The 139,506-nt window shown below is 53.5% G+C and overlaps 8 protein-coding genes across 22 annotated transcripts in view; 7 read left to right on the forward strand and 1 right to left on the reverse strand.

The window, feature by feature from the left end:
- Window positions 1-17,369, forward strand: part of ST3GAL3 (ST3 beta-galactoside alpha-2,3-sialyltransferase 3) — a gene marked incomplete at both ends in the record, with an annotated part of 197,677 nt that extends 180,308 nt beyond the window's left edge. For 4 of the 14 annotated variants that reach the window (XM_080693225.1, XM_080693231.1, XM_080693234.1 and 1 more), the window contains 3 exons: window positions 11,298-11,444; window positions 11,619-11,765; window positions 17,280-17,369. In XM_080693225.1, coding sequence (XP_080549351.1) covers window positions 11,298-11,444; window positions 11,619-11,765; window positions 17,280-17,369 — 384 coding nt within the window. The remainder of the gene's footprint in view (window positions 1-11,297; window positions 11,445-11,618; window positions 11,766-17,279) is intronic. The other 10 variants (XM_080693235.1, XM_080693236.1, XM_080693237.1 and 7 more) reach the window with 4 other exon arrangements.
- Window positions 17,370-22,384: 5,015 nt separating this feature from the next.
- ARTN (artemin) lies at window positions 22,385-23,415 on the forward strand (the record flags this gene model as incomplete). Its single annotated transcript, XM_080693364.1, has 3 exons — window positions 22,385-22,444; window positions 22,737-22,875; window positions 22,952-23,415. The coding sequence occupies 3 exons, from the start codon at window positions 22,385-22,387 to the stop codon at window positions 23,413-23,415; spliced, it is 663 nt and encodes a 220-aa protein (XP_080549490.1).
- A 7,992-nt stretch (window positions 23,416-31,407) lies between these two features.
- On the forward strand, window positions 31,408-53,944 carry IPO13 (importin 13; the record flags this gene model as incomplete). The annotated part of the gene is made up of 20 exons (XM_080690640.1): window positions 31,408-31,491; window positions 33,195-33,931; window positions 41,127-41,267; window positions 41,375-41,516; window positions 41,625-41,791; window positions 42,001-42,121; window positions 42,208-42,355; window positions 42,796-42,977; window positions 43,058-43,084; window positions 43,264-43,398; window positions 43,531-43,674; window positions 46,051-46,131; window positions 46,634-46,771; window positions 46,946-47,042; window positions 50,146-50,198; window positions 52,668-52,734; window positions 52,823-52,881; window positions 53,018-53,107; window positions 53,592-53,773; window positions 53,848-53,944. 20 exons carry the CDS (start codon window positions 31,408-31,410, stop codon window positions 53,942-53,944), a joined length of 2,892 nt encoding a protein of 963 aa, XP_080546766.1.
- A 2,300-nt stretch (window positions 53,945-56,244) lies between these two features.
- On the forward strand, window positions 56,245-58,592 carry DPH2 (diphthamide biosynthesis 2; the record flags this gene model as incomplete). Its single annotated transcript, XM_080693313.1, has 6 exons — window positions 56,245-56,391; window positions 56,634-56,746; window positions 56,994-57,217; window positions 57,421-58,110; window positions 58,211-58,387; window positions 58,468-58,592. 6 exons carry the CDS (start codon window positions 56,245-56,247, stop codon window positions 58,590-58,592), a joined length of 1,476 nt encoding a protein of 491 aa, XP_080549439.1.
- Window positions 58,593-62,192: 3,600 nt separating this feature from the next.
- On the forward strand, window positions 62,193-65,048 carry ATP6V0B (ATPase H+ transporting V0 subunit b; the record flags this gene model as incomplete). Its single annotated transcript, XM_080692864.1, has 8 exons — window positions 62,193-62,299; window positions 62,948-62,996; window positions 63,208-63,291; window positions 63,409-63,486; window positions 63,682-63,751; window positions 63,862-63,913; window positions 64,121-64,311; window positions 65,022-65,048. The coding sequence occupies exons 1-8, from the start codon at window positions 62,233-62,235 to the stop codon at window positions 65,046-65,048; spliced, it is 618 nt and encodes a 205-aa protein (XP_080548990.1). The 5' UTR covers window positions 62,193-62,232.
- A 2,125-nt stretch (window positions 65,049-67,173) lies between these two features.
- B4GALT2 (beta-1,4-galactosyltransferase 2) lies at window positions 67,174-75,726 on the forward strand (the record flags this gene model as incomplete). 2 transcript variants are annotated; one of them, XM_080692345.1, is made up of 7 exons in its annotated part: window positions 67,174-67,326; window positions 67,774-68,128; window positions 68,334-68,569; window positions 71,412-71,602; window positions 71,831-71,953; window positions 72,068-72,172; window positions 75,576-75,726. In XM_080692345.1, exons 2-7 carry the CDS (start codon window positions 67,819-67,821, stop codon window positions 75,724-75,726), a joined length of 1,116 nt encoding a protein of 371 aa, XP_080548471.1. In that variant the 5' UTR covers window positions 67,174-67,326; window positions 67,774-67,818. The 2 variants fall into 2 exon arrangements, with proteins under 2 accessions (XP_080548471.1, XP_080548472.1); XM_080692346.1 differs by lacking the exon at window positions 67,174-67,326 and having other exon boundaries at window positions 67,768-68,128.
- A 1,368-nt stretch (window positions 75,727-77,094) lies between these two features.
- Window positions 77,095-80,149, forward strand: CCDC24 (coiled-coil domain containing 24; the record flags this gene model as incomplete). The annotated part of the gene is made up of 8 exons (XM_080692681.1): window positions 77,095-77,220; window positions 77,405-77,580; window positions 77,712-77,828; window positions 78,539-78,613; window positions 79,132-79,186; window positions 79,595-79,664; window positions 79,753-79,831; window positions 79,912-80,149. The coding sequence occupies 8 exons, from the start codon at window positions 77,095-77,097 to the stop codon at window positions 80,147-80,149; spliced, it is 936 nt and encodes a 311-aa protein (XP_080548807.1).
- A 1,348-nt stretch (window positions 80,150-81,497) lies between these two features.
- On the reverse strand, window positions 81,498-111,486 carry SLC6A9 (solute carrier family 6 member 9; the record flags this gene model as incomplete). The annotated part of the gene is given in 16 exon segments (XM_080693393.1): window positions 81,498-81,692; window positions 81,802-81,972; window positions 84,449-84,549; window positions 84,627-84,726; window positions 84,814-84,948; window positions 85,032-85,269; window positions 85,883-85,986; window positions 86,071-86,201; window positions 86,840-86,976; window positions 96,367-96,637; window positions 96,984-97,115; window positions 97,723-97,879; window positions 105,329-105,404; window positions 105,406-105,443; window positions 105,445-105,470; window positions 111,453-111,486. Coding segments are annotated over 16 exon segments (2,046 nt in total).
- Window positions 111,487-139,506: the final 28,020 nt, after the last annotated feature.

The following is a 139,506-nucleotide window of genomic DNA, read 5'->3' on the forward strand; positions in this document are numbered from 1 at the left end:
CCCCCTTGTCCTTGCCACTCTGTCGTGTACCCAAGTGTACTCCACTCTGGCGATCCCACCATGTGTATCCTATCTATTAGAAACAGCTTCTGTTTCTAACACCCCAGGGCCGTGTTACACGCTCCTCTTAACTGCCTCTGGGTGGCAGGAATTGTTTTCTTTATCTCTGTAAGCCCAGACCCCGAACAGTGTTGGAAGCATAGCTGGCATACTTAAATGAATAAACAAATGTGGAAACTGAGGCCAGAGTGAGGCAGTGAGGAGCCAGGTATTCTGTGCTCATCCTCGCAGTGAGGCGCCTTGGGTTTTCCCTGCCCTGGAGACGATTCTTTGGAGTCAGACCTTTACCTCCTCTGGGAACCTCTGTCCTCTTCACCATGTTTAATCTTCTTTCTGCAGTTCCAAGATCATTCTCCTTGATTAAAAAAGATGAAAACTAAACAGTCCCTGGCGCTCTGCCTCTGAGCTTTCCGACAACATCACACGGTCCGCCCCAAGCTGACGCCTCTTTTGTTCTTTGCTTTGTCCAAATATAGCTTTCGAAAAAGATTTTGACCCTCCCTTCATAGCAGGCATCAAAATAGACTTCAAATGGACTAAAAAGTAAAATAGAAAAATACAACCAAAGGAAATATTGAGGAAAATAGAATGGAAATCAAATCCCAGGAGAGGAAGAACTTGTACGGTACAGAAGGGCTTGAAGAAATTTAATCTGACAATGTGCAAACTTGACCAAGCAAGTGGGGCGTGGTGGTGCACGCTTGTAATCCCAGTGCTCAGGAGGCTGAGACGGGAGGATCGCGGTTCGCGGCCAGTCTCAGCTGCTTAGAGGCCCTCTGCAACTTAGTGAGAACCTGTTTCAAACTAAAGACTAAAAACTAGGGCTGGGGGTGCAGCTCAGAAGTAGAATGCCCTTGGGTTCCATCCCTAGTACCACACACACAAAAACTTAAACAAGCAAAAGACCATACCTTACAACTTTGAAAAGTATGTTTAGAAAATATGACAGCCGGGCGTGGTGGCGCACACTTGTAATCCCAGCGCTTGGGAGGCTGAGACAGGAGGATCGCATAGGTTCAAAGCCAACCTCAGCTACTGAGTGAGGCTCTCAGCAACTTAGTGAGATCCTGTTTCCAAATAAAGTATAAAATAGGTCTGGGAGTATAGCCTGGAGGTAGAAAAGCCCCTGGGTTCCACCCTCAGTACCACAAAAAAATAAAATAAAATATGACAAACATTGGGTCATTATTATGAGAATAATCAAGAAGAGATCTCACAGGAAGAAAAAAGGCAAATCAACCTCAGAGACGTGTGTGACCTGCCTGGCAGTCAGAGCCGTGGTGTGCAGGCCACAGGTGCCCTTTGTCACCTATCACATTGAAGAATGTGTTTAAATTATAATACAGGCCATGTGTGGTAGCACACTGCTAGAATCCCAGTGCTTGGGAGGCTGAGACAAGTATTGTAAGTTCGAGGCCAGCCTCAACAACTCAGTGAGACTGTGTTGCAAAGTAAAAATAAAGAGGGATCAGGCCTGGTGGCACACACCTGCAGTCCTAGTGTTTGGGAGGCTGAGCTAGGCGGGCCATAGGTTTGAAGCCAGCTTCAGCAACTTAGCAAGGTGCTCAACAACTTTGTGAGACCCTCTTTCAAAACAAAAATAAAATAGGGCTGGGTGCATTTCAAAGGTAGTATGCCCTGGGTTCTCTCCCCCGAACCACACACACACAAAAAAAAAATTTTTTAAGTAAATTTAAAGAATTTATATAAAAAGGAGTCAGGGTGTAGCTCAGAGGTAAAATGCTTCTGGGTTCAATCTCTGGTGCCACAAAAATAAGTAAACCATAATATAAAACATTGGTGAGAGTGAAGTGACTGGCGCCCTTAAAGGCCACTGGTTGGAGTATTAAAGGGGACATGGTTTTTGGAAGGAAAACTGCATTTGGTACCAGAGCTCCTGTGACCCCGGAAAGGAAGGAAAGCCCAGCTGTGTTCAACTTTTCGCCACTGTAACAAATGCCTAAGAAAAGCAACTTAAAGGAGGGAAGCTGGGTCATGGCTCCTGATTTCAAGGTCTGGGTCTGTGCTCGGCCACTCCGTGGCTTTAGGCCAGAGGTGAGGTGGAGGGCATGGCAGATTGGAGGCCACCGGGGAGGGAAGCCGCCCAGCTGAGGTGGAGGAAGGGCCCAGGGACCAGATACAATCCCCAAGGACACGCCCGCAGGGACCCAGCTGCTTCAGCCAGATCCCGGCCCAGGGGTCCCTTCAGCTACCAGTGGGTGAGTCCGCTCCTGAGGTCAGAGCTCCTGTGATCAGTCACTGCCCAAAGCCACGCCACTGCGTTGGAGACCAGGCCCTCAACACAAGCTCTGGGGAGACAGTCCAGATCCAAACCATAACAGTAGCCAAACCCAAACATGTTTGGAGTTATGGTGTAAATTATGGTTCCTTGGCTGGGTGGACTCGAGGCAGACATGTAGTCACCCTGCAGAGGCTGCAGGCACTGGACCAGCCATCGTGGCCACGCTCCCCCTTGTTCCTCGTGTGGGAGGAAGGATTCAGTGCTAGGATTTGAAACAGGCTCTTCCCCTGCCATAGCCACCTGTGTGAGTACTGTAAGGACGGAGTGGGACAGTACACACGCCAGCGCTTGGATGCACAATGCCAGTCACTCTGAGAAGTGAGATCGAGCAGGGTAAGCATTGCCTGCCCGCCAGGCCGAGTGCCCAGGTACAGAGCCAGGAGTGGCCATGCCAGGGAGGACAGCAGGGCACAGGGAGAAGAAGCCATCCCGTTTCTTGTCCTCCAGGATGCTTATATAGGCAGGCGGCAGGTCTTAACTGGGCTGTTTGCTTCAGCTTCTGATAGAAGCCGGCCAGGTGGGTGTGAGAACTTCGGGCACAGAGAACAGCTCTGGCAAAGCATGTGATGCACGTAGTGAGCTAAAGGTGAGTCAGTCTAACTGAGGTGCCACATGGTATAGTGCCACCCTTAGACCTGGGCAGGGGCTGCCTCCATCCACGCCCTCTGCTATGGAGTGCAGAGGAGTGCCCCAGGCCCATCCACCCTTGCAAGGCACTGCCAGGCCCTGGAGACCTCCAGACTTCTTGCCTACATCCTCCTGAGAGCAGAATGCAACCCTAGCCCCAGGAGGGCCCTTTGCAGAGGCGTGAGCAGAGCTGGGATGTGCAGGGCGCAGTCCACCCACAGAGGTACGGTTCTCACAGTGTGGGAGGGGACCACGGTGAGAGGTGGGCTGCAGCCAGCTCCCTATGCCACCAGGGCTCCAGCACACATCTCCATAGTCAGCACTGAAATTCCAACCTGGCCTTCTAGATCAGATAGACTATTTTATTTATTTATTTACTTAGTGGTGTTCAGGATTGAACCCAGGGACATTCTGCCTCCAAGCTGTACTCCCAGCCCTATTTTATTTTTTATTTGGAAAGAGGGTTTTGCTAAGTTTTTTGCAAACCTCACTGAGTTGCTGAGGCTGGTTTCAAACCTGTGCTCCTCCTGTCTCAGCAACTATATTTTATTTAACAGCTTGATTATGACCCTAAAATACCTGAAGTCTAAGTTTTAGACATGTAATTATGTTGACATCCATTTGTCCCTGACCCTACAGGTTTTAGGAATGGACCTGCATAGACATGCTGCCAGTGACCGGAGATGAGCTGAGGACACTGGACAGAGGATGGAGGGTCTTATAGCAAAGGTCACATCAGGGAGCTCGGACTCTTCTTCTTGAGGACTAAGAAGCAAAAGCTAACAAGAGCTGACTTTGAGCCAGACATCCCTTTTATATATGATTTCATTGTCATGACACAAAAACACTATAAAGTAGGAGCGAGTATTAGCACCTGTTCCATAGATGAGGATAATGAGACTTAGGAAGCATAAAGAACCTGCCTCAGCAGAGTAAGGAGTTGGGGTGTCAGGGTTCAGACCCAGACCTACGCTCTCTCGGCAGCACGGAGCCACTGAAAATTCTAAAACTGAAAGTGCCAAGATCAGACTCATGCAGGGCTGTGACTGAACGGGAGGAAGGAAGATGGTGGCCGTTAGAGTGGCCCCAGGAGAGGCCATGGCCTGCCCTGGCGCAGCAGTGTGGGGAGCACAGGAGTGGCCGCATCCGCCCAACTCTTGGCTACAGAAAAGCAGACAGTGATGATCTGTATTCCCAGACCTCCCGGGAGGAGCACCCCGCAGTGGAACTAGTTGACGGGGAGCCTGAGGGAAGGCGCTTTCTTCCCATATTGGGTCCCTTTTGCTCCTGGCTGTTCCGACTGATGGGAGTCGAGTAGGTTGCATCAGCAGGAGACGCAGCTCCAGTCAGGAGAGCTGGCCCAGACTTGACTAGGCAGGGACATTCCTGGAGGAGGAGGACTCAGCAAGGAATGCAGCCGGTCACTGGCCTAGAGGGGAGATGCAACCCTCCGTGCAACAGCAGCAGCACTGACTGACTGGTAGGCCTCCTGGCTGTTGTGTCCTGCCTCCTGCGGACTGGAGAACTGAGGTGTAAGAGGCCACGGGCCAAATGTGGACCCTGTAGGCACAAACCTGGTGGGTCAGGACTTTGCTGGTGGCAGGCCTCCCGCACCCACTGCCCACCTGCGAGGCCAGAGGGGAACCCTGGCTCCCCACTCGAGTGCCTGGATGTGAGCAGGTGTGGGCCTGCACAGGTGTGGGTGAGTGCTGGCCTTTCTGTGGTGGCTGGCATTGTCGACCACACCCTTGGCTCCGGTCTCTCGGTTTCAGCAACACTCAGTCATCATAGGTAAGATTTACTGCGCTCTCACTTCATGCCAGACACTGAGCCAGATACCATAAACACAGCATCTCATCTAATCCTTTCAACCTTCTGGGAAGTAGATCTTGTCATCCCCATTTTATGCAAGAGGAACTTGAGGCTTAAAGAGATGATGTGATGTGCCCCGGGGTCACAGAGATGGGGATGGGGATGTGAGCCCCGGGTTTCCACATGCAAAGCCTGTGCGGTGGTATGCAAAGGTTATGTGCCTGAGCCTGAGTACGGTTTTCTGAGAAAAGGAACCATAGGGGTTTTATTGTTTGTTTGTTTTTAAAAAAAAAACAGCCTGAGGTTTTGTTGGTATCCAGTATATATATATATTTATGGCTGGAGAAAACCAATGCTCAGATCACATCGTGGTCTCTGTTTCTCCTTGCCCTGAGATTCCTGAGGGAGCTCTGCTCGAGGACAGTGACTGATGAGGAAGAAGAGGAGCACTGACTTGTCACTTGTGCCAGGAGCTTGAGCCCTAAGCCCAGGAGCCCCTTCCCCCAGGGTTCCAACGCTACCCTCAAACAGTCTGAATTCAGAGCACCTGCTCCCAGCTTCCCCACTGGGGCAGAGCAGGAAGCCAGCACATGCGTGCACGTGTGCATGTGTGCAAGAGACTCCGCCCCTCATACTAGGAAACGTGACGCGCTCAGCATCCTCAAATCTAGGCAGTGCGCTGGTCATTCCTCCTCCCAGAAGGACTGAAGGTGGAAGACGCTGTAGCTTGCCCCTCCCCACTGGAGCTTTTTTCAGACTCTCAAGGGGATCTGAGGTCATAAGCTAATTTCCTATAGTTTCGAATAGTGACTCGAGGCAGGACTTTCACCACATGGGAAGATCCAGAGGACTGTGGCAGAGCCAGCGCCTCGTGTGAGGGGAGAGCCAGGTTCTACAGCTGAACACGGCTCAGATTCTCACCAGCTGCGTGTGCCCTGGCCAGGCCCCTCCATAAAATGGGTCACTCAGTGGCCCCTGACTCACCTGAGGGCTGTCGGAAGGTGGTGGGAGTTGTTCATCTTACAGTTCAAGCCGCAGACTCCCGGGGGGGTAGTGATGTTGTAAATGGTGTGGCAGAGAGGACTCTCATCTCAGAGCCACGTCACTCAGGTTTGGATCTAGGCACGGCCACTGGCAGGCTCTGCCACCTTAAACATCCTTCCTTGTTTGTACCTGTGGAAGGGAGGTAAAGAGATATAAATAATGTCTACAAAACCAGCCTCGAGCCTCGCACAGCCCTGGCCATGCCCATTCCTGGCTCTCCTGCTCCTGTGCTGTCTCCTCACCCTTGGAGTGTGGGGGACAGGCACAGGCAGAGCCCTAGGTGGGAACTGTTGGGGCCTCGGGACGGGGCTCTGCTGCGCTTGTCTCAGGCACGCCGGCACCTGCCATTCCTCCCAGCGCCCCGACGGCCCACCCAGGGGGCCTCCCCAAGTTCTGCCCAGCCTCGCCATTTCTCCACCTCCGGTTCCTGACAGCTCTACCTTTACCTCACACACACTGCTCTCCCAGAGCCACAGAAAGGACCGGGCAACTGGAACTGGCTGCTCGCTCAGCCTGGGGGACTGAGAGAAGTTTGCCCCAAGAGCCTAGGCTTTGAGTTGACCAACCCACAAAGGACAGAAAGTGCCTGCCAGAGCAAGAACTGTGGAGAAGTGTGAAGAGGGTGGCTGGCACAGCCCATGAAGGGCAGCCACAGCAGAGGGTTAGCAGGGGGCTGCTTGCTGTGGGTGTCACGGCTCATCACATTGGGCCACTCGCTAGCGCCTCCTTGCTGCCAGTGAGCGCAGCCCTGGGCTGCTCAAGTGGATGGGATGGGAGCCCTGCCCAAGGGTCCCTGCAAACCACTGGCGAGTGGCTGACCTGAATTGTGGCATTTAATTCTTCCAGCTGCCCATGAGGTAAATATAACTGTCCTCCAAACAGAAGCTGAGTCCCAGGACTAAGGGTTTGTATTTTAGCACCTCTCAGGGGCCAGAGGTCAATTTTATCTTGGGGTGCAGGGGTGAGGGCAGGATGGGTCACATGGTAGAGCCAGGGAGGGTATTAGAGACACCGAGTAGCAGCCCAGAGGTGCCCACTGAGACTGAAAGTGGAGGGGCACACAGAAGGGATGTGATCTGATTTGTCAGTGGAGGGCCATTCTGGCAGAGTGGAGGCAGAAGGCACTCATTCTAGGGACTCAGGTATATATTGAAGAAGTGAATGGAATTCACCAGTTATTTATTGTTTATCACTTATGTTCTGGTCACTCCCAGACTAACCGTGATTCTGAGAGTCCAGATGGGAGAATGAGAAGACCTGGACCTGAGAGGGTAGCCGTGGCACTGGACGCAAGGCCTGGACCTGTGGGGTTCTAAGAAGACAGAATCAAAGAACTAGAGCCGTAGGACAGGATGGGCCCCAAAGTGGAGGAGAATCTGAAGTTGATTCCCAGGTTCTGGCATGGGATGTGGATGGATGGTGGAGGAAGGAGAGACACCTGGCAATTTAGATGTCAAATAGCGGAGGACAAATTATGGCACATCCATTTAAAAAAAGCTAAGAAGACAATATTGATGTCTATGACATTCCGTTATATAAATGTATAAATGTATAATTTAACCAAACCTCTGCTTCAAATTTTTTGGGTTTTCCCCCCTGGTTTTCCACTCTTATAAATAACAAAGTAATAAAGAGACTTAAGCTAGGTGTGGTGGCACATGCCAGTCAGCAATCCTAGTACATGGGAGGCTGAGACAGGAGGGTCACAGGTTCAAGGCCAGCCTCAGTAATGTAGTAAGACCCTGTTCAAAATAAAAAATAAAATTGGGCTCGGGGTGAGGCTCAGAGGTAGAATGTTCCTGTGTTCAATACCCATCAACACAAAACAAAAAATAGACTTTTACAAAGGTCATCACTGAAATTCTGATCATAGGCCGGGTGTGGTCACACACTTGTAATCCCAGCATTTGGGAGGCTGAGACAGGAGGATTGCAGTTCATGGACAGCCTCAGTTACTTAGTGAGGCCCTTTGCAACTCAGTGAGACCCTGTTTCAAAATAAAGAATAAAAAATAGGGCTGGGGGTGTAACTTGGAGGTAGAATGCCCCTAGGGCTGGTGGAGGTGTAGCTCAGAGGTAGAATACCCCTGGGTTCCATCCTCAGTACCGCAAAAAAGAAAAAAAAATTTCTGGTCATAAATGGGAAATTTAGCCAGTTGTGGTGATGCATGCCTGTAATTCTAGTACTTGGAAGCTGAGACAGGAGGATTTCAGGTTAGAGGCCAGCTTCAGCATCTTAGCAAGGCTTTCTGCAACTTAGTGAGACCTGTTTCAAAATAAAATATGGCTGGAATGTAGCTGAAAGAACGCCTCTGGGTTCAACCCTTAGTACTACACACACACACTCACACACACACACACACACACACACACACACACACGGAAATTTGGAGGTTGTAAGTGTAAACGTCTTTGAAGCCTTTGGTACATACTTTCAGACTGCTTTTTATAGAAAGGCTGTACCAAATTTTACTACAGGAAGATAGGAGGAGTCTACCTCGGCATACTACCACCGATACTGAGGTGTCTAGATGATACACATGCATGTACATGTTTTAGTAGGTACGGATTGGCATCTGGTCATCTCAATGTGCATTTTCTGTCACGAGTTAATTTTCATACTTATTATCCCTATGTTTTCCTGAGTATTTAAAATATGAACTTAGCCAGGCATGGTGGTACACGCTTGTAATCCCCGCGCTTGGGAGGCTGAGACAGGAGGATCGCACAGGTTCAAAACCAGCCTCAGCTACTTAGTGAGTCTCCCAGCAACTTAGTGAGATCCTGTTTCCAAATAAAATAGAAAATAGGTCTGGAAGTGTGGCCCAGAGGTAGATAGAAAGCCCCTGGGTTCCACCCCCAGTAACACACACACACACACACACACACACACACACACACTGAACTTATTTGTAACAATTTTCTTCACTTTTTTGTTTCCCTTAATTTTGAATTTTGCTGTGTGTGTGTGTGTGTGTGTGTGTGTGTGTGTGTGTGTGTACGCACGCATGTGTGTTATTCTGCAGTTTTGGGGATTGAACACAGGGGCACTCTACCACTGAGTTACATTCCCAGCCCTTATTATTGTGGATCCGAGGATTGAACCCAGGGGTGCTCTAACCACTTAGCTACACTTCCAGCCCTTTCTGTTTTTTATTTTGAAACAAGGTCTTACTCAGTTGCTGAGGCTGACCTCATACTTGGAATCCTTCTGCCTCAGTCTCCTGAAAAACTGAGATTACAGGTGTACACAATTACACCCAGCTCCTTATTATTTTTTGATGTATCAAAACACAATATTTGCCAAGTCAAAATCTTTTATTCTATTGCATTAATATTTGGAAAGTTTAGTGATAAAATATACATATAAATTTTATTTTGCTTTTTTAATCATCTAGTATTGTGTGTGTATGTGTGTGTGTGTGTGTGTGGTGTGAGGATCGAAGGCTGATTGGCAAATCTTTGCATAGCACTTGTTCCCCCTGATGGTGGTGCTTTATCATAACCGTACATTGATTTGTCTTCCTTTTTGTGTGTGTGGTACTGGGGATAGAATCCAGGGGCATTCTACCTCTGAGCTACATCTTCAGCCCTACTTTTTTATTCTTTATTTTGAAACAGGGTCTTGCTGAGTTGCAAAGGGCCTCACTAAGTAGCTGAGGCTGTCCATGAACTGCAATCCTCCTGTCTCAGCCTCCCAAATGCTGGGATTACAAGGGTGTGTCACCATGCCTGGGTGCCTTCCATTTTTAAAGTTATGTGTGTGTGTGTGTGTGTGTGTGTGTGTGTGTGCGCGCGCACGCGCGTGCATGCATGCGCTACTGGGGATGGAACACAGGGGCCTTCTACCTCCATGCTACACTCCTTTATTTGGAAACAGAGTCTCACTAAGTTGCAAAGGGGCTCACTAAGTTGCTGAGGCTGGTTTTGAGACTACTATCCTCCTGTTTCACCTTCCCAAGTACTGGGATTACAAATGTGCACCACCACACTCAGTTTCTTTATCTCTTAATAAAGGACTATAGTTTTATTCCTTTAATTCTCACACATTTCTGAAGTTTATGGTTTAATTTTGATATTTTTGTTATGCTTGCAAGTGGAGTCTCTTTATATGTAGTCCTTGTTCTCTCCTGGTATACTAAATGATCTCATTCACTTTAAATTTAGTTGATTCCTTTAGGCTTTCTAGACAAATAAAAAGTACTGGAAATTACACGTTGGAGTCCACGATGATGCCTCCAGCTGCAGGCTTGGCTGTGGCTCCCTCCGGCAGGACTCAGGAGCCCTGCTGAAAGGGTAGAAGAAGGGGAAGGATGGACTGATGCCAAGGTCGGAGCTTCCCCGACTAGGACAGTGGGAGGACAAGGGGCAGCATGCTGAGGAGTGCACAAGGCAGCCAGTGGGGCCAGATTCCATGGTGCCCACCTGTGATCCCAGGATGGGGAGGCTGAGACAGGAAGATCACAGGTTCCAAGCCAGCTTCAGCAACTTCATGAGACCCTGCTTCAAAATAAAGAGAAAAGGGGATGGGGGTATAGCTTAGATGCCCCTGGGTTCAAACCCCCCCCCCAAAGACAGTGATTGAAGTTATTTCCTTCAGTTATTTCTAGACCAAAAAAGGCTGCAGGGGGTGGGGGGGGACCATAAGTTTTCCTGTGGTCGGGCAAGAGGAATAGGGTTAAAAAGAGAAGGTTAGCCAGACACACGTTGTGTGCATGCCTGTAATCCTACTACTTGGGGGGCCAAGATAAGAGGATGGAGGCCAGCACATGGTAACTTTGTAAGATCATGTTTCAAAATTAATAGGGCTTGGGGCATAGTTGAATGATCAAATGCCCCTGAGTTCAATCCCCACTAGCACAAAAAAAGAAAAAAGGAGCAGAGGTTGTGGCCCAGGAACGGACGCTGGGATGTCAAATGCTGACCACGGTACCGTGATCCCTGAGGAGAGAGTGGCCTCATTTTATAGTTAGCAAAGCTGAAGTCGCCCAACACAGGTCAGTGTCAGAACTGGGGCTCAGTGCCCTGCTGTTCTGTGCCTTAGCACCCTTGACGGAGAGAGCCAGGAGACAGGACAAGAAAGGTGGAGCTCAGCAGAGCAGATAGGAGGGCAGGCTCCTGGTGGGGTGGGGGCAGCCCCTGCAGTGGGCAAGCGGGACGGCCGGACCCTTGAGCCCTCCTGTGGCCCAGGACCCCTCAGGCCCGAGCGGCCTTGTGACGCTGCCCCGCCCCGCGGCTCACTGCGTGCCCGCCACGTGCTCGCCCTCCCATCACCGCCCCCCCCCCGCGCCCACTGCACCGAGGAGAGGCTGGTTACCACAGGCCCCAGGTCCCCTTCCGTACCCTCCCCTGCCTCGTTCCCTTGTTTCCCTGTGCACACTCTGAGCCCCACAGCTCACCCAGGCGGGTCCTCAGCCGTGTGCCCCGCTCACGCCCTCTCACTGTGTCCACAGAGTGCATCGGACGGCTTCTGGAAATCCGTGGCCACTCGAGTGCCCAAGGAGCCCCCCGAGATCCGCATCCTCAACCCATACTTCATCCAGGAGGCCGCCTTCACCCTCATCGGACTGCCCTTCAACAATGGCCTCATGGGCCGGGGGGTGAGGGCTCGCCCCGGGGAAGACCGCGCCTGAGGTGCCTTGGGAGGAAGGAGGGGCAGGTGGCAGTGGTCCCGGAAGATGGTTTTGAGGGGAAGAGGTGTCATCTTTGGAGCTCAGCTCTGGGGAGCTTACGCGGTCACCTGACCGCGGCACGCCTCCTTTCCCATCCTCCAGAACATCCCGACCCTCGGCAGTGTGGCGGTGACCATGGCGCTCCACGGCTGCGATGAGGTGGCGGTCGCCGGCTTTGGCTACGACATGAGCACGCCCAATGCACCCCTGCACTACTACGAGACCGTGCGCATGGCAGCCATCAAAGAGGTTCGGGCTGGGTGTGGGGGGCAGAGGGGGGGTGCTTCCAGCACAGAGGACAGGCTCTGACTACGTGGGTACAAGTACACGGCAAAGGGACGAGCCAGCAGTAGCAACCCTGGAGCCCCCCCAGGCAGGCCTCTCACCACCCAATTCCTGTGTGGCCCTCTCCCCAGCACCCCTTTCCCCCCGAACGCTCTCCCTCCAAGGGGCCTCTTTGCTGCAACCCCGCCATTGCAGGCTGGTCTTGGCACCGGCTTAACTCGTCCTCTCCCACAATCACTGCCTTCCCCTAGCTGGCCCCCTTGCCCCTCACACAACCCACGGTAAGCTTTGCCCCTCGGTCTCAGAAAGGCCCATCACTCCACCCTGCCCCGTGGCCCAGCACGGCGCTCTCCGTCACCCAGCATGGCTCCCAGGAGGTCCTTCTGCACAGGTAGGTTCCGGTGCCCCACACTCAGCCAGCCTCCTCTGCTCTCTGCCTTCACAGTGAGGATCCCCTCTGGAAAACCCAGCCCCTGCTCACTCACACCTGGCTTTGGCAGCTAGCCTTCCCTGACCAGCCCAAGGCCTGGAAATCTTGGGCTGGCGACTGGGCAGCGACTCTGCCCCTCCACCCAGGTGGCTGGGGTGGCTGGAGGAGACCCTCACCTGTGCAGGTTTGCATTTCCATGGTGCTGGCGATGCTGTCTCCACTAGCCCTCGTTCCTGCCTCTCCAGCCTCCCCCTCACCCCACGCCATTTCCTAAGCTTCACACACCACAAGTTCCCAACCACCCTCCCTCCAACAAAAAAGCCGAAGCTGAGCAAGGGCCTCAGTGGCTCCCACTGGAGGACCTCCTCCGCAGTCCTCACCTCCGTTCAGCCTCGCTCCCCCTCCTCAGGGACTCAGGTCGCCCGTGCCCTACCTGAAGACTGCCAGATCAAGTAGACATGGGTCCTCTGTCATCGTCTCTCAGACACTGTTTTTGTTGTTGGTTTCTGCAGTGCTGAGGATTAAACCAGGTCTTTTGCAGAGTAGTCAAGCACTTACCACTGAGCTACATCCCCAGTATCACTAAGTTGCCTAGGCTGGCCTTGAACCTGCAAAATCCCTCCTGTCTCCACCTTCTGAGTAGCTGGGATCATAAGTGTGCACCACTGTGCCCAGCTCGAAACACTTTTTTTGTTTTTGTTTTTGTTTTTTCATACTGAGAATTGAACCCAGGGGTTCTCTACCACTGCGCTACACCCTCAGCCCTTTTTTATTCTGAGACAAGTTCTCACTAAGTTGCCCAGGCTGGCCTCGAACTTGTGATCCTCCTGCCTCCCCCTGCTCAGCAGCTGGGACTCTAGGTGCCGCCTCGCCCAGCACAGAACCACACTTCACAAAGTTGATCGCCTTTTCCTGCTTCGGTTCCGGAGGCAGCATTTCCACTGCTCCTCTTACCTCACCTACCTTCTCTCTTGTTCTCTCTCACGGCATAGATTTTGTCCTGTAAGAGCCACCATCAGCTGAGGTTCCATCCAGACAAGCCTCTCACTCTGCTCTCGAGACTTACATCCGTACCCCTGGCTTGTTACCATCCGGACCGTAGCGGGCTCTTTCGGCTCTGCCTGGTCTTTTCAGGCTGCTATACCAGAATACCACAGACGGTGTGGCCACTAGAGAACAGGAGTTTATTTCTCACCGTCCTGGAGACTGGGCAGTCTCCAGGATAGAGGTGCTGGCAGATTCTGTGTCTGCCGAGGTCCCACTTCCTGGCCGGCAGATGGCCACCTCTCTGTGTTCATACTCTCTTGAGAGTCTCTTACAAGGACACTAAGTCCATGAGAAGTGGCCGCCAGAGGTGCCAGTTGGATACTGCTGGCTGTGGCAACAGTTCCTTCCCCAGGGTGGCGGAGGAGGCAGCGGTACAGTAGTGAGTGGCGAGTTGAGGCGTACAGTGGAGACCGCAGGGCAGGGCGTGCACTGAAAAGGGCAGGTTAGATGCAGAAGAGGGGAAAGGCCAAGCAGCAGCTGAGGGGGAAGCAGTTCCCACAGGAGGAATCTTCCACAGCAGAGAAATCAGCTGCCAACACAGCCTGTGAGTTCTGAGTGCTCCAACAGAGGGAAGGCACAGCTGGGATTTTCCAGTGCAGAGACAGCTGAGCAGGGCAGTGCACACGTGTAATGTGTAATCCTAGTACTTGGAAGGCTGAGACATGAGAATTGCTGGTTCAAGGCCAGCCTCAGCAACTTTGTGAGACCTTGTTTAAAAAAAAAAAAAGAAAGGCTAGTGTTGTAACTTGGAGGTAGACTGCCTCTGGATTCAATTCCCACTATCACACACACACACACACATACACACACACACACACACACACTGCAGAGTCAGGGCAGAATTCAAGGATACCAATGGCTGGATGGGGAAATTGGAGCCAAAGAAAGAGAAAGATGGAAAAGGAGATGTCAAAATGAGACCCTGAGCTGGGCATGGCGATGCACTCTTATCCTAGTACATGAAAGACTAAGAAGGAGGATCACAGCATTGCGGCCAGCCTCAACTATTTAGTGAGGCCCTCTGCAAATTAGTAAGACCCTGTTTCAAAAATAAAAATAAAAAATAGGACTGGAGGTATAGCTCAGAAGTTGAATGCCCCTGGGTTTCACCCCCAATACCACAAAAAAAGTAATAATAATAAGAGAGAAGAGAGAAACCCTGGGGAGAGGATGGACTGTGCAGTGGGGAAAAGGGGAGGAGGCATCTGCATCCAGAACCCTGCCACAGCAGAGCGGAGCTCTGGGAGGCGCCTAAGTTGTCTGCATGGAAGGAGGGCGGTTAGGAGAAGAGTACCAGAGAGGGGGCATTGCCTGGTCTGAGCACTGCACCCAGAGCAGACTTTTCATTATGAAAGAAAATTGCCAAACATGTTATAAGCATACAGAGTAATATACTTAACTCCCAGGTACCAGCTACCAGCCCCTGGCCGGTGTGGTTCCACCTGTCCTTCTCATTCTCCCCACCCACTATGACTTGGAACAGGTCCAGACAGCATATCCTTCTGGCTATAAATACTTCATTCAGTTGCTCTAAAAGATAAGGACTCTATCTTATTGTCACACCTAAGAAAGTTAACAGTAATCCCTTAGTATTCTCAAAGACCCAGTCCTCTGCTGACCTGTTACCCCCCAGTGACTCCTAGTGGGTGCTCTTGAAACTGACCTATGGATTGGTTGCTTCTCCCAGGGAGGGAAGAGGAACAGCCTTAGGAGTCTATATTTGGTTGATTTGGTGAATTCTGACCCTGCTATTCCTCTGATCTTGTTTTCCTGCCTCTAAAATTTAATCTCATTCAACAGATTTTATTGAGCACCTACTCTGTGCCTGGCAAACAGAGACAGCCAGGTGCTTGAATGTTCAAAGAATGGGGGTGATTTGCCAGGGTCCTGCAACAAGGAGAGTTTGTAATGACAGGCGCCTTGAAGGATCTGAAGGGTTCCGGGTTTGTTAGGGAGTGTGGTCAACCAGGTAGAAGTGGGATGGGGGGGGCAGAAAGAAGCCCATCTAAGACACTGCAGTGTTCAGCGCAGGGAAGAAACTCGCCACCTGAGAAGGAGCCAGGGGCGCTGTCCTGCAAGGCATCTGGGCTTGCAGTTCACACATGAAGCTGCAGGAAAGTTCAGAACAGAAAAATATAGGAAACCGCTGCATTTTCATGACTGCCTGAGTTTCAGGTTGAGATTTAGAAGATTAAAGAGGTTGACTAGATCAGAATAAGGGCTGGACAGAGCTTGGCGTGGTGGCACATGCCTGCAGTCCCAGTATTTGAGAGGCTGAGACCCATCACAGGTTCAAGGCCAGCCTCCAGGACATAGTGAGACTCTGTGTAAAAAGGGGGGAGGGATGCTGGGCAGGGCCCTAAATTCTTAGCACCGGTATATAGTGGCCATGAGTATAGGTGTGGTGAGCTTAGTGCTGACAGATGCAACAGAGAGGACAGTTGGGGATAAGAAAGCTATTGATATTCATTCCTTCATTCCTCTATTCAAGCCTTTTGTTGTTGTTGTTGGTGGTGGTGGTGTGTGTATGTGTGTGTGTGTGTGTGTGTGTGTGTGTGTGCTACTGGGGATTGAACCCAGGGGCATTCTACCTCTAAGCTACACCCCTAGCCCAATTTAAATTTTTTTATGTGGAAACAGGGTCTAGGCTGCAGAGGCTGGTCTTGAACCTGTGATCCTCCTATCTCAGCCCCCCAAATATTGGGATTACAAGCATATGCCACCATGCCCAGCTTATTATTATTATTATTTTTTTGTGGTACTGGGGGTGGAACCCAGAGGTTTTGTTACCTCTAGGCTATACTCCCAGCCCTATTTTATATTTTATTTGGAAACAGGGTCTCACTAAGTTGCTGAGAGCCTCACTAAGTAGCTGAGGCTGGCTTCGAACCTGTGCGATCCTCCTTTCTCAGCCTCCCAAGCACAGGGATTACAAGCATATGCCACCACGCCCAGCTCATGCCCAGCTTTTGATTATAGGCTTTTGAATACTGCATGGGGCTTGGCCTTTGCATTCTTTAAGGGATTTGGTCATCCAAGGTCCCTGGTGAGAGTACTATAGGAAAGTACCCTACCCTGGAATCCCTGGAAGGCAGTATCTTCCCTATAATTTACACATTAACAGTAATAGCATCTACTAACCTGCTGCAGTTGAACATACTTGTAATCCCAGCTACTTGTGAGGCTGAGGCAGGAGGATCACAAATTTGAGGTGAGGCTCTCCACAACTTATCAAGACCCTATCTCAAAATAAAAAATAAAAAGGGCTGGGAGTACAGCTCAGTGGTAGAACACCCCTGAATTTAATCTCTAGTACTACAAAAATAAATAGCCTCTTCTAGAAATGTACACCTTTATTAACTATAGTCAAATGTCTTCACCACACACACACACACAATAAGTATGGGAGGTGATGGATATGTAAATTAGCTTGGTTTAATCATTCCACAGTGTATACATATATCAAAATATCACATCATACCCCTTAAATATATACAATTATTATGTGTCAGTGAAAGATTAAAAAAAAGACAAGGCTCTGTTCCTTAGGCTCCTGGCCTGTGTGACCCAGGAAGCTGGATTCCCACGGCAGCCCCAGTCCCAGGGAGTGGATGGCATCAGGCCAGAGGATGACACCGCCCTCCTTGCTATTGGACTTTGGTGACTCACCTGCCTGCCCTCGGGGTGTCTAGAGCAGAGGTGCCTCTGCACTAGCTGAAGGCTGGAGGCTGAGGAAACAGGGGCTCGGAAGCTCACAGCACCAGACTTGGAAGAAGCAAGGGGCACAGTTGTGAGGAACAAGGATGGGATGCAAGGGCTGTGCTCTCTCCGGTCTTGGGGAGGAGGAGATGGGCTGTGTCTTCCTGCAGCAGGGCCATCCTGGTCTTGCAGGCACAGGGATAACAGGGATAACAAGGGTCTGCCTGCAGAGCTTTGGAGGGTGGTGACTGCATGAGGCAGTGGCTGCCTCCCTCATCACCTCTCCATCCCTTTCTTTCTAGTCCTGGACACACAACATCCAGCGAGAGAAAGAGTTTCTGCGGAAGCTGGTGAAAGCCCGGGTTATCACTGACCTCAGCAGTGGCATCTGAATGGGCCCAGCGCTTGGCCACGGAGGCCCAGGAGCCACCAGAGCAAGTAGCAGCCACTTACGCAGGAGTCTTCAGACCCAGAGAAGGACAGTGCCAAGAGGACAGGGGCGGCGAGGCCTTGGCGGGGCAGCCAGAGCTATGCCTGTGTGGAGCCAGCCTCAGAGACCAGCATGCCGCCTCTCTCAGCCTGGGTCCCTAAAGCCAGCGGGCCAGGAGGCCACTGGCTGTGCCCAGCAGGCCCAGCATGCAGGCGGTGGGGCATGAGGCAGCAAGGCTGCTGCCGGAATCATTTCTCCAATCAGTGTTGGGTATATTATCATTTTGTGATTTGGGCGGGGGAGGGCAGGGATAATTTATTTTTTAATAAGGTTGGAGATGTGAAGTTTGGTCCACTTGCTGTGCAGGAAGAGGCCCACTAGAGGGCTCATCAGGCAGTGGTACCACTGAAGTCCCTGGAGGGTGGGAGTGCTGTGACCAGCCTGTGCCACACTCCAGGGCCACAGGGAGGTGGGCAGCATCCCATGCCAGCCCCCTTGCAGCTCATGACACTATTTGGCCTTTCTTTGGGAAAAGATGGGGTATTCCCACTCACCAGCCCCCAGCTATCCTGTAAGGAAACCCTGGAGCCATCCCATTGGAGCCAAGAAGACAGCCCCTGGGCTCGAGCAGAAAGGACTTTAAAGCCCAGGCGGCGAGGCCCAGCCCGGTGGGAAGGCCCTGCTCCCACCCACGCCTGATCCACAGGACACTGTCCCCGCCTGGACTTAACAACTTATCACAGGTCTGGGTTTCTGCAGTGACACTGCTAGGCCCTTGGGTTCTGCCTTTAGCGGACCAGAGGGAATCAAGGCAGAGGACCTTACCAGGGCCATAGCAGCCATCCCAGGCAGCCTTCATGGAAGCAATAAAGCTCTTCCCTGACCCTGGCTTCCTTTTGCTTTCTCTGACTTTCTTGGAAGAAATAAGAACCCAGGGCCTCAGCTCCTGTGCCAAACCCAAGTGCCTTTCTCTCCAGCCCACAGGCTCTTGGGTTCCTTTCATTTCTCATGGCAAGTGTGGGACCTGCGTAGCCACCTCTACAGAGGCCTCTGGAGCCTTGCCTCGTGACAGACACCAGTGGTAGCCTGTAGCCCTGAGGGACCAAGACTTTCTTCACTCCTGACACCTGTGGCTCATAGGCATGTTTCCTCCCTCCACACCCCTCCCACACAGAATAGGAAGGCACACAGCCTAGCTCTAGCATCTCCTGGGGAACCTTAGAGATGATAGCCCCTCCACAACTCACCCCCTTAGAGCCTTAGGGGGTGACCCCGCTCTTCCCCTCAACCAGGCCTGAGAACTGTTACATCTGCTCTTGAGACAGGGAGGGGCTTCCTGCCTGGATGGCACCCACTAGAGTCGTACCTAGGGCCTAGGCTACATGGCTTTAAGAGGTGTCCCTAAAACTAGATATGGTGGCTCATGCCTGTCATCCCAGTACTTGGGAGACTGTTACAAAATAAAATAGCATTGGCGGTGCAGCTGGGAGGTAGAATGTCCCTAGGTTCAGTCTCCAGAACCCAAAAATGAGTGGCTCTGGCTGAAAAAGCCCTGGGGAAGCCGCCCTAGCTGGGCAGCCAGTCATGGCAGCAAGCTGCTCACAGATTGACCTCCTGTCCCACAGGGCCCCCTCAAGCCTCCAAACAGACCCAGCTGCAGCTTTTCTTTGCAGTCTGACCTCAGTCCCCAGCACTGCATGAAAGCCCCTCACAAAGGCCGAGGTGCTGAGTCCTGGCTGCACACCAGAACCACCTGTGTGGATCTGGAAGCCTGCACCTGCGCGCCTCAAGATGCTGACTCAGACCCTGGGGTGGGGCCCGGATGTGGGTAGGTCTTAAAGATCCGCGGTGGTTGTGATGCATAACCAGGGTACAGCTGGTCTACACACGTTTCCTGAGCACTCTCATCCCCACCCACAGCATTAAATTGTGTGTCAGTTGGTCGACAATTCCCAATTGCCAGCCGAGGCTCTGTCCACTTGGCTCCAGGCTACAAGTTCTGCCACTTCCTGAATATTCCCACTAGGAGAATCCACAGGCCTTTCCCAGCACTGAACTCCTGAGCTCCTGCCCTCCTCTGCCCTTCCCACAAACCCCAGAATGCACCCCCTGACCTGGTAACCCAGACCAAAGAAAGCTAAAGCACACCTTTGTCCACCCTGCCTCCGCACCCTACCCCATCAGGCACCAACTGGAATATCACAAGGGCATGTCACCTGCAGACTGGGCCTGTGCAGACCCTGGCTCTCCACAGCCCTGTCTGGGCCTCATCCTCTCTTCCCAGCAGCCTCCTGACTGCATCTCCACCTGTCCTGTCCTGCCTGTCTCCAAACTATCCTCCCTTCTGCAGCTGTTACCCACAAAAGTGTATCTCACTGTAGGACCCTTCCGTGGTCCCCAGCACCTTTAGAATAAAGGCCGAACCTTTCCAGCCATGTTACCCAGTCCTCAGCCCACCTGTCGAGCTGCCCTAATTAGGCCTCCCAAGTGCCACCCTCCAGGTCCTACTTTAAGCCCCAGCTCAACGTTCTTTTTCCGTGACCCCCCCCCTTCAGCAGCTAAGCCCAGGTGACCGAGAAGCATGCTCCCCTCACACAGGCATACACACCCCCTTCCAGCCCCAGGCACCCCCTGAGGAGAACCATGGGAGGCCTTGACTTGAATGCCTGGAGCCCGGTCCTGCCGCTCCGACGCGGATGAACCGTCGGTTAGGAGAGAAAGTTATTGGGGGTCCTAGAACAGTCTCTGCAGAGCGGCCAGCCAGGCCCCCAGGTCTGCACGTCAAGCGGCCCGGGCCATCGCCGGGACCAGATCCCTCCCTCCCCGCCCTCGCTCACTCCCGCCCTGGGCCCGGCCTCCCAGTTCCCTACATCGCGTGTCTACAAACTCAGAACTCCCAGTCTCCGCGCCTCTCCGCCGCCCGCGATCTCTACTCTGCATCCGGGGAGGGGGGGTCCTCTCTCAGCGCGTACCCCCACTTCGGGGGTCCTAGGGAGCCAGTAGGGACCGGATCCGGCGGGTGGAGGGGCCAGGTGAGCCTTGAAAGGTGGGGCGGGGCGGGGGCTCTCTGGGCCCCACCCCGGGATCCGGTGACGCCGGGCCTGGAATTTGACACCGGTCGGCAGCGGGCAGGAGGCTGCTGAGGGATGGAGTTGGGCTCGGCCCCCAGACACGGCCCGCGGGCTCCGCCAGCAGCAAGTCCCTCGGGCCCCAGCCCTCACTGCGATTGGGACTGGGGTTGGGAACCTGGCACCCAAGGTAAGCGTACCCTTTCGTCCATCCCTGGGTCCCAGCCCCCAAAGGAAGCTCCTGGGGCTGAGGGAGGGCAGAGCAGTCTCCCTCCACTTTTCTGAAACCCTCCCTCTCGGGGGCCCTCAGCGCAGCTCTCTGCCCCTCCCGCCCCTCCAGTCAGTCCCTCTTGGTTCCTGCTGGACTGTGCTAGCCTTGCTGGCTGGCTGTAATGTGAGGCTCCTGCTGCCACTACAGGGCACAGACTGGCTGCCAAGGCCCCGCTTGTGGCTAAAAGAGGCGCTGCCAGGTGCACAGCCCTGGGCATGAGCCATTTGAGCTGCGGGGGCAAGCCCAGCACTGGTCCCAGGAAAGGTGCCTAGAAGAACGTGGTGCAGGATCTCCTGGTGAGTAGAGGGCTGGTGCGTGGGGGCGGCAAGGACCGGAGGACCAAAGTGTCCCAGGAGGGTGAGAAAGGGCCTGAGCTGCCCTCCTAGGACCTGCTCCTGGGCTCCCCCTAGCGCAGAGGCCCTTAAGGCTGCCTTTGGCTTGCCCTCTCTCCCAGAGAAGTCACTGGCTGGGCCTTGAGGGCCCTGAATCCAGTTTGCAAACAGGCACTCCCTCACCTGGCTCTGGAGGAGAGCCTGGGGAAGTCTGACCCCCAGATGTGCAGATGTTCTTGGTGCTAGAGGAGTGGGGAAGGGGACAGCTTCAACCCAAGAGGAGACTGGCTAGTGAGGGCTCATGAAAGTTCTGGGGCCCCAGAGAGGTGTTTGGAGAGGGGCAGCCAGTGGGAGCTCACAGAGGCTGGTGGTGTGCAGGAAGGCTGGCTGAGATCAGGAAGGATGGCTTATGGGGGGAAATGCTAGCTGCCAGATCCACAGGAGGCTGGGCGGGAGGAGGGGGCAGACCTGGGCCAGCCCCTTGGAGTAGCTTAGTCTTGAGTGACCAAACTGATATCCAGGCCTGGCTGGCCCTCCTGGGAGTGGCTCAGATCTGAGTATGCAGAGGATGTGGAAAAGCCCACCTCCCCTTTGAGTCTGCAGACTTGGCAGACCCTGCCCCCTGGTGGTCATAGGAAGCCATGGCCCCGGGCCCTGTGTTTTCGGAGGCCCCATCAGCTGCCACCATCTGCTGGCTCCTGAGGGACATCTGTGGCCAGAAGGGAGAACTCAGGGGGATCGGAGTGCAAAACACAAATCACAGAGGAGCAAGAACAAGAGGTAGCGGCACTGGGTGGGCAGCACAAGCTGAGGCCCAGGCCTCACTGTCATCAGATAACTGAGTGGCCAGCAGCTACTAATTCTTCCCCAGTGGCATGGAATTGCCAAGGATAGCCAGCTGCCACCTTGGTCAGCCAATCCTTGCAGCACAGAGAAGGAAGGTTCTGGGGAAACAGGACCCCTCTTCCTGCCGCTATGTGGGTCTAGCTTGTGACCTTAGACAATCCCTGAGCTCCTCTGAGCCTTGTCTGTTCATCTGGAAAAGGGGAATTAAACCATTTATTTACCCCCATGGAGTTGTGGAAGAGGAAATAGCTGCAACGTGCCTAACACAGAGAAAGGCTCTCAATGCAGCTATTTCTCCTCTGGGTCGAGCCCAGCTGCCCAAGCCTCTGGTACCTTGGAGAAACTGAGGTGGAAGGAGAACCTTCCCCAAAGATATCCCATCTCTCAGTTTGCAAGCTTCCTCAAAAAGAGGGTGGGGGAGCAGGTCAACAAAGGCTGATGGGAGCTCCTGTTGATAGAGATGGAACTTGGACTTCGAGGCCCCACCGTGCTGCCCCACTGCTCCTGGCCTTGGTGGCAGGTGAGTGTTTCCCAAAGCGGCCCCCAGAGGGCATTGAGGACCGGATGGCAGAGGCCAGATGCAGGAGGGTGGGTGGTCGGGGAGGGAGGAAGCAGGCACATGGGAGCAGAACAGGACTTCTCTGGATGGATGATCAGTGCCCTCAGGTGATTCCTGTCCTGGGATCTCGGAAGCTCAGTCCTTCCTGACTCCCACCACCCAGCTAGAAGGCAAAGGGAACCCCTCCCCACAGCAGCCCACCAGGGTGCCCTCTCCCAGAAGGGAGGTTCCACATGTCTGTCTCTTCGTGCAGCCTGCCCTATGGCCAACCTTGGCCGCTCTGTCCCTGCTGAGCAGCATCACTGAAGCTTCCGTGGGCCCCATGCCCCCCAGCTCTGCCACCCGCGAAAGCCCCGCGCCAGTCCTGGCGCCCCCCACAGGCCACCTGCCCGGTAGGTGAGAACGTGAGGGGGCGGGGCAGAGCTGGGGCTGTCCTGGGACACCGCGGATGACTCAGTATCATTCCAGGGGTACGTGCAGCCGGTTTGTGCGGCGGAAGAGCCGGGCGGCCACCATCACAGCCTCCTCAACCCGCACCCCCGCCGCCCGCGCCCCGGCCCGCTGCGCCCCGCGGGGTCCGCGCAGCGCGCTTGGGAACCCGGGGCGGTCGCACGCGGGCCGCGGGTACTCGGGGCTGCCGCCTGCGCTCGCTGCTGGTGCCGGTGCGAGCACTCGGCCTGGGCCACAGCTCCGACGAGATGGTGCGTTTCCGCTTCTGCAGCGGCTCCTGCCGCCGAGCTCGCTCCCCGCACGACCTCAGCCTGGCCAAGCTCCTGGACGCAGGGGCCCTGCAGCCGCCCCCGGGCTCCCCGCTGGCCAGCCAGCCCTGCTGCCGGCCCACTCACTATGAGGCAGTCTCCTTCATGGACGTTAACAGCACCTGGAGGACCGTGGACCGCCTCTCAGCCACTGCCTGTGGCTGCCTGGGTTGAGAGATCTCTCCAAGGGTTTGCAGACCCTGACCTGCACATCTTGCTGCCCGGGACCCTCTTGCTGGGTCCCGCAAACCAGGAGCCTCAGCCAGAGATGGAGGCCTCAGAGTTGAGGCCGCAGACCCTTGAGTGTCAGGATATAGTCCTGGAGAGTTGGAGTGACTAATGACCAATGGCCACAAGACGCTGGCCCAGCCAATCCCAGCCCTCAAGACAGCAGAGACCTCAGCAATGGAGATTTAGAACCTGCTTCTCACAAACTGGCCCTGGCCAGGCCTCACAGCTGGGATGTCTCCTATGAAGAATCCAGCGATGGCCCCGGGCCTTGGGGGGTGAATTATGAGGAGACACATTGCAGTCACATGGCTGAAAGTGCCTGTGCTGGAGCTGGCCTGTACCCACTCCTGAGAGCTGGACCCCTATTTATTATTTCTAAGTTATTTATTTACTTCCGTGGTCTGTCAGATCCTTCCCTGGGCAGCAGGGGTGGGGGGATGGGTAGAAGAGGCCAGATGGAGATGTGCCCTGACCTCACTCACACCTCCCTGAGTCAGCAGCCACAGGCCTGGCCTGCATATCCAGCTGCTTGCCCCCACCCCGCAGCTCTGGGATGGGAGGCAGGGACTCTGGGCAGAGTGGGTGACAAAGTACACTGAACGGCCAGCTCACACACACCCTGCACAGTCTCCAGCTCTTGGGGCCTGAGTTGGCTGTGGGGAAAGAAACTATAGAGCCTTCTATGGGGAAAGCCTCACACTGTGACCAATGGCACTCTTGAGTTTCCTACTTGGTGGGTAAAGACACAGAAAACCACACATTACCCCACCCTCACTGCCACCGATGAGTGTCCTGCTGTCCAGGGAACAGTCTTGAAGGCACCCTGACAGGTGCACACGCTGCCTCTTCTTGCAGATGGTCCGGCATGGGGAGCTCACTATCTGCATTCCTTTTGAATGAAGCAGCCTGCATGCCTTTTCTCAGAGTATCTTTTTTCAGATACTTTGAAAAAATGCTGAGGATAGGAAGAAGATATACCAGGATGCTGGTTTGGGGGAACAGAACACAGAGCTTCATGGGGATGAGAAGACAGGAAAGGAATGAGAGCCCCAGAGGGACCTGCACTTTGGATGATAAACAAAGATATTCATTTATTCGACAACAAATATTTACAAAGCACCAATTATATGTCAGCTACTGAGTAGACACTATGGATACAGATGTAAAAGAGACATAATTCCTTCCCTTAGGAAGCCTAAGCCAGGGGGGACAGACAATTAACATACATACTTATTTAAGTTTAGTTTGACAAATGGTTTGGAAAAGAACAGGAAGCCAAGAGGTACACACTTTCATCTGGAAGGAAGGTTAGTGAAGACCCTGGCCTATCACACTGTCCCCAAGTCTTTCCAACAGGTGAGCGTGAGTCCCTGGGCTTTTCTGCATGTTCTTTGAACCTGCATTTCCCAGGTCCCAGGCATTTGCATTGAAGTGACCCATGTGATTTTCCTTCTTTGAAATTGGAAGGGTGTTACATCCAGAGGGGATGTCCTGAGGCAGGGGATGTGCTGCCCTGCAGCAGGAGGGAGGTCTGGCCAGGAAAGATCTGAGAGTCATTAGCACAGGGGCTGCAGCCAGGCGGGGATGAGAGCACCTGGGAGTGAGACAGGGTTGAGGGTGGGACCCCAGGCATTTACACCGTTGACAAATTCCTTCCCATCTATCTGCCCATGTGCCTGTCTGCTTTGGCAAGATGCCTCTTCATTGAAGCTAGCAAGAAGCCACAAGAGCTCTGAGGTCTGGGCCAAGAAGGTAAATCATGCCTGGGCTCCCCTCTTCTGTGTTTACAAGTTCTAGATGACCCCTAAAAGTTTGCTGCTTTTGTGCCCAGAACACCCCTTTATCCCTCTCTCTGCCCACAAACCAATTCATGGTTTTCAGTTTCCACGCACATACCCATAGAAAATGGCATCATATAATTTTCAGAGGGTTGTTTGGAGATGGTGGAAACATTCTGTCAATTCTGGGGTCCTTTGGGTCAGGGAGAAACCTGCTGCTTTGAAGCCTAGCCTGGTCCCAAATGTTCCAGGTAGGTCCTGCTGCACTGTGGCCATCACTACTCTCATAGCCACTTAAAGGACAGCAATAAAAGCCATCTCTGAGAAAACACAGGGAGCAGGCCAGATCAGAGCCCAAGCCAAGTACCAGCTCTCAGCATCCCCCAAAGTGCCAGTCCTTGAGGGAGTAGGGTCCACCTCCAACTGAGGCTGTATTCTGGGCTCTGGAGAGCTGTGCCCAAATCTCTCAAAGTCCTAAGGAAACCTCAACTTCTCCAAGAACATAATCCCTCAAGAGGTGGCCTCTGTTTGCAGGTCAGAACATCCCAAGTGCTTCTTTAATAAGATGGCTGGAGCTGGGTTTGGTGGTGAATGCTTGTAATCCCAGCATTTGGGAGGCTGAGACAGACAGGAGGATCCGGGTTCATGGCCAGCCTCAGCTACTTAGTGAGGCCCTTTGCAATTCAGTGAGACCCTCTTTCAAAAAATATAGAATAAAGCCAGGTGTGGTGATGCATGCTTGTAATCCCAGCATTTGGGAGGCTGAGACCAGAGGATCCCGGTTTGTGGACAGCCTCAGCTACTTAGTGAGGCCCTCTGCAACTCAGTGAGACCCGGTTTCAAAATAAAGAATTAAAAAAATAGGGCAGGGGGTGTAGCTCGGAGGTCAAATGCCCCTGGATTCCATCCTCAGACACACACACACACACACACACACACACACACATATATAAAGGCTAGGGGTGTAGCTTGGAGGTAGAATGTCCTTGGGTTCCATCCCCAGTACTGAAAAAAAAAAAAAAAAAGATAGCTGGCATGGTGGTGCACACCTGTGATCCCAGGACTTAAGAGATTGAGACAGGAGGACTGCAAGGCCAGTGCATAATAACTTAGTGAGAACTTGTTTCAAAATAAAAAATAAATCAAATAGAACTGAAGGTGTAGCTAAGAGGTAGAATTCTCCTGGGTTTGATCTTTAGTGCCACAAAAGAAAGAAGGAAGGGAGGGAAGGGGGGGAAGCTGTTTTCCCCAAAGGAAACAGGCTGCAGAGCTGCATCTCTGTCTATAACCTAGCAGGGGTGACCTGTCACGTGACCACACCAGGCGGTGCCCTGGAGCTCCTGGGGGACACAGGGCACTCTGGCATCTCCATTTCTGATTCCAATCTTTTTTTTCCCCCCACATTTGCAAAACTACTCAACTGGGTGTGGTGGCACACACTTGTAATCCCAGCATTTGAGAGGCTGAGACAGGAGGATGGCGATTCGCAGACAGCCTCAGCTACTTAGATCCTCTGCAACTCAGTGAGACCCTATTTCAAAAATAAAGAATAAAAAAATAGGGCTGGGGGTGTAGCTCAGAGGCAGAATGCCAAAAACAAAAAACAAAACAAAACAAAAAAAACCCCCCAAAGATCAGTCAGAGACCATCAGGGTGGCTCATACCTGTAATCGCAGAATTTGGGAGGCTGAGGCAGGAGGACTGCAGGTTCAAAAACAGCCTCGACAACTCAGGGAGGCTCTCAGAAACTTAGTGAGACCCTGTTTCAAAAATAAAAAAAATAAAGCAGGAATGGGGGTGTAGCTCAGAGTAGAATGCCCCTGGGTTCAATCCCCAGTACAAAAAAAAAAAAAAAAAAGACAAAACAAAACTCAAAGATCAGTGAGAGCCAGGTGTGGTGGGGTATGCCTATAATCCCAGTACTTGGGAGTCTGAGACGGGGATTGCAGGTTCAAGGCCAACCTCAGAAACTTAGTGAGACCTTCAGCAACTTAGTGAGACCCTGTTTCAAAAAATCTTTACTTCTCCTGGGTTCAGTGCCCCTGGGTTCAATTCCCAGTACAAAAAAAAAAAAAAAAAAAAAAAAAAAAAAGAAAAAGAAAAGAAAAGAAAAAGAGATACAAGAGAAAAAATGTACACAGATACCCAAAGCTCTGTAGTTGCATTTCACCTGCACCCAGCAAGCTTGAACATTAGTTTTCAAAGGTTCCCTAAATTTATGAGAACTAAGATAAAGCCCAAGTCCAATTCACCATGAGGAGTCTATTTGAAATTTCTTCTTAAGGCCTGGACCCCAAAGGGGTCCTGGGAGGATCAATTAGAAATGAACCTTCCTCTTTCCTACCTGTTCTCTTCCTCTCAGAACAAGGGACCACAAAGTAAATTGCCTGCATCTAACCTGGTGCTGTGTGTGTGTGTGTGTGTGTGTGTGTGTGTGTAGAAGAAATCTCTCCTGAGAATTCTTAAGCACAAGCAGAACTTCCTCTGGTTTTTCAGGCCAGATTCCCATTATTCTTGTAGACTGAAAAGCTTCAGACTATCATTTTACAAGGACGTGGATGGGTAGTGGTTCCAGGTGACCAACAGATGCTCTGCCTCTCCCTCTCTTCTGGGCTTTGGGATATTCTTTTCAGACCCTTCCTAGAGTTGTCCCATATTCTGCCTTCTCTGTGTCCTATTCTTGTCTCTAAGAAGAGAACCTTTCTTTAATCGACTTCCAAAGATTTATCGCCACTTGGCTCTAAGCTACCCTGTGCTGCTGTCCATATCTCCTAGAGATCCCCTTCTGGTTTGGTTCTCAGAAATGTCCTCAGTTCTCCCCAGCCCTACCTATATTTGTAAAGCATATGCATGAGCCATTGTTATTGAAACCTGGCTTCTTTCTTTGTCAGGGAAACTCCTGGGGGTGAGGAGAAGGAGCCCTGGATTGGAAGCAGAAAGAAAATTTACATCAATCAAGTTGTAACCCCTGGGCCAAGCCCTATTTCTCTTTCTCTCTCTTTCTCAGTTCAAAAGAAGCCAAGGCCTCATGGCTCATAGAGGCATAAACAATTTTTGAGCCCAAACCTAAGTCCAGAATTTATTTTCTTTTCCCCTCCCCCTCCACTAGGCCAGCACCATGCCCAGGGTATTTCACACCCCAGGCACTGAACTGGAATCAGTTACTTTATTTTATCCAAATATCTCCTGCCTCTACCCTTCCCTCCTTCAATGTATCCTCCATATCACAGACAGATATTTTTTCCCTCCTCCCTCTCCTCCTCCTCCTTCTGGAACTGGAGATGGAATGGAACCCAGGGGCATTTTACCTCTGAGCTACACCCCCAGCCCTATTTTTATTTTTTTATTCTTTTATTTTGAAACAGGGTCTCACTAAATTGCGGAGGGTCTCACTAAACTGCTGAGGCTGGTTGCGAACTACACAATCCTCCTGTCTCAGCCTCCCAAGTACTGGGATTACAAGCATGCACCACCACACCCAGCTTTTCTTCTTCTTTTTTGATACTGGGGATTGAGCCCAGGGGCTTTCTACCTCTGAGCCATACCCCAAGTGTTGTGTGTGTGTGTGTGTGTGTGTGTGTGTGTGTGTGTGTGTGTTACTAGGAATGGAACTCAGGGGCCTTCTTCCTCCGGGCTATACTCCCAGACCTATTCTATATTTTATTTGGAAACAGGGTGTCACTGAGTTGCTGAGAGCCTCACTAAGTAGCTGAGGGTGATTGAATCTGCACGATCCTCCTATCTCAACTTCCCAAGTACTGGGATTAAAAGTGTGCACCATCATACCTGACTACCCCAAATCCTATTTTATTTTTTTAATCTTCCTGTCTCAGCCTTTCAAGTACTGGGATTACAAATGTGCACCACCATGCCCGGCTCTACAGACTGATATTTCTAAAGTGGAAATGCAATCATAATTGCCCACTTGAAACCCCATGATGGTTTCACATTGCATTTAGAATAATGTCCAAATTACCGCTCCCAGCTTGTCTCTCCAACCTCATCTCTGTTCCTTATCCCCTTTCTCTTCCTCACCTCACAGAGGTCCCCTTAAACTGATCACAAATTACTACTGTTCTTCAAACACTGGGTGGGGGCCTGGGGATTGAAACCCAGGACATTCTACCTCTGAGCTACTTCTCTAGCCCCCCCCCCTTTTGAAACAGAATATTTCTAGGTTACTGAAAGTCTCACTGTGTTACAAAGTTTGTCCTTGAACCTGCTATCCTCAAACCTGTGTATTCAGCCTCCCAAGTACTGGGATTACAGACCTGCAGCACCGTGCCCAGCTCAGACACTTTCTTCATACAGATGTGCTGAGTGACGACTGTCCCCCTGGACTTTGCTTACAGGCTAAGTGAGCCTCCCCCTCCTCCAGCTTTCGCTCTTCTTCAAGCTCAGATCAAGTTTCCTCTCCTCAGGGAAGCTTTTATCGACCTTCTCATGCCTCAGCAGCTACTCCAAAACCAGCTTCCTTCATTGAAATACAAGAATGGATGTCTTTTGGTTTTAAATTATTATTATTTTTCTTCCCTGTTGGGATAGCTGGGAGAAACTAATAAAAGAACTGGATGGGAGAGAGGCAGGGACTGCTAGGGCTTGCGGCAGACCAGATCTATGGCTAGATTGTCACCCTAGCTGTGTGTCCAGGGGAAAGATAAGCTTAACTTTTCAAAATCTTGGTTTCTCTAGCTCGTCTGAAAATTATTAAAATAATCAACTCTGAGTTGCTAAGAAACCTGAACCTACGGTATGCAAAATACTGCCGTAGCACTCAAATGTGAGCTACCCTTATTCCCGTTTTACATAAAGAAACACTATGAAATTCTTCCGAGCACTGTCCATGGTATGTGGTTTTCTGGTTGCTTTTTAGGTGGTCCTGAGAGCCACCCTTTTTTATTCCCGAGGTGTGCTAAGTCCCCTCTCTTCTCTTTGGGTGGTGCTGATGGCTTCTTCCCAAATAACCCCTCCCCTGGACACGAGGATGTGCCTGCAACAGAGAATCAGAGTGACCTGGCCTCATCCCCTCCTTTTTTCAGCCCGGGCTCCCACCGCCACCCACAGGTCCCCGGAATTACATCTCCCGGGGAGCTGCGCCGCAGCGCCCCCCGCCGGTATGAGTGGGACCGTCAGTAAGCCTGGGCAGGCCGGGGACAGGTCGGGCTCCGCGGGTCCCCAGGCCACGTGCTCGCGCCTGCCCGCCACCCCGCCAGGCTCCGCCCTCCGGCCAGGCGCCCTGCGGACTACATCTCCCAGGGTGCTCAGCGGCGGGGCCTCGGCTCAGCGGGGGCCTGGGGCGGCGCGCCGCTCGGTCGCCTGCTCGGGGGCGCGCGGGCTGGCGCGAGGACAGGGCCGAGGACCCGGAATGAGTTTCCGCGCAGTTCCGCTGGGCCGTGCCGGGCCGTGCCGGGCCAGGACAGGCGGGGGTGGGGAACTGACTTGGCGGTGCCGGGGACAGGCGCTCGGGGCAGCCCGCGCTTCGCCGAGGTCCTCGCCCGGTCGGCCGGGCCGGCTCGTCTGTCAGTCACTGGGGTGGAGGCAGCGGCGGTAGCGGCGCCGGAGTCGGGCGGTGAGCGGAGAGCGGGCCAGGCCGAACGGAGGGGACCTGCCACAGCCCCCAACTCCACGGACTCTTCGCCCCAGACACGCGAAGCTGCACCCCCGCGCATCCCTGGAGCCTGTGTAACCCGGGATGGGCTCTCCCCGGTGACCCCCAGCCCTGTGACCTCCTCGTAGCACCCAGGCGCTCATCTAGACCAGGGTGTTGTCGGTACAGGCCGCCGACCCCGGGACTCCTCACGTGCCAGGGCTTCGGTTTCCCCCATAGGCCCCCTTGTCCTATGACTCCCTCCTCACAGATCCTAAGGACAGAACTGTGACCTGCGACTCGGACCCGCGCCCTAGAGCTCCTCACTGACGCCTCCCTCCTGGGAGGCCCCCTAAAGAGTCTCCTCCTGAGAGTAACCTCTTTGGTCTCTGGCAAGTCCCCTGCCCCCAAACGAGGTGGGGAGGCCTCGGCAGCCATGCCCGCCCTGGGCATCCCCTTGCCCCACCAGTCCCTGGACACCCAAGCCGGGGTCTAGCAAGGGGCCAACAGCCGAGGGGCTGGGGCAGGAGACAGATCAGGGTTCACCTCCCTGCCAGGAAGGGAGCAAAGATGGACCGGCGGGAGGAGCAGCCAGGGGCTGCAGGGGCTGGAGCAGCACCAGCCTTGGACTTCACTGTGGAGAACGTGGAGAAGGTATGAGGGCTCTGGGGTGGGCACTCCGGTGACAGAGCAGAAGTTCTGGGGACTGACACTAATGCCAGAGCTCAGGCCTGGGCTCGGTGCCTGCTGGGATAGTGCCCCCAGCGCACCTGGCATTTGATGTCTCTCTGGGCAGGCAGGGGAGCAGTGTTGCAGTATCTATTGGGCTATTTTTGGCTTTCCTTTAGACACAGGTCTGCTGTGGACAGATACTCTAGGGTCTCAGGCTGTTTCCTTAGGATGCTGATGGCTTAGACTTCCAGCCAGGCTGGTTGGTGACCAGCTCAGTGGGAAATGCATGAGCAGTGCAGTAGGAAACCAGCAGCCCAGGAGACCTGCAGCTCAGCACCCTCCCCTTGGGAACCACACTGCTGCCAAACCACCCTGGACCTGACTGTTCAACCAAGGGCTCAGAAAATATCTGGAGCTAAAACAATTTGGGTTATGTTTTCGTTCTTCTTTGGAGAGGGTCCTTCCTTTAATGGACGGGAGCCAACCCAGTCCTGGGCAGGCAGGAGTGGAGCTGGCTCTCATCATTTTGTGCTGGGTCCAAGGGCCCTGGCTCTGCTGGCAACCTTACAGAGCCCTTCCTCACTCACCTGCCCACATAGCTCCCTGACGTGGCCATCTCAGGCTCCCACCCTGCCCAGTGCTGGACTGCTTTTCTGGTTCTATTCTGTGTTCTACTCCCAGCAGCCTGGAATGCAGAAGTGCATCCTCTCCTGGGATGAATGGGGGCATGGGGCTACCTTGCTGGAAAGCAAGGCATGGTTGCAGATGTTCACTTGTTATTCCTGAACCCTGTTTGCCGCAACAAACGAGGATGCATCCCTTCTGCTTCTGTTTTCTGATTCTGTTATCCCTGAGGTGCCAAAGAGTGGACAGTGACCATAACTGGCAGTTAGGTACACTGATACAGCCAAGCCTGGTTGGATGGAGCTTTTGGGGGGTCAGAATCTTGGCTTTATTCTCTCACCTTTTGGGGCTGGGCAGTGTTGGCATGGTGGTTCCCTGTTCCATGTGCTACCAGGGAGATAAGCCACTGTTTTCTTACTGCATGAAGTCCCATTGGAATTGGGGCCCTGAGAATTCTGCTAGGTGACATCTCCAGGCTGAGCATTTGCCAGGGCTGCAGCTATGGCCAAGGCTTCTCTGGATCAGCTCATTGAATCCTCACATGTGCTCTCCAAGGGGCATTCTCACCCTCCTCTCCAGTATTGTTTGCCCTAGGGCTGCCTGGCATGAGTCTTAGTCCTGCTCAGATTTCACACTGACTTTAGTGCCAGCATCTGGAGTGACCTAGGGATGATCCCGGGGGAATGAATGGACTGTTGGAATAGATGGGAGCAGCTGTGCTGGGAGGGTCAGGGCCCCTCAGGCTGTTCCATGCTCATCTCAGGCGTAGCCTCATCCCTGTGGAGCTGTTGCTACCACCTGGGTCTTGCTTTTTTTCTGCTTTTTTGTGGTCATTCCCTCTCTGAACTGGTAACATTTTGCTATAAGAAAAGGGTACAGTGGAACGTGGGTGGCTCTCAATACATCTATAGGACCCCAGGCCCAGGAAGCATAGCAGCCCCGAACTCACCCTTTCTGCTCAGCCCCCCAGTCAGAGAGAGGGGGAAGTCTTGCAGGACTTGTTCTGGGCTCTGCAAGATCCAGAGTGGCCAGCATCTGCTCAGTCCTGTGCTGTCCTACAGGCGCTGCACCAGCTCTACTACGACCCCAACATTGAGAACAAGAACCTGGCTCAGAAGTGGTTGATGCAGGCTCAGGTCTCCCCACAGGCCTGGCACTTCAGCTGGCAACTACTGCAGCCTGACAAGGTGCCTGAGATCCAGTACTTTGGGGCCAGTGCCCTGCACATCAAGATCTCTCGCTACTGGAGTGATATCCCCACTGACCAGTACGAAAGCCTAAAGGCACAGCTCTTCACCCAGATCACCCGCTTTGCCAGTGGCTCCAAGATCGTGCTGACTCGGCTCTGTGTGGCACTGGCCTCACTGGCTCTCAGCATGATGCCTGATGCTTGGCCATGTGCTGTGGCAGACATGGTACGACTCTTCCAGGCTGAGGACTCACCAGTGGATGGCCAGGGCCGCTGCCTGGCCCTGCTAGAGCTGCTGACAGTGCTGCCCGAGGAGTTCCAGACCAGCCGTCTGCCCCAGTACCGCAAAGGCCTGGTTCGGACAAGCCTGGCAGTGGAGTGTGGGGCTGTCTTCCCATTGCTGGAGCAGCTGCTACAGCAGCCCAGCTCACCCAGCTGTGTGCGTCAGAAGGTGCTCAAGTGCTTCTCCAGCTGGGTGCAGCTGGAGGTGCCTCTGCAGGACTGTGAGGCCCTCATTCAGGCTGCCTTTGCTGCTCTGCAGGACTCGGAGCTTTTTGACAGCAGTGTGGAGGCTATCGTCAATGCCATTTCACAGCCTGATGCCCAGAGGTGAGCTACCTCTGCCCACCTGCCCAGAGGGGGACATCCTGTTTACCAGCCACACATTCATCCATCCATCTGTTCAGAAAACATTAATAGAGTACCTATAGCCTGCTTGGTCCTGTGCTGGAGATACAGCAGAGAACCAAACAAAACATGGTCCCGGTCCTCATGGTTCAGAGAGTAAGGCAGACATTAAACAACGAATCATCCAGCAAATTATTCAATTAAAACATTTGACTCTTTTCTTTCCCTCAACTAGTCATCAAGTCCTGGCTGTTTTGTTCCTGATCATATTGCAAATCTATTCCTCTCATTTTCCACTGTTAGCACCTGAGTCCAAGCTGTCATCGTCTCTCTCCCCAGATTTCAGCAGAGCTTTCTCATTATTCCCCTGGTTTTTACTCTTATACTCTTCATTGTCCCGGCAGCCAGGGTGATCTTTTGAAAATGAGAGTCTAGAGCTGGACATGATGGCACATGCTTGTAATCCAGCATTTGGGAGGCTGAGACAGGAGGATCCCAGTTCGCAGACAGACTCAGCTACTTAGTGAGACCCTGTTTCAAAATAATGAAAAATAGGGCTGGGGATATAGCTCAGAGGTAGAATATCCCTGGGTTCCACCCCCAGTACTGCAAATTAATTAATTAAAGAAGGAAAGAAAAAGAAATTGAGGGTCTAATCTTTTCTTTCTGATCAGAACACTTCAGTGGTTTATCTCTGCCTTTAGGATAAAGTTCAGGATTTTAAATTTTTTTAATTTTTTATTTTATTTATTTATTTTTGTGGTACTGGGGGTGGAACCCAGGGGCTTTTCTACCTCCGGGCTATACTCCCAGACCTATTTTTATACTTTATTTGGAAACAGGGTCTCACTAAGTTGCCGAGAGCCTCACTAAGTAGCTGAGGCTGCCTTCGAACCTGTGTGATCCTCCTATCTCAGCCTCCCAAGGATGCGCCACCACACCCAGCTCAGTTCAGAATTTTTAATGTGAGCCATAAAGGTGCTATACAGTATGGCAGCGGCAGCCTCTTCTCAGGCCACGCTTCTTGTTTTCTGTTCTCTTATGCAGTCTTTTTCCGTTCCTTGAATGTCCCATGCTCATTCTGGCCTCTGATGTATTTGGCATACCACCTCTGCCTCAACTTAAATTTCCCTTCCATAGGAAGTCCTCAGTAATTTTTAAGACTAAGTTTGCCCATTGTTATTTCAGAACTCTTAGTATTTTTCCTTCTTAGTCCATAATATGATTGCACTACAAATCCACGTGCTTCTCTTCATTAGCTGCTTGGCTCTGTGATGACAAGAACTCTGTCATTTAACTTTGTCTCATTGTGCCTGGCACACAGCAGCATTTAGTATTTTTTGGATGAATGAAAAGGAGTTACATGATCTGGTGAGGAGGAGTGTGGGTGAGGAGAAGGATTATTTCCAGCTTCAGAAACCAGAGCATGCGAAGACCTAGAGTGGGCAGCACCAGGGTGCATTCAAGGACCAGGAAGCAGGTGAATGCAGCAAAGTGGTTGGCAAATGTTTGTTGAGGACCTGCTGTGTTGGGCCCTGTGCTGAACAGTGGGAGCACATAGACGAATGCGCTGACTTCTGCATGTCAGAAGCTCACAATCTGCTGTGCACATGGATGGGCAGGTACCATCAAGGTGACGAGAACTCTGATAGAGAAAGCAGGTGATCTAGGAGCCGCATTTAATGTAGTCTGAGGGTTATAAAAGCTTCCAGAGAGCCGGGCATGGTGGTGCACGCTTGTAATCCCCGTGCTTGGGAGGTGGAGACAGGAGGATCGTGCAGGTTTGAAGCCAGCCTGTCTGGCTTAAGAGACCCTGTTTCCAAATAAAAAAATATAAAGTAGGTCTGGGAGTGTAGCCCGGAGGTAGAAGGGCTTCCAGGAACCCCAGTACCACAAAAACCTTCCAGAGAAAGTGACAGTGGGCTTGGGCTTTGCTTGGAAGGCTGGATAAGAGTTAGCCAGATCGAAGTGATGGCTATGGGTAGGACATTCCAGACAAATGAAGAGCCAAGTATGGGAAAGCTGTGGAAAAGCCCATTAATTAGTGATTCATAAATCATTGAATATGACTAAATAGCAAGATTTTTTTTTGTACTGGGGATTAAACCCGGGGGCATACACCCCAACCCTGTTTTATTTTTTTTTTCGAAACAAGAGTCTTGCCAAATTGCTGAGGCTGGTCTTGAACCTGCAATCCTCCTGTCTCAGCTTCCCAAGTACTAGGGTTACAGGCATATACCACTATGCCCAGCACAAACAGCATGGTTTAAGGGCCACAGTCATATTAGATCTAGGCTCACATCATGCAAAACCTTATTAGCCAAGCTTAAGACTATGATCTTCATTCTAAGGACAATGTTAAGTTACTAAAGGATTTTAAAAGTGGGCATGGTAGTACACTCTTGTAATTCTAGTACTTGGGAGACTAAGACAAGAGAATCACAGATTTGAAGCCAGCCTCAGCAACTTAGGCAGTTAGCAACTTAGTGAGACCCTATTTCCAAATAAAAAGTAAAATAGGTAGGTCTGGGGATGTAGCCTGGAGATGGAGGCCCTAGGTTCCATCCCCAGATGGAACACACACGGATTTTAAGTAGAGAAAAACACACACGATTTTAAGTAGAGAAAATGACCTGCTGAAAGTTTTGGTATAAGTTAGATTGGACACATTTCAGAGGTAGGGTTTTGGGAATCCTTGACAGAGTTGGAGGGGAAAACTACTGAATGGGAGTATGTGGAGGAATGGCTCATGGCTCTAGTTTTGGCTTAGTCATGTCTAAGTTTGAGTTCAAGATGGCCCACTTAACTAAGCCCAGTTTCCTCATTAGTAAAATGTGGGTGATTGCATTAAACTCACAGAGTTGTTGCAAAGGTTTAAAGAGGATAATTTGCACAGGGTTGGACCCTGGGTCTTGGTAAAGAATATTTTAACTCGCTGAGTAATGGGAGTGCTTCTGTGGCTCTGTGAAGGTGGGAGAGTCAGCGTCACCTCTTTGTACATGTAGGTTATTCATATGTCACATGTTTTAAATATTGTGTATGTTTGTGTTCTATCCTTTTAGTATATGTGATAAGTTTATGGTAACCATATTTTTTAAAAAAAGAATGGAAACACACATAGTCATCAGGGTGCGTGTGTGTGTGTGTGTGTGTGTGTGTGTGTGTGTGTGTGTGTTCTGGAGATTCAATCCAGGGCTATTCTGCCTCTGAACTACACCCCCAGACATTTAAAAAAAATTTTTTTTTTTTACTTTGAAATAATGTCTCACTAAATTACTGCATGCTGGCCTCAAACCTGTGATCTTCCTATCTCAGCCTCTCAAGTACTGGGATTACAAGTGTGTACCACTGCTCCCAGCATGTAGTTACTGTTAAACTGAATTAAAACTGTTTACTTTTAGAATGATCACAAAAAAGTAGAAACTGAATCATACAATAGACAGTGGTCCTAACAGTAGCTAAAGCACACACATCCACATACTGTAACAAAACATTGAGGTTGATTTTTTTTTTAAAGGCTATTTTGGGCTGAGTGTGATGGTACACAGTTGTAATCCCTACTGATTGGAAGGCTGAGGCAGGAGGATCACAAGTTTGAGGCCAGCCTTGGCAGCTTATCAAGAGCCTGTCCCAGAATAAAAAATAAAAAGAGTTGGAGAGATAGTTAGTGATAGAACACCCTTAGTATCACACACAAAAAAGGACTATTTTGGTATGAGAATGAAATAAGGGCACGTCTGTGGAGTGTTTAGTATGATTCTTGTGTATGCCATAAAGGACAGTCACTGGCATTTGTTATTACATTGGCAGGCAGCATGGTACCTGTGCCCTGGTTTCGCAGGTTTTCCAGCATAATCTCCCAGGTCAAGGCCTCTCTTGGCAGCCTGAAGCTCAAGTGCTACTTGGACTCAGGCAATGTGTGGCTAAGAGAAATTGGTCAGGGCAAGAACTTGGATGTTGCAGGGTATCCTTGGATATTCCCAAGTTTATCTACCTAGTCTGTCTCAGGGGTTATGGCAGGTAATTGATGCCCCTTCTCTTCTGAACGAATGAGCAAGCAAGGAGCCAGTGGGGGAACCCACAGCCTCCCGGGCGCCCATTGGCTGCAGCCCCTTGGTTGCTTAGCAACTCTTCCCATTTTCTCAGCTCTTCTCCCAGAGCTCTAATTGCAGGTCTGGGCTGAGCTCAGTGTGAGAGGCAGCCAAGGAGTCCCTGGTAGCTCTACCCCAGCTGCTTAAGCTGACCAATTGCAGCCAGACCTTTTGAACCCAGTCTTAGCCATGTTCCTAAAGACATCCTCCTAGTCTTCCTCCACCAAACCCAGAAACCTTTGAGGTCATAGGCTTGTTCTCCTGTCCACTCACAGGTTTCAGGCATTTGTGCTCAGGTGACAGGAAATCTATGCAGGAGTTTCCCCCATGGATTGGCTACACTCAGCCCAGAGTCAGAGTTTGGGCCTTGCTCTGTCTGGACTAGTTTCCTATATTTGGCCTAAGAAAGTTACCTTCAGTGGCTTTGATTCCTGATTCATTCAGGTACTGCCTTCCCCCTGGCCGAGTTTGCACTCAGACTGTCCTTTTTCTGCTCCTCCACAGCTGGTGCTGCTTCCTGTCTCTCTCCTTTGAAACGTTTTTTTTTTTTTTTTCCTTGAAATTTGTTTATAATTCTGGAACAGCTTTTCTTTGGGAATGGGGGAAAGAGAAAAGGTGAACTAGATTGTTGGAGATTCTAATCAGTTAGAACTGGAGATATTATAGACAGATCTGTATAGATCCTGTGGAAAAATTCTACTTTGGGCCCTGAAAGGAAAGCAGACCTATAGCAGCTTCAGGGGCTGTCTCAACCTGGAATATGCTTCTAAGTTGCTGTTTGACCTTGAGTAGTACACTGCGCCCTTCTGGGCTATATTGTTCTAGATTTATTCTATTATGAAGCTCAGATGAGACAAATTAAGGATTTTCACCAAATTTGAATATGAACATGAACTTTGGTGGGTGGAGGAAGGCTTGGAATACAGTGGAGATGCTGTGGTAGGCACTACCTTCTGACTCCATCTCAGCTGCTGGGGAGCTTGTGGGCCATGGCCTTGGCCCTGCCCCTGCTCTTTGTGCCAGAGTCTGGCCTGAAGGTGCTCATTGTCTGGTGGTGCAGCCTGTGTCAGGGTCATGAGGCTGAAGCTATCCCAGATATCTCCAGGCGGCACCCTCTGGGGCTGTCTCTGAACTGGGGATATCCTGATATAGATGGCCTTTCCTACCAGAATAGGGATGTAGAGAAGAATGGCCTCTTTTTTATCTTTTCATCTTTCTACTAAGGTTATCAGGCTACTGCCTAGCAACCTTCTTGGGGCAAGTTTGGGTAGAAATTCTCCTAGATCCTCAGTCTCTTTCCTCTATAGATTGCTGTGGTGACACTGTGATTGCAACAGAAGGGTCCCAAGCATCTAATTCCACCTGAGAGTATGACATCCTTTATTTAATCTGGTCCCCATAGAATGGGAAGGCCTCTTAGTCTCCTTTGTATATTAGGTTCCTCTGCGCCTCCTTTAGGGATCATTGTGTTTCAGGCCTCTGACCTGGACCCTCTTCTCTCATTCAACACTCCCCACAGTTCTTATCTACTCCCATAGCTTTGATTAACAGCTATTAGCCAATGACTGAAAATATGTCTTTTGACCTAGCCTCCCTGCTGGGGTTTTATATTCTATTCTTTCTAAATGATTCTACTTGCATATCATGCATGATACCAAATTTAACACCTTTCTACCTCTCATTAAAGGTGTTACCATTCCCCCCTAACTTCTCCCCTGGGCCTCAGTAAGTATCTCCATCCGCTACTTATTTGGAGAGTTGCCCTTGATTCTTCCCCATCTTTCTACCCAGTCCCTCATTAAGTTCTGTCCATTTTGCCTCTTGGCTCTGAGTACATCTTCAATTTTCTCTCCCTTCCTACTGCCACCAGACTATGCAGGAGTTGGTATTTGATAGCAGAGAGTGAGGATTGATGTTCTCATGAGTTGCTACTGTCTTCTGAGGTCTCCTCCTCCTCCTCCTCCTCCTCCTCCTCCTCCTCCTCCTCCTCCTCCTCCTCCTTTTTCTCCTTCTCCTCCTCCTAGTACTGAGGATTGAACCCAGGGGAATTCTACCTCTGAGCTAAACTCCCAGCCATTTTTATCTTTTATTTTGAAACAGGGTCCCACTAGGTTGCTCAGGCTAACCTGAAACCTGTGATCCCTCTATCTCAGCCTCCCAAGTAGTGGGAGCACAGGCGAGTGGCACCACGCCCTGCTTAAGTTCTTCCTTAATAGGGCTCCTGACTCTCCCGCCTTGTTCCATCTACCCTAACACTGACTGTATTAGTTCCTACGGCTGCTGTAACAAAGTACCACAAACTTGGTGGCTTTAAACAACAGGAATTGATTGCTTCACTGTTGTGAAGGCTGGAAGTCTGAAATCAAGGTGTTGGCATGGCTGTGTTCCCTCTGAAAGCTATACGGGACCCCTTCCTTGTCTCTCCCTGGCTTCTGGTGGCTTGCTGGCAATCTTTGGCATTCCTTGCAGCTGCATAGCTTCAGTTTTTACCTGTGTCCTCACTTGGCATTCTCCTTGCATGTCACTGTCTTCTCTGGCTGTCTTCTTATAAGGACACCGCCATACTGGACTGGATTCAATCTGCCCTATTCTAGTGTGACCTCATCTGCAGTGACCCTTTTTCCAAATAAGGTCATATTTTGAGGTACTTATGGTTAGGACTTCAACATATCTTTTGGGGGTCACATGCTTCAGCTTATAACACTCTTCCCTCTGGTCTCCCCAAATTTATATCATTTCCATGTGCAAAATACAGTCATCTCATCCCAACCTCCTTAAAAGTCTTAACCCACCCAGTGTCGACTCTCAGTCCAACTGGAGGACACAACTCAACCCATAATACTGACTGACTTTCCCATTTTTTCTTCCCAGAGTTGTCCTGGGACCTAATGTTTGTCCCAGTATGAGCAGCAACAAAGCTACCATTGAGGTCCTGACCTTTTTTTTTTTTTTTTTTTTTTTTTTTTTTTTTTTGCTTAGGACTTGATAGAAGGGAGCTTTGATGGAAGATAGGGAGATTGTGCCTTTCTCTCAAAGCTTGGTACAGGGTGGCCAACGGCTCTGATAGGCCTCACTCCTGCTTCTAGGTACGTGAACACACTCCTGAAACTCATCCCACTGGTGCTGGGACTGCAGGAGCAGCTGCGGCAGGCAGTGCAGAATGGGGACATGGAGACCTCCCATGGCATCTGTCGCATCGCTGTGGCTCTGGGCGAGAACCACTCCCGGTATGGAGTGGGGCAGTTGGTGATGGGGTAGCAGGGCCCTCTGAGAAGGTGGGGTTATGGGGTCTCCTTTGGAAGGTAGAATGATGTTATTCTCACCTCCTTTCCAGGGCATTGCTAGATCAAGTAGAGCACTGGCAGAGCTTCCTGGCACTTGTCAACATGATCATGTTCTGCACGGGCATCCCTGGCCACTATCCTGTCAATGAGACTACCAGCTCCCTAACTCTCACCTTCTGGTACACGCTGCAGGTGTGTCTATGTGACTGCCCGTAGGACTGGGCCATCATGGAAGAAGCTGGATCGAGGGCTTTGATGGCTTCTGGTGAGGTGGCTAACTCTGTTCCTCGGCTCCCTCAGGATGACATTCTGTCCTTTGAGGCAGAGAAGCAGGCTGTGTACCAGCAGGTGTACCGGCCGGTCTACTTCCAGCTGGTGGATGTGCTTCTGCACAAGGCCCAGTTCCCATCTGATGAGGAGTATGGATTCTGGTCTTCAGATGAGAAGGAGCAGTTCCGAATTTACAGGTGATAGTAGCAGGCCAATCCTTGCTCTAAATGGAGTCCTGAAATAATGAAAGCGATAAAGGAAGAGGCCCAAGGCCAAGCTTCCTGAATTCTGGGGCTCCATTCTCTATTCTTTAGGCATTTTTGCAGGATTGTAAGGGTCCTGGGGTAGGCTTCTGGGTTTGGGGTCAGGATCCAGGCAGTATAAAGGGCCTTCATCTGCTTCCCAGGGTGGACATCTCAGACACGCTCATGTATGTCTATGAGATGCTAGGGGCCGAGCTGCTCAGCAACCTCTATGACAAGCTAGGCCGTTTGCTCACCAGCTCAGAGGAGCCCTACTCCTGGCAGGTACCTCCCAGGCCTGATTCCCTCAGCCCTCCCTGACCTGCCACACCCTCCTCCTCAGCCAAGCTAGTGGCACCCTCTTTCCCCAGCACACAGAGGCCCTGCTCTATGGCTTCCAGTCCATCGCAGAGACCATCGACGTCAACTATTCTGATGTGGTGCCTGGGCTCATTGGCCTCATTCCACGGATCAGCATCAGCAATGTGCAGCTGGCAGACACTGTCATGTTCACCATTGGTGAGACCTGGCCTGCAGCCACGACCACATTCCTAGAGCCATAGCAGCCATCCCTAGCCATGGCCAGCCTGCTCTGTCCTGTCCAAAATGGGAGAGACACATGGCTCCACGCACAGTCAGTGTTGCAGCCAGCTGATCGTCCCGGCATGTCTTGGGGTCCTGCCTACAATGTACCGAGCTACGTTTCAGGGGGTTATTCACTGTCACTGGTACAGCAGTGTTGGGCCTCTGCTGAATAACCCCCTCCTGCTTCTCAGCTGTGAGGCTCATGTTGGAGCATGCACATTACAGATTTGTCCATTCTGTGCTCTGAATTCAGAGTACACTTCTGTGTTGGAGCTGTAACCTGACCCTGCCGGGAGCTCTGCCTGCCTCAGAGATGTGATATGGAGCCAAGCTGGCCTGCCTCAGAGATTCTTCCCTTGCTCTTTTTCCTCCAGGAGCTCTGTCTGAATGGCTAGCTGACCACCCCGTCATGATCAACAGCGTTCTGCCCCTTGTACTGCATGCCCTCGGCAATCCTGAGCTGTCTGTCTCTTCTGTGTCTACCCTCAAGAAGATCTGCCGAGAGTGCAAGTATGACCTGCCACCCTATGCTGCCAACATCGTAGCTGTCTCCCAGGTATGGGGAGCCCTGGGTGGTGCTGGGCCTCAGGGCACGCTGCACTGTGCTGATACCATGTTCCCATTTGTTACCCTCAGGATGTGCTGATGAAACAGATCCATAAGGTATGGCTCATGGAGGGGTCTCTTGGGCGATCTCGTAGGAATCCCTTATCACCCAAATCCTGTGTTCTACCTATCCTGCCTTATCCCTGTCCTTGGAACTTTCCCCAGGAGGCTCATTCTCCTTCCCACCCACAACCAGATGTGGTCAGGATGGACTATCTGTGTTTTCTGCCCTATAGACAAGCCAGTGCATGTGGCTGATGCAGGCGCTGGGCTTCCTGCTGTCGGCCCTGCAGGTGGAGGAAATCCTTAAGAACCTGCACTCGCTCATCTCGCCCTACATCCAGCAGCTGGAGAAGCTGGCAGAGGAGACGGTGAGTGAGCTCTGGGGGCGGCACTGGGACTCTGGGCTTCCCCTTGTGTGAGCTGTGGCTGCTGAGGGGCGGTGGGAACTGGCACTCGGGCGGGGCTGGGAGAGCTGGAGCTTGATTCGCTTCTCCTCGCAGCCCAATCCCTCCAACAAGCTGGCCATTGTCCACATCTTGGGGCTTCTGTCCAACCTCTTCACCACGCTGGACGTCAGTCATCACGAGGATGATCACGAAGGCTCTGAGCTCCGGAAGCTGCCGGTGCCCCAGGGACCCAACCCCGTGGGTGACATTGTCCTTGCCGCCGGCCCCTCCCTGTGGGAATGTCATTGTTGCTTCCCAGCTCTGTGGGTGATGCGTTTGGTCCTCTCGCCCTGTGAATGACCCTATCGTTGTTCCCCACTCGACAGCAATGCCACTGTCATCTTCAACCCCGTAGATGATGTTCTCACTGTCCCTAGCCCAAATAGGATAATGTCATTGAGGTTCATTTGCCTCTTGAGGGGCACTGCCTATCCTCAGCCCTCAATAGCTGTTCTTACAGGCCCTTGTGTAATCCCCAGCTCGGTTGGGCCTTCAACTTAGCATCCACTGTCTCCTGCAGGCACCGGGGATGCTCACATGCTCCACATGTAATAGTTCTGCCTTTGAGTTTCTCTTAGTCTAGAGGAAGTACATATAAACAAATTACTGCCAAGCAGTGAGATAAATACTTGATAAGCCTGAGTACAGGAGGCTGGGATGACCCCTTACAAAGCTGTTTGATCTGGAGCCAGCCTCAGCTTCCCACTCAGAACCACAAACATGAATATCTGGCTTGCTCTAGGATTACTTTGGATAGCAGATGTGGTCTGGAGTGAGAGTGGTTTTCATACTCTAAAGTTCTGTACAAATATGAGGAACTCATCTAGCGGGTGGGGTGGTGCACACCTGTAATCTCAGTACTGAGAGGCTGAGACAAGGAGGATCACGGGTTCAAGATCATCCTCGGCAACTTAGCAAGACCCTGTTTCAAAGTAAAAAATACAAAGGGCTGATGAGGATGAGCTCAGAGGTGGGTTCAATTCCTAGCACCCTCAGAATGTGTGTGGGTGTAAAGATGGCTTTGGTCCTTGTTCCTAGAACCCTTTCCAGCCTCTCTCCTGGAGAAAAGGAAACCACAGGTACCCCAAGCCCTCCCTCAGTCCCCGGCCCATTTCCATTATTCCTTTGGCTGTAAGCCAAACCTGGGCCTCTGATGTCTCACAGAGCCCCTTCTGTGGCCGTCGTCGTCCTGCCGTCCATCACTCACAGGGCCTCAGCCTGCTCTCTGCTCCTCCATAGCTGCTTGTGTCTGTGCATCCCTTAGGGCGCCCTACCCTGTGCTTGTGTGGTGAGACAATACATCCACTCCCTAGGGGCTGGCCCACTGCCTTGTTGTTGTTGTTGTTGTTGTTTTGCACAGTACTGGGAATGCTATACCCCTAGCCTATTTTTTATTCTTTATTTGGAAACAAGGTCTCACTAAGTTGCAGAGGACCTCCCTAAGTAGCTGAGGCTGTCCTCCAACTGCAATCTTCCTTTCTCAGCCTTCCAAATGCTGGGATTGCAAGCGGTGCATCACCATGCCCAGCTACTGCCTTGGTTTTATTGAGCAGTTTGGATAGGCAGTAATTTTTTTTTTAAAGTTGGCAAAGTTGTTATAATCTTATGAAGCACTCATGATGTCTCTGCATTACCGTGTGTGTGTGTGTGTGTGTGTGTGTGTGTGTGTGTGTGTGTGTGGTGTGCTGAGGATTGAACTCAGGGGTGTTCTACCTCCAACTTACATCCTCAGCCCTATTTTTAAATTAATTAATTAATTAATTAATTAACTTATTTATTGTGGTACTGGGGATTTAACCCAGGGGCATTCTACCTCTGAGCTACACTCCCAACCATATTTTATTTTTTTATTTTGAAACAGGGTTTCATCTGGGAGTGGTGGTGCACGCTTGTAACCCCAGCATTTGGGAGGCTGAGACAGGATTGTGTTTTGTGGACATCCTTAGCTACATAGGCCCTGTTTCAAAATAAAGAATAAAAAATAGGGATACGGATGTAGCTCGGAAGTAGAATGCCCCTGGGTTCAATCTACAGTACCACAAAGAAAAAGAAAGAAGAAAGAAAGAAAGAAAGAAAGACAGAAAGAAAAGGAAAGAAAGAAGGAAAGGAAGGAAGGAACAGGGTTTCACTAAGTCTCTGATGCTGGACATGAACCTGCAATGGTCTTCTCTCAGCCTCCCAAGTACTGGGATTACAAGCATGTGCCACCACACCTGGCCTATGTTTTACTTTGAAACAGGGGCTTACTAAATTGCTTAGGGCCTCGCTGAGTTGCTGAGGCTGTCTGAACCTGCGATTCTCCTGTCTCAGCCTCCCAAGTATGGGATTACAGTGTGCATCACCACACCCAGCTCCTAAATTAGTTTGAGACTTCCTCTGAGATGATCCCTAGAACTTGGGACATCATTCCTGGGAGGAGGCGCGGCAAACTCTCCCCTAGGAGTTCCGTGCCCTGAGTCTTCGGTGTCTAGTCAGGAGTAATGGCCTGAATTTCTCATCTCCTGTCCTCTGCGAGCTCCTCTTCAGGTGGGCAGCATTGGCGGTGGAGCCTCTCACTTCTCCCTGTGTCTTCAGGTGGTGGTGGTGCTGCAGCAGGTCTTCCAGCTTATCCAGAAGGTGCTGAGCAAGTGGTTAAATGATGCCCAGGTGGTGGAGGTGAGCCCTGGCCCTCACTCTGTGCCCATGGCGGAGCAGGAGTAAAGTGTTGCCGCCCCACTTCAGCTTCTCATGGTCTGGAGGAAATAAGCGAGGGAAGTCTCATCCCACTGACATGAGGAATCTTTGGGGGAGTAGTTAGAACGCCTCGGCCTCACAAGGAGTGCTTGCTGAAAGGACTGCGATGTTAGGGCTGAGATGGTCAGGATCTTTTGTAGTGTCAGAGGCCTGCCTTTGGTCCCTTGTGAATTCAGGTTTCTGTTGTTGCTGCTCCCTGAGGGGCAGCGGTGGAGATGTAAGTAGCAAGAATTAAGTGACAAAGTTACAGCCTGTGCCTTTGTCTGAGGCTCTTTTGCCCCTGCCTTTCAGGGTGAGGGTCAGATTGATGACCTTCCTTGACTTGCATGGCTCGGCCAGGCTGCTAGTAAGGGCCCTTTTCTTAGGCCCCCTCTGTGTAGTTTCAGTTCTGCTGACCAGGGCCCCTTTGTTTTTTTTTCCCAAGGCGGTGTGCGCTATCTTTGAGAAGTCTGTTAAGACACTGCTGGATGACTTTGCCCCCATGGTGCCGCAGCTGTGTGAGATGCTTGGTCGGATGTACAGCACCATCCCCCAGGCCTCTGCTCTTGACCTCACTCGACAGGTGGGCCTTCTGGTGTGGGAAGCCGGTGTTCTGGATCTCATCCTAGCAGAAATCTGACCCGGGGTGGGGGTGGGTCAGACGGCTGCTGTGGCTGGGGGCCCACCTGTGTTCCAAGATGCTGACCTGACCTGCTGTGGGGGCCCCGGCTGACCAGCATTCTCTGCTTTGCTTTAGCTGGTCCACATCTTTGCTCATGAGCCTGCCCACTTCCCCCCAATCGAGGCCCTCTTCCTGCTCGTCACCTCCGTCACTCTCACTCTCTTCCAGCAAGGTAGGTCTGACCAGGGTCTCTGCTGCTGTCGCCACTGCCACCGCCTCCGCCTCCCCAGCTGGGGAGCCAGAGCTGCCCTGTGTTCCACCCTCCCCTGAGTCGCGCGTGGGGCTGGGGAGATCGCGGGATGAAGCGCAGCGCAGGTGTCAGCTTATAAATAGTTGACATCTTGGGTTGACGTGGATAGAGGGTGAATGATATCTTCTACTGGCCTGTGGGGTGCAGGGCAGCCTGGATATGGGGAGGGAGGGGCGGGGTTTTGAGGGAGTTGGGGCTGCAGGCTGGCTCCTTTCCTTTGGGGTATAATAAGAAGTGGGAAGCACAGGGTCTCTGAAGTCAGGTAGACCTAGAGTCTAAGCTCATCACCATCAACTAGATGTGTGACCTTGGGCAAGTCACTCACTTTTGCTGAGCCTCATTTCCATACCTGTGAAATGGAGATATCACATACTTGACAAATTGTTAACAAGTATTCAGTTCCTCCCTTTGAAGCCCTGGGTTGGGATTTTTGCACATGAAATATTGAGAGTACTGGTTCCTTTCCTTGCACCAAAGTTGAGTCCTTTCAGCTCAGCATGGTAGCTCACACTTGTAATCTCAGTACTTGGGAGGCTGAGATAGGAGGATTGCAGTTTGAGGATAGCCTCAGCAAATAGTGAGAATCTCATCAACCTGTTATAAAGTAAAAATAAAAAATAGGGCTGGGGGTGTAGCTTGGAGATATAATGCTCCTGGGTTCCATCCCCAGTACCACACACACACACACACACACACACACACACACACACACACACCTTTCTAGGCCCAAAGCCTGGTTACCTTTGCCAGTGGTCTCAGTCCCCATTCTCTGTGGCCCTCTGAGAGAGAGGTGGGTGCATGCCTGCAGCCTTCACCTGCTGTCTAACCCAGGTGTCCAACCTGGGAAAGGAGTGGCCCTGCTCCACCGGCTCTGTGAATCTTGCCTGGGGTTGCAGTCCCAGGTTTGAGCCCCACCAGGGGGTTCAGCTGGCCCATAGTGCTCTCCATGCATATCCTCCATATCTGTCCTGGTCCTGGCCTCTGATTCTGTGAGCCCAGGCAGTGAGTCTAAACTGGGAAGAAACCTGAGCCAGAAGCCAGTGTGGTCATCCTCCACTCCGCCTCTCTGGGACAAGTCCTGATGGTCCTAGCTCTGTTAATCTCCCAGTATGGCCACTACTCCTCACCCTCCACCTCATTTTGGGGTCTTACCTGAATTAACCTCAACAACCTTTTACCATGGCAGCTGCCCTTCTCTCCAGTCCCTTCTGCATTTGGAAGTTTGTGATGTTATTTATGAAACACAGATCTGAGCATTTTTCTCCCTGGCTTACAACCCTGTCCTTGCTGCCCATTTCCATCAAGTTATTGCCCCATTCCCACCCACATGACAAAGCTCTGGTATATCTCTAATGTCCTTTCCAGCCAGTGCCCTCAGGGCTGCAGCATCCAACCTCACTGACTCTTCCTTACCAGGTCCTGTTGGACCCCTATGCATACTCCTCTGATTGGAATGCCCTGTGCCCTTTACTGGATGAACTCTCACTTTTTCATGCCTTAGGAAGGAAGATCACCAGTCCTCAGGAAAGTGTCTCTGAGGCAGAGCTGGGTGTTTCTAACTCTCTGCTGAAACAGCAGCATGTACACACTGCTGATAGCACACTGACCACACATAGCAGTCAGCCTCCATGTCTATCTCTAGACTGTGCCCCCCCAAGGGCAGGTTTGAGCCTCTTCTCTCTGCATCCCCAGGGTCCAGGATGAGGCCGGCATGCAGCAGGCCTCAGGTACTACTGAATGAAGGAGAGTGAAGGCTTCCTGCTTGGGAATCTTTCCTCCTGGGTGTCTGGCCCACCTTCAGCAGGGAGGCTGCAGATCATCAAATCTGCCATTTTACAGTGGCACTCAAGCACTAGACACACTGGCCCTTACTGTTGAGGACCATTAACTCAGTATTCAGAAATGAGAGGGACAGGCTTTATTCCTGGATCTGAGTAGCCTGGAATAGGAAGCAGGAAGATATTGCTATCTTTGTTACAAATGGGGAAACTGAACATTTGTGGCTTGCGCAAGATCACACAGCTACTTAATGGTGTCTCAGGCAGATATTTTGCACCACATCCTGATAGTGGAGAGGCCCAGGCAGGCGCATGCCTTGTTCTTGCCACAGGAACGATCAGAACCCAAGGCAGAGGTGTCCAGCATCATATTTGTTGAGGTTGTTGGTTGTCTTGCTGGGCAGGATGGCCCCCATACCTGTTATGTCATCCCAGTCCTAGGGTTCCTCGGGTCTGCCTTCCCCTGGACCATGGGGTGGCACACTGACTGGTTTCCCTCTTTCTTGGCATGTCCAGATGGTGGGAGCTGGTCCTCAGCCCTGAGCTTAGCTCTCTGCTGTGTGTGTATCCTTACAGAGGCACTTTGCCAGAGCAGGCTCTTGTTTTTGGCCTTAAGATGCCTTTTACTCCCCTAAGCCCTGCCAGTGACTTGCTCAGCCAGCCTCACAGCACACAGGAAATCCTCTGGCTTAAGCAGACCAAATAGAATCCTTCCTTGGCCAGAGCAAGAACCCCATGGCCATGGAAGTGAGGGGCACTTACTCAGTCTCTGATGCCCTGAACTCTCTAGGGCCATCAGCCAAGCCTCAAAGGAGTGCCAAGGACTACCCGCTCCCAGCCCTGCTCTCCTCTTCCATGAGTGTGGTGGGAATACATGCCTGAAGCAGCTCAGGCTGCCCAGCCTGTCAGAGGCCACAGCAAGAGTGTGGGGGCTGTTGGCAGCCACATGGGGTATAGACTCGCTGGAGCACCAAGGGATAACTGGGGGCTTGGCCTGAGAAGGAGTGGGGAGTAGGAGGAAGGCCATCGAGGGGGGCTGGGGCAGGCCCGTCCTTCACTTTACCGTCTCTTTCTGTTGGGCTTCTCCCAGTTCATGGTTTTTGTATGTTTTGTTTCTTTATCTTGCTTCCTGCTGCTCATGTGCCCCCACGCTGTCTCCCTGCAGGCTCTCAGTCCCACATAACTATATGAGGTTGAGTTGCTGTTTGTATAATTTTTTCTTAAGTTCCATCTTTATTATATTTTAGGGCCCAGGGATCATCCTGATATTGTTGATTCATTTATGCAACTCCTGGCACAGGTGTGTTTTAGTTTTATTCATTCACGTTCTGTTCTCTCTCTTTCTCTTTCTCTTATGTTGATATTCAATTTAAGCCTATTTTTAGCTTTCTGTTGACAAATTTTTTTTTCCGTTCAGTTGAATAGAGTTTCTTCATCTGTTTCCGTGGAAGTTGACAACCTAACATCCTCCTTTAGTGCCCCTTTGCCTCAACTAGCTCAGTCTCCTACAAAGACAGGGAGAGGCTGATCCTGAAGGGAGGGAGTGGGCGGGAGGGGTGGTGACTCTGCGCAGCAGTTCCTGTGTGGCTGGCTTACCCAACATGTTCAGGGGCAGGGCTGGAGTCGAGGGCCTGGGCTTCATTGTCCCGTGCTCCTGCCGGGAACTGCCTGCCTCAGTGCGCCCAGCCTGCTCCTGACAGGTAGGCTGGGAGCAGCTCCCAAAAGAGGGGCTGCCGATGAATATACACGGTGGAGCCCAGAGTCCAGCTGGTGGGGAGCTGCGCTGCTACTGGGCGGTGGGGTGCAGGCTCCATTGTGAGACTGTGTCAGGATGGGTTGTGTCTGGTATGTGTTTAAGTGTGCTGCACCTTATGTTGGATGTTTGAGTCTGGCTTGGGAAGAGAACAGAAATCACCTGCTGTAAGTAGTATGTGTGTTGTGTTGGGCATTGAGGTGTAAGCGTGAAGTTGAATGTGGGCATGTGCATTGATGTGTGTGATACATTGGTGTGCATTGGTTGTCAATGTGTATGGCACTGATGGCTGTTGAATGTGGTTATGTGTTGGAGGAGTATGTGCATTGGGCTGTGGGAGTGTGTTTTTAATGGAGGGTTGTATTGGTATGTTTAGCGAATGTGGTTTGGTCGATGTGTAAGTTGGGCAGTAGGAGTGTAGTTATGCTGAGGGCTTCTCTGTTCTACAGGGTTCCTATGGGTCAGGGAGTCCTGTGAGTTGGGATAAATGGAGAGTATCTCTGCTTAATTATTCCACAGATATTTACTGAGTGTGTAATACATGCCTGGTACTCGGCCAGTGTGAGGTTATGATGATGAGCAAACAGGCATGGATCTTGCTCTCCTGAAACTTACAGTCTAGTTGGGGTGGGTGGGAGAGTGAGGCCGGAGAGTGTTCTGAGCCTGGGTGGAGATGTGTGGGTATCTATGAGGGACTATCTTTGGGAGGAGGGCAGAGAGAGAGAGAGAGAGAGAGAGAGAGAGAGAGAGAATGAATGAGAATGAGAGAATGTGTGTGTGTGTGTGTGTGTGTGTGTGTGTGTGTGTGTGTGTGTGAGAGAGAGAGAGAGAGAGACAGACAGACAGACAGACAGACAGACAGACAGACAGACAGACTGGAGATTGAACTCAGGGGCATTCTACCTCTGAGCTCTGCCCTATTTTATTTTTCATTTTGAAATAGGGTCTCACTAGGTTGATGAGTCTCACTACTTGCTGAGACTGTCCTCAAACCTATGATCCTCCTGTCTCAGCCTCCCAAGTACTGGGATTACAGATGTGCACCACCGCGCTCAGCTGAGAGGGCATTTGAATGTGTATCTCTGGGCTAGTGTATGTGTGCAGGAGGGCTGAGAGTGTACTGCGGATGTGGGAGTGTGTGTGTGGGCTGTGACAGGTGTGTGAGTAGGTTCTTTCAAGTGAGGATGCATGAGGGGGTATTCACAAGTCAGCGTGGCGGGTAGAGGGTATATGAGGGTGGCGGGTGGGTCTATATGGCGTGGACTGGGGGTGCTGCTGGGGAGCAGCAGTGTTTGAGGACTGCTGGAACTGTGCTGAGTGTCTCCTGTGACCTGAGGATGTGCCAGTCATGACCTGGCACCAGTTGGGGCAGACATCTGCCCTGTTGGGTCCGTTGCCTCCTCAACAGCCGCTGGATCCTAGGGTGGGAAAAGCTGAGAAGGCCCAGGACAAAGGGTATCCTGGGTGAAAGATGGGGCTGGGGCTCCAAAGCGCCTGCCCTTCTTTTCCTTTTCTTAAGCTGGAGCAGAAGGTGCTGAGGAATGCAGGCGAGATGGGGGTGGGGGCTGCGGGGCTGGGGGTGCCGTGTCCAGCTGTTGTCCATTCTTCCTGCTGCCCTGTTCACGAAACCATGGTGTGTCCACTTCCTCTGTGAAGCAAAGCAAGGTGACTGCTGGCTACCTGGAGCCTGCAGGAGGTCTGACCCTGATAGAAGGGCGAGGGGGAAGTGTTTGCTAAGGGAGCGACTTGGTACCCACCCAAGTTTGCTGCATTATGAGCCCTACCCCACCCTCTCTCACATACACCTGTACATTTATGTACACACACATGTGCATAGCATCACTTGGGCTGTTCCTCCCCTGATCAACTGAGCCTCTGGGATGGTCTGGGTCCCCAGAGGTGGCTGGGTGGCAGCCTCTACCTGTGTAGAGGCTGAAATTGGGACTGTGTGGCAAGTGAATGGGGATGGTCTTTGGAGCTCCTTGGGGCTGGGCTTACCAGCTCCACCTCCTGCAGGCTCTGAAGCGGAAGCCAGATTTGTTCCTGTGTGAGCGATTGGACGTCAAAGCTGTGTTCCAGTGTGGTAAGTAGGGCCAGCAGGATGGGTGGGCCTGAGGCTCCCCTGGGAGGGCTCTTGGCCCCTCTCTGATCTGCCTCCGCCTCTCCCACAGCTGTGCTGGCCCTCAAGTTCCCCGAGGCACCTACTGTCAAGGCCTCCTGTGGCTTCTTTGTGAGTGCCATGCTGATCCCTGCCCGGCAGCCCTGCCCTGCCCAGGACTCTAGAGGGAAGGAGCGTGGTGTGCAGGTCTTGTCCTCAGGGAGAGGTGGGAAGGAGTTGGGGCTGACAGGCCTCTTCATCTCTGCAGACAGAGCTGCTGCCGCGGTGTGGGGAAGTAGACTCCGTGGGGAAGGTGGTCCAGGAGGATGGCCGTATGCTGCTCATAGCAGTGCTGGAGGTGAGCTGCAGCAAGTGGGGTGTGTGGGGGGTGGGGGGCCCTCACTGCTGAGGCAGCTGGCTTTGGAGGCTGGAGCCCTTAATTCCCAAAGCTCTCAGATCCTGTTTCTTCCTCCACTAAATGGCTGAAAGTTGTAGTGTTTCTGTGAGGATCAGCTGGCTCCAGAAGCAGCCCTCAGCCAGGCATGGTGGTGCATGCTTGTAATCCCCGTACTTGGGAGGCTAAGACAGGAGGACCACAGGTTCGCGGCCAGCCTCAGCTACTTAATGAGATCTGTATCAAAATAAAAGAATAAAATAGGGCTGGGGGAGTTGCTTGGAGGTAGAATGCCCCTGGGTTCCATCCCCAGTACCACACACACAAGAAAAGCAGTGCTCACTTGTGCAGTGTGGCTGCGGGACTGTGTGGGGAACCTGGGCAAGGCTAGGCCTCCTGGCTGCAGGAGAGGTAAGGCCCCGGTGCACTGAGAAGCCCTCTCCTCCAGGCCATCGGGGGCCAGGCCTCCCGCAGCCTCATGGACTGCTTTGCTGACATCCTCTTCGCCCTGAACAAACACTGCTTCAGCCTCCTGAGCATGTGGATCAAGGAGGCTCTGCAGCCGCCCGGCTTCCCCTCGGCCCGCCTCAGCCCTGAACAGAAGGACACCTTTAGCCAGCAGATCCTCCGGTGAGCCTGGGCGTGGACGGGGAGGAGGCAGGGGAACTGATGCCTGGGGCTGACCTCTCCCTTCCCTCCTGCAGTGAGCGAGTGAACAAGAGGCGGGTGAAGGAGATGGTGAAGGAGTTCACGCTGCTGTGCCGGGGGCTGCATGGCACCGACTACACGGCTGACTACTGAGGGGCTCCCGTCCCACGTCACCCTTCACCCTGTCCTTTGCCCAAAGAGTAAACCTGGACCCTCACTGTTGTCTCTGCTTCCTTTCTGCTGCCACCGCTGTCTAGCTGGAAGCCTCAGGGAAGGGTAGGAGGGCACTTGGACTCAGGCCTCAGCTGAGAGTGGGACACCCTCAGGCTCCTGGGGTGGGAAAGGGCACCGCTGTAGCCAAGCTGCTGAGGATGGAGCCATTCCGATATCGCCATTGCTCTTGGAGTGGGGGTGGAGTGGCTGCAGCACCTAATCCCATGAAACTAGTCCCAGTGTGTGTGCGTGTATTGTATAGCTATTTAATTGATACCAGGCCCTGAGCTCTGCCCTAAACAAAGGCTGCTCTAGTTCAGAGCTACCAGGCTAAGCTGGGAGAATGGGGAGGAAAAGCTGCACGTAGGAGGTTTCATTTCTGATAGAACAGGAGGGATCCTAAGCACAGGGCGTGGGGGCCTGCGGCTGGGTCCGTTTGGGAAGGAAGAAACGCAGTGAGTCTTTGAGTTCCAGAACGGGGCTGGTGTGGGGTCTTAGAGCACCTAGTTTTACACATCAACATTGAAGAGGCTATAGAAAGTGGAACTGAGCCGGATGTGGTGGTGCACACTTGTAATCCCAGCATTTGGGAGGCTGAGACAGGAGCAATGCAGTTCACAGACAGCCTCAGCTACTTAGTGAGGCCCTTTGCAACCCAGTAAGACCCTGTTTCAAAATAAAGAACAAAAAAATAGGGCTGGGGGTGCAGCTCAGAGGTAGAATGTCCCTGGATTCCATCCCCAGTACTGTAAAAAGAGAGAGAGAGAGAGAGAGAGAGAGAGAGAGAGAGAGAGGAGAGAGAGAAAGAAAGTGGGGCTGTGTGTGAGAGATTGATGGGGGGGTCAAGGCATTGCAGCCCCTCAAGAAGGAGGAAGTCAGGACTTAATATTGCCTGTATATCCATAACTTCCAACTTCTAGGGACCTCCAACACAGGCAGCCAGCTCAGTCAGCACCAGGGACAGCTCCTGGGCAGTTCTGGCTTTCCTCCCTTTCTATCTCTACAGCCATAGTTCCACCTGGGCTGACTTGCAAGCACCCCAGCCCTGTGAATAAGGTCTGGAGAGCAGCACTGAATTCTCACTCCCACCCAAGAGCTCTGAGCCCCCTTGACGGGGAGCTGGTTATGCCCACATCAACCCACTCCTACCCCCAACCTAGGGATTTGGAGGGGTCCAAAGCCTAGCTTCCGAAATCAGCAACTTGATGCTGACTGTGCCACTGACCTACTGTTTCTTACTTGGTAGAGTCTTCAAACTTCAGTTTCTTGTCTGTAAAATGGAATAATTCTTAACCCAGAGACTAAACATGTAGTGCCTGGTGAGCAGTAAGTGCTCAGTGTTTGCCAACAAACTGCTGGGAGAGTAATGGCAAATGGGATATTCAAAGGACTACCTTGTACAAAATGTTGCAAATGAGTTAATTCGACCCTCGGGCCATGCTAAGAGGTGTTCTTGTTCATTTCCATTCTGCAGGGAAGGAATTCCTAAAATACTCTAGTAAACCCGATAAATATGAAATTCAAATCCAGGCAATTCTGACCTGAATTAAGAATTACACAATGTTACCAGGCATGGTAGTGCTGGCCTATAATCCCGGTATTTAAAAGGCTGAGACCAAAGGATCTCAGGTTGGAGAACAGCTTCAGCAATTTAGCAAGAACCTGTTTCAAAATTTTAAAATGCTTAAGTGCTGGGGACGTAGAATGCTGCTGGGTTCAATCTTCAGCACCAACACAAGACAAAAAAGCAATGCTGCCTCTCATGTGATACCACGCACATGACCTGCTTAGGGACCAGCGGATAGGAGCTGCTTACGTTGGGTTAATGACTATTTTAGAAAATCTGTGTTCCTAGAGCGGTTTGTCTGTGGGCTGAACCCCAGAGCGCCTCTGCGAGGAATGGCAGCCTGTGGAACTACAACACCCAAGAGGCTCTGGGTCCTCCCTCCGTGACACCGCCGACTAGCCCAGACGCGGCCAGTCATTGGTCCTCTGTGGGGGGGCGTGGCTTGAAGGGGCAGTGCTGGTTTGGGATTGGCGATCGGCCGCGCCTCGACCCGGAAGTAATCTCACCGGAAAGGCCCAGAACAGCTTGGATGCGTGAAGTCTGGGTCCCCAGGCTGCGGGCGAGCTGGTTTTCCGACCCAAAGCGACTCCCACTCCTGGAGGAGCGCTTCTGAGGGCGCGGACCCCGAAGTCGGCCAAGGGAGGTCCTCGCCGCATCTCGCCGTCCAAGCCTCATGGAGTCCACGTTCAGCAGCCCGGCGGAGGCTGTCCTGCAGCGGGAGGCGGGCGCACCGGGACTGCTCACTCCTCTCACCGACCTCGATCGAGTGTACGAGTTGGAGCGAGTCGTTGCATTTGTCCGAGACCTGGAATGTCAACGGGTGAGGACAGGCTTAGAGAAGGGTGGTTCGGCTTTCTGGCTATGGCTGCCCAGGGGATCCGGATCTTGGGGGATAACGTGAAGACAAGGAATGGGGGCATCGCAATCTGCCCGCAGCGCAAAGACCACCCGCCATCCCCTCTGGGGTGCAGTGCTCCTCTGAGGTCAGGAGATTTGAGGTTCCGTGGAAGAGGCCTTAGGTGTGGCACAGGCTGTTCCTGACTCCGTGGTTTATGCTTACAGGTGGTCTTGCAGTTCCCCGACAAGCTATTGGGAGATGCAGGGGCCGTGGCTGCACGACTGGAGGAGGCCACAGGATCAAAGATGTTCATTTTAGGGGACACGGCCTATGGCAGGTGTGAACCGGGGTTTAAGTGGGCTAGGCCTGGGGTTCCCGGCCTCATGGGATTTCCTTTCAATGACAGTGTCTGCCGCCAGTGGCTGTGTTTTCCTGATAATGATGATAACCATGACAACTGCCCTCCCTGTACTAGCCCCTCAAGGCGATAGTGTCTTCCTTTCGTGCCCTGGCCTTATTCTCCATAGATGACAGCAAGTCACCTCCGCTGGGAGTCCCACTCATTGATGGCATCTCTCCTGCAGCTGCTGTGTGGACGTGCTGGGTGCCGAGCAAGCTGGAGCTCAGGCCCTTGTACACTTTGGCCCTGCCTGCTTAAGTCCCCCAGCCCGCCCACTGCCCATCGCTTTTGTCCTTGGTCAACGTTCTGTGGCCTTGGAGCTCTGTGCCAAGGCCTTTGAAACCCAGAATCCAGACCCCATGGCGCCTGTGGTGCTGCTGAGTGAGCCAGCCTGTGCCCACGCTCTAGGTGAGCGGCTATACCTGTACAGGAGGGAGGTGATGTCAGGGTTGAGCCCTAGCAAAGTGGGAGCTCCCTTATCCCCAAGAGACTAAATGTGGCTCAAAAGCAAAGGCTTTGGGGGTCAAGCCCGTATCAGGAGCTCTGTGGGAGATAGGTCCTCAATGCACACAGTTAGGCCCCAGCCCTGACATCACCTCGTTCTCTTCCAGAGGCCTTGGCCACTCTCCTGCACCCAAGGTACAAGGATCTGCTTATCTCCAGCCCAGCTCTTCCTCTGCCAGCAGGGTCGCCCAGTCTAGAACCTGAGCCCCTGGAGCGTTTTGGGCGCCGCTTTCCGCTGGCCCCAGGGAGGAGTCTAGAAGAATATGGTGCCTTCTACGTGGGGGGCTCTGAGGCCAGCCCTGACCCTGACCCTGACCTTGACCCAGACTTGAGCCGGCTGCTTTTGGGATGGGCACCAGGGCGGCCCTTCATCTCCTGCTGCCCAAGCACAGGACAGACACAGGATGAGAGTGCCCGGGCTGAGCGGCTAAGGGCACGGAGACGGTATCTGGTCGAGAGGGCCAGAGATGCCCGTGTGGTGGGATTGCTGGTGGGCACACTGGGTGTGGCCCAACACCTCGAGGCACTGGCACACTTGCGGAATCTGGCTCGAGTTGCTGGCAAACGTAGCTATGTCTTAGCCCTGGGGCGGCCCACCCCTGCCAAGCTTGCCAACTTTCCTGAGATGGATGTCTTTGTGCTGTTGGCCTGTCCTTTGGGTGCCCTAGCCCCCCAGCCTTCTGGCAGCTTTTTTCGGCCCGTATTGGCGCCATGTGAATTGGAAGCTGCCTGCAACCCTGCATGGCCACCTCCAGGCTTGGCCCCCCACCTCACACATTACGCAGACTTGCTGCCTGGTGAGTAGTGGGACACTGCCTGAGAACATACCATGCCGGGAACTTGGGGCATGGTATGTGTGGGGAGCTGGTATGGATTTCCTTTCTCCCTCCCTTCCAGGCTCTCCCTTCCATGTTCCTCTCCCACCACCTGAGTCAGAGCTGTGGGACACCCCAGATGTGTCCCTCATTTCTGGGGAGCTCCGGCCCCCACCTGCCTGGAAGTCAGCAAATGACCCGGGGTGCTCTGCCCTGACCCCGCGGCCCCAGATGGAACTGGCTGAGAGCAGTCCTGGAGGTAAGGGTGCATGTCTCTGCCCCCTGCTGAACTCTTCCTCCAGTCCCAGCCCCCTCACCCTGATCCATCTCTGTCTATAGCCTCATTCCTTAGTTCCCGGAGCTGGCAGGGGCTGGAGCCCCGCCTGGGCCAGACACCAGTGACAGAAGCTGTGCGTGGACGACGAGGGATTGCCATCGCCTATGAGGATGAGGGAAGAAGCTGAAGTCCTGTGGGACCAGAGACGCAGAGGGACTGAGTCACTGCTCAGATCTGTAGTGCTTCCTGCACTGACCTCTCATCCCCCGCCCGGGTCCCTGAAGAAGCTGGATGCAGAGGGCAGGCAGCTCCTCGCTGAGGATAGGCTCCATGCCTGTTCAGTCCTGGCGCTGGTGAGAGGCACAGCACATATGGGCTTAGTAAACGCCTGTTGTTTGACTAATGAGGAAAAGGGCTTAGGGCCGTCCCTGAGCCCTGGGCCCATCTGTCCTGGGAGCAGCCCAGGGCCTGTGGCCAATCCCAGTTTCTGGTCTGCATTTGAGGGTCAGCCCCTGTTAAAGGGCAGGTGCTAGATGGCCTAGACCAGGGTTTCTCAACCTCAGCATTGTGGACATTTGGGGCAACGATAATTCTTTGCTGTGGAAGCTGTCCTGTGTATAGAAGGATGTATAACAGCAGTTCTGGCCTCTGTCCATTAGACATCAGAAGCACCTTCCTCCAATTTTGACAACCAGAAATGTCTCCAAACATTGGCAAATATTCCTGTGGGGGCATAACTGCTCCTAGTTGAGAACCACTAGTCTAGACCTGCACTGTCCAGCACACATTTCAAGTACTCAGCTGTATGAAGGGATCCGCAGCTATAGACATTCGTGTCATTGTAGAAAGGTTTATTGGTGCTGGTCTACATTGACTCAGACGTTTCTCAGGGAGACCACAGAATTTCAAATAAATCAAGTATTTTCTTCTCTTTCTTTGTATCCATCACTCTGGTCCTGCATGGGGCAGAGATATGAACTGTATTTAACCACATTTGTGCCCTCACAGGAATGTAGTTGAGAAACAGTTAAGTACGCAATGACCGTGGAGGGCACAGTAGTGTCTGTGAAGAAGGGACACTTGGATGTACAGCAGGCACCTGACAGGGACTCACAGGAGGCTTCCCAGAGAGGGGACACCTAAGCTGGGTCTTGTGCAGGAAAAGTAATTGTCAGAAAAAAAAGAATGAAAACAAGTGTGTGTGTGTGTGTGTGTGTGTGTGTGTGTGTGTGTGTGTGTGTGTGTGCTGGGGATGGAACCCAGAGGCATTCTACCTCCAAGAACACTCCAGCTTAATTTTTTATTTGGAAGCAGGCTGGCTAGGTAGCTAAGAGCCTTGCTAAGTTGTCAAGGCTGCATGTGTGTGTGTGTGGTACTGGGGATTGAAGCCAGGGGCATTCTACCTCCTGGCATAGAGTGGGTCCTCAGTACATTTTTGCACAATATGTGATTGGTACCCACCCTGTCCCACTTAGGATGGTCACTTTATAGCTTTGCCTCTGCCATGAGATGGGGCAAGAAACCAGATCCCAGCAATGCCAAGCAATTCTCAGCAATGGGGAATGAAAAGTGTTTTCACTTAATCCTCTCAGCCACTTTTTTTAAGGCACCTACCATGTCAGTTCATACCTGTTTAAGCCAAAATATTTACCAGGCATGGTGGCACACACTTGTAATCTCAGTATTTGGAAGGTTGAGACAGGGGGATCCCAGGCTGGAAGCCAGCCTCAGCACCTTCGTGAAACCCTGTTTCAAAATAAAGAATAAGCCGGGTGTGGTGGCACACTCTTGTAATCCCCGCACTTGGGAGGCGGAGATAGGAGGATCGCACACACAAGTTCAGAGCTGGCCTCACTGGCTTAAGAGACCCTGTTTCCAAATTGAAATATAAAAAAATAGGTCTGGGAGTGTAGCCCGGAGGTAGAAAGGTTTCCAGGAACCCCAGTATCATGAAAAAAAAAAAAAGAAAGAAAAAAAAAAAGGAGAAGAATAAAACAGGGCTAGGGGGTATAGCTCAGAGGCTGAGACAGGAGGATTGTAGGTTCAAGGACAGCCTCAGTAAGTAGTGAGGTTCTCAGCAACCTAGCAAGACTGCTTCAAAACAAAAAATAAATTTGGGACCTGGAGTGGGGGTGTAGTTCAGCGATAGAATGTCCCTAGTAACACACACACACACAAAATAAGGCGGGGCCAGGGGGGGTGTCAGCGTGTAGCTCAAAATGACTCTAGCTGGTCGTGGTGGTGCTCACTTGTAATCCCAGCATTTGGGAGGCTGAGACAGGAGGATCGCAGTTCGCAGACAGTGAGGCCCTGTTTCAAAAAAATAAAGAATAAAAAATAGGGCTGGAGGGGTAGCTCATAGGTAGAATGCCCCTGGGTTCAATCCCCAGTACCGCAAAAAAAAAAAAAAAAAAAAAAAGACTAAAAAATTGGGCTGGAGGTGTAGCTTGGAGGTAGAATGCCCCTGGGTTCTGTTAGATGAATTCGGTTCTTATTTCAGATCCCCCCCCCCCATAAGCTAAGTGTCCTGAAAGGCCCTGGTCTGACCAATTAAGCTACCATCCCCCTCTGACCGAACCTGGTCACTTACCTGGGAGACCTGCCCCCTCCTGGTGCCCTTGGCCAATCAGTGAAAGGGACATTCCCCGCTGACCCCAAGCCAATTACCTGGCCGCACGACCCCCTCCCATGGGACTCTAGCCAATTAGTTCAAAGAGCATTTCTCCTATCCTATTGGCCCCCAATCTGTAACCCCAAGCCCCTATATAACCCTGATCCCAGCACATTTTCTCTCTCTTCCCGGATTCTTCTTTCTCTCTCCCCCTCTGTCTGTCTGTCTGTCTGTTTGTCTGTCTCTCTCTCTCTCTCTCTCTCTCTCTCTCTCTCTCTCTCTTTCTCTCTCTCTCTTCCTTTCATACCGGCCCCTCCAATAAATCTCTTGGCTACGAGGTGGTCTCTGGTGTGATCAAACTTTGTCCTTTCAGGTTCCATTCCCACTATGGCAAAAATAAAAAAAAAAGTAGGGCTGGGGGTGTAGCTAAGAGGTGGAACTGCACAGGGTTCAAACCTGCAACCCCTGCACATGCGTCGTGCGTGCGCACAAACACACACACGCAAAAAAGGTGCAGTCAGGGTTTGCCTAGGAGGGGTTCTGAATTCTAACCACAGTTACACACACACACACACACCCCACAAATTGGTAAGGCGCGCTGGGAGCTAAGTCGCTAGACCCTTGTAAGGGTTTTTGGCTTTTGTGAGTGAAATGGGCCTTACGGGGCATTTCAACAGAGGAATGACATGACCTTACTGAAGTTTTATAAGCAACACCAGGGCACTGTGGGAACCCAGGGCAGGCATGCCACCCTGCCTCTGAGTTAGGAAAGCATCCAGGAAGAATGACTTCTGAGACCAGCTGGTGTTAGCCAGGCGGTGGGATGGGCCGAGGAGGCGTGCTTCAGGCACAGGAAACAGCCCGGCACTCAGAAAAGACGGCGGCCGCAGCGGCCGGAGGCTACACCGGGGAGGCCCTGGAGCAGGCTCAGGACCAGCGCGGGTACCGACGCCGGAAGCCCGGGTACCTAGAGCAGAGCGCGCCGCCGCCGCCGGAACGCGCCTGACTACAACTACCACAATGCTCCGCGCCTCCGCCGCCATGCCGGAGTCGGGCAGAAGCCGCGCGGAGCCCTGGGTCACGTGGTGCCGGCGCGTCACGTGGGCGCGTCAGGTGATGCTGCGGGGCGGGCGGACAGACTGCGGGGCGGACGGTGGACGCAGGGACACGGTCTACCTCTGGCCCTACCGATCCGACCCCTGCCGTCGTAGCCGCCATGACGGGGCTGGCGCTCCTCTACTCCGGGGTCTTCGTGACCTTCTGGGCCTGCACCATCGTCGTGGGTGAGGCCGGGCCCGGCGGGGGGGACGGCGTCGGGCCGAGCTGCTCGGGCCGGAGCCTCGCGGGAAGCGGGGTCCCAGAACGCGGGGCCCCCGGGCGGCCCTCTGCGTCCGCGTGCTGGGACCTCTGACTGCCGCGGGCGCCGGGCCCCCGCAGCCTCAGGGGCGCGGCAGCGGTGGTGGGGCCGCGAGCGCGCCCGGCCTGCCTGTCACTGCCGCCGCCCCGCGCGCCGCACGGCTGCCGTCCTTTCCGTGCTCCCGACCGACCGGGTCACCCAGCCGGCCGCCCCGGTTCCTCTTTCCGTCGTCCGCCCTCCCCCACGCAGCTTGTAGGATAAACAGCGCGGACCGCGCCGGCGGGATCTGGCCGGGTCTGGCCGGAGCGCGCGCTCCCTCCCTCTCCTGGTTATTGAGGTTTGGCAGGGCGTGCCTGCGGAGGTTCTTGGGTCTAGGTGTCACAGAGGGAAATGTGTTATTGAGGGAGTGGCAGAAAATGGAGACCTGAGTGGAGGTAGAGTTCACGGCCATCCCAAGGACTCTCCCTTGACTTGGGTATAGGCAACCTAACCTGTCAGCTGGGGAGTACTTTTTCTCTAGGTTGGGAAGCTTCTCCCTGGACAGCAGCCCCTAACCCTTTTCTTACTGCTGCAGGAATCTGTTACACCATTTTTGACTTGGGCTTCCGCTTCGACGTGGCATGGTAAGGGAGAGGATTCCACTGGGAGCTGCTTCTCTCTTCTGTGGTCCCAGCCCCTGCCCCATGCCACCACACCCCTGGGCCCTGGACATGACCCTCTGGGAGATATTTAGTCCATTGTTCTAGTACCTGGGATTGGTGGAGTGGGAGGCCAAGGGTTTTGTGCCCCTTTGCCACCAGAGCTGAATTGCTTTCTTCCCTATTTCCACTCCAGGTTCCTGACTGAGACTTCCCCCTTCATGTGGTCGAACCTGGGCATTGGCCTAGCCATCTCCCTGTCTGTGGTTGGGGCAGCCTGGTGAGTGTTGGGCTGGGGGGGCTGGGGGAGGGGCTGAGTAGAGGGCAGGTGGTTTTTAGTCATCCCAGGCAGTGACAGCTTGGGCTCTGTTCATCTGTTTCTTCACCCTTCCACCAGGGGCATCTATATCACAGGCTCCTCCATCATTGGAGGAGGGGTGAAGGCCCCCCGGATCAAGACCAAGAACCTGGTCAGGTAATTGTAAGAGCTCTTTGTTGTCAGAGCCAGCTGTGGTGGGGGCTGCCTGTGTATTTGACCTGGCCCCAGGCTGCTTCTGACCAGTCTGATAGGACGGGATATGAGTTGAGGAAAAGTTGTGGGGGCTTTCTGAGGGGGAGGGAGGTTGGTTTCTTTCTCATCTCGTCTTCTCCCCCCCATGTCTGCTGTCAGCATCATCTTCTGTGAGGCTGTGGCCATCTATGGGATCATCATGGCAATTGTCATCAGCAACATGGCTGAGGTGAGGCGGCCAGGGTGGGGTGGGCATCCCTTCCAGGGTGTGCCACGCGTTGCTTAGAGAGGAGGACGGTGCATAAGGAGTGGTTTCTGATACCTGTTATGTCCCCACAGCCTTTCACTGCCACCGAACCCAAGGCCATTGGCCATCGAAACTACCATGCGGGTAGGTGGACGGGTGTGTGACAGTGAAGAGCCGGGGCTTCGCACCTGCTCTCCCATGCCGATCTTGGACCTCAATTTTTATGTCCTCACAGCTACTTTGGCCTGCTTTGCAGAGTGGGGGTGGGAAGGGTCCATTCGCCCATGTTGGTCTCTTGTCTTCATTCCCTGTTTCTAGCACGGCCTCAGTGAGACACTTTCTGTCCCTCAGGCTACTCCATGTTTGGAGCCGGCCTCACAGTGGGCCTCTCTAACCTCTTCTGTGGAGTCTGTGTGGGCATCGTGGGCAGCGGGGCCGCCCTGGCCGACGCTCAGAACCCCAGCCTCTTCGTGAAGGTTCTCATCGTGGAGATCTTTGGCAGTGCCATTGGCCTCTTTGGGGTCATCGTCGCAATCCTTCAGGTGCTGAGTCCCCTCTGTGTCCTTGTGTTCAACCCAGCCTTGGCCTCTGGAGGAGCCAACATGCTCCCTTCTTCACCCGCAACTACAGAACCCCCCATACAGCTTCCACCACCTCATCATCTCCTGTTCCCCCTTTTAAGATATTCAACTTGTCTTTTTTTTTTTCCTCTTTGTGTGTATATATATCTCATTTAACCTCTCTGTATTGTCTGTTATTTTATCTGTCCTTCTCTCCCTGTGTGTTGTCTCTGGAAATACAGATGATGCCTTTGTGGTCTAGACTGGGTTGGGATCTTGTCTGTGTCTCCGTCAGTCTGTCTTGATGTGTTTTTGTCTCTTGGGGCCTGTATCTTGTGTGAGACATACTTGCAGTAGGAGAGCATGCCTGAATTGTGTCTTTTCTGTCTGATATGTGGGTTTGTGATCAAAGATCAGCCCAAGGATCTAACTGTAACTGGGGGTGCTTGACTGGGTTGACACTTAGTGACTGACACTGCCCGCGTGCCTCTTCTCTCCATTCTGTCCCTCAGCCTCGCTCTGGTTGTCTGGCTGTGTCTGTTCATCTGTTTGTCAGTGTGTCTGTCTTGGTTTAGTCATCCACCTGTTGCAGTCTGTCAGTCCCATCATGGGTTTGCTGGTCTGATGGTGCCATTGGTGACTGTGTGTCTATCCTTCTGTCCCTCCTGATTTTTCCTATTCTTCTTTTACAGACCTCCAGAGTGAAGATGGGTGACTAGATGATATATGTGGCGGGCCGTGCCCACTCTTATTTATTGCTGGTTCTCCTGGGATGGCTGGAGCTGTGCCCTTAGCCTTGCAGGGGCTTGGTGTTCAGGGCCTTCCCTGCACTCACCTCTCTGCCTGTTGACTTGGAAGCACTGCAGTCCAGCTGAATCCTCAGTGGGCTGCTGATGGCGACTGTGTATTCAGTTGTGCACCTAAATCCTCCACTCCAGCCCATCTTCCTGTGTTTGTGAAATAAACGTATTTGTTTGGGTCTGTGCGGTTTCCTCCTGTTGCCCTCTTGCGCCACCTTTCACAGAGGCAGGCTGTGTGCCTCAGCCTCCCTCCCACCTTCTAGGCACACACCTCTGCTCTTGACCTCCGGCTCTGGTGGGGCTCAGGGCTCTGTACCCCTGAGAATCTTTTTGGAGGGAACGAGGGAGCCTGGGACAAGAGCCCTGGCTATGCTCCCGCCTGGAGTCCTCGGGGCCCTGTTCCCAGGTCCAACTCTGACCCCGCAGTTACCCGACGGCCCTCAGGCGCCACCACCTGCGCGCCTGAAGCTTCCCGGGTAGTCCCGCCCCCCACCCTCCCGGCACCCCGAACCCCACACGGGTCCGCTCCTGCCCAATCCCATCTCCCCCTTCTTACCGACTTCCTGTACCCCAGAGGCCTCGGCCACCTTTAGCCCTCACTTTCCGGGATCGCCGACCCACCCCACAGGTGACTGGCCGTTAAACGTTCGCGGGGACCCGGCGGCCCGGTCCCGCCAGGCCGCGCCCCGCGCCCGCAGCCCCTCAGCGGGCTCGGCGCCTCCCGGGAGGGCGCGTGGCGGCGTGGCGGGGGCGCGCGTGGCGGGGACGGGCGTGGCGGGGGCGCGCGTGGCGGGGACGGGCGTGGCGGGGGCGCGCGTGGCGGCGTGGCGGGCGCGCGCGCGGGCGCGGCCGGGCAGCCCCTCCGAGGCGCCGTAGCGCGGGAGGGAGGCGGCGGCGCTGTGGTCCGTCGGTCCGCCGGCCCGTGGGTCTGCCCGGCCGCCGGCCCCGCCCTGCCTCCCGGGCGGCTCGGCTCCATGGCCCGCGGCGGCGGCGGCGGCGGCGGCGGCGGGAGGCGGCCCGGGCGCCGCTGACCCGGCCAGGAGGCGGCGGGGCCGGCCATGGGGGACCGCGCCGCCCGCAGCTGCCGGAGCCCGGAGCCCTGCCCGAGCTGGAGCGGCGTCCCCTGCTGAGCCCCGGGTGAGCGCCGGGTGAGGGGCGCGCGGCCCCCGCCCCGGGCCCCGGGATCCCGGCCCCGCGAGGGCGCCCGCGCCGCGGCAGACCCCCGCCCGGGCGCCCGGCCTGGCCTCGCCTCCCGCCCGGCCCGGCTCCCCGGGCTCCGCCGCCCCCAGCCAGCCTCCCTCATTGTCCTCGCTCGCCCCGGCCTCGTGGCGCGGGGAGGCGCTCCTGCGCGGCTCTCCCCTGCCTCGGCCCCCCGCATCACTTCCCCCACTCCCCGCGCCCCCGCCCCGCGCAACACCCACCGGGGCTCGGCGGCCTCCCCCGGCCGGGCTGCCACGGGCGCAGCCGCTAGCCTCGCCCGCCCCCCCCCACCCCCCAGCCTGCCGCCCGCTTGACCCAGAACCCCTGCCTGGGAGGGAGGGCTGGGGATGCTTGCACGTGGGTCTGGGTGTGAGCCGCCCGGGAGCCTGATGTATGGCTGTGTGAGTCCGGGAACAGCCGCTTTGTTGGTGAGTGTGGGGCTCGTGTGTTACCGTCAGCCGGGTGTGTCTGTGACTCTGTATGTAGTTCTCTGTGTGGCTGAGTGTGGGACTACTGCTGGGACCAGGATGTCTGTGCGATTCTGTATGTGTGAGCGGGACTCACCCTGCTCCCTGGAGCACTGCCAGAAGTGGTTGCTGTCCTGTTGGAACCACAGCTGGAGCCATGACCCAGGCAAGCCTCCTCCTGCCCTGCTGAGAGCCGCTGCCCTTTCCAGGGCCCAGGTGTGCCCTGTTCTGCCACTCAGAACCAGCCGTGCTGGGTAGGCTCCAGAGCTGGCCTTGAGGTCTCAGATAAGGGTGTCCCCTGGCCCACCCTGTACGTTGATCCCTTGCTTGAGTAGGAAGAGATCCCACAAATGTCCTGTCCATATTTGGCCCCCTGGATGCTGAGGGCCACTTCCCAGCCTGGTCCCAGTTAGTCTGGCCTGTTTAATGCTGGGACCTGAATGACCAAACCATTCCCACCACCGCTCCTGGAAGGACTAAATGAAGTCATGAGTATAAAGTGCTCCTGCTTGGAAGGTACTCAGTAAGCGGTTCCCTTCCCCAAGCCCTGAGCCCTGGGTTGACGGTGTGGCCCTCTGGGGTGTCTGTTCTCTGGGGCACAGGTGCACATACAGGTCTGTAGGTAAATGTGTTGCCATGCTTGGGTATGAACCTGTGTGATCAGAGTTCACGTGTCCATGCTCCTGGGAGCATGTCAGTGTAGAGTTGTGCGAGAATGGTGTGTATGTGTGTCAGGGAGGATGGAAAGGTAAGTGTCTGTGACTTAGTACTGGAGTATGTCTGAAGATAAGGGAGCAGAGTTGCCAGCAACTGTCTGGACGTCTGTATGCAGGTAGAGCGTGAGTTGGTGAGTGTATAGGTTGTGAGCAGGTAAGTGTGAGGATGTGGGTCTGTTAGCGTGAGCAGCTGGGCAGAGGTGGGTAGGCAGCCTTCCCCAGCCCACACTGACCCTTGGGATCTGTTTCCTCCCTGCTCAGGCCGGCAGCCCGGGCCCATTGGGCGGGCCGGAGGCCGCCTACGGGATGAGCAGACTGCTGGGGGGGACGTTGGAGCGCGTCTGCAAGGCTGTGCTCCTGCTCTGCCTGCTGCACTTCCTCGTGGCCGTCATCCTCTACTTTGATGTCTACGCCCAGCACCTGGCCTTCTTCAGCCGCTTCAGTGCCCGCGGCCCCGCCCGTGCCCTCCACCCGGCAGCCGCCAGCAGCAGCAGCACCAACTGCTCCCGGCCCAACGCCACTGCCCCCAGCTCCGGGCTCCCTGAGGTCCCCAGTGCCCGGCCCGGCCCCACGGCTCCGGTCCTGCCACCCTGTCCTGACTCGCCACCTGGTCTTGGTGAGCCTGCAGGGTAGGGCCTGCCTGTAGGGGTGGGAAGAGGGTCTTACCCGTGTGACTGGGGAACGGAATCTTGACCCATGAGGACTCAAGGGTCTGAGTCTGTTGAAAGGGGATGGTCCTGGGATCCGCTGCCCATCCACAGGGGGCTGGTGTCCCTGCTTTCTGGATGAGGCCCTGACTCCTGACACCATCCTGCCTGCAGTGGGTCGACTGCTGATCGAGTTCACCACACCCATGCCCCTGGAGCGGGTGCAGAGGGAGAACCCGGGCGTGCTCCTGGGTGGCCGCTATACACCGCCTGACTGCACCCCAGCCCAGACAGTGGCGGTCATCATCCCCTTTAGACACCGGGAGCATCACCTACGCTACTGGCTCCACTACCTACACCCCATCTTGAGGCGGCAGCGACTGCGCTATGGCATCTATGTCATCAACCAGGTCAGCTGTCTGGGGTCCCTGACTGGGCGCTAGCCAGCAGGGAGCCCACCGGTACCTGTGGGTATGCCCGCTTGGGGCTTGGGGGCCCTGTTGGTGCATACATGGGGTTGGGGGTCGTATTGGGGTCCTTGTCTGCACATGGTTGTGTGGTATGTGAGTGTACGTGGCACGGAGGGTTACGTGTTTGGAATGTGTGCAGGAAGGTGTGTGTGTGTGGGCATGCACACTGCTGGGTGTTGCCTAGCCTCAGAAGGGAGTAGACCCTAATTGTCAACCCTTGGCAGGCACCGCCCCATGCTGGTAGAAGCCTAGGGGACACTGAGTAGGAGGTCAGATTGAAGGTCCTGAGGAAAGGGAAAGAACCTTGAAAAGGGGATGAAGCCTAGAACCCTTAGAGGCAGGTGTTGGCCACAGCTGAGGCCAGGAGGCTCAGTGTGGATCGCGGTGCTGCCGGGGGCCTGGCTAGGCCGGCTTCGGGGTCCCAGAGAGGATCTGACGCAGGCCCTCCCTGCCCACAAAGAACTCCTGCCCGGGGTACGGATTCCTATAGACTTCAGCAGGATGGCAAGTGACTGGTGTTGGGCCGTTGAAGCACAGGGAGGCCTGCTGCTGCTCTGGCCTGGGGAGCAGCCGCTGGGGTGGGTCTAGAGGGCAGGCAGCAGCCCGGAGGCAAGTGTTCTGAGCAGAGACCTGGAGGGCCCTGTGCTCAGTGAGAACCGTCTGTGTGTTCAGGAACTGTTGGCTGAGGTGAGGGGGGCAATATAGAGGAATTGGTAGAGGGCAGATCAAGAAGGGTCTTGGGAAGCTTGCTCAGCAGTCGGGACTCCAGCCTGAAGACGGCGGGTCACTGTTGTTCTAAGGAGAGAGAAACATGTGTGATTCCGCTATAAACAGAGTATTGTGATTGTGCACGGGAGTGGGTGAAAGGGGAGGCTCTAGGCAGGGTGACTGGGTAGGGGAGATTTCAACAGCCAGGAAAAAGATGGTGAGTGTGCATACGGGCAGGGCGGCCGTCGTGGGGGTGCAGGGGCGTTGTCACACAAGTAGAGAGTAAGGAAAGAGATGTCAGGACAGCATGAGGGTTCAGGTCTCCAGCTGTTGGCCCGCCGGGTGGCTGCAGAGGAGGGTGTGATTCTTAATTCTGTCATGCCTGGGATGAGTTTGAGAGTCTGGAGAAAGTACAGGAGGAACATTGTGTAAGTATTTAGATAATGAATCCAGACAGGAGGAGGAAGGTCCGCGGTGGAGAGGGAGATCTGGGAGTATCTACATGGTCCCTATAACCAACACCATCCAGCATGCCTACAGCGCAGGGGATGGGGGAGGAGGAAGCCAGCACTGGATGGATGGAGGCTGCTCCAGCGGCTGAGGAGACTGGCCAGAGGAGGCGGAGACCCGGGAGAGTGGGTATCCCCCGGAAGCCTGGCCGCCAGTGTTGGGAAGGAAACATGGCAGCTGTGTGAGCACTGTGGGGGAGTGAGCAGGGAATGGGGACCAAGAAGCGTCCAGTGGATTTAGCAACAAGGTGGGCCCAGCGAGAACCATTTCGGGGGCATGGTGGGGGCGGAAGCAGATTGCAGTGGGTTGAAGAAGGAATCCGATTTGACAAAATAACTGATTGGAGACAACTCTTTTTTTTTTTTTTTATCTCTGCTGAGAAGAGAAGGCAAGAGGTAGGGTGGCTCAAGGAGGTTTAGTTTTTCTCTAAGGAGAGAATTGAGCATGTTTGTGAGCCGTGAGGGAGAAGCCTAGGGCTCCTGGCTGGTGAGAGAGACCAGAAGGAACGGCAATGAGCCAGGAGGAAATGGAAAGCCCCTCCAGGGGATGGTGGAAGAGAAGATGTGGGGGGCTGGGTACGTAACTCTTCAAGAGGAGAGAGGTTTCTGCCCACCACTCACGCTCAGGTTTGGCTGGTGCAGAGGAGCCCACTCAGGCGCCCTCTCCAGGAACTTGTAGCTTTAATGTGCAGAGTCTGGATTGGGGCAGGGGTCCAGAGGCAGTGTCTCCTACTGAATCTTCCCTGCTCTGTGAAGAATGTGGTGGCTGGGCCTACATTGCAAGGATCCCTGCACCTCTGTTTGTCAGGGCTCATGGGGATATGGCTGTTTGATGGGGAGACAAGTGAATCTTGCTCGGTCCTGTCCCGGTCTCAGAAGCTGCTGAGAGAGTTAGATGTGGATTGAGAAGGGCCAGAGGGGGCAGGTGCCTAAGACTGAGTGGCTCCGTGTCTATGGTTTCTGCATCTTAGACACTGGTCATTTAGGGCATTCACTGTCTCATTTTATGACTCTGCCCAGCAGGGATAGAGACCAGGGCTGCTCATCTCTAGAATCCCCACTGGCAAAAAGGAAATGCTGGGGACAAAGGAGGAGGACACGGGCATGTTCAAATGAGATAGGAGAGTGCCAAATGACAGCTTAAACGGACAGTGGTGCAAACAAAGCTCTTAGGAGGGAAGGAGCAGTTGCACTGGAGCGGGAAGTTTGGTCAGGAGACCCTTTCCAGATGCAGGTATGACAAGCAAGAGAGCATTCTAGGCAGGGGGAACCGTTGACCCCTAGGCCTGCAGATGAGAGTCTGGCATGTCCTAAGAAACGTAGTGGTTGGAGGACAACCAACCACTTAGGGTCTGAGGACAGTGGCCACAGAGGAGACTGGAGCCAAGTCATGAAAGGCTTTTGAAGGCCGGATCTAGAATGAAATGTTGGACTTGATCCTGAGAGCCTGCAGAGCACAGGGGGCGGAGCTGGAGGTGCCCTGGGGGGGTGCGGCTCTGGAAAGTGGCGAGGGGGCGGGTACTTGCTGGTCATGGGCCTGAGCTGACTGGTCCCCGCTCCCCCAGCATGGTGAGGACACCTTCAACCGGGCCAAGCTGCTCAATGTGGGTTTCCTAGAGGCGTTGAAGGAGGATGCTACCTACGACTGCTTCATCTTCAGTGACGTGGACCTGGTCCCCATGGACGACCGCAATCTGTACCGCTGCGGTGACCAGCCCCGCCACTTTGCCATTGCCATGGACAAGTTTGGCTTCCGGTGAGGCTCTCGTCTCAGCCAGACCCAGGCCTCCCTAACCCTGCTTCACCCAGGCCCTCTCTCCCAACCCTAAGTGCCCCTCTGGCCTCTGGCTTGGGGCCAGACCCTTCTGGCTAGAGTAGATCCTCCCTGGGCCCCTGGTTACACATTTCTTCCCACACCCCACCTCTGGTCCTGCATCTTGAATCCCTTTGTGACCCTACTGACACCTGCCCTCCCGTGCCATAGGCTGCCCTATGCTGGCTACTTTGGAGGTGTGTCAGGCCTGAGCAAGGCCCAGTTTCTGAGAATCAATGGCTTTCCCAACGAGTACTGGGGCTGGGGTGGCGAGGATGATGACATCTTCAACCGGTGAGTAGTGTTAGGGTTGGGTGTAGACTGGGTGGCGAGGGGGTAAGGTGTACACTGGGTGGGAATTGTTGCCCTTCCTGGTCCCTGCTCCAGTCCGTTTGTCCCCATCCTCAGGATCTCCCTGACTGGAATGAAGATCTCACGCCCAGACATCCGAATAGGCCGCTATCGCATGATCAAGCATGACCGGGACAAGCATAACGAGCCCAACCCGCAGAGGTAACTAGCCCTCCAGCACTCGGGCCCTGGTGCCCCCAACCCCTTACGCCTGCAGGTGACCTCCCAGTGTCCCCAGATCTTGACCCCCGAGTGCCCTCAATTACTGATCTCCTAGAATTGGCCTCCAAGCATCTTTGACCCTGAGAAGTGATTCCCAGAGGCCACGACCCCTGTCCTCTACCCCGCATACCTCTGACCCCTGGCATGATTAATAGAGGTAAGTAGAATTTATAGGAAGCGCTCACATTGCCATGGAGTAGGTTGTGTTTACATTGTTGCCCTCAAAAGACCTCCTGTGCACACCTTGAGTGACCCCTGGTCCTGCCAAGGCAGATAGGATGGGGGGAGTCTGAGGCTGGCTGGGAAAAGGACCTCCACAGGACTTTCCTGGGCTTCCCGACACTTCCTGAGGCTGCTGCCAGGCCTCCTGCGGTGGGGTCATACCAACCTCTGGCCTGCCATCCCTCATGAAAGCCCGTTCTCAGAAGAAGACAGGTCGTGACAGCACGAGGTGACAGGGAGTGATGGCGGGAGGCTTCTGGAGGGAGGAGAGTGGGTGACTGGAGTTTGAGAATAGTTATTCATTCTTGTCTCATGCCTACCTTGGGCACATTGCTGTGTTAACCAGCCTAATGGAGGAGGCCAGTGTGGAAGAAGGAAAATGTACTTGTAAGAGTCTGGAACATGCTGGGGATGGTGGTACACAACTGTAATTCCAGTACTTGGGAGGATAAGACAGGAGGGTGGCAGGTTCAAGGCCAGCCTCAGCAAATTAGCAAGGCCCTAGGCAACTTAATGAGACCCTGTTTCAAAATAAAAAGGAAAGCCAGGCATGGTGGCGCACATTTGTAATCTCAGCATTTGGGAGGCTGAGACAGGAGGATCACAATTCACAGACAGCCTTAGCTACTTAGTGAGGCCTTTTGCAACTCAGTGAGACTCTGTTTCAAAATAAAGAATAATAAATTGGGCTGGGGATGTTGCTTGGAGGTAGAATGCCCCTGGGTTTCATCCCCAGTACTGCAAAATAAATAAATAAATGGAGTTGGGGGTGTGACTCAGAGGTAGAATATCTCTGGGTTCAATCCCCAGTACAAAAATAAATAAATAAATAAATAAATAAATAAATAAATAAATAAATAAAAGTACAGCATATAAACATGCCTGGCAGATGCTGAGGCTCTTCAACTGTTTGGTTTTAAAATATCCCAAAGCTGCTGGGTGTGGTGGCGCACGCTTATAATCCCAGCATTTGGAAGGCTGAGACAGATCACACTCTATGGACAGCCTCAGCTAATACCTAGTGAGGCCCTTTGCAACTTAGTGAGACTGTTTCAAAATAAAGAATAAAAAATAGGGCTGGCGCCAGGCACTTGTAATCCCTATGCTCTGGGAGGCTGAGACAGGATGATTGTGCAGTTTCAAAGCCAGCCTCAGCTACTTAGTGAGGCTCTCAGCAACTTAGTGAGACCCTGTTTCCAAATAAAATAGAAAATAGGTCTGGGAGTATAGCCTGGAGGTAGAAAAGCCCCTGGATTCCACCCCCAATAACACACACACACACACACACACACACACACACACACACACAATAGGGCTGGGGGTGTAGCTTGGAGGTAGAATGCCCCTGGGTTCCATCCCCAGTACCAAAAAAAAAAAAAAAAAAAAGATACCCAAAGGCTGGAAGTGACAGTAAGGGGCAGTCAGTCCTGAGTGGGGTCTTGATACCGGGTTGGCAGTTTAACTTTTGTCCCAGAGAGACTGGGGAGTCCTGGTGGCACTTCAGGCAGTGTGGGGCAAGGTCAGATTTATGTTCAGAAGGTTCATTCTTTGAGCCTGAGAAAGGCAAAGGACTGGCCTAATGCTGGGTGGACTGGAGAGGACATGGACTCAGCCTGAGGGAATGGACGGAGTCTGAGGGGGCTTGCTGGGGCAAGGACCGGGGGGGTGGGGATAGGCTGCTGTGCTCCCAAATTGGGTAGTAGGGTTTTCTGCTCTGAACCCAGGGTGTAGGAATAGGGTGGATGGATTGAGGTGCTGATGCAGGGTGGGGGTTTGGCAGAAACCATGAGGCCCCAGGAAGACCAGGGAGCTGATAAAAAAGCAAGTAGTTCAGATATAAATCATGGTCACCATGGAAGGGATGACAGACTGGGGAAGAGGAGCACCAGGGCAGCAGAGGGAGAGCACCATACTGAGAGGGTTCAGGAGAGGAGTCAGAGCTGAGCTCAGGATTGGGAAGGCTGGGAGTTGTGGCACACGCCTGTAATCCCAGTGCCTGGGAGGCTAAGACAGAAGGATCACAGGCTCAAGACCAGCTTCAGCAATTTAGTGAGACTCCCAGCAACCTAGTGAGACCTTGTTTCAAAATGAATAGCTAAAAAAAAAAAAAGGTCTGGGGATGTAGCTCAGAGGTAGATCACCCCTAGGCGTAATCCCCAATAACACACACACACACACATTGGGAGGATCAAAACATTTGAGGTGTGGGTGAGAGTGGAGCTCTACAAATACCACAGGAGCCTTGGTCCCGTTGCAGGTACAGTCTTTCTGGGTGTTATTAATGATATCTGCTTCAGTGTGGGAACAGCCAATAACAGAAATGTCTGAGTTAAGGAACTTGTAGCACACACCTGTAATTCTAGTACTTTGGAGGCTGCGATGGGAAGCTGGCACGTTCGAGGCCAGCACACAGTAACTGCCAGATCCTGTTGAAAAAAAGGGTTGAGGGTGTAGCTCAAAGGTAGAAGGCTGCTGGGTTCAATCCCCAGAACCACAAGGGGGTGGTAAGGCTAGGTAAAAAGCGAACTGGCTTACAGAGCCCTGCCCACACAGTCTCTAACATCCAAGCTAATCTTACTGTTTTTCCCTTGGCCCACAAAGGTCTAGCCACCCAGCTGCAAAATTTTGCTCACAGTTTAGGGATGGCTTGTGCTGACCTTTGACCTTGTGCCTGGGATGCTCTTCCCCTTGCCTGTTAACCTGTTCCCCTGGGGACGCCGGCTTGTCCTGAGAGGAAAGACCTCATCTGCCCTGCTCGAGGCTGTATGCCTGAGGCTCAGAGCACAACCTGGACGCAGGGAGTGCTCAATAAGTAGATGGGGAAGGAGTGGCCCAAAGGATGGCACGGGTTTGGGAGTAAAGAGGATGCATCTGACTCGGACACATTGCATTTGAGGTGTCTATGGCTGCCTCTTCTCTGCCTCTAAGGCTTGGAAGGAAGGTCTGAACTGAGATTTGTGAGGGTGTCATACTGTTTTCTGACCAAATGGGTTGAGGTCTCTGCTTTGAGAGCAGATGTAAGTCACCCTAAAGGAACAGGATGGCTGGAGGCTTCCCCGGAGGTACCGTATTGGGCTTGGTGGTGGTTCAACCCTGACCGGAACCCGTTTCCACTCTCCAGGTTTACCAAGATTCAAAACACGAAGCTGACCATGAAGCGTGATGGCATCCGGTCAGTGAGGTACCAGGTCTTGGAGGTGTCTCGGCAACCGCTCTTCACCAACATCACAGTGGACATTGGGCGGCCCCCGTCTTGGCCCCCTCGGGGCTGACACTCATGGACAAAGGCTCTCCCGTGCCAGGAGTTGCCTGCCAGGGACTGACCTACAGCCTGGCGGTGGCTGCTCAGTGGGGGACCTCACAGGACTGAGACTATTGGCGTTTTCTGAAGGTCTTCAGTAGACCTGCCAACTGTACCTAGAAGTTTCAGAACCCACTCCGGGGGGCTTCTGGCTTGGGCAGGCCCCTCAAGTGTGGCCCTCTCTGGGGTCAGCCCTTCTTCCTGCCCTACTCCCCCAGTCCAGCCCAGCCCCCTCACTGTCAGGGTCGGGCCAGCCCCTGCACTGCCTCGCGGAGTGGCCTGGGCTAGGTCACTCCACCTCTCTGTGCCTCAGTTTACCCCCCTTGAGTCCCCTAGGGCCTGGAAGGGTGGGAGATATGACTAGGGGGCAGTGTTTCTTCCAGGGGGAATTCTCAGACCTGGGGATCCCCCATGCTCCCAGGGGAGGGGAAACCTTTTTCATTCAACATTGTAGGGGGCAAGCTTTGGTGCACCCCCTGCTGAGGAGCAGCCCCAAGTGGGGACCAGAGGGGATGCTGTGTTGCTGCCTGGGATCTTGGGGTTGGCCTTTGCATGGGAGGTGGGGGGGCTTGGATCAGTTAGTCTGGTTCCCGCCTCCCTGTCTCAGAGAGGAGGTAGAAGCCCCAGGGTCGGCTCTTGTTTGTACATTGCACAGAAACTTGTGTGGGTGCTTTAGTAAAAAACGTGAATGGAGCAATCCTTTTGTCTGTTTTGGGAGAGGGATCCGGGTCCTTGGACCTAGAGACCTGGCCTGGGCCAACCCAGTTTCACCAAGAGCTGCCTTAGTGGGAAACATTTACCTTGCTGCTGCTCCGGGCCAGTGGAGGCATCGAAGTAATAAACCCAGTGGGACCAGATTTCTCAGTTCCTCCACCTGCCCCAAGGAGGCCGGAAGGTGATCAGTGATTAGCCCAAAGCCCCTGGGCCTCTGAAGGGGCCTCCTCCCCTAGCGCCACACCTGCGGTTAGCGCAGACAGCGGACTGCGAGCAGGTGCAGCCAACCGGGAGGGCGGAGCCTCCTGGGGGTGGGGCCTGGGCCGCGCGCGGTTTCCCCGGTGACGGCCGGGCGGGGCTAGGTCCCCGAGTCTCGCTGCCGGGCCCCCCCGGGCCGTGGTCGGGAACCGCGGCCCCCGAGGGGTCTCCCAGTAGAAACGGCGCCAGAGGCCGGCAGGGCCGGACCGGGTAATTCCACCCGTGGGTACCGGCCGCAGAGCCAGGCGGGGCCTGTGAAGGCTGGGTGGGCGTGGCCCCGCCCCGGGCGACCCGGGCGCAAAAAATCCAGCTCTCGCCTGCTGTCCGGTGGGTCTAGAGGTCTACCGGGACAGCGGCGCGGGCCGCCATGCCCCGGGACTTCCCGTCGCTGTGGGAGCTGGTGGAGGAGCACGTCCCGCTCCCGGAGCGGCATGAAGTGAAGAGGATTCTGGGGGAGGCGGCGGTGGACCTGAGTCTGGAGCTGAGAGCTGAGGTGGGGAGTGGGAAGGTGGGCCACGCCCCAGGCCTGCACCACACCCGCGTGTTTTCTCGCCTCCGGGTCACCAAACTGCCCGGTGACTCGTTGGGTCTCATTATGTGTTGTCCTGTGTTGCACCCCACCCCTCTCTCCCGACTCCTCCCTGCCCAGTTGCAAGGTGTCCCAGCTCTCCTTGCAGGTGACCGTGCTACGGACACTACTCCAAGAGTCGCGGTCCTCCCGAGTCCCTGGCGCCCACCCGATCTCTGACCCCTCCTCCCTTTTGGCACCACCGCCCCTCCTGAGGGACCTCGTGCGCCGAGAACTCCGGCAGCTGCTCCAAGGTCTCCGCAACAAGGCCGTCTGCGAGGGCAGGTGGGGGCCTCGGGCTGGGCCCTCCCCAGACATCAGGTGGCCAGCCCTGCCCTCGACAAGGAGCCAGGGTGCCTTTCCTGTGATTTTCTGGAAGGAGAGCCCCTCAGCTTCCTTCATATGCACTTCTGCAGGGACCAGGCCCAGGCCTGGGCTCAGTATAGCCCCAGGGTCCTTCGATTTGCTTTGGAGGAGCCCAAGTGTGACTTGCCAGAACAGGAGATATTCCAGATGAGAGCTGGTGAACCCAGGTAAGGTGGCCTAGGTAGGGGAAGAGGACTCTGTCCCTGCTTGGCAGAGGGCCCCTGCCAGCTGGTGGGTCCCATCTGGGTTCAGTGGTCTGGCTCCAGGTCTGCGGGTAGAACATTTTACAGCTACTTGTGATAAGGATCTGGAGGAGACACCTGCCTAACCCGGAGGCTGCAGGCCTTTGGAGAGAAAGCTGGTTTGGTCTGGGTTCATTCTGCAGCGTGAGGAATAGTATTCCAGGCAGATGAAGGAAAGGAGCTCTGCGGGAAGAGAGAGGACAGGAGGCCACGTTCAGTGGGCGTTTGTTCCTTGTGCTTGGAGAACTGGAGCAAGAGCTGGGCTGAGACAGGAAGAGCCAAGGAGAGACACCGTGTTTACAGATGAGGGCTGATGGGATCCACGAGCCTGTTCCTAATAAGTAGATGGAAGCAGTTTCTTATTCTAATATACACACAACCCTGTATGGCAGGTGACATCCCCTTTTGCAGATGTGAAAACTTAATTTCAGAAAGGATAAGCAATTTGCACACAGAGAAGGGGTGGCCATGCCCATTGCAGGCCCAGGCTCCAGAACTCCTATGTCATGCACTAACGCACTATATTATGTGGCCTTTGTGAGGAAAGACACCGGGTTATCTAGAAGTGGCATTTGTGTCCTGAAGGCCTGGGTTGAGCAACATGGGAGAGTGACGTTGACTTCATCTGCCACCAGCAGTCACAGGGACCTCAGCGTCATCAAGGACCAGCTGAACATGTCTAACATTGACCAGGTTGTTGGACACTTGAGGTGAGGCCCAGAGGCACCTGCGGGTGTGCGGGTGGAAGGCAGGACAGGAGGATGGATCTTGAGATGCGGGGAGAGAAAAGGCAGTGTGCTGGGTGGGGAGACCCATGTGTGTAAGGCTGAGGTAGATGAACCAGCTGCTGCCAAGCTAGTGAGGCTGGTGCCAGGAAGTAGCCAGGTCCAGATGCCAGAGGGGCCCTAAAATTTTTATCCTGACTTGGGAAGGAGCCACAAGATGGTTATAAATGGGAAGGGTTGTGACATGGGGAAGGATGGAGGCAGGAGGCATCGCAGGCTCATTGTGACAGTGGAGAGGAGAGGATGGTGCCTGCCAGAGTAGAAGCTAGGAGGTGGACCGGGAGAAGGCACGTCCTGCCCAGGAGCTGGCGGGGGCCAGCAGTCCGCACTGGGCAGCACCCAGTGCAGGGGACGCTTGGCGAGGCAGAGGCTGGGGCTGTGGTGGGCTCAGCCGAGGGGTCCTGCGGCCCTGGTTCTGACTGCTGTGCTGCCTTGTGTCCCAGGGGCCTCCTGGAGGAGGAGTGTCACACCTTGAAGAGGGAGATACTCACCTTGCAGGTGACGCAGCACTGGGCCGTCCCCCAGAGCTGCTCTGCTGAGCGGAAGCACGTGTGCTTCTCACCCGGGGGGAGGCCTGAGACGCATGTACGTGGATGACTGTGTACACGTGTGCATGTCAAGGTGTAAGTCCTGTGTCCTTCTCATGTGTGCGTGTGGAGGAAATCCTAGAAGCCCAGAGTTCCGGTTGAGCCAACAGTTTTAGATTCCTGCTAGATTGTCCCAGGTCTTTTGCCTCCTTTCCTCACCTAAGACTGGGTGCAGGCCCAACCACCATCTTGCCAGATGGCTTTCCACAGGGCTGGTGTTCCCTCTGGGGGCCGCATGAGCTCATTCCTGGTCCCTGCTCTGCGGCTCTTGGCCCTGGTCTCTGCCCTCAGGCAGGGCTGCTGACAGCTCTCCTTGCAGCACAGCCTGGAGGTGGAGCATATGCAGGGTCACCAGCCCTCCAAAGCAGCCCTGGAGCCCACGTTGGCAGGTGAGGACTCTGAGCAGACCCCAGAGCACCCAGCCTCCTGCCCTGCCCCGCCCTGTGCACGTGCCATCTCAATGGTGTTCTCCCTCAGAACTAAAGGAGCACAGGAAGGCCATGGAACTGGAGCTCCAGGCCTCGTTAGCACCTGCCTGCATCTCTGCCAAACACAGGTACACCAAAACAGGGTGATGGCGGACAGGGTGGGCCGAAGGGTCAGACTGTGGCCCCTACCCTTCCTCTTCCTGTGCAGGCAGCGGCCCTTGGGGTCCTCCATTCAGGGCCCTAGATCTTTTCCTTGGCTCTCTGGGGCTGCCAGAGTTTGGGCCAGCCCTCTCCAAGGCCACCTGCCCACTCCTCCTTTGGAGCGCTGCCCCCAGCCTCGAAGCCAGGCTTCCACCCGCCGCTGGGGACGGCAGCTTCGAGGTAGCTCCAGGGAAGGGCCAGCGTCCACCTCGGTATCCGCCGCGGTGCCCCGGGCCCCGACCTGAACGGCTGCCCACAGTCGGCTTCTGCTTCTGCTGGCACTTGCCCCATCTGCTGCTGCTGCTGCCACCTCGGCTGCCATGGCCCTGCTGGCTCCAGTCCTAGTCTTGGATGAGCTCTTGCTAGAACCACAAGGCTGTCCATCTGTCTGGCCCTTGTCCCACCCCCTTGCCAGGTGTCTGGTATCTAGAACTGAGTGGCCAGACATCTGTCCTCACCATCAAAGCTGTTGGCCTTTCTCCTCCCAGGCCTCCACAAAGGCTTGGCCCATAGAGGTCCCATCCCAGCCATGACTCTTGTTCCCAAGGGGACCCAGACAAAGCACAGCAGCAGCTCAGAGACAGGAATAGAAATTTCATTAAAATCTATGGACTTTAAAATCCTAGTGGCGCACGGATGGGCAGGGATGGGTGGTGCACCATTATTGCTACAGAGGATTAGACATGGCTTGGCTGGGGCTGTCACTGCACAGAGGACGGACAAATGGACTCTGCAGGGCTGGGGAGGAATTCTGGCTCCAGAGAAGGGCTGGGGCACACGGGCTGGGGCCATTTGGCACATGAGCAAGGGAAGACTGGGCCTTTAGTCTGGTGGAGGGAGGGCAAGGGTGTGCAGGGTCCCCTACCCCAGGGCTCTGGGCTAAACCTCTTGCTGAGCAGCCCCCCTCCCCTCCAGAAACAAGTGCTTTGGGCAGGCTGCTAGAACACGGGCCTCTGCTGGCTGGGCCTGACAGCCAGGGCTGGAATGAGCGGCAGAAACCCTGGAGCAGCCCAGTGAGGTGCAAACAGGCCAGGAAGACAGATTGGACCCGAGGCTGGGGCAAGGGGTGGCAACCACAGATACAATCTTTACAAAAATAATTACACAGATAAACAGGGCTGGGCGGTACAGTCGGACAAGTAATACTATGCAGTCCCCCAGCCTTCGCCCCACCCCAGGCAGGAAGATCCAGACTTTCCTGGGCAGAGGCTGGGATCTGTTCTGCGGGCAGGAACACTGGTCACAAGGCTGGAGGCCCGAGGAGGACAGGTGGGGGGCCGACCCAGAACCTCAGCCCAGGGCAGAGTACGAGGGTCTCAGAGGCCACATAAAGCCTAGCAGGCCCCTGGGGGCCTAGCCTAAGACCCCTTCAAAGTGCTTCAAGCCCCCCAGCAATCCCCCCGTTGCCTCCCCACCCCCAGCTGCCATCTTGGCATCCAAAGGACAATGTGTAAACACTGGGGACACGAGCACAAATGACTGCGCTAGCAGTGGTGGCCAAGGTGACAGGGAGCAGGTGTGAGCACCTGTCCGCCGCCTCCCCAGTCTCTGGCAGGCAGGGTGGGGGGGATGGGCAACCCCCTGCAGCTGCACTCATATCCGGGAGTCCTGGAGGCGGCTGGAGCCATTACTGCCCACAATGGGGATCTGGGCCTTGTCCGGGTGCAGCGGCTGGACCTCGAAGCCGTCTTCAGGAGAGGGGGCTATGGTGGGGGCATAGCGCCCAGTCCGGTGCTCCAAGAGGGCAGGGCCCCAGTCTCTGCTTGGCTTTGTGGCATTTTTCAAACGCTGCAGGCGGGGCGGGCAGGGGACACAGCAAGTGTGAGTCAGAAGAGGGCCCTTAAGCCTCTTCTTCCCACCCCTCCCGTGGCCTGGCTGGCCACCGCCCTGCCCTCACCTGGAGGAGGGTGTCCCCATCGGTGCGGCAGAGCTGGAACAGGGCGTAGAGCGGGATGCAGATGACGGAGGACAGGGCCATGAGGAAGCCGATGGTCACGGCCCAGCCTGGGTACTGGTAGTGGTTGTAGGTGATTGGCCGGTACTGGATCACCGTGAAGATGAGAATGAACTGCAGGGGTGTGGACGGGAGTGGACATGACTCAGGGCCCTCCCTCCTAGCGGCGCCCCTCCTCCCCAGCTGCCCAAGCTAGACAGCAGTGTTTGGAGCAGGGCGTGGGCAATGCCAACATCTGGGCTGTGGGGGAACAGCAGGACCAGGGGGTGGGCGTGGTATGCAGGTGGAGGGGGGGGTGTCATTGCCACAGTCCTGAACTGACCAGAGAACAGTCAAGCTGCCACCATCTTTGGAAAGCCCTGCTCCAAGACTACAAGTGGCCCTCCACCGCCCTTGGAGGCAAGGCCAAATCCTTTACAGCTTCACCCTGCAGCATGACCTCAGCCTGTCCTGCTGGCCACATTACCCCTGCCTTGGTGCCTAGTTTCACCTTCTACCCTCTCCATTGTTCTGGGGACTGTCCTCTGCGCAACCCTGGGCCAGTGCTGCCGTCCCCTTCAGGAAGTGGATCTGGACTGCCCATCTCCTGGAGGGCCCCTCAGTGGCATCCCCGTCTGCTTCCCTCGGAGTGCCTTTGTTTTATGTTTCTGGTAGACCTGGGAGCTCCCAGGACTGTCAGCTGAGTCTCAGGCACCCGGCACAGTGCTTGGCTCAGTCACACTTGTTGATTTGAACCAACTTGTGCTGAGGGGGAGGGTAGGTGGAGCCTGCCTGGCTCTCGCTGCAGACACAATGGCATTCAGCCTGGGAGGGTCCAAAGGCTAGAAATGGTGTCAGGCTGAGGATGCACCCGGGCCTCTGGAGAAGGTAGATGAGACAGGAGGTAGGCCTTAACAACAAAAGACGCTAAAGAAGCAATGACTTGGACCGCCAGCTCCTGGGTCACGCAGAGGGCCTGGGGAGGTGCTGTGCCTTGGGTCACTGGCAGGGCCAGCACCCTCCTCTGGGGGCTCCAGCTGCAGTGAGCTCAACCTCTCTGGCCTTCCTTGGGCAAGACCCACGTCTGGCCTGGGGCCACTGCGCACGTAATGGGCGCACACAGCGAGCTTCCTGAACAAACTAGAGCTTGGTCCCTGTGTAGACAAACCCCCTCGTTGTGCTGACAGAAGGATGGAATTTCTCCAAAAAAGCTTTTCAGAGAACATGACCGCCCACAAGTGGAAGTGTCCACAGAGCCTGGAGCCCTCACCCTAGGGCACAGCGAAGGCACTGCCCACTCTGCTCCATCTGGAGAAGACCCCAGACCTGGCCAAGGCTGCCCAGGGCCCTTCCCCAGGGTGGCAGTCTGTCTGAGTACTGGGAGGCTGGGTCCCCTCAGGCAGGCCCTCCCCGGCCTCCCTCCCCTGACAGCAGGACACTTCCGCTCCTTGGGTTTCAACACTGGGCTAGTGGCCAGAGCTGGTGTCCGTGCCAGGCTCAGGAACATCCTACACCCCATGTGGCAGAGGCCTCAGCCCTCCAGGGGCCTCTTTTTCAGAAACATGAACCAGAGTGGAAGTTCAGTATTGAGTTCCCACTGGCACAGGGGAACTGAGTGTCAGGGCGTGACTCTGCCCTCTGCCCTTGCCCCTGGGTGGCCACTAGGCGGCCCTGCCTCGCCACTAGGCGGCCCTGCCTCTTCTGTGCATGGTGACCATTATACTTTCTCTCACACAAGTGCACACTCACACACACACACACTCTTCCCACTTCAAACACAAAAAGCTGGTTTTTTAGTGGATGGGCCATTCCTCCTTCCTGCAGTGTATCACACTGGCCCAGCAGGCAGGCTCCAAATCAGGCTACCTGCTCCACATGGGCTCTGCCCCTTGCTAGTTGTGCTGCCATGGGTATCACTTAATGTCCCCGTGCTTCAGTGTCCTCATCTGTGTGAAATGGGGGTAAAGCGGTGCCCTGGAGAGTTGTGGTCCAGCAGTTAACATGGGGAGTGTGTAGAAAGTGCCTGGCTCCTTGCCATGGGGGGATTCCAACTAGCGATTCAGCTCTTGGATGGGAGTTTCCCGGCTGTAGAATGTTTGCCAACAGGGGACTCCCCGTCCTGAGTCACCAATTCCCTGCCTAGAAGATTTAGGAAGCTGCCCCCAAGGCCGAGCTGAGGCCCTGAGGCTGCTTCTGGAACATTCCCTCATTAACATTCACAACACACATCCATGCTCCTCAGGCACCTCTCTCCCAAGAGGGGTTAACCGGGTGAGAGCAGAGAGGCAGAGGCCATGACAACGCTGGGAGCCGGCAGGACCGCCAGGGGACAAATCCCTGTCCCTGTCCCGGGTCTGCTGGCCGCTGTCCCTTCTGAGCCTGGGCAGTGCCTTCAGGCAAGTACAAGGCTCACCAGTGCCCCCAGCCGAGGCTGGGGCGGTGGCTGAGTGCGCTCACGCCCATCTCGCCCTGTCCAACCTCCCTCGGACCTCTGGAGGCCACAGTTGGGGGCGTGGAGCTCTGGCCGGGTGGATGGGCTCCTGCTCTCCCTCCGCGGGTTCCCAAGAGGACTCTGAGCGGAGGGGCTGGCAGGGGGGGCCCAGGGACTTACGAAGATGATAGCTGGAGAGACAAAGCGCCAGCAGATCTGGAAGAAGAGGGGTGGTGGGAACCCCAGCATCATCTGGATGTCCTGGAAGTAGTTCCGGTGCCCTGGAGAGAGGGGGGTCAGCAGGCCCAGCAGGACAGCCAGGCTGGGACACACGAGGCCACGGAGGTGCGGCGCTTACCGTAGATATACATGATGGACACACACATGATACAGGAGATGACCACCAAGGAGAAGCTGGCCGCGTAGTTGTCCATCAGCAGCAGCCAATAGATGCCTGCCTGTGGGCCAGCGGGCAGCTGAGCGGGTGTCCAGGCCCAGGCTTCCCTCTCGCTCCCCAGGGCCCCTGCACCCTGCTCGGTCCTTACCTGGCTGGTGAGGGGGATGCCCAGCAGGAAGCCAGCCACAGCCACGCCCAAGGTCACGTAGGTCTTCTTCTGCAGGATCCACTCATTCCCCACCTCATCCACGATGGCTGTGACCAGTGTCTCAAGGAGGCAGAACTGCAGGGCACAGCCGTCAGAGCCGGGGCCTGACCTCTGCCCCGCGGCTCCTGCCCAGCTACCGGCCGTCCCAGCCCTCATACCTGAGTGCCCAGCCCCAGCAAGATGAGCATGAAGAAGAAGAGCAGGGACCACAGTGGGGAGATGGGCAGCAGGGTGAGGGCCTCGGGGTAAGCCACGAAGGCCAGGCCTGGGCCGTGGTCTGCCACGCGGGACACGTCCACGCCCAGGTGATTGGCCATGAAGCCAAGGATGGAGAAGATGACGAAGCCAGCATAGACGCTGGTGGCACAGTTGGTGATGCTGATGATGACGCTGTCTCTAAGGGGAGGGAAAGCAGAGTTCAGGAGCGCCAGCTTACTTCCCTCCCGATTTGGACCAAAAGAAGACCTGGAGGCAGGGAAAGTTCTAGAAACAAGGCCGCCCCCCCACTCCTTTTCCAGTCTACTCTGGATCTTTTAAAGTAAGTCTGGAGCCAGGTGTGGTGGTGCACATGTGTAATTCCAGTACTTTGACCAGAGGATCAAAGGTTCAAGACCAGCCTTAGCAACCTAGACTCTCAGCAACTGAGTGAGAAACTTTAAAATTAAAAAGAAATTTGAAAAAAAAAAAAGAAAGGACTGGGGATGTAGCTCAGAGGTAGAATGCCCCTGGGTTCAATCTCTGGTGTCACAAAAAATAAAAAATATAATAAAGTAAGCCTGGGCTTTGGAGTCTCTCAAAGTGATGGGACACGGTTACCCCCATCCCTCCTCCCTCTCCAGTCAAAGCTCCTCTCTCTGTTCTGGTGACTTGATCCAGCCCCACATTCTCAGGACCTGGAGGACGTGCGTTCATGGAAGGGTGGCCCTGGCGGGTAGGAGGTCACAGAGCTGGGTGGGTCTGGAAGCTGGCAGGCTGGGGGGGGCAGGCAGGGCACAGCAGGAGGCCTCACCGGTAGCAGTTGTTGTGGAACTTGTTGTAGGACGCCATGGTGATGAGCCCGCCCCACGCGCAGCCCAGTGAGTAGAAGATCTGGGAGGCAGCGTCGCCCCACACCTGCAGGGAGGCCAAGCCGGCTATGTGAGAGGCGGCTCCCTCCCCGCCCTCCCGGCCCCTTCACGCTCCCCCTCCACATCCCACCTTGGCCTCCAGGATCTTGTCCCACTGGGGGGTCACGTAGTACATGATACCCTTGAAGGCTCCTTCCAGGGTCACTCCACGGACAAACAGGATGGTCAGCACCACATAGGGGAACGTGGCTGTGAAGTACACTACCTGGGGGCAAGATGGCGCCATGGACTCCTCTGGGCTCCCACCTGGCTCCACCTCCCCGGCCCCCAAGCCACATTTTCTTTTCTGTATTGGGAATTGAACTCAAGGGCATTCTACCTCCAAGCTATACCTCCAGCTTTTGTTTTGTTTTCTTTGCTTTTTTTTTTTTTTTTTGGTACTGAGGATGGAACTCAGGGGCATTCTACCTCTGAGCTACACCCCCAGCTCTATTTTTTATTCTTTACTTAGAAACAGGGTCTCACTGGGTTGCAAAGGGCCTCACTAAGTGGTTGAGGCTGGCTGCGAACCCAGATCCTCCTGTCTCAGCTGGAATTACAAGTGTGTGCCACCATGCCGGCTCTTTTTTTATTTTTTTAAACAAGGTCTTGCTAAGTTGCTGAAGGTCTCATTAAGTTGCTGAGGCTGTCTTTCAACCCACAATTCTCCTGTCTTAGCCTCCTGAATACTGGGATTACAGGCACACGCCACCATGCCTGGTTCCCCAGCCACCTTTGACCCTCTGGTCCCTCTTCCCCTCCATGGCCCTTTGTCACCAGCTACCCCACATCCCCCCACAACCCAGGCGGGGAGGCAGGGTCTTTCGGGGTGGGAACAGACCCTGCCTGGGGATGGGTACTTGCTTTCCCTGAAGACTTGACCCCTCGGATGAGGCAGAGAAAGACGACCACCCAGGAGACGCCGAGGCAACCAAGGAGGGGCAGCCGCACCTCCCCGAAGTTCCCAATGTCATCTGACAGCTTCAGCACGTAGAGCCTGGGGAAGGGAGACAGTCACTGAGGGTCAGTTTCTGCTGCTGTTCGCAACAAAGCTCCAAGGTCCAGGCCCTCCACTATCACAAGGCCCCTGCAGCCGGCTTGGGTGAGCCTTTCAGGGGCCCTAGCCGCAGCCGGCCCAGCCCCCTCTCTCTGCGGCAGCTGGCTCCCGGGGCCTCACACAAGTCCACCGGGCTGCAGCCTTCTTCCAGCCTTTACGGGCTCCTGAAGGCCACACCCTAGGCCTGGGCCAGTTTCTTCTCCTGTAGTGTGTCTCTCATCTCAGTCCCTGCCTGATGGTGTGTCTGTCTTGTCTGTCTCTCCCTCTCCCTCTCTCTTCAGGGACATTCTACCTCCAAGATTCACCCCCAGCACTTTTAACTTTTTTTTTTTAACAGGAAGGATCTCGCTAAGTTGCTGAGCGTCTCATTAAGATGCTAAGGCTGGCCTTGAATCTGTCGTTCTCCTGTTCACCCTCCCAAGTACTGGGTTTACAGGTGGGCGCCACCATGCCCGGCTACCCTAGGACCGCCCTTGTGCATTTCTCCCCTCAGAACACCCTCTTCTACTATAAGAAGTCGTCTCGCGCAGGCAGCCCCCTGTGAGCATGCACCCACTCAGCTCTGCCTCTGGTAGACCGAGGATGGCAGCAGAATGCTGGGAAAGATGGCGCTGGATCGCCTCCCCAGGTAGCTGTCGGTGCCCCCCGCATGCCAGCTATGGGCTTTCAGTCAACTGGGCATTTATGTGCCTTGCCCTGTGCTAGGTACTGGGGATCCAAACCTGCAGTGGGGAGGAGATGGAGGAAACCAAGCAGCTGTGCTGGGCAAGGGCAGGGATGAGCAGGCAGGCGGGAGGCTTCTAGGAAGGGGCAATGCTGGTACCGCAATGCAGGGAGAAGCGGAGCGGGGAGGAGCTTGGTGGAGGGGACGGCAGGGCAGGTAGAAGCCAGGGCAGGGGTCAGGACCTAGGGGGCCCAGCCTGGGCATGCTGGGAAGCTCCGTGAGGCCGGAGCAGAAGAGGAAGAGAAGGGTGATGGGTAGGAAGGGACCCGACCACACAGAGTCAGAGCAGAGGCTGAGCGGTTCAGATGTTATCCTGAGGGCAAAGTAGGCCTCTAAGGGTTGTGAGTGCATCTGAAGGACTCTCCCTGGCTCCAAGTCCTGCAGTGGCTCCCCTCTCTCACTTTGGGAAGCCAGAGCCCTCACAGTGGCTATAGTACAGGGCCTAGGGGGCCTACTGCCCCTGCCCTGCCATCTCTCTGATCGCTGCACTGACCTCCCCGTTCCTTAAACACGCTGGGTGTGCCTCCACCTCAGGACCCTTGCACACATGACTGCCTCTGTCTGGAGTGCTCCTTCCCCAAATACTCAAATACACACGTGAATATGCTATCTGCGCAGCCGCACGACGCCTGCATCTAGAAAGGCCTGTGTGTGGCTGAATGCTCTGCTGCTGCCATCTTGCCACTCAATGCATTGGAACGAGGCGTGGGCACCTTCATGCTGCACTGGGCCCTCCGCAGGACAGAGCTGGGCTTGACTGCATGGCTTTCCCCCTTCCCTTCCTCCGGGTCTTTACTCTGGTGTCCTCTTCTCTGTGTACACTGCTTAATGGGTGGCCCCTGTCCAGGGCGGCCCTGCTCAGCCCTCCTCTGCCGAGTTTCCCTCCATTACACTTATGTTCTATCATGCTGGACATGCCTGGGGCATTCTACCTCTGAGCAGCACCCTCAGCCATTTGTATTTTTTTTTTTTTTGGTGGCACTGGGGATGGAACCCTTCTACCTTTCTACCTCCAGGCTACACTCCCAGAACTATTTTATATTTTATTTGGAAACAGGGTCTCTTAAGCCAGCAAGGCTGGCTTCGAACCTGTGAGATCCTATTGTCTCCGCCTCCCAAGCGCGGGGATTACAAGTGTGCGCCACCACGCCCAACCCAGCCCTTTGTATTTTTAAACAAGGTCCTGCTAAATTATTGTACTGGCCTGGAAGTTGTGACTCTCCTGTCTCAGCCTCCCCAGTACTGGGATTACAGGCATCCCACACCGGCTGAGGGTGAGAGCTTTTGTCCATTTGGTTCACTGCCGTAGCCGCAGTGCATGGCAAAGAGAGGCTCTTGATACATACCCACTCATCAATAAACATCGTGTTAGCCGGGCGTGGTGGCGCACACTTGCAATCCTAGTACTTGGGAGGCTGAGACAGGAGGATCCCAGGTTCGAGGGCAGTCTCACCAAACAGTGAGGCTCTCACCAACCTAGCAAAACCCTGTTTCAGAATAAAAATAAAATAGGGCCTGGGGTGTAGCTCAGAGGCAGAATGCCTCTGGGTTCAATCCCCTGTGCCACAAACAAACAAACAAGCAAACACACAAATGCACATCATGTTAAGTGGACTGGGAGGTGATGCAAAGGGAGAATGTGTTGGTTTTTGTTGCTGTTTTCCAGGCTAGAAGGAGCAAGAGAGAAGCTCTTGAGCCTCAGTTTTCTCCTCTGTAAGCTGGGGCTAATGACATCAGCCAAAGGATAATTTGCTCCAGAATGCAGATCGAACACAGGCTCCTTCTCCCCTCCTACCGCTGGGCTTCTCAGCACAGTGCTCAGTGCTTAGCTGTCTTCACAGCCTACCTCCAGTGGGGGACACTGTGGGTGGAACCCAGGGGCATTCTACCTCTGAGCCACACCCACCTAGCCCCATTTTATTTAAATGCTAAGGGCCTTGCTAAAGTTGCCAAGACTTGGAACCTGAAATCTTGTCTCAGCCTCCCAAGTCCTGGGATTATAGTCTTGTGCCGCCACACCGGGTCCCAATCAATTCTTAAGTCTCATGGAGTGTGTGTGTGTGTGTGTGTGTGTGTGTGCGCGTGTGTGTATGAGATTTACTGGGGATTGAACCCAGGGACATTCTACCTCCAGGCTATACCCCAACCCTATTTTACTTTTTTGTTTTGCAATTGCTGAGAGTGGCTGTGAGCCTGCGATCCACCTGTCTCAGCTCCCAAGCACTGGGATTGCAGGCGTGTGCTGCCATGCCCACCTACCTCATGGCACATTTTTAATATCTTATGATGAGATGCCCTGGAGCCTCACGGGACAATGTTGCCAGTCCTGGGATTTGGTGTCTGCTCTGCTGGCCTGCCTGGCCACAAGCTTGGGCTGCTTCCTCCCAGGCCACTCTTCCCAGTGTAGCCTGAAGGGGGCGCTGTCCAACCCCTCCTCTCCTGCCCAGCTCCCCAGACTGCAGGCATCAGTGCAAGGCCCTGGCTGCGTTCCCTCCAGGCTCTCAGGAGCGGAGAAGTTCAGCAGCACTGGGGCGCTGACACTCCTGGCCCTCCCCTTCCAGTGCTCTCCTGTCTTTTTTACTTCATGGTGACATGGAAAAACTAGTTGTTGGCTCATTGAGATAAAATGACAAAGGCATTCAGGGCTGATGGCAGCTGGGCAGCCCTGCCCGCTTGAGTGCAGGCACTCCAATAAGGAGGCCTGGCCCTTCAGAGCCGCCACCAGACCTCCCACCTCTACTGCTGAGGTCACTTTCCCTCACTCACCAGCAACCAAGTAGAAAAACCATTCCCTTCCCCCCCTTTATTGATACTGGGGATTGAACCCAGGGACATTCTACCTCTGAGCTACATCCCCAACCCTTTTTTCATTTTGAAACAGGGTCTCACTAGTTGGTGAAGGTCTCACCAACTTGCTGAGGCTGGCCGCAAACCTGTGATCCTCCTGTCTCAATTTCCCAACTACTGGGATTGCAGGTGTGAACCAGCATGCCTGGCTCCATTTCTGTTTTAATGTTTGTGTGTGTGTGGTACTGTGGGTGGAACCCAGGGGCTTTTCTACCTCCGGGCTATACTCCCAGACCTATTTTATATTTTATTTGGAAACAGGGTCTCACTAAGTTGCTGAGGGAGGGGAATGGTTTTCTACTTGGTTGCTGGCTTCGAACCTGTTCGCACATCCTCCTGTCTCACAGCCTCCCAAGCACTGGGATTACAAGCATGTGCCACTACGCCCAGCTAATTTTTCTTTCTTTTTTTTTTTTATACTGGAGATTGAACCCAGGGGCATTCTGCCTCTGAGATACACCCCTAGTCCTATTTTTTTTTTTTTTAAAAGGTCTCACTAAGTTGCAGAGGGACTCACTAAGTAGTTGAGGCTGGCCGCAAACCTTCCATCTTCCTTATCTCAGCCTCTGAAGTACTGGGCTTACAAGCATGTGCCACCTCGCCTGACTTCCATTTCTCTTCTAAAGGATTCTTAAAACTGTCTAATTACATGGGCCAGACTGGCAGTATTTTTGTTGTTGGTGGTAATGGTGCTAGAGATCGAACCCAAAGGCATTCTACCTTCGAGCTGCATCCCCATTCTGATTTTATTTATTTGGAAACAGAATCTCACTCGGTTGCTGAGAGCCTCACTAAATTGCTGAGGTTGTCCTTGAACCTGTGACCATCCAGTTTCAGCTTCCCAAGTGCTAGGATTATAAGCATGGACCATCAGGCCCAGTTACTGGTAGTATTTCGTGTGATTTTTTTTACTGTGAGAGTACAGCAGCACAGCACTAGGGCCTGGAGAGTTTAGAAGGCTAGCCTGGGAACCAAAGAATGACTTCTAGCTTTATTTTAGCTGGAACCATATTTAGTTTTCTGTTTTGTTTTAGACCATGTGCTTTTGAGATCAAACAATTAACCTAAGAACTTTTGGAATCCAACATATTTACAAGTTGGCTCTTGATACATGACCTCTCTGGAATTATTCTGCCTTATTTTTTAAAAAAATTTCTCCATATATATATATATATATATATATATATATATATATATATAAAATCTTTTTTCCCCCCTGTGGTACTGGCCTAGGGGCATTCTACCTCCTAGCTACACTCTCAGCCCTATTTTTTTTTTTTTTTTTTTTGGTGGTACTGGGATGGAACCCAGGGGCCTTCTGCCTCCGGGCTACACTCCCAGACCTATTTTATATTTTATTTGGAAACAGGGTCTCTTTAAGCCAGCTGAGGCTGGCTTCGAACCTGCGTGATCCTCCTGTCTCAGCCTCCCAAGAGTGGGGATTACAAGCGTGTGCCACCACGCCCGGCTTTTTTTTTTCTTTATTTTGAAACAGGGTCTCACTAAGTTGCAGAGGGCCTCACTAAGTAGCTGCTGCTGGCCACCAACCTGTGATTCTATCTCAGCTTCCCAAGTACTGGGATTCCAAGTGTGTACCACCATGCCTGACTTCCATATTTATCTTATTTCTTTGATCAGACGGTAAGTGCCTTAAGAATAGAACCCCATCCCATTTTTTTGTGCTTATGCATATATGACACTGAGGATTTAACGTGTATTATTTTAAAGATACACGTCTTTAAAATAATACTTGCAGCAGGGTGTGGTGGCACATGTCTCAGGGGTGCTCTTCCACTGAGCTACATCCGCAGTCCTTTCTTTTCTTATTTTGAGACAGGGTCCTACTAAGTTGTTGAAACTGGCCTTGAACTTGCGATACTCTTGCCTTATCTCCCAAGGCACTGGGATTATGGGTGTGCCACCACACCCAGCTCCCCTACTCTTTTTTCTTTTTTTGTGGTACTGAGGATGGAACCCAGGGGCATTCTACCTCTAAACTACACCACCAGCCCTCTTTTTTATTCTTTGTTTTGAAACAGGGTCTTACTGAGTTGCAAAGGGCCTCACTAAGTAGCCAAGGCTGTCTGTGAACCATGATCCTCCTGTCTCAGCCTCCCAAATGCTGGGATTACAAGCGTGCACCACCACACCCGGCTCCCCTACTCTATTTCTTTGCGTCTCTAGTGTGGCTACAATTGTCCCTTTTGAGCACCTGTCTGTTCTTGGGGACTTTTGACATGTTATCTTATTTCACTTTTATAACAGTGAGGTAGATATCTTAGCTACCCCAACTTAATGGATGGGTAACTGAGTATTAGAGTAGTTTGGAGCCTCGTAAGGCCACATAGCAGGTAAGGCCACAGTCAGGGTTCAAGAGGCATCAGAGCCGCCGTGAGATACTGGGTGGGGTCCTAGGGTCAGAGCCCTTTGGGTGTCAGGTGCTGGGTGCCACAGAGGCTGTGCAGCTGCGACAACTGTTTCGGGGCTGATGGCAGGACACAGGCAAGCCGAGAGGACTGTAAAAAGGCTGTGGTGCTGGGGAGGCCAGGAGGGCTGGAGTGAGGAAGGTGAGCAAGAGGCAGAAGCAGCTCAGATCTGCCCTTTGGGTTTCTCTCACTTTGGCAGCATCTTTTTGTCTTTCTTTTGTCCTGTTTTTGTTGTTCAGAAAATGGTAACTTTAAAATAATACTCGCAGCAGGGTGTGGCGGCACACGCCTGTAATCCCAGTACTATGGAGACTGAGACTGGAGGACCGCAGGTTCACGGCCAACCTTAGCAACTTAGCATGGCCCTCTGCAATTTAGTGAGACCCTGTTTCAAAATAAAATAGGGCTGGGGGAACTGGGCATGGTGGTGCATGCCTGTAATCCCAGTACTTGGGAGGCCGAGACAGGAGAATTGTGGGTTCGCAGCCAGCCTCAGCAATGTAGCAAGGGCCTCCCCAATTTAGTGAGATTGTTTCAAAATAAAAAAGGAAATAAGGCTGGGGGGGATCAATCCCCCAGTACCACAACTAAAACAAAACAATGCTTGCACAAGCTACCTAAGAGGTGGTAGTGGGGTTCAAGTGGCATTGTGCCGCTTTGCAGAGGGCGCTGGAGCGTGTGGACTGAGGACACAGGCACAGCACTGCTGGCCTCACACCTGTGACGGTGGAGCCAGACGGGCCGGTGTAGACAGCGCTGACACCGCCTCTGCCGCCCAGCTCCTTAACCTTGACGTCAGTCTAGAAATCTGAAAGTAGAGATGATAATATCTGCTGAGATAATATGTGGGATCATTGTAGGTGCTCAAGAAAAGGAGCTGTCAGCTTTTCTCTGCAGAGTGAAGCTTGCCCCGGCAGCTCTTAGGGCTCACTTCCCAGGGTCTCCAGGAGGGGGCAGCAGGAAGTCAGTCCTCCAAGCAGCCCCAGCTAGGGGAGTAGAGTTCAGCGGGCCCAGCCCAGCTTCTCTGAGGGCCAGTCCCTTCTGGTTTCACTGGACCAGATCCCTATCGCTTTGCCCTGGAAGGCCCTGCTGGGCGGAGAGTTCCTGGGACAGGACCACTGGGGCACTGGTGGGTAAGGTTTTGTGCTTCTGGTAGCTTCTAGGAAGGCTGCCTGGTCCATACCCTGACTCGACGTAGTACAACACTGATTGCACAATCATCTGCCTGGCTCGTGCGTTGGATGTGAGCTCAGGAAGGCAGTGTCTGTATATGTCATGTTCCCTGCTCGTCTTCCCTCTGAAATGACCCATCCAGTGCGAGTCACTGGGCTCCTGTATGGGAGGCCCAAACGCAGGGACCATGTCTTATCTGGCTTTGAGGATCTGTCCCCAGCACAGAGGCAGCTACAAGGAATCTCCTCCTTCAGGATTTGACTGGACTTAGAGGACCTTCTGGGACTTCCAGTATCCCTGGGGCCTGGTACATCTCACCTAGGGCTTGCCATCATATCTCATCATTTGAGAAAGCCTCAAATCTCTGGCCTGGTGTGGAAGCCTGGTACCATGAGATGCCTGCTGGCCTCACCTGTCTCATTACTGTCCCCACCTGCCCACAGCCCCAGCTCCTGTTTGCCTCCTCCTGGCCTCTGCTGGCTTGCTTCTTTCTCTCCTGACCCCTCTCCCTCCCTGTCCCCCTTTTCTGGGCATCCGTGACCACCTCCCTTGCTCCATCCTTTAGAACTAACCACTGCCATCCCTGTGCATACTTGTACCAAGGCACCTGCCCCTGAGACCATTAGCAATCAGCCCCCTACTGGACCCTGAGCTCTTCGGGGCAGGGGCTCTGGGCTGTTCATACCCACAATAGACACACAGGACCTGGCAGAGCAGATGCTGAGATGTTCGTAGAATGAGCTGATGAGGCCTACTTACTGCTCCCAAAGCCCTCTGCCCAGGGGCGCCCCAACAGAACATAAGGAGTTCTCCCCAGGATGTCCTGCTCCAGAACACTGCTAGCAGCAGCTTGCCTTCTACTGGACCGAGACTCCAGTCTCTGTCACCTTTGAGTGGAGTGTGGAGGCTGTCCTGATCACAGCACCCCTGGCTTAGCAAACTGCCCTGGTCCTGCTCTGCAGCATTAAGTCTAAGCCTAATTCTTGTAAGTTCTCTATGAAGGCAGTGCCCTGCCGAGGCCTCCTCGAGGCCCCTGAGTCCCCCCACACCTCTGTCTCAGTAGAGCGGGCTCCCCTCAGCTTTAGGGTCAGCCTCTGCTTATCTGGGACCCCGGGACCCTGCACATGCGGTTCCTGCCACTCACCAGCATGCCATCCCTGCCCTGGTTCTCCTCTGAAGATCACCACATTTCTAGAGCTCTGCTACTCTATTTTCATTTTTTTTTGTTTGTTTGTTTTGTTTTGTTTTACTTTTTGGTAGTGGGGATTGAGCCCAGGGGCATTTTACCTTGGAACTATACCGCCTGCCTTTCCTTCCTTCCTTCCTTCCTTCCTTCCTTCCTTCCTTCCTTCCTTCCTTCCTTCCTTCCTTCCTTCCTTCCTTCCTTCCATTCTTTCTACTTGTATTTTCTACCTCTGAGCTACATCCCCAGCCCTATTTTATGTTTTTATTTTGAAATAGGGTCTCCCTAAGTTGCAGAGGGTATTGCTAAGTTCCTGAGGCTTCCCTCAAACCTGCAATCCTCCTGTCTCAGCCTCCTAAGCACTGGGATTATAGGCATGTGCCACTCCTGTCTGTCTGTCTATCTATCTATCTATCTATCTATCTATCTATCTATCTATCTATCTGCAGTCCTGGGGATGGAATCCAGGAGCATTCTATTTCCAAGCTACACCCCCAGCCCTATTTTTTTTATTCTTTATTTTGAAATAGGGTCTCACTGAGTTGCAAAGGGCCTCGCTAAGTAGCTGGGGCTTATTCGCAAACTCCAATCCTCCTGTCTCAGCCTCCCAAATGCTGAGATTACAAGCATGCACCGCCATGCCCGGCAGCTCTGTTTTGATTTTTACTTTGAAACGTTGCTACGTTGCCAAGGCTGCCTTGAACCTGTGATCTTCCTGTCTCAACCTCCCAAGCACAGGATTACAGATGTTGCTTGGTTCTCAGGGCTGCTCTGTAAGGATTCCCCAACTCAACCTCTCATCTTCCACAGCTCTGGGGATGTCAGCCTCTTCTCCCTGATTCTTTACCCAATCTCCCTGCTCTGTGATGGGTGGGGGTCTGAACATAGAGCTGGCATCCAATTGTGGTAGTGTGGTGGGAAAAGGGAGGGCCCAGGCTGCAGCCAGGTTCTCCTGTCCGGGGCAACAGGGGCCTCACCTCCAGTACTCCTCACTGGGGCTGGTCCTCTGTAGGGTATGGTTTAGCAGGTGGGACAGGTTGCTGGGCAGCACAGCAGGCTGGGAGCCATTGGTGAAGTTGGAGGCGTCCAGCACCCCGGCGCAGTCAGGCGTGTTCCAGGGGTTATTGCAGTAGGCCCAGGGTAGCACGTTTGTCATGGACGAGAAGAAGTAGTAGAAGGCGATGCAGATGACCACATTGTAGTAGATGCCGATGTACGTGGACACCACCATCATGCCGTAGCCCACGCCTGGGGGGAGGGGCACCGGTCAGTGCCCTTGGGGAGGAGCCCCGCGCATCAGGGGCCAAGGTTAGCGGCCCAGGGACAGCCTTTGATGAAGGGTCACAGGGGGATGGGGTCAAGGCCTTGGTAGGGGGAAGTTGGGGGGTGGAAGGAGCTTTGTGTATACACACAGCAGGAGGGGAGAGTGAAGGCCAAGTAAACATGGATCCCAGCATGGTCAGCGGCCCTGGCCATTGATGTGGGGCTTCAGGTCACCAGCACAGCTCCGCAGGGGCCGGTGGTGTTTGCTCAGATGGGTGAGCCGGCAAGGGGCCTGTACATGTGTGGATGGTGCGCCCCACCCAGGCCTCACCTTTGAACATAGGGCTGATCCTCCAAACCCCCAGGCAGCCCTGGCTTGCAAACTGGCCGAAGGAGAGCTCCATGAAGAAGAGAGGGATCCCGCAGAATATCAGCATGATGAAGTAGGGAAACATGAAGGCGCCTGGCAGGCAGGGAGAGGTCTGGCTCAGGGTGAGCTTGGTGGGGCCCACCTGGGCTTCCTGCTCAGAACCTCTATGGCTGGGTGGGAAAGGACAGGAGCCTGCCAGGCACTGAGCAGGAGCCCAGGTCTGAGGCACGCTACCCTGGCCTGCCTCTGCACTTGACCGAGGCCCCCAAGAAGTCTTCTCTGAGCTAAATCCAGCCCTAGAGCTGCCATATTGGGGGGGAGGATTTGATGGTTTAGCCAATTGATTTCACAAACATAAGTCACTGGAGTCCTCAACTATCTCTGAACTGTTTAGGGGGTGCTGTTGAAACACAGGAGGGAAAGTCAGGGAACCCTGGGAAGTTGGGGCACTCTTCTCCACCTTTTCTGGCCTCAAGGGAGTAGGCTGGCAGGGCCAAGCCCAAGCAGCAGGCTGCCAGGGTCTGAGGGTGGTCTGCGCCTTGGGCAAAGGGGGCCTAAGCCAGGGACGGGGGCGAAGAAGACCAGGGCCAGGGGCCAGCCTCTGTCTGCAGTGGCATCTGTGCCAGGAAGAGGGTGGCCCAGGCCCTGGTGGGTGGGCTCTACCCAAGTGGGTGGTCCCTGCCCTGTGCCCGCCGGGTACCTCCCCCGTTGCGATAGCAGAGGTATGGGAAGCGCCAGACATTGCCCAGGCCCACGGCATAGCCCACGCTCGTCAGTACAAACTCGATCTGGTTGCCCCAGTTGCCCCGTGTGAGGTTCTGGTCCTTCTTGGTGGCCTCGCTGGGCACAGCACCATTCTGTGGGGACAGGAGAGAAGCTACCATCAGCAAGGCATTTTGGCTCTGAGCCTGACCCTCTAAGCCTCCCCAGGTAGGGACACTACAAGACCCCCCAGGTCCCCCTACCAGGGCTTTCTCTGTGCTGGCAGGAGCTGCAGGCAGGCCTGGCATGGAAGGAGAAAGGGCACCAGGCAGAGCCACCCTCAGCAGCCCCTAGCCGTGGGGCCAGGTGCGCCAGCCACCTGAGGAACTGCGGCGAACATCTAGAGGGGGAGCTAGAGCCCAGAGCCCCCTAGTCCCTCGAAAACCTCCCCTCTCTCCTCAGGGTAAGGAACTGGGCGCAGCTGAGCTTCATACCAAGCAGCCAAGTCAGGCTGGGCACAAAGGGGCCTGTGTCCAGACACCCGCCGCCTGCCACATCACCAGGCTGAGCACGCTGCCCATGGCAGGCGGTGGCCGGCCCCTCCCCCAGCTGCAGGCTTCTTCCTGGGGCCCAGGGTGGGCAGGGGAGCAGCTGCATTGGCTAGACCCGGGAGGGCGTGGTGGCACCCAGGAGGAAAGGGTCCAGGGGAGCCACTCGCTGTATTGCCCACTGCTGGGAGAGGGCCCTGGGGAAGCCGCCTGGGCCACCGCTGGGGGAGGAGACCAGAGTCACAGGCATCCTGCCAGACTTTAAGGACAGAATCTGCAAGGGGAAACAGAGGGAGTGGTTCCAGGAAAGGGTGGCGAGAAGAAGGGTCTCACTGGACTGCGAGAGGGGGACGTCTGCACAGGATGGAGCCTAAGGTGGAAGGTCCCAAGGGGCCGCTGAGGGGCAGGACGCTGGGCCTGCCGGAGGAGCTGCCTGGCTGGCTGGATGGCCCGGGGTCCCACAGCCCCAGTTGGGGCCCCAACACCAGAGCTGGAACCAGCCATGTGAACGTGTCCCTTCCCAGGGCCACTCCCCTCCCAGGATGGACAGGAGTCCAGCCAGACCCTGAGGGGCGGAGAGTCTTATTAAGGAGAATAGGGTCCAGAGAGCCGCACGCGGAGTGCTGAGTGCCAGAGACACCTTGCAGAGGTGCGTTATGCCCCTGAGCGGAAAGGACAGGCGACACCTGGGGATACCCGGACCAGGGAGGGAGCAACACGGCCTCTGAGAGAGAGCGGCAGGAACAGGGACCCTGACACACAGACAAACACGAATGGCCTCACTGGGCCCCCAGCACCGTCTGGAAAGGTCCATTTAGGAACACAGACACAGGCCAGCACCAATGCCTGGCATTGTAGGGGACACCTGGGCACCCAGTCTGGCACCGCCTGGCAGACGCGCTGCGCCTCACACCCTCTGTGCAGTTGGGGGCACCGCACCCAGAGCCAGGGAGGTCTCCTTCAAGGAGCACCCAGAGCAAACTGGCAGGTCGAAGGCACCTGCCCACAGTCACTCATGCACCATTCATCCATGCGGTGTCAGGCCAGGCAATGGCAGTTCAGCCAGGAACAAAGCAGAGAGCCCGCGCCACTCGGAGCTGGAGTCCAGTGGACAGTGAGCCCTCGAAGATGCAAACATAATCTTATATGTGGTCGTAATGTGACCATAGGGGAACTTTATATATATACTGGGGATGGACTTCAGGGGCATTTTATCCCTGAGCTGTACCTTGAGCCCTATTTAACTCTTTATTTTGAAACAGGGTCTCACTAAGTTGCTGAGAGTCTTATTAAGTTGCTGAGACTGGCCTCAAACCTGTGATCCTCCTGTGTCAGCCTCCCAGGTACTGGGATTATAAGCCTGTGCCACTGTACCCAGCAGGGGATTTTTTTTTTCTTTTTGGCAGTACTGGGGGAGAGAACCGGGGGCATTCTAACTCTGAGCTACACCCCAGCCCTATTTTTTATTCTTTATTTTGAAACAGGGTCTCACTGAGTTGCAAAGGGCCTCACTAAGTAGCTGAGGCTGTTCACAAACTGCAGTCCTAGCAGGGGACTTTCTTAAAGGGACCAGTATGGAAGGAGGACAAAGAGGGAAGGCAGAGGGAGGTCAAGGCCTCCCTCATGGAGGGACTTGGAGACACACTTCACTCAAGGAACAGGTGGCTTCCAGCCTGAGAGTGGTCTCTGCGACAAGTCCCTACTGAATCCTGCCCAAGCATGGCACCACCTCCTCGGCCTTCTTTGGGACAGGTGTGGCAATACCGCAGGGTCCGGGATGTTTTTCTGGAGGGTCTGAGGCCTGCTTGGGATGGCTCATCTGTTTCCAAACAAGTATCAGCGAAATAGGGCTCTATATGTTTGTCCTACAAAAACACTTTTATTCTGTCCCAGGCTTGTTTACTTAGGGGCACAATGTGGGATTGTGGCAGCTGTAGACTCCGTGGGCGGGGTCACAGGGCAGCAGTTTCAGCTGTAAAAGGGATAACTGAGTGTCCAGGATGGCCTCATGGGCAGGGCTCGGGCAAGGTCCCTGGAAGAGACCTGGCTCCGAAGGCTGCAAGTTCAAGGCCTTTCTCTTGGCCCAGAAGCACTAGGGACAAACCCCTGCCCCCCCCCCCACCAGACGTGGCAGGGCCAGACCTAGGTCTTCGAGGTTTGTTCTTCTCCTGGCATGGCAGGGGACTGGAAGGAGGGCGATGCTCTCAGCCGCGTGCCACAGGCAGCCGCCTGCCCTAGCCTCAAGAGCCAGCCGCTGCTCCGCTAATGAGCCACACACCACTGAGCCATGCGCTAACAGCTCAGCCATGCGTGCCGCGACGCAACGCGGGAGCTGGCGCCACCTGGACAGGGGCTGGGGATAGGGCTGGGCTCTGATAGGACATTTTGGAGACACTAGAGGTCTGCTGGGTGCAGAGGTGCACTGCAGAAGTAGCACCCATCTGCCAGGCCCTGGACCTCCGCTCCCAGGTTCCCTAATTGCAGGAACCTTGCTCACCGAGGGCCCCTGGCTTCAACTCCAAATTGAATGCAGCTTGGCGGGGGGGGGGGTCTTAGCTCTCTGCAGAGGACAGAGCAAGCTCAGCTTTTTCCAAGAGCACGGGAAGGATGAAACTCCAAAGCACACCCTTTCTGGTGGGGCTTCCCCAGCGTGCGATTTCCTTCCTGGTCCCCTCTCCTCTGGGTCCTTCCTCCCAGGCAGCTACGCCTTTTTCAATGCTGCATACCTTTTCCCTCTCTTTTCCTCACCTTTCCACTTCTAGGACGCTAATTTTCCTTGGCCTGCTGTGTGGACAGCCATTTCACTGATATTATCCATCCCTGGAGGGGGCATTAGCTCTGAAATACCCACGAGAGCCCCTTTGTGCTTTCTGGTCTGACCCAGACTGGCTGCCTGGCTGCCTAAGCCAACTCAGCCCGGCTGACGGGCTGGGCTCCAAGGCCTCTCCTGGCCCTGAGTCGCCCTGTCTGCCCTCGCTGCCCTCCCTCCCTCACCTGCTCCAGTTCACACGGCAGTGGGGATTCATTCCCATAGTGGCAGATTCCCCTCCTGGTGGGCCTGCACCACCTGCACCTGCACCTCTGACTCCCATGTCTGTGCGGGGCCACCACTCCTGGCAGCCCTGAGGGGCCACAGGACAAAGCAGCCTCCACTCGCCGCTGCTGGGCTCGGTGGGTGGCCCCAGGACAGGGGCTGCCAGGCCCGTACCCAAGCTCTCCCTGCCAGGGCAGAACCAAGGCCCCAAGGGGAGAGCTGCCACGCGCACACGCACACACACTCTATTATGCAGTCTCACACACTGTCACATACTCACACACTCCTATGTCACTCACACATACACCTACATGTACCGGAACACTTACACTTGCTAACACACATTTCACAATATACTCTAGCACTCTTACATTCTCAGGCACACCCAAACACATATTCTTACACACCCTAACACACAAGCACATTGTCACACGCATACTCTAACACACTTATATTTTCACACACACACTAACACATATTCTCACACACTCAACACATGCTCTAAACATCCTCACACACTCTGACACACTCACACACACTCAGTCACACACACTCCCCTCTGATGTTCCCTCACCCTCAGAACAGGCCATGGAGGTTGTGTCCAGCTTGCACCTTTACCGTGCTCTTTGGGTTAACAAGCCCCCGCTCTCCCTGCCTGGCTGGCTGGGCCACGCTGAGAATGGCTTACATAGTCCTTTACCTAGCCCTCTGCCCGGCTTATTTGCAGGCCTGGATGAGCTCCTGAAATTAAGGCTGTTCAGCTTGGAGGGCAGAATCTGGATCTCCCGCTCTGCATGGGCTTGGCTGAGGCAGGAGAGCGCAGGAGGCTAGAACCCAGGTGTTCTCGGACCTGTTCCCCTGGGAGCCTGCGCAAGTCCCTTCTGCACTACACCTCAGCACCCTACCTAAGACACCGGGGGTAGATTACGTACCTGTCAGAGACTCACGACTCGGCAGCCTCCCACAGGCCGACTGAGACTCGACAGCCCCACCTCACCAGCAATTTAGTTATTTCTGACTTTCCCCTGTATTTTCCATTAATTTCCATTAGCTTTCTAGATTACTTTCTTTTGTGTGCATGTGGCATTGGAGATTAAATCCAGAGGCATTCTGCCTCTAAGCTACAGTCCTATTTTATTTTTTTACTCCGGAACAGCATCTTGTTAGCCTGATGAGAGTCACACCACTTGCCGAGGCTGTCCTCGAACCTGCAATCCTCCCAAGTACTGGGATTACAAGTGTGTGCCACCACACCTGGCTTTCTAGATTACTTTACATTTTTTGTGTGCTTTTTTTCCTTGGTTGTAATAGTATAACAAGCTTATTTTAAAAAAAAAGATTTTTGGAATCTCAGGAAAGCGTGAAGAGAAAACAACAGCCAGGCCACCCCAGCGGTAGCCACGACCACCAGGTGGAGGGCCTGGCTCCTTCCGTCCATGCAGGGCGTGGAGGCCCAGCCTTCTACCCTGGACTCCGGCTCTTCTGGCAGGGGCCTCCCGCCCTCCCGGATCAGTGTCCAACAGATATTTTTGTGAATTGTGCACTCCCTCCTGCTTTTGGTGGATGCTGTGAAACCCTGGAGCTGCCCGCTGGGACCCAGCATGCTCCTTGTTTAGGGTTTGCTCATGGGATGAAGCCCCATCCAACACAAACTTTACAGAGGAGAACGGGCAAGACCTCTCACATCCCAGACTGACTCAGAGCCAAATCAGATCACTGGCGGCTTTCTCGGAGCCCCAGTAGGGAATTGGGCGGAACAGTCATTACAGGAACTTGTGCCGCCTTGGAAGACCCGTGACTGCCGGCCTAGTTCTTGCTCCCCCCAAGTTCACTCCCATCAGGCCCTCGGGCAGCACCTGCTGTCCAATGACAGACGCTTCCCTCCTTCACCTGCACCACTGAGCGGGGCCAGAGGGACTCGCCCTGGCCCCATCTCCGGCCTCAGTCATCTACAATGGGACGGAGTCGGGGGCTAGGGGTGGAGGAGCAGAAGTGTGGGAAGACCTGGCCCAGGGCTGCACAGTCGCCAGGGCTCTGAGTGTCCCCTGCCTCAAGGAAAACTCAGGGAGCTCTGGGCCCCTCCCAGGACTCCAGGTGCCTGCAGAGCCCAGGCCTTCAGGTGGTGATGGTGGGTAAGAGGGCATTACCCCTGTGCCTTGTGCTGCTTCGTCACAGAGCCCTGATTGACAGACAGTGACCTGACAATTCTGCAGAAGATTGGCATGCCAGGCACACCAGGCTCCACTCCAGCCCTGGGGACAGTGATGGAGGATGCTGGGTGGGCCCTGCCCAGGCCCTCGCCCTCCTTGTTGGAGAGGGCCAGTAGCCTGGGAGGCAGTAAATACCCTGCACAGAAGCAGCTGTGGGCAGCCTATGCCATCGTCGCTGATGTGTGTGTGTGTGTGGAGTGGTATTGGGGGTTGAACCTAGCGGCATTCTACCACTGAGCTATAACCCCAGCCCTTTGTGTGTGTGTACTGAGAACTGAACCCAGGAGCACTCTACCTCTAGGTTACATCCCAGCCCTTTTATTATTATTATTATTATTATTATTATTATTATTATTATTATTATTTTGAAACAGGGTCTTGCTAAGTTGCTGAGGTTAGTGTTGCTAAAATGCTGAGGCTGGCCTTGAACCTGTTATCCTCCTGTCTCAGCCTCCCAAGTCCTGGGATTACAGGCATGTGTCACTACTAGGTGCCGCTCCCCTAGACCCTCCCCCCTTTTGGTGTGTGTGTGTTTGTGGTACTGAGGATTGAACCTAAGGGCATTCTACCTCCGAGCTACACCCCCAGCCCTATCTTTTATTCTTTATTTGGAAACAGGGTCTCACTGAGTTGCAGAGGGCCTCACTAAATTATTTTGTTCTTTATTTTGAAACAGGGTCTTGCTTAGTGGAGCACCTAAATTAATTGCTGAGTACAGCTGCAAACCTCCTGTCTCAGCTTCCTAAGTACTAGGATAACAAGTGTGCACCACTACACCTGGCTTAGCCCTTTTTATTTCTTTATTTTTATCTTGAAACAGGATCTTGCTAAGTTACTGAGGTTGACCTCAAACCTGCAATCCTCCTGTCTCAGCCTCCCAAGTGTATGCCACCATGCCCAGCTTAGCCTCTTTTTTAAAAATTAATTAATTTATTTTCATCTTGAAACAGGGTCTAGATAAGGTGCTGAGGCTGGCCTCAAACCTGTGATCCTCCTGTCTCCGCCTCCCAGGGATGTCTCACTGGGATGACAGGCATGTGCCACCGCACCCAGCTTGGCCTCGGTTCTTGACCCTAGCCGTCTCGAGATTTGAGGGCAGCCCTACGTAACGCTTCACCCGATGCCAGCCGCACTGCCTCAGAGGACATTGCTGCTCCTGCCTTTGGAAAGTCAGGTCAGGATGTCCTACAGAGAAGGGTGGCTCTCTCAGTCCCCTTACCCTTGCCGCCATCGGCCGCATCATGCCTGACATCCCTGCCCACCCCCAACTTCCAGGGACAGGACACACCAGCTCCCACCCACTGCGGGCACTTGCCCTGGACACTGGCAAATGCTCATGGTGTCTCTCTCCTCATGGTTGAGCCTCTGGCCCACCCCTTCCCCCAGTCCTCACCACTGAGCCCATGTACCACATCCTCCTGCCCCCTCACCCACTCTCCCCATAGGAGTAACTGCCGCGGCACAATGAGGCTGTATTGATTAGTACAATTCCTGGGCACCTCCGGCCCGTCTCCCCGGGAGCCAGGACAATGCAGCTTTGATACTCAGAGCAGATTCTCAGCAGGTCCTTGGGCTGGGGGAGCCCTCACCCCCCACCCGCCTCCCCCTCGCCCCACCGCACCGCCAACTCTTCCTGCACTCCTCTGCACAGTTGCAACTTTCTGGGTCACTTTTGCTGATGTCTGTCTCGCTTGCTGGCCGTGCCCACCTCTCCCTGGCATAGACCACTCAGCCCCTCTCGCCACCGCCAGCCCAGCCTCCAAGCCTGCCGGGCACCAGGGGAGGGGTCCAACCTTCTGAAAGGTGACTGACCTGTTCTGGGGAAGAGGGGGCCACAGGTCCACGAGGCGCGGCCATCCCGGGGTGAGCGCTCGGAGGAGCGCGCGTGTCTCAGCCGCTCATTCACACCTCTGCCAGCTCCGGCGCGACACTGACGCATCCCCTGCCTCTCCCACTGCCGGGCTGGGCAGCGCCAATTACTTTCACCTCATCTCCTCCCGAAGCTCTGCCTACACCCTCCCCTGGCCCTCCCCCTCCGGCCAGTCCCCATGCAGCCCGGCGCGGGTGCTCCGCAGCTAGAGAATGAGGCATGGGGCTTGTTGTATCTTTCCCTTGTTCCCAGCAAGTTACTAGAACAATACATACATACGCACACACGCACACACACTCAGAGCCACAGAGTGAGGAAAACAGGCGAGGGAGAGGGAGAGAGAGCCTCGGCTCTCTCCAGAGCTGGCCGTGGGGCCACAGCTCACTGAGCCCACAGGCCTGGCCCTGCCAGGGCGCCTGGCAGGGTTGGTGGGTGCCGGTGAGCAGTGGGCTTTTGACCCACTGGGTACTGGAGATGGTGACTGGAGCAGGAGGGTGGGGGCGTGTCCACAGGGCCCTGCCGAGCATCTCATACCCTTTAGAGTGGTGTGGATTGGGAGATAGTGGGTCTTGTAGTTGTACGTGGTCCACTGGAAGTTGGGGACTCCCCCAGCTGGCCAAGATGATGGGCATCCTCGTAGGACAATAGGACTGGCCATGCCAGAGAGCTCGGCCATCACCACTCTGAAGAAGACGGCGTTAACCAAGATGGTGGTCACTGTGGAGTCCACACAAAGGGAGGGGGCATGGGAAAAGGACCTGTAGGGATGTGTACCACATCACCCAGAACTTGACGGGCTCAATTGGGAGCGTGTGTGCACGGGCTGGGTGATGCTGGCAGTGTCCTCATGACCTTGGTGGGATGTCACTCAGACCCATCCCGTCCCTCTTTTCTGAGGCTACCCTCACTGACCAGTCTCTAGCTGAGGCTAGGAAGGTGGGCACCAGTGCTCTGGTACTAGGAAGATGTCAGTCCTTCTGGAAACTGACATGATGGCACAAGGCCTGACAGACAGTAGGATCTTAATGATCTGTCAAAGGGAGATATGCGTGAGTTCTGGTGTAAGGACAGTTTTCCTGGGTGTTGGGCAAGTATGACTCCAGAAGGAGTCATATGACACATATTGTCTAGATAAGATGACATAAAAATGGCACAGGCTGACAGGCTTAGTGGTGCATGCCTGTAATCCTAGTACTTGAGAGGTTGAGACAGGCGGATTGCAGGTTTGAGACTGGCCTCAGCAACTACTAGTGAGACCCTCAGCAACCTATGGAGACCCTGTTTCAAAATAAAAAATAAAATAGAGCTGGGGATGTAACCCAGAGGTAAAATGCCCCTGGGTTAACCCCTCCCCCCATCAAAATAAAAGGGCTGGAGAGCTGCCCCTAGTGGTGACTCACACCTGTAATTCTAGTACTTGGGTGGGAGATTTAATATCCAGTGACAAAAAAAAAAGTCAGACAGGCCTGGGTTCAAAACCCAGCTCTACCAGTCTCTCACTGTATATAACATTAGACAAGTTGCTTAACATGTCTGGTCTCAGTTTCTGCATCTCCAAAATGGGAATAATGTTCACCAGTCACTGAAACTAGTGAGCTCAGTAATAATAGAAATAGAGAATATATATAGTGTTTGCTGTGAGCCGGGCTCTGTCCTAAACACGTTATATATTCTAGCCTCACAACAGCCCCACAATGTAAGGAAGCTTTTCTTCCCATTTGGGGGAGGAAGGTGGGGAAGGCCCTTGGCTCCACAGAATCCAAGCGTGGCCTTGGACCCCATGCCCGAGCTGCTCACTGGGCCGGCCTCATGCAGCCGGTCCCAGACACGCACCCCTGACTTCCCGTGGGCACAGGCGGAGGCCAAGGCCCTGGTGGGGCCGCTGGCTCCAGGAAGGCCAGTCACCCATGATACCCAAATGCTCACTCCCGCCAGGGTGGGCTCGGGCTCCGGCTGCCCTGGCCTGGGCTGGGTGCCCAGAACAGGCAGCCCTGGCCGAATGGCTTTCCCTGGCTCTGGCCATGGGGACGGGAGGCGGCAGCAGCCCAGCTGGGTCCTGGCCGTAATGAGGCCTCATTAGTGGGATCCAGCTGCTCCAGCCCCACTTAGGAAGGCCGACTCTCCCAGTCCCTGCCTCTGACTTTTCTTAATAAGAGTGGGCATGCTTCCCGAGGGGCAAGGAGTCTAGGGGCTTTATTGTCCCCTGTGACTCTGGAGGGAAAGTCCTGCTGAGCTAAGACTGAGGACTGCGGGAGCATGAGGGGGGAGGCCACAGGCCTGAGAAGACAGGCTAGGACAGTGGGAGAGGCAGAGCAGGGTCCTAGGGCCAGAGAAGAAGCTAGAGGAAGGCAGGGCCTTTTTCTCTAAATCGAGATATCCTGTTTCACTGGGGAGATGGTGTCTGCACATCTAGTTAGTAGGAGGGTATTGCTTAAGCTGTCCTGGCTAAGAGAGCACTTTCTTCTAGAGGCCTTCTGAAAGGAGAGTGCCCACTGTGTGCCAGTTCCTGAGTCAGAAGAGCCCCTACTATGTGCCCAGCCCTGTGCTAGGAAAGCACCCAATGCCTTCCAGGACCTGTGTGAGCAGAGTGCCAAGTGCAGTGCCAGAAGAATGCACGTTGTGTGCCAGGCATGCGCTAGGTGAGCACCCTGGGTGTGCCGGGGCCTGCATTAGTAGGGCTCCCTCTGTGTGCCAAGTCCAGTGCTGAAAGCTCCCACTATGCGTCAGCCCCAAGCCAAGAGAACTCCTGTGGCGTGCGAGGTCCTAAACAGGCAAACATCTGGTGTATGCCAAATTCTGTGCTGGGAAAGTACTAATCCCTGAGCCCATCCCTGCGCTGGGTGAGCACCCACTGCGCACCTGGCGCTGCGCTCTGTGAGTGCCCACCGGGCACAGGCTCTACATTAAGGGAGTGCCCAATGTGCGCCAAGTCCACACTAGTTGAGCATTTGCTGCATGCTGAGACTTGTGCCGAGTGCCCAGGGGTGATAGGCACTCTACCAAGAGGAGGCCCATGGGTGCCAAGATCTGTGCTTGATGACCTCCCCATGCGCACCAAGCCTGTACTAGTTGAGCACTTACTGCATGCCAAGGTGCCCTGGCTGAGCACCCACTGTGCTCCAGGCCTTGCAATGGATGCTGCAGACAAGAGGGATCCAAACCCTCTTCTCAAAGCAAAAGAGAACAGGGTGGGGCAAGGCCAGGCCCAAATGGCTGCTGGTGCTTGCAGAACCTTCTGGGATTGATAAGCTCTGGCACCCAAAGCCGTAGTGCCAGAGGGACTCTGCTCTTATTCACCGCGAGGCTTCCCAATGGCAGAAGCAACCAATGTGTTCAAAGACACAGGTAGAGGCCGGTGAAGCTCACCAGAGAGGGGACGGCGGTGAGATGGTGGGGTTAAAGCTGAGCCAGTGGGGGCTCCCATGCTTCTTGTCCTAGGCGTCCCTCCCCCAGCTCTCATCCTTTGAGACCCAGGCAGCCCTGCCCTGCACGTGTACAGAGCTCTAGGTCTCCAAAGCAAGACCACCCACCCATCCCAGTGCCCCCAAGCATCCCATCCCAGTGCCCCCAAGCATCCCAGCTGCTCCCAGGCTTGGAGGCACCCTGGCCAGCTGGGTTCTCACACGGCCCTGTCCTAGGAGCTGCTGAGGCGTGAGGGAGGCAGCTGAGCTGGCCTGGCAGAGACCATCTGGGCTGGGGGCGGGGGGAGCAACACGTGCTGCAAGCATGTGGGCCTGGGCACGTGCCGGGAAGTGGCTTGCTCCTCCATGGGGCACCTGCTCCCGAGCCCGGCAGGCGCTCCCACGATGACACTAAAAGACACCCGAGCGGCCCTGTCCTCACGCCCAGAGCTGGGGTAAAGGTGGTGGAAATGAGGGCCCCTGGTAGGGGCGGGCTGCCCACTCCCGCGTACCAGGGCACAAACAGCCAAGAAGCCCCAGAGGACTGAGAAGGTCCTGGGCCATTGGTTTGCAGGCACTTCCCGCATCCCCTCCTCTGACCTACCAGGGCATCCAAGGAAGGAGCATGGCGCAAAGGAAATGCCTCCACCACTTGCCATTAGCAAGACACAAACACCTAGTAAGTGCTGACTTAGCGCCTATGTTAGTTAGTAGAAATGGGGCTTGGCAGGGGCCAGCTGCCCGGTGCACCTCAGAGGCTGTATCCTAGTGACAAGCACCGAATAGAGGCGGCTTCGCTTCCAAACCGGGACCCAAGAATAGAGTAGCCCAAGGTCATCAGCAGAACTGAGAAAGAGGCAGGAATGGAAACTCCGAGCAGTCACTGGGGGTGCCCATGGGACAGAGCTTTGAGCCTCAAACACAGCAGTGGGCAGGAGCCAAGGGGCAGAGGGCGCGGAGGAAAGCGAGCCCCAGCTATCTTTAGGCACATCCTGGTGCTGGGAACTGGAGTCCCAAGGCAGCATTCCCTTCCACAGACAGGCTGGCCGGCAGAGCATGGGGTCCGGGAAGCTCGGCTGAGGCAGGGACTATGCTGCCCACTGGATCCCCCGTCTCTCCTGCTGGTGACCCAGCACGTCTAAGGTCACTCCTGAGAAGAAGGGCAGCCATGGGACACTCAGAGGGATTTTTGGGTTTCACAGGCCTCAGAGTCTCCATGGTAGGAAGGGGCAGAGTTACACCCCACTTCCTGCTCAGGCCCATGGCAATCCTGAGACTTCTGGGGGAACCGGGGCCATCTGGGTTCTAACACAGCATCCACTCCTAGCAAGGGCTCAGGTCATAAGGCCGCCATCTGTGCTCAGTTTTGAGCACCCCAATTTCAGGGTGGCTCAGGGAAGCCTTCAGCTGCTCGGCTCATTGAGATGTGTCTGGAGGGGCCACTCCACACAGGCCTGAGGGCTGGGATGCTGGAGGCTGAGAAGAGGCAATGATCCTGAGGTTGAACAGCCCCGCGGCCCTACCCCAACCATTCCTCTGGACCAGCTACTTTGAATCCCAGAAATCTTTGGTGAGCGACGGGATGGGTTTGGGGAGGGCTCAGCAGATGTCCTGGGCAGCCTTTAACTGAACAAGAGAGCAGCAGACGCTCTCTCTGGGGGAGGGTGCTGGGAAGGGGCTGTCCTCAGTCCTGGCTGCCTCCCCTGACAGCTGCCCAGTCTGGTTTATCCCCGAGGCAAGACCCCAAGAGAAGAAACACAAGCACAGCCTCAAAACCAGATCTTCATGTGTCTCCTGGTTCCTGCTTCCAGGGCCAACCTGCTGGGCCCATCACTGCCTCCTGCCTCCTGCCTCCTCAAGAACCGTACCCAGGTCTCTGTTTCTCAAAGGGTCTCGTCACTCCACCTCCCGTGTGCTCTGAGGCCGAGGGCAAAGGAAGGGCCATGGCTTGGGGAAGGGGAGGAGGGAGATTTTCTTGGAGGCCTCAAGAGAGTATTCGAACAAAATGTTTTCTTTCTTTTCTTTTTTCTTTTTTTTTTTTTTTTAATGATGGTACTGGGGATTGAACCCAGGGGCATTCTACCTCTGAACTATACCCCTAGCCCTATTTTAGGTTTTATTTTGAACCAGTGTCTCACTAAGTTGCTGAGGCTGGCCTCAAACTTGTGATCCTTCTGTCTCAGCCTCTCAAGTAGTGGGATTACAGGTGTGTGCCACCATGTCTGGCTTCTGTTAACTTCTTAGAGCAAGAAGCAGAGAAGTAGAGAACCTTGACCAGCACATACTCCACATGCTGGTGGCACAGTACTAGGTAGATGAGAGATGCCAATGTGCAGCCACATCACAGTCCCGGGCATCCTACTATCCTCTACAGAGCACCTCATATGACCGGGATGGGGAGAGTGCCTCCCACCCCTTGATGGACCTCCCTTCCCAGGGTCTGTGGGGGAGCCTGCCCAGCTGTGGGCTTGGAGCCTGGTGCTGTCTAACCTACTGGGTGAGGGTCTGCCTGCCCAGGCTGGGGCAGCCCTGGTACTCGGGAGCCCTGGCAGTGCTGGCCCAGCCCCATGAAGCCTCCTAGGCCTTCCTAGGAGGATACAGCTGGTGGGAGGGTGCGGGGACAGCGCAGGGGACACCCTTCCTCCCTGCGGCCTGGCCCTCGTACTCACCAGCATCCCTTTGGCACCTTTTCCTACCATGGCGGCGATGGGTTGGAGGCTCACAGGCTTTGCTTCCAGCACCTTTCAGACCGCAGACCTCAGGAGCTGTGGAGAGAGCGAACAGCGAGGTGAGGCCCTGGCCTGGGTGGGCCATGGGGGGTGGCGGGGGTAGCCCTGAGACTCTCCAGCACAGGAGGCGTGAACCCCACACCACCAGCTGCAGGCCCTCGTGCCACTCTTCCACCCTGACCCACCTCGTCTGCTAGGCCATTCTTATCCTGCGCCCTCCTGGATGACCCGCAGGTCCGGCCCCTTCCCAGCTCTCCTCCCCACCCTTCCCCCGATCGCTTATTTTCCAGGCTTCCTGTCCCAATGGGCAAAGATCTATTTTTGACTCTCCAGATGCCCAATCCTATAAAAGATAAAAAATGAACACAGGACTGGGATGGGGTCCAAGTCCTTCATCATCTGTGTGAATGGCCACAACCTTTCCCCAGGGAGGAGTCGGCTCCCCAACCTCAGCCCATACAGGCGCTCCGTGGTGCCGCTCGCGTGGGCTCCAAGGCGGCTGGCCTTGCTGCCGTCACTCACACGCTTGGGGCATGCCAGACACACCAGGTGTGGTCACACCTCCTCGCCTTTGCTCAGGCTGTGCCCAGTTTTACAGCACTTGTCCTCACGTACACCAGGTGAAATTCCACAAGTCCTGTAGGTCCAGCCTTAATGTCACCTCTTCTCTGTAGCCCTTCCGGCCGCTGATGCCTCCGTCTTTGTTGTTTTGTGCCAACTTCTACTAGTGCCCCTACCATCTCATTTTGCACCTACTTGCTTGTAAGTCTTCCACCATGAGTCGGTGAATTCCCCAAGGACTTGGGATGCGGCTACCTTGACCCCTCTGCACCCAGCACCTGGTACACTGTAAGTGTTGGTCAAATTGAAATGGGTGGGGCTGAGGCCCTGGAATGCTGTCCCTGTTAGCCTGGGATCTCATAGGAAGCATCTGAGAGTCATGTGGGGTCAGATGGAAGCTGGCATGGGCAGGAGGCAGACAGATGAAGGGGCAAGCCAGAGGGCGTCTCCTGCATTACAGGTTGGATGTCAGATGAAGATGGAAGAGGGGGTAGTTTTTGACAGCCCTCAGAAGTCAACATTCAGAGACCCTTCAAGAACTTTCTCCTCGAGCCCCGCATGGTGGCACACTTCTCCAACCTCACTATTCGGGAGACTGAGGCAGGAAGATCACAGGTTTGAGGCCGAGGCCAGCCTTGGCAACTCAGTGAGACCTTCAACGACTTAGCGAGAACCTGCTTCAAAATAAAAAATAAGCCGGGCACGGTGGCACATGCCTGTAATGCTAGTACTTGCAAGGCTGAGACAGGAGGATCACAGGTTTGAGTCAAGCCTCAGCAACTTAGTAAGACCCTGTTTCAAAATAAAAAATAAAGCCGGGCATGGTAGCACATGCTTATAATCCCGGTACTTGGGAGACTGAGATAAAGGGTCACAAGTTTGTGACCAGCCTCTACAACCTAGTGAGACACTGTTGCACAATAAAAAAGAATAGCTGGGGGTATAGCCCAGAGGTAAAATGCCCCTGGGTTCCATCTCCTGTACCACAAACATAAATAAATAAATTAAATAAATAAATAAATAAATAAATAAATAAAGGCTGTGGGAGGAGCTCAGAGGTAGACTGCCCCGGGGTTCAATCCCCAGCGCCACACACACAGCTCTCTCGGGGAACTTTGCATCAGATGGATGAGGCTGAACTTCATGAGATCTATGAGGTTGATAGATGAGAGGGCCTGATATCAGGAAAGATTTGGCTCTGCCTCTGAGACTTCCAAAGACTATTCCAGGTCACTCTGCCTCCCCCACAGCTACCTGCCAAGGGCCACTGCTCACCCATCAGAAGTTGCTGGCTGGCTGGAGGAAAGGTAAGGAATTCCGCCTATCAAATCAGCTCTTGACTTGCTTAGGCCCTTCGCCCTGGCCGCTCGGTTCCTACAGGGCCTTCTGCTCAGGACAGGCGCTCGGAGGGACTCGACCTGTAACCATATCCTTTGGTCAGTGACCCAGTCTGACCTCTACCTCTGTCTCTCAAAGTATCCTCCTAAAGAAGTCGGGTTCATGGCATTGGTGTTTTGGGAGCTGTCAGGAGAAGAGGGATCTGTGACCCCCCTGTGTCCTCCTTACTCACGGCACCCCCACACCTTCTCCCAGCAATCAATTTCTAGACCCCCATTTTCCTAAAGCTGTTTTTCTTTTTTTGGCAGTACTGGGAATTGAACCCAGGGGTATTGTACTCCAAGCTATGCCCCCAACCCTATTTTTTATTCTTTATTTTGAAATAGGATCTCAGAATTGCAAAGGGCCTCACTAAGTAGCTGCGGCTGTCATGAACTGTGATCCTCCTATTTCAGCCTCCGGAATGCTGGGATTACAAGTGTGCATCACCACGCTCAGCTTAAAGCTGACTCTTCTGGTGAAAAATAATAATGACAGAGGTTGGCTGGGCGTGGGGGGCACACGCCTGTAACCTGTAATCACAGTACTTTCAAGGCTGAGACAGGAAGAAGGCAGGTTCAAGGTTGGTGAGCAGTAATTTATGAGGTCTGTTTCAAGATAAAAAAAAAATTAAAAGAGAGGTGGGGCATGGCTATAATCCCAGTACTTAGGAAGTTGATATAGGTGGACGGCAGGTTTGAAGCCAGCCTCAGCCATTTAGTGAGGTCTTTTCTAAATAAAATGGTTGAGAGTGTAGCTCAGAGATAGAATGCCCCTGAGTTCAATCCTCAACGCTGGGGGAAAAAAAAGAAAAAAAAAAAAAAGGGCACGACTCAGTGGTAGACTGTCCCTGAGTTCAATATCCAGCACCACACACATAAAATAATAATAACGACAATGGTGATAGTTACAGTGATCACAGCAGATGGTGCTATTATAGCCCTTCGTGGGCTGGAAATTATTACACTCTCTGTTCAGGTGAGTAAACCAAGGACAATCTCTAACTGGGGGTCCAGCCATACCCCGGTAGTCTCTAGAGTCTGTTCTGGGCCAGGTCTTGAGCACTGGCAACAGGTGTACCTTTGGTTTGTCAGAGACAAGACTGCTCAGTGGCTGGACCAGGAGAAGGTCCCGCCTTTGCCATTTCTGCCACATGTCCCTATGCATCTACTTAAAAAGCATCAGTCAAGGGATGGGGTGCAGCTCAGAGGTAGGGCACTAGCCTAGAATGTGTGAGGCCTGGGGTTCCATCCCCAGCACTAACAAAAGTACCGTGTATGTGTGCATGTGTGTGTGCACACACACACAGGCTGGCCTTGAACCTGTGATTCTCCTGTCTTCGCCTCCCAAGTACCGGGACTGGCCATGTGAGGTCAGCGGTCCATAACACCCTGCCCCCAGGATGTTCGTGTTTGGAGTACAGTTGACAAACAGAGGGTCAGAGTCAGCTCAGTCTATGAAGAAGACCTCAGACTCTGGGCCCCGGAGGGTCTGGCTGGATTCTGGCTTTGCCACTCCTTAGGCATGTGATTCCAAGTGTAGCTGAACCTCTTTGAGCTTCAGTGTTCTCAATCTGAAAGGTGAGGCTAATAATAATTCCCTTGTAAGTTCTGAAGTTTCTGCCTCATTTTTGTCTCTACTACAAATCCTCCCCTCCAATTTGTTAATCTCCCCAAAGTCTTAAAGACTCGGTTCCCTGTGATAGTTCCCCACAGCCAACAGGACATGGCCTAAACTGCGTAGCAGGCATTTAAGGCTGGCCACAACTAGATTCATGTATTCCACAAATACTTATCACAGGTCTGCTCTGGGCCGGATCTCTGCTAGGCAGCAAGAACTTACAGGTCTCTGCCCTCCCGTGACCTACAGGCTGAGGAAAAGTGAAACTGATAATTCAAACTAAATAATTACAGACTGAGATAAAGGGTATGAAAGAGGAAGATCTGTTTATGAGACGCTACAGCAGGGCTGAGAGTCAGGGAGGTTTCCCTGAGGAAGTGATGTTTACGAGTCAGAGGAATTTATTAGGTGAAGTAATGATAGGAAGGGAGGGGCATTTCTAGAAAATGAAACCGTGTGGAACAGCTGAGGCAGCTGAGGCTGGGGCTCGAGTCACTGGAGAGAAAGATGAAAGTGGACAGATAAGCTGGGTGAAGCCTTGGAGATTCTGGTCTTTATCCTAAAAGCAACAGTGGCTATTAGAGCCTTTAAAGTAAGGGATGAGCTGGGCGTGGCGCACACACCTATGATCTCAGTACTTGGAGGCTTGGACACAAGGATCACAGGTTCAAGGCCAGTCTCAGGACCTTAGCCAGAACCTATTTCAATATTTACAAAAAGGCTGGGGGTGTAGCTCAGAAGTAGGATGCTTATGGGTTTAACTCTCAGTACCCCCCCCCAAATACATCCCCCACAAAAAAAGAAAGCAGAAAATCAACTTGGAGAAGAGATTGCTGGAATATGTACTTTGAAACTGCCTTGGGCCAGGTGTGGTGGTGCAGGCCTGTAATCTCAGTACTTGGGAGGCTGAGACAGGAGGATCACAGCTTCAAGGCCAACCTCAGCAAGTTAGTGAGACCTTGTTTCAAAATAAAATATACGAAGGGCTGGGGGTTGGATTGTAGCTCAGAGATAGAATGCCCCTATTATTCAATCTTTAGTACCTCACTGCCAAGAAAAGAAAACATCAGTCTGGTTATATTGTGGAGAAAGGACTGGAAGGAGATGACAGCGGAAATCAACTAGGAATGGTACAGACCAGAGAGGAAGGAGTTTGGATCAGAAAGGTAAGAGAAATCTAGCAGGCAACAAGGTGGGGCTTGGTGATGATGAATTGGACCTCAGAGGGGAGGATCAGGAGAGGTTTCTGGGTTTTGCTGGTGCCAGTTCCAGGACAAGAATGCTGGTGGTGCTGCTGGTTTGGAGGGGAAGAGGATGAGCAGGTTGGACAGCCTGGCTCTGAGCTGCTGGCAAGCCACCCAAGGCAGGTGCTAGGGGGTAGTAAGGACCCTCTACAGTCTTTCTGCTGGTGTCTCTGCAAAGCAGGATGGTCAGGTTGACCAGTTTTAACAGTCCATTTGGACTAAGCCTTGGAGTCTTTGCTGGGGATGGAAGGTAACATCTTTCCTGGCCTCAAGGACCTCACAGTCTGGACGAGTACAGAAGAGGAAATACAATCTCCATTCATGCAATGGAGCTGGTAGCTTCCCTCAGCCTGGGAGCCCGGGCTGGCTGCGGTGGCCATCCCTGTGCAGGGACTACTGAGGTTTCCCCGGGGTTGTTTCCACGCCCTCCACCCGGCAGCAGCGGCTCCCTCCTCTGGAAGCACTCCTGTCTGTCCCCGGTTTCACCTGTACACATCCCACCCATCTTCGAAATCTGTCCTAATGCCATTATTTTCACAAAGCCTTCCTTGTTCTGCCCAGTCACTGTCAACCTTTCTACCGTACTCCTAAAGCGCTCCGCGGACTCCATTAGCATGCCGGTCACACTTGGCGTGGTCTAAACCTGGCTCCCTCACTAGTTGGAGAGCTCTCCCAAGGCAGAGGTGTGATTCTTCTGTGTCCTCGGAGCGGGTCCCCCGCCTAGGCCAAGTCAGGGGGCGTTTTCTCTGCGATCCCTGGAAACACTTGGGCATGCTCAGTGTTCCCCATTAGTTCCTAGAACCGGCCCCCTCACCCACTACTCTACAACCTTCTGTTGCCCCGCACTTTGGGAGTCTTTAACCTCTCAGGTTCTTCTTTCCTTCCCTGTCCCTCGCCCACCCTTTATCTCCTAGCGGTTGCAGACTCGGGATTGCTTCAGCTAAGAAACAGACCCGGCTTTGTGAGGGCGCTGTCAGAAACCGAGAGATGCGGCTCCTTTAAGAGTGATCCAGCGAGGGGCGTGGCCTGCGAAGAGCAGGCCCGAGAGGGGGTGCGGCTCCTTTTAGTAGCTGCGGGCCATCTGCGCGGAGGCCCCGCGCCGCGGGCTGGGGCGCGGTCGCCCTCGGGGCTGCGGCGCCGCCCGGGCGCCCCAGTTCCACGAAGCGGGACGCGTCTGCCTTAATCGGGGTGCGAGACGTGAGGGGCAGGCGTTACATCAGCCACCACGTGGGGGCTCCCTCAGCGGGCGCGGGGGAAGCGGCCCCGCCCCCGGCCCCCGCCGTGGAAAAGTACCGGGGCGCCGCGGCCCCGCCCCTCGCCCCGCCCCCGGGCCCGGCCCCTCCCGCCCGGGGCGAGCCCCCTCCCGCCCGGCCCGGCCTCGGCGGAGCTGGCTCCCGAGGCTGCAGCCGGGCGCGAGGCGCCGGCGGGGGTGGGCGCCCGGGGCTGCGGGGCCCCCGCCTCCCCCGCGGCCTCACCCGGGGGCGCCCGAACCCGGGCCGGGTGCGGGGGGCGCGGGCTTTCCCGGGGTGGCAGCCCCGAAAGAACTCCAGGCCGCAGCCCCTTACCAAAGCCGTGGCCGCGGAGACCGTGGACAAAGAACCCGCGGGGGCCCGCACCCCGGGGAGAGCGGCGGCAGGGAGACCCGCACCCCGGGGAGAGCGGCGGCAGGGAGACCCGCAGAGCCGCACGCGGGGCGCAGACCCGCCGGCGCCCGGGCCGGCCGCGGAGCCCGCAGAGCCCGCCGCCCCGCCCGGCGGCGTCGGCACGCTGCGCCCCCCGCCCGCGCCCGCTCCCCGGGGACGGCGGCGACACCCAGACGCGCGCACCTACCCCGACCTTTGCGGCGAGACGGGCAGACACCCCGGCGCGGGCGCCCACGCCTCCCCACCGCTGCCGCCCGCACGCGCGATCGCGCACAGCACACACGCCACACACCCGGGGCTCCGCCGAGCCCGCAAACGCTCAGGCCGAGCCCGGTGGACCGAGGTGAGGGCCGCAGCGTCCCTTCCGCCAGCCCCCTTACCATGCTGCAGCCCCCGGCCCGGGCGTGCAGGGTCCGCACCGCGGTGCGCCCAGGTGGCTTTCTTAAAGGGAAAGTTGCATCAGCCTCCCGAGGCTCGGTGCCGCCGTGAGTCCGCCCGCCCTGCCGCGCCGCTCGCCGCTCCTCCTGAGCTTGTTGTGTTTTGGTTTCGGGGAGGCGGGGGCCAAGAGTTTGGTGAAAGTTTGAAGAGTGGAGAAGGCTTGGCAGACCTAGCCAAGTCCCTCCCCTCCCTGAACAGCACCCCTGTCCGCCCTCCTCCCACCCCCGTCCCATCCCATCCTCTCCCGCGTGCCGACTTCTCAGGCTCCTCCTCCCAGGGAATAAAATTACAAGTCGCTCCGGCTTTCAGATGATTGATCCCCACGAGCCCCTGGGAGTGGGACTCCACCACCGAGTCCCCATCTCCGCCCCAGCCTCTCTGCCCTCCAGCTGGGGCCCTTGGAGGAAACAGATGTCGTCCCCTTCGGGCTAGGCTGGAATGAAGCCAAAAGGCCTGGGGCACTTTGGGGGACTGGGGCTGTGGTTAGCCCGCCAGCCCCCTCTGGCCTTCTGCGCCTGCGTTCCCCTAGAGAGAAGTCTGAGCAAATTCCGTTCCCTTTGGAGCAGCCGCTAGAGACTCGTAGGCACAGCTGGTTAAGGCCTGGGTCCTATTCCTCGGAACTAGACGGCTGGGGGAGTCCTCTTTCCAGAAACCCTCCTCGGACACTAGTTTAATCAGGCCTTCCGTGCCCGGGCTGCAAACACCAACCTGGTTTCCCTCCTCCCTCTACGAGGAGACAGACTTGGGTTCCAGTCCCAGTTAAAGGAGCCTTTGCCAAAAAGGTGCTTTGCTGAGTCTCAGCTCCCTTCCCATGAAATGGAGGGGATGGGCCGGGGGTATGCAGAGTGTACAGGAAGCACATTACTCTAGGCTGGACAGTGCGGGGCAAGGGTGTGGAATGCCCCCCCACACACACACAAACACCTTGGCTTATCTTGACAGTACCAATAGCTTTTGGGGAAAGGAGCCAGTGAGTTCTGACTGTGGGAGGAGCTGTTGGTGTCCCAGCCTGAGTGGGGCATTTGCCCAGGAAAGGCTTCAGTTTGGAGAGACACTCCACTCTGCATCCGGAGTCCTCACTACTGTCTGGCCAGGAAACTGGTTTTATTCTTTCTCTGGAGACATGCAGCCTCCAAAAAATCTGATGCATACGTGCCAAACTTGCATAAGATCAATTGACAAGTGAGATTCCAGTTTATTACTTTATAATCAGAGGTACTTAGGCTGGACATGATGGTGCACGCTTGTAATCCCAGTGCTTGGGAGGCTGAGACAAGAGGGTCCTAGGTTCAAAGCCAGCCTCGGCAACTTAGTGAGGCTCTCAGCAACTTAGACCCTGTTTCCAAGTAAAAAATAAAATAGATCTGGGGATATAGCCTGGAGGTAGAAGGCTCCTGGGTTCCATCCCCGGAACCACAAAACAGAATAATCAGAGGTGCTGAGGAAGATAACAGCTATCTAGACCAGATACTTCCTGCAGTGTGGCTCAGTCCACCCACAGCCTTGCCCCAGCGCCAGGTCCATCTAGAGACTGCTTTCTACCCTCTCACGACTCATAAGCTATTCACACTGGTCCATCAGATTTGGGAGGACACTTAGGTTTCCTTTTACTTTGTCCTCAAACCTAGCAGATATAGCAGATTCAGGGTTTATATTTTTTCTGTGAACCCACTACAGGTGTTTATGCATACGTGCACGCATGCTTGTGTGTCTACACACTTCTGCCTAAGCAGTCTGTAGAGTTTCTGTCTCTGCCTCTGTGTGCTTGTGCAGGTGCCGCTACACAAAAGAGTGACCGTGGTCACAGCAACAGGTCTGTGTTGTGTGTGTGCCCAGCGCCTGGGATGGGGCAGATCAGATTCAAGTACTCTCCACCTCTCCTGCCAGGATTTTACTTCCTCAACAAATAGTTTCTGTTCTCTCCTCCCTGCCTCTTGGCTCCTCCTTGGATGATCAAAAAGGACGGCCTCCCCGGAAGAACAGAATGGAGGCTGTTGGGAGAAGCCCTCAGTGGAGTGGGGGCCAATGAGAATGTGATTAGGGTGGGGAAAACCTCCCTCCTCTCCTCCTCAAAGCAGTAAACTAGGGATGTGGTGAACCTAGAAAAGGCACTGAGAAAGTCCCGAGAGCGCTTGGTGAAGGTTCAGAAAATTTTCATGGCTCAGGAAGGGAGGGGGCTTCCCACCCACCCTGTGGGAAGGGAGGCTGGTGCAGGAGGCTGAGAGTCAGACCCTAGGATCCCCTCAGCCCTGGGGCCAGGGTCTAGGGAGGCTGGGGGATGAGCGGCGGCAGCCTGGCACTTTAGCCCATGGGGTAGGGGAAAGAAAAGAGTGTCCTTGGGGTGTGTGGGGAAGTTGAAGATACTGCCCGTGAAAGTTTTGCTGACTAACAGTGACAGGACACAAGTATATCTGTACATAGATATGAAGAGGTAGGAGCCTTTTACCCACCTTGATACATACAGAGCCTCAGGTAGCCGCCTCTGGAGTGAGTGGGTCCTGAGCAGGGCTTGTGGGAAAGAGTCTGGTTTGGAGAGCCAGAGCAGTTGTTTTTTTTTCCAATCAGAATGAGGTCCCCGGGACAGGTCTGGGCTTAGCCCAGGTTAGAGCTGGGATGGCCTTCTCGTTTGGCTGTGAGCTCCCCGCCCAGGGCAGCTGCCCACCCCCCACCCAGAGAAGGAAGAGCACGGTCAGTTGGGACCACTGTGGAAGAGGAGGGGTCAGACCTGAGGACAGGCAGGGGCTGATAGGGTCAGCTGTCTCTCCCGGCAGCAGGCCAGCCGCACCCACGGCGGGCTGAGGCGTGTCTCGGGAGCCTCCAGTTACCGTGCTGCTTCCTGGGAGGGCGGGCTTCGCCCAGCATCTGATGCCCCGTGCTGGCTGAGTTCCTCTTTTGTCGTCAGCAGTTAGCAAGGCCAAGTCCTTTGTGTTGGGATGGTTGCAGTCAGCTTAGGTGTGCGTCTGGTGGACCAGGATAAAATGTCAGCCTCATGCCACTTCCGGAGGGTGGCATAGGGGCTGGCAGTGCCAGGCACTGTGAGGGGGATGTGAGCTGCAGCTCGGCCTGATCAGTGGTGTCCACCTCCTTGGAGCCCCAGCCTCAGTGGCCAGGAAGTATTGTTACCATCTGTTCTGCTCTAGGAGTCTTCCTCCCTTGACTCGGAGCCCGGTGGTCAGTGCCTAACACCTTTCCTGCTCTGACCCAATGCACGGCAGCAGCTTAGACTGGCTCCAGATCCCAGAGTTGTCTCCGGGGCTCCCTGTCCACCACAGGCCATCTTGTCCCCTGACTCCACCAGCAGCATATGCCAATCCAGCTGGATACCAGTGGCCCCAGGTAAAATCAGGCATGAGGCCAAGAAGCATTGACTGCGGGCCTATCCAGAGGGCAGCCCTAATCTCCAGAGCAGTCAATGCCCAGATTACTGAACACCTCCGAGTTCCCACAGTCCAGAATTCCTGATGCCAAGGGTGCTGGAGTTCCTGTCTCTACAGAGGGATTGGAACCCAGAGCCCCCCAGTACCCAAGACCCAGGATGCTAATGTCCAGCGTGCCACCAGCTAGTCTCCATAGGTTCTGTAAGTGGTCAATATGACTCACCCTGGGGGGAGACACCGGAACCAAATACAGATACATAAAAAATCAAATTTGTCACTGCATCTTCCTGTTAATTCACTTCAAGAAATAGACTTTTAGCCAGGCGTGGTGGCGCACGCTTGTAATCCCAGCATTCGGGAGGCTGAGACCGGAGGATCGCGGTTCGCGGACAGCCTCAGCTACTTAGGCCCTCTGCAACTCAGTGAGACCCGGTTTCAAAATAAAGAATAATAAATAGGGCAGGGGGTGTAGCTCGGAGGTCGAATGCCCCTGGGTTCCATCCCCAGACCCGAGAAAAAAAAAAAAGAAAAGAAAAGAAAATCGATTTCAAGCCGGATGTGGTGACACACACTTGTAATCCCAGTGCTTGGGAGGCTGAGACAAAAGGATCTCAGGTTTAAGGCCAGCTTCACCTACTTAGTGAGGCCCTCAGCAACTTAGAACCTGTTTCAAAATAAAGAATAACGTATAGCAGCTCAGAGGCAGAATGCCCCTGGGCTAAATCCCCAGTACCACAAAAAAAGATTTCCAGGGTTGGGGTTGCTGAGTAACATTTTTTCTGAAGAGGGAGTCAGTCAGTGAAATAAGTTTTAGAACCAGACTACCAAAGTTTCTAGCATCCAACACTGAAAAAGAGGAAGGGAGGGGTGGCCCTGTGTGCCGAAGGTCCTTTTAGCGACTGATCTGAGGAGTGGCTGTGGCTGGGTGGTGTTGGCAAAGACACTGCTTCCCTGCTGCTCCGCTCCTGAGTTCTGAGAGGTGGAGAGGGCCAGAGGGGCTGCAGGAAGGTCAGGATGTTCTTTGGCTCCTCCCCAGCCTGGACACAGGACCCATGTGATTGAAGGTTCATTTACTCATCAAATACTTGTGTCAGGAGCTGGTGCCACTCTCCAGAAATACACCGAGAGAGGAGGGGCTCCTGCTCTCCCGTGTGGCCATCTGTGGCCCCTGTGTGGTCCAGGGCTCAGCTGTGAGCTTGAAGAGCTGTTGACATGTGATGGTATTGGTTGAGGCTGTGAGCGCCATGTCAGCAAGCTGATGCCTGTGGCTGTCAGAGCCAGTCTGGCTGTGTCCATCTGTCTGGCCATCCCAGCAACCTCTCCCTCCTCACTGTTATTCCAAGGGATGGGATGGAAGGCCCCCTTTGCCTTAGACCCCAGGGACTGAGTGTCTGGCCTCTCTCTGGGGAGGACAGGGCTGGTTCCAGAGGCTGAACCCGGAGCCACCCTGTCACAGAATAGAGGTTCCTGTTACTCTCCCTTCCCAGAGGCTAGACCCTGGACCCACAGCCTCTTTGGATTGGGAAGACAGGGAGAGGGGTGGGAATAAGTGGAGCAACTCACACCAAAAATAGCCCTCAGCCCTGGGGAGGATCCTAGACACCACCCCTCCTCCCAATCTAGCCGCTGACCTGGGGCCTGGGTAGATCCTCCTGGTTCCATTCTCCCAAACCTTGCCCAAGGAACCTTCTTGGTCTTTGAAGAGGAACGAAGCAGTGATGTCGCTATAAATGATGACATCACGGGGAGTTATGGCTTCCCAAGGATAGATGGGGCAGCAGGGTGTGTCTGCTGCGTAGGTGGGTGGGGCTCCAGCCCCTGGCAGCTCACACAGCTCCCAGCAGCTGGGGTGGCAGGGCTGGATAAGCCCTGTGGGTGGGCCCTGCCTTATCTGTTCCCCACACACTTCTGATAAGCCTCTTACCAGGCCTGCCCTGGGCAGCAGGTGGGGAGCAGGCTGGAAGAGGCTAAGGGGCCAGCTGGAGCTGGCTGAGCTTCAGGGAAGAGCAGGGGCTGGCAGGGCCAGCAGAGCCCAGGGAAGGGAAGCCTGGGGGGATTACCGTGAGAGCACATGGAGTGGCAACTGGGGTCCGGACTCTGCAGTCAGGCCGCCAGCGCTGGTGTCCTGAGTCTCCTACTCAATACTGTGAAGCTGGGACCTGGTTTCCTCAATACTCCTCACCAGGACTCTTAGCAGTAGGATTAGTAGTGACCATCAATCCTGGTATTGTGTGAGGATTAGAGGATTTTACATGTGTGAAATGGTCGCAGAAAGGGGCCTGGTGTTTGAGAAGCACTCAGGTGCCCTCCCAGATCAGAGGCTCTCCCAGGCTGTGCCCACTGTGTCCGCCAGCAGCACACTTGGGGGATGTGCCTGGGGCCTGGCTGGGCTTTACTGAGGCTTCCCAGCTCCAGACACACCCCAACACCAACCCAGTCTGCTCTAACCCCAAACTCCCCAGGAATTCTGGCCTTTCTAGTATATTTTCTTCTAGCAACCCCCACGTACACCTTGGAGACTGGTGCCCTCTGGTGACAAAAGCCATGCATGGCAGTTACCACTGGATCCCCAGGGCACACTGGGTCAGAAGGGGCTGTCACTCTTATGGTTATTTTACATCGTCCTTACATGGCCTTTACAAGGCTATTTTTAGGTTCATTTTTTCGAACTAAGGCTAGGCAGGTTAAATAATTACCGACTAATTAGCAGTAGAAGTTGACCTTGAACCCAGGTCGCCACGTCTCCAGAACTTATGTTCCCGCCCTTTGCAGGCTGCTTAGGAGCGCGGGTATGTGTGATCACCTGCCCCACAAATGAGCCGTACTGGACGCTTGAGCGTCACTATGACTGAACATATGGCCACTGAAATTCTCCAGCTGTGATTATCAAATAATGAGACTTCTTTGAGGGCACAATAAGACTGGGTGTTGGCTGTGGAGATGCTTTCTGTGGCTTTGGTGTGGCTGTGTGACTGGAGTGTGTGAATGTACCCACGATAGATAGATAGGGCTTCCTACTTGGGTTGTGTGAGGTTAGGCCTGGCAGAGTGCTTCTGGTCTGCTCTGACTCCGTGTGTGTGTGTGTGTGTGTGTGTGTGTGTGTGTGTGTGTGTGTGTGTTGGAGGTTCTGTAGTTAATGGGACGATGGGGGGAAGGTGACGGAGGGCCCCGAGTTCCCAGCACCACTTGCCTTTTGAGTTTCAGGGCTGTGTCCACTCAGCATGACATGGGTGATGGATGACTTCACATGCCTGACACACTCCCTTGGGCTTATCCAAGTTCTCCTTTCCCCTCCTCCCTTTTATTTTTCAAGGAAGTAAAGCAAATAGTACCACAGATGGAGCTGGTCTTTATTTTTTTTCCATGAGATATTTGTGAAAGCATTTCACATGCCTTTGAGTGATATCTAAAAAAAAAAAAGTGTCACTTAAAAAGAAAAGTAAATATGACTATGCTAATTCTTTAATTTGAACACTGGTTCTCAAAATGTGGTTTGTAGATCCCTGGGGTTCACTAAGACCTTCATGGGAGAGCCACAAGGAAACATTATTTTCCTAACAATACAAAATTGTTATTTGCCATTTTCTCTTTGCTCACTTGCCCGGAGATGTGAGTGTGACAGGCCCTTAAGCAAGGACCCAGGTTTGCACCAACTGTACTAGTAGTCTATTTTTTTTTTTTCTTTTGTGGTACTGGGGATTGAACCCAGGTTGCTCTACCGTGGAGCGACATCCTCAGCCCTTTCAATTTTTATTTTGAGTCAGGGTCTTGCAAAGTTACCCAGGCTGGCCTTGATTTCGAATCGATCCCTAAATTTCCCGGGCTGGCTTGAACTTGTGTCCCTTCTGCTTCAGCCTCCAAGACGACCTGGGGTTAGAGGAACGCACCACCGCTTCTGGCTTGAGCTATGGGTTTGTAGCATGCTTCCAGTGACTGACAGCATCCCCTCTCCCTGCGGAACATGTGTGACGTTACCTGCTCGCCACAGGGCCCCTTGTTTTCCTCCTTAAGGTGTAAGAAAATCGACTCCCCTCTTGCTGTTGCCTCCAGGACAGACAGTGCTGGCTGGCTGCCCTGGCTCTATGCAGTTACTGGTGATCTCAATCCCATCTCTTCTGTTATTAAACCCACTTCGTATTTTACTTTTTAATTTTTTTGTGGTACTGGGGATTGAGCCTAGGGGTGTTCTATCTCTGAGCTGCACCTCCAGCCCTATTTATTCTTTATTTTAAAACAGAGCCTCAGTGGACTGTGAAGGGCCTCACTAAGTAGCCAAGATTGGCTGCAAACCTGCAATCCTCCTTTCTCAGCCTCCCAGGTACTCGGATTACAACGTGTGTGCCCCACACCCAGCTAAGCCTACTTTTTAAAAAGTTGTTATTTACAGAGCACTTCTCGTTTTAAGAACTTTACATTTGAAGCCGGGCGTGGTGGCGCCCGCTTGTAATCCCAGCATTTGGGAGGCTGAGACCAGAGGATCGCGGTTCGCAGAGGGCCTTTTATTGTCTCATTTTAGCTTCACAGTGACTCTGTGCCCTAGATATAGATTCCATTTTATAGATAAGAAAACCTAACTTCAGAGAAATGAGGGGAAGCCTCAGGAAATGAGTAGGAATGAAACTGACCTTAAATGTTCTATATAAATAAAAGTCACATGTACACATTACATTTATACATTAAAAGCTTTTCAGCTAGGCACAGTGGTGCATGCCTGTAATCTTAGTATTTGAGAGGATGGTTTAAGGCCAGCCTCAGCAATTTAGCAAGACCTTCAACAATTTAACAAAACTCTGTTTCAAAATAAAAAGCCGGGATGGAGGTGGCTCATATTTATAATCCCAGTACTTGGGAGGCTGAGATGAGGATAACAGGCTCATAGTCAGCCTCAGCAAATTAGCGAGGCCCTGTTTCAAAATAGAAAATAAAATAGGGCTGAAGGGTTTAACTCAGAGGTAGAATGCCCCTAGGTTCAATCTCTAGTACCACCAAAATAAAATAAAATAAAATAACATAAAATAAAATGGGTTAGGGATGTAGCTCACTGTGAGAATGTCCCTGAGTTCAATACCCAGTACAGCCCCCCCAAAGGTACTCATTCAAGACCAGCTTGGTTAACTTAATGAGCGTAAAGGGTGGGTGTAGCTCAGTTGTAGAGAGTTCCCTGGGCTCAATCCCCTCCACCATCAAAACAAACAGACAGACATATTATGCATCAGCAGCCTAGTACTTTACAATTAGTAACAAATTACCACTGAAGGGAGATAACAGTTCAGATCTCAGATCCTTACCTGAGGTCCGCCTGGGCTTTTGTAGCTGAATCCCCTCCTGAGCCCTTATCTGAAGCCCCACTGTCTACAAGACACAGACCTAGCCAGGCGTGGTGGCGCACACTTGTATGTAATCCCAGCACTTGGGAGGCTAAGACAGGAGGATCGCAGGTTTGTGGCCTCAGCAATTTGTGAGGCCCTCTGCAACTTAGTGAGACTCTGTTTCAAAATAAAGAATAAAATAGTACTGGGGATATAGCTTGGGTTCAACCCATAGTTCTGCAAAAAAAAAAAAAAAAAAAAAAAGAAAGAAAGAAAAAAAGAAAAAGACCCAGACCTGACCCCTGACCCCTTACATTCTGTTTCCCATGATTTTTCTCTGAATCTTCGAACCAAGCCTTCACATCCATCCTCTCTTTGCCAGGACCTCCCGGACCCTTGCTAGAGGTAACATGGCGTGTCCTACCCGAGCAATCTCTGACCAGCCCTCTCCTGGGTGCAGCCGAGGAGTGGAGGCTGGAGGGCCAGGGAGGGCCCAGACAGGGGCATGAGCTGGGGGCAGGAGGGAGGTAGAACCAGGACTCTGGCCCGGCCGTGTTGTGTTCCCAGACGAGAATGTTCCCAGGCAGCGCTGACCTCTCACCCTGACCCGCCGTGGAGTGAGGATCGTCTGCTTGCCTCGCCGGCCCACTTCAAGGACCAGCAGCCGCCGCTGGAGCAGCTGGGGCATCCGCATGGCAGCTGTGCCAGGGCAACTTGCTGTGGGCTCCTAAAGGTCTTTTTGTCTTTTTTTGGTACTGGACTTGAACCCAGAGGCATTCTGCCTCCGAACTACATCCCTTTTAGTTTTTATTTTGAAATTAAGTTTTTGCTAAGTTGTTAAAGCTGGCCTTGAACCTTCAATCCTCCTGTCTCAGCCTCCCAAATACTGGAATTACAGGCATACACCACCATGCCTGGCTCCTAAACATCTTCTTTTTTTCTTTTGTGGCACTGAGAATTGAACCCAGAGGCATTCTACTTTCGAGTTAAACCCCTAGTTCGATTTTATTTCTTATTTGGAAACAGAACTTACTAAGTTGCAGAGGACCTCGCTAAATTGTCGAGGCTGGCTTCGAACCTGCAACCCTCCTGTCTCAGCCTCCAAAGTCCTGGGCTCCTAAATAATCTTTTATTGTCCCAAAATGCCACCTGAGGGCCTTGTAGATTTGGGCGCCCAGAAGAAGTGAGACTGTTGCTTCCCAGCTTATCTCTCAAGTCAGGAGAAATGTTTCTCTGGTCTCAGCACGTCTTTTCTGGGACAACCTAGTGGGGACTTGGGCTGTCTGTCTCTGGGGCCCCAGTTCCCCGCAACACTCTAGAAGCTGCTGGGCACCTCTTGCCTCCTCCAGCATTCTGGTGGGAAAGCTTGAGGGAGTTCTGCGAGAGTCTGGACTTGTTCCTCTGCCCACCAGCTGTGGGCCTGCTGATGTTTAGGGCTGGGATCTGGTCTACCCAGTGCCTTGTGGGAGAAGCAGTGGAGCCGCTGGAGCGGTGGGGGTGGGGCTGCCCCGCTTGGTGACCTAGACTGAGGCCTTGTGTGGTGATTAGCTGTCACGCTGGGTCTAAGCTCCTTACCCTCAGAATCCAGCTTCCCTCTCCCCAGGTCTAATCCAGAGGTGGGGGCTCAGGGGCCTGGTGGGTGCCCCGTGACCCACTTTGCATGAGCAGTGGTGTGGTAGGGGCAGCAGGCCTCTCTCTCCTTCACCTCTGTGGGTCTCTGCCTTCGAGTGTGTGGCTCTGCCTATCACTGCCAGCGGCCCCGTGCCCCTGACTGTGGGAAGCCACTGTCGGTGGCGGGAGGCATGCTCCTCTCTGGGTCATGGACCGCACAAGGCTCCATGACGGGACCGTCGTTGACAGAAATCTTGGGGATGCAGATTCGTAGGGTCTTAGACAACACAGGGTGTAGGTGGCACTGTGTTGTGCCTGACCCAGGATTTGAGGAACATTTGGCTATTTGTATCTGACACACAGATTGGGTGACCCTGAGCTGTGGACTTTCCGGATGACTCAATGATAGCAATCCAGAAAGTATTTGGGAGACACCAGAATGGCAGCAGGGGTTTTCAACAGGGGCAGTTTTGAGCTCACCCCCACCCAGGGGCAATTGGCTCTATCTGGAGGCATTTTTAGCTGTCATACCCCGGGGGGAGGGTGTGCTGCTAGCATGTAGGGAGCAGAGGGCAGAGGTGCTACTCAGCATCCATAGCATACTGCTCAGGTTCCTACACCAAACAATTGTCCAGCTGGGCATGGGGCACATGCCCGAACTCCCAGGACTTGGGAGGCTGAGACAGGAGGATTGCATGTTTGCAGCCAGCCTCTACAACTTAAGCTCTCTGCAACTTAGTGAGACTCTGTTTCAAACTAAAAAAATAAAATAGGGCTGGGGGTGCATCTCAGAAGTAAAATACCTCTGGGTTCAATTCCCAGCTCAAAAAAAAGAAAAAAAAATCCAACCCAAATAGGGTGGAACCCTGGCTTTTACACCCTGTAGCTATGGGCATAGTTCCTCATCTCTAACAGGGAGTACCCACATAGTACCTGCCCAAGGTTATTAGAATTACTGAGCCGATACTAGGGAGGTGTTTAGAATCATGTCCAGCACATGGTACGTGCTATTTTTGACTCATAACTGAGGAGAACAAGAGTCGATCGGGGGCAGGGACTCCAGCTTTCTTCTCCTTTTCTCATTTCGGCTTCTCCAGTATTTCAGACAGGCTCCACTGCCAAAGGCCACGGCAGTCTTACATCATGTTGATCAGATCAGTACCGAAAGAGGAAGGGCGGTCCTGGAGAACGGTTCTCATTGGCCGAGTTTCATCACGTGGGCCCATGGTTTCTCAAGGGGGCCAAAATTTCCCCCAAAATCACCTGATTGGAGAAAAAAGCTGTTACCAGAAGGATGGAAAGCAAATCTGGGCATGGTGGCTCACGCCTGTAATCCCAGGATTTGGGAGACTGACACTGGAAGATCGCAGGTTCAAGGTCAGCCTCAGCAATTTAACAATATTCTCAGTAGCCGTGTGAGACTGTGTTTTAAAACAAAACAAAGCAAAAAAAGGGTAGGGATGTAGTTCAGAGGTATAATGCTTCTGGCTTCAATCCCCAGTACCACAAAACGAAAACGAAAACAAACAAAAAAAATGGAAGGCAGATGGGCAGACAGAGCTAATAGATACCCCTACTCACAGATTGTGGGGAAACTTGGTTGACACCACATCTGATTCATCAGTCATGCCATGCTGCGGGGAGCTCTGGAGCTGATCTGGCAACTTTGCAAAAATATTTAGCCCTGTTGTCCACTTCCCCTCCTCCCCTGCAACTCTAACTCTCTTTCTCTTTCCCTCTCTCTCTTTCTCTCTCTCTCTCTCTCTGTGGTACTGGGGATGGAACCCAGGGGCATTCTACCTACAAGCTACACCCCAGCCCTATATTTTATTTTATTTATTTATTTATTTATTTATTTATTTATTTATTTATTTATTTATGGTACTGGGGTCCCTGGAAACCCTTCTACCTCCGGGCTACACTCCCAGACACCTATTTTTTTAAAAAATATTTTTATTTGGAAACAGGGTCTCTTAAGCCAGCGAGGCCGGCTTCGAACCTACGCGATCCCCCTGTCTCTGCCTCCCAAGTGCGAGGATTACATTATGCCCGGCTTTATTCTTTGTTTTGAAACAGGATCTTACTGAGTTGCAGAAGGTCTCACTCAGTAGATGAGGCTGGTCTAGAAAACGTGATCCTCCTGTCTCAGCCTCCCAATACTGGGATTACATGTGTGCGCCACCACTCCGGGCCTTTTCTAGCTTTTTTGACAGTGTGGTTTCTTGATTTTTCTCCCACCCCCAGCCCCCACCATGGCAGCAAGTTCTCAGCCTCCTTCTTCACTGGCTTCTTTTCTCCCAAGTATGGACATGTGTTCAGAGTTCAGTCCCAGACTCTCTTCCTCTTTTCTTTTTCCTTCAGTATTGGGGATTGGACCCAGGGCTGTTCTACCTCTGAGCTACACCCCCGGCCCTATTTTATTTTTTATTTTGAAACAGGGCCTCATTAAGCTGCTGAGGCTGGCTGTCAACCTGCGACCCTCCTGACTCAGCCTCCCAAGCACTGGGGTTACAGGGATGGGCCACTGCGCCCCGCTCTCCTCTCCGTTTCTGGGAGCCTCTCTAGTGGAGGTTCTTTCTCTTTCTCCTCCGTGGTGCATCACAACCATAAGATCACATGACGGGAATTTTTATACCACAGAACTTGGAAATGCTGCAAATCAAAGCTCCTTTTTCTCTCCCCTTGGCGAGACACTAGTTGAGCAGCTCCCCACAGCAGCTCGCTGCCCGGCCCCACCGGCCCTCCAATTTGGTCTTCTGCAGACAGCGCCTTACCCCAAGCACTGTAACTCAGTCCTGTCTCAGCATACCTTTGCACATAACTCACTGCTATCCCAAAGGATTTCAACCCCAGCTTAATTCACCTTGACTCCATTGCCAGCCAGACTGTGTCTCCCACAGCCACAACCCAGCGATCCCCAGACACAACACAGAATGGCGCCGCGGCATCTTCACGGCCAACATGACGCCGAGGCCCCGGCCCCCCACACAGCTCACTGCACCCAGCTTGGGGTACACACACAGTCTTAATAATCTCTCAGAATCATCTTACCTTAGAATACGAGAAAAGTAAAACAAGGGTCAGTCTCCACATGTAGAATTTCCCACAAGATTTGATGAAAGATAATAATGATAATGATAATAGCCAGCATTTGTTTGGTACTTGGTAGTACCAGGTCAGGTTTGAGACAGTCTTCCTGTGTGGCCCAGCCTGGGCTCAAAGTCCAGGGCTCAAGATCCTCCTGCTCCAGCCTCAGCTGGGACTGCAGGCACACCACCACGCCCATCGCCCATCTGTACTTTGTGTGTGTGTGTGTGTGTGTGTGTGTGTAATATAATCTGGGTGTGGTGGCACACGTTTGTAATCTCAGTACTTGGGAAGATGAAACAGGAGGATCACAGGTTCATGACCAGCTTCAGCAACTTACTGAGGCGGTCAGCAACTTAGTGAGACCCTGTTTCCAAATAAAATATAAAATAGGACTGGGGGTGTAGCTCAGAGGTAGAAAAGAACCTGGGTTCAATCCTGTACCCCCCATGTATATGTAATATATATAAATATTTATAGGTGAATTAATATTTATTTACTTATTTATTTATTTATTTGTGGTACTGGGGATATTATAGTATTATATTAGATATTGTATACTATATATAACATAGGTGAATTAATATATATAATACCCCCCCACATATACGTGTGTGTGTGTGTGTGTGTGTGTGTGTGTGTGTGTGTGTGAAGCTGGGGATTGAACCCAGGGGGATTCTACCTCTGAGACACACCCCTAGTCCTATTTTATTTTTTATTTTGAAATAGAGTATTGATAAAACTGTGGTCTTCCTGTCTCAGCCTCTACTTTCCTTTGTCCTTTTTTTATAGTACCAGGGTTGAACTCGGGCATTCTACCTCTGAGCAACACTCCAGCCATATTTTATTTTTTATTTTGAAACAGGATCTCTCTTGGTTGCTGAGGCCCTCACTAGATTACGGAGGCTGGCCTTGAACCTGGGTTTCTCCTTTTTCAGCCTCCCAAATACTGGAATTTCAAGCTTAGGCCATCACAGCTAACACTTTCCTAATTTTTAACACCTAAGACAGCTGATACGCAGAGGTTAAGTAACTTGTTTAAGTCCAAATGGCCAGTAAATAACACACCCAGGATTTGATCTGGGGCAGCCTGACTTAAAAGTATGCACTGTCAACACGAGGCTACAGCTGCCTCCTTGGAAAAAGAATATATATATATATATGCACACACACACACACACACACATACACACATATACATACACACATATATACACACATACACACATATACACACATACACACATATATACATACATACACACATACACACATACATACATATACACACATACACACATACACACATATATACACATACACACATATATACATACATACACACATACATACATACATATACACACATACACACATACACACATATATACACATACACACATACACACATATACACACATACACACATACACACATACATACACATACACACATATACATACACACATATACATACATACACACATATACATACACACATACACACATACACACATATGTTGGTACTGGGTTTGAACCTTGGGGGGGTTCTACCTCTGAGCTATACCTCCATTCTTATTTATTTATTTATTTATTTATTTATTTATTTATTTATTTTTGTGGTACTGGGGTTCCTGGAAGCCCTGCTACCTCCGGGCTACACTCCAGACCTATTTTATGTTTTTATTTGGAAACAGGGTCTCCTAAGCCAGCGCGCGCGGCTGGCTTCGAACCTGCGCGATCCTCCTGTCTCTGCCTCCCAAGCGTGGGGATTACAAGCGCGCGCCACCATGCCTGGCCTCCATTCTTATTTTTAATTTTAATTTTTGTGGTACTGGGAATTGAACCTGGGGCATTCTACCTCTGAGCTACAATCTCAGCTGTATTTTTTTCTTTATTTTAAAACAGGGTCTCACTGAGTTGCAAATGGCCTCACTAAGTAGCTGAGGCTGTCTGTGAACCACGATCCTCCCATCTCAGCTCTCCAAATGGTGGAATTACAAGCATGCACTACCATGCCTGGCTCCTATTTTGTTTTTATTTGGAAACAGGGTCTCACTACATTGATGAGAGCTTCACTACTTGCTGAGGCTGTCCTTGAAACTGTGATCCTCCTGTCTCAGCCTCCCAAGTACTGAGATTAGAGGCATGCCCCACCATGCTTGGTTTTCTTTTTAAAATTTGAAACAGGGTCTCACTAAGTTGCTGAGGCTGGCTATGGCCCTGTGATCCTCCTATCTCAGCCTCCCAAGTACTGGGATCACAAGGGTGGGCCACCTCGCCTCGGTCTCCTTAAATATATTTTTACTTAGATATTATACTGGTTTTGAAATGTGTCACAAGAAGTCATGTAGTAGTTAGCAAAGCTCAGGCATAGAATTATTTCATTACAAAGGCTGCTTATTTTCGTGTTAGATAAAGCAGTCATCTTAGTTGTACCAGCAGCACGGAGGCACTTTTCTATTCCTCTAAGTGGGCAAATAAGAGGTTAGTGGTGATTTTTGCTGAGCAACTCTGGAAAGCTAGAACAATATGAGCTGTCCTGGGGGAAAGGGGTAAGAGTATGGGGGGGGGGTATCAGAAGAAGTAGGTCTAGACAGGACTAAGCCCGCTGATGAGATGAGGTTGCCCTGGCTGAGGAACCCTTAAGGTTTGGCTGGTGACCCAAGACCCAGCTCAAGCCTTCATCTTCCCCTGGAGCCCTGCCAGGGACCCAACGGAGTCAAACAGACTTCACTAATAACACATCTGCCATCATTGGTCAGAGAGAGAGAGAGAGAGAGAGAGAGAGAGAGAGAGAGAATATGAATGCGAGGGTGCGACGTCCTTCCATATCCGTGGCACCTATTTCCTTCCTAGGTGGCCAGCACAAGGCGAAATCAGATAAGAACTCACAGATGGGTTGGGTTGGAAGAGGAAGATTCCCCTGGGAAGTCACAGAGGTCCATCTGCAACCAATGGTGGTAGAAGTGGGATTCTGGTGCCCTCTCGTGGACACTTTGGGAATTTATGCAATATCAGTTCTTGGAGGTGGCAGATTTTGGTAGGCGGAATCCATCAAAGGGAAGATCGTTTGCAAGGGACTGGCTTCTAAAATGTTTGAAAAGCATGCCCGTAAAAAAACACTGTGTGTGTGCATGCGTGCGTGCGTGCGTGTGTGTGTGTGTGTGTGTGTGTGTTAAGGACTGTGTGGCTCCTCCTCATTTCACTGTACAGAAGTCAAAGAACTAGGTATTGGGAGCTGGGCGTGGTGACCCACACCTGCAATCCTAGTACTTGGGAGGCTGAGACAGGAGGATCCAGATTCAAAGCCTCAGCTACTTAGCGAGACCCTGTTTCAAAATAAAAAAAAAAAATAAAACAGGTCTGGGGGTGTAGCTTAGAGTTAGATTACCCCTGTCTTCAATTCCCAGTAACACACACACACACACACACACACACACACACACACACACACACTCTATAGAGACAAAATATGGGAATAGCTGATGGTCAGTGGCCCTGAAATATTAAAATATCTGTGAAACCAAAGTCTACAGACACAGGAACTCCCCCTCTCTCTGGAGGTAGACACAGCATGGTGACTTAAATAACTAAAGGAGGTGCAGCCAGTAACTTCCAAGCAGAATTAGAGGCATACCTGAGGTGATTTGGGACTTCCAATTAACCACAGAAATACTCTGATCTCACAAATTCCCTTGAATCATTCAAAATAGACCGGGGATGAAGAGACATGGTACCCACAGTAGGATAAGGACATTTTTTGTCAGAATGAGAAAATAAAATAGTTTTGGGAGAAGGAAGAAAAGAACAGATGAGCTAAAAGTTTTTTCTTTTTTCTTTTTTTCTTTTGTGTGGTACTGGGGATGGAACCCAGGGGCATTCTACCTCTGAGCTACACCCCGAACCCTGTTTTTTATTCTTTATTTTGAAACGTGGTCTCACTGAGTTGCAGAGGGCCTCACTAAGTAGCTGAGGTTGTCTGCAAACTGTGGTCCTCCTGTCTCAGCCTCCTGAATCCTGGGATTCCAAACGTGCACCGCCACGCCCGGCTTAAGTTTCTTCTTAGAGGTATTTGGAGAGCCAGGCATGATGGTGCACGGCTGTAATCCCAGTACTTGGGAGGCTGAGGCAGGAGAATTGAAGGTTCAAAGCCAGTCTCAGTAATTTAGTGAGGCTCTCAGCAATTAGGGACTCTGTTTCTAAATAAATAAATAAATAGGCTAGGGGTATAGCTTGGAGGTAGAAAGCCCCTGGGTTCAATCAATCCTCAGTAACACACACACACACACACACACACACACACACACACACACACACACAGATGTGAAGATGGTTTTGAAGCCAGACACTTTCTTTGATCTGATTAGATTTAGAGATAGTTGGTTAAAATGAGTCTCTTTAGAGAATATTCTCTTTGCTTGGATATTTCTCCTAAGTACATAAATGAGTTGCTTTATTGTTAACCTGAACTTCTCTCGGCAGAATTATCTGTGTATTTAGCCCAGGCATAATGAGTTTAATTTAGAAATCATGATAAGATTTATCAGCAGATTAGATATGTTGAAAAGTTTATTTATTCTGATAATGATAAGGGCTTTTTTGGTTTGGTGTACAACTAATGCATGAATACACTAATTTAATAAACTTTATTGGAGTAAATGATTTATGCAGAAAATACATTAATCATAAATATTATGAATCATTAGAAAATTTTTTTGGTACTATGGATTGAAACCATGGGCATTAATCTACTTTGAGTATACCCTGAACTCTTTGTATTTTTATTTTTTTGATTTTTTTGGTACTGGGGTAAGGGTTAGGGATATTTTACCTTTGAGTTATACCCCCAGCCCTTTTTATTCTTTGTTTCAAGACAGGGTCTCTCTTTTTTTTCGTGTGTGTGTGTGTGTGTGTGTGTGTGTGTGTGTGTGTGTGTTGCTGAGGATTGAACCCAGGGGCATTCTACCTCTGAGCACTATTCTATACCCTCAGCCCTATTTTTTTTTTTTTTTTTTTTTTTTTTTTTTAGTTTTTATTTTGAAACAGAGTCTTGCTATTTTCTGACAGCCTCACTAAGTTGCTGAGGCTGGCTTTGAACTTGAGATCCTCCTGTTTTAAGCCTCCTAAGTACTGGGATTACAGGCATGGCCACCATACCTGTAATGGTGATTTTATGTTTTATTTTGCTGTGTGTGTGTGTGTGTGTGTGTGTGTGTGTGTGTGTGTGTGTGTGTTTTGCTTGGAAGTTGAACCCAGGAGCATTTTACCTCTGAGCTATACCCACATCCCTATTTTTATTTTTATTTTTAAATAGTTGATGAGTCTTACTACTTGTTGAGGCTGTCCTCAAATCTGTGATCCTCCTGTCTTTGCCTCCCAAATACTAGGATTACAGGGATGTGCCATCAAGCCCAGCTTTTATTTATTTATTTATTTATTTATTTATTTATTTATTTATTTATTGGTGGTACTGGGGTTCCTGGAAGCCCTGCTACCTCCGGGCTACACTCCAGACCTATTTTATGTTTTTATTTGGAAACAGGGTCTCCTAAGCCAGCGCGCGTGGCTGGCTTCGAACCTGCGCGATCCTCCTGTCTCTGCCTCCCAAGCGCGGGGATTACAAGCGTGCGCCACCTCGCCCGGCTTATTTATTTATTTTTTTGAAGCAGGGTCTTGCTAAGTTACTGAGGGTCTCCTTAAGTTTCCAAGGCTGGCCTTGAGCCTGTGATCTCTCTCTCTCAGCCTCCAGGTCCTGGGGTGTGTATAGGTACGTGCCTCTGTGCCCAGTGCTCATTAGAATCTGTGTAAACATAAGTGTCTCAGCGTGCTGGGGCTGCTATAGCAAAACGCCGTCGAGTAGGCGGCTTAAACAGACATTTGCTTCTCACAATTCTTTCTAGAGGCTGGGAGGGCGAGGTCAGGTGCCGGAGGGCTGGGCTCTGGCGAGGGCTCTCTTCCGGGCGCCTTCTCACGGTATCTTCAAATGGCAGAGAGTGGGTGGGCAAGCTCTTTGGCCTCTTCTAAGGGCTCCAGTGCCATGAGGGTCCCGCTCTCACGACCTCATCTAAACCTAATTGCTCCTGGTAGCTCTCCCTTGTAATATCTTGGGGATTAGGGCCTTAATATGTAAATGTGGGGAGGACACAGCATTCAGTTTATAACCACAGCCCCCCAAGAAAGAGCCCTCTTTTATGCTGCACCCCCATCGCTGCCCTCTCTGTCTTCCCCGGGTCAATGCTAGCCTGCCTTTTAATGGCATAGAGTTTTGCCTGCTTTTTTTTTTAATTTTTAAATTTTAAATTTTTTATTTTTTTGCAGTACTGGGAATGGAACCCAGGTGCATTCTACCTCCGAGCTACACATCCAGCCCTGTTTTTTACTCTTTATTTTGAAACAGGGTCTCACTGAGTTGCAAAGAGTTAAGTCAGCTCACTAAGTAGCTGAGGCTATCTGTGAACTCGGATCCTCCTGTCTCAGCCTCCCAAATGCTGGGATTACAAGCGCTCACCACCACTCCCAGTTGAGTTCTGTCTGTTTAAAACATCAAGTAGGCAGGGCGTGGTGGCGCACGCTTGTAATCCCCGCGCTTGGGAGGCAGAGACAAGAGGATCATGCAGGTTCGAAGCCAGCTGCACACGCTCTCTTAGGAGACCCTGTTTCCAAATAAAAATATAAAATAGTTCTGGGAGTGTAGCCCGGAGGTAGAAGGGCTTCCAGGAACCCCAGTACCACCAAAAACCAACAACAACAACAACAACAACAAACCCTTCAAATAGTTAGAATTGGACAATATATACTTTCACACTTATGAGGTTTATGGTGTGATGTGTAGAAGCAGCGTGTACATTGCTGTTGTGCTATTCCATTGTGTGAATGTGCTACAACTTATGTATTTTAGTTTTTCAGGTTTGGACTATTTTAATGTATGTCCAGATTCATTCATTCATTCATTCATTCATTCATTCATTCATTCATTCATATTAATTCTCTCTCCTATTTTTGTTTTAGAACTCATCCTTGGAATGAATTCTGATTCTTGGCTTGTGGCATTGGGTGCAGCTTGAGCATAGCAATGTCCTGATTTTTACCGGCAGATTTCTTTTCTTCAGCCATAGATTCAGAAGATGAGTTTGCGCTGTTTGTCACTGTCCCAAAATCTATGAGCCAAAGACCACCAGGAACGCACCTGTAGCAATAAATATGAGGTTTCTCTGTTTGGGGGCCATTTTGGTAAGCAGTACTGGGCTTGTGTTTGTGTTGGACGTTTCTGAGGAGATCAGGGAAGTGTGAGCCAGTTCTGGGCTGATCGCTGTGATTCATAAAGGTCAGGGTGGGTGGGACGGGGAACAGAGCACAGCAGGATGGAAAAAAGGTGGAAACCGACCCAATGGCAGATGGAGAACATCCAGGGGAGCTGCCCGTGTAGCTGCCCCCAAAATAACCAAGGCAGGATGTACTCCAGCCAGATGACCACTTGAATAAGGAAAGACCGCTGAACAGCAGGGAGGCATCACCTGCCAAACAGCAATGGGCGACAAAACCAGTAGAACGTAGGGTTGAGGACAGGTCACTGGGGCGGTGACTGCAGGAAGACCCTTAACTGAACTCTCATGTAAAGTTACACGCTCATTGTAATCATGATATGGGAAGCAAGAAAAACATAAATGCCACTGTCCCAAAACAATTACCTTCACCTAGACATTTCCTCTTCCATCAAGAT

The sequence above is a fragment of the Muscardinus avellanarius genome (assembly GCF_963383645.1).
Source record: "Muscardinus avellanarius genome assembly, chromosome: 3".
Lineage (NCBI taxonomy): Eukaryota > Metazoa > Chordata > Mammalia > Rodentia > Gliridae > Muscardinus > Muscardinus avellanarius.